We start from the raw sequence: 144,179 nt of genomic DNA, 5'->3' as shown, positions 1-144,179 counted from the left end.
CACCCACCACACAAACAATGAACAACCAATCACAAAGCAAACACTCACATTCCACCTTCTCTCCTCATTGATCTTCCTATATTCCAGATTTTAACTCTGAACTGACAAGAAGTATTTCTCCGTACCACTAGAACAATGGAACAATACATGGAATGGCTGGAGAAATACCGTACAGAAGAATAGATTAGAAAATACGACACTATAAAAATTGCTCTAGAAGAAAATACAGCACAATCAGGAGTACATTCTATATAGTCATGTAAAATGTGACTAACAATTATATTTAAATTAACAAATATAAGTCACCTAAATGATATAATGTCTCTACCTATATCAAACTATCAAATGTGTATACAACCAACCCACATATTTTGAAAGTGAATTATATCTTCAATTGTTTACAACATTTTAAATATTCAGATGAAGAAGTGATTCAAGTATCCAAAAGATTCACAAAGGAAGCACCACAACAAGGACACCAACATCTGATTATGGATTCCTTGATAGAATTAAAGAAAAGAATAATGAATATACAAAAAGACATGCAATGATACAGGACATTGAACATTTAAAACTAATCATGGAGAGTAAAATGCAGAACATTTGGATACAGAACAAGATATATCATGTATTAAAACTAAAATTGAAAGAAAACTCACAACCACATCCTCTCCCAAATAAACTTGTTTTCAACAAACAGTGTTTGAATATTTATCTACCCCTTTATGAATACTTAAATGCATTGTTATTGATTAAAAAGTATTGCAAATGTTACACTAACGGTTTGCAAACACTACACTCAATACATATTTAAAAAAAGGTTCCAAATGTTCCAAATGTATATATTTTTTAAATATATTTAACCGCAGCTACCAAAATATCCAATTATGCTGTGTCATCAACATCGTGCCTAGGACACCTCCCGGTTGTGATGTGGTTACCCGTATGTCCAAATGCCAATGGCTCACTGGGCTGAATCTTACCCGTGGGTATAAATCTGTTTGAAAATAAAATATGATATCCTTCTATCTGAAAAAAAGAAAACAGAATCAGTTCAATAGCACACACACTTTAATAAATGCAATTCAATGCACACATTTGTATGACCGTCATATTTGATATGCAGTGCATCACATGCATTACATAACAGATTAGTGCATAGTACACTGTTGTTCTCTTTGCAGATACTAATCATTGGTTCATTAGGAAAAAAAACCCAACCTGTATTAAGAGAAACCCATACAACTATAAGAAAACACCACTGCAAAATACAAACATGGATATATAAACTGGGTGAAAATCAAAAAAAGAACATTATACTGGTAACATGCAGAACAAGTTAAGAAAACTTGGAGAAGAAGAAAAAATTCTGTATGATAAGTACACTTGAAGAACAAGTCATCAAACAAATATAGTCTATCAAACTACTTTTTTTTAAACTTTTTCATTTTTTGCAACATTGTTTTTGTAATGTCTTTTTTATTGTTTTGTATTTTGCTCCCTACTAAGGCATGCCAACATGTCTGAACATGAGAGCACAAGTAGTGACAACATCCAACAATCCACATGAATGAAAAAAACAGCAGACAGTTGGTGCTTCTTCAAAGTGAAGGAACACTGTATAAAAAAATAGGCAGAGCAGGTACTCTTCACCTTCTACAATAGAACTCTATGCCGTGGACCGTCTTATGTTCCATCACAAAGTCTAGGAATATCAATAATGATTTATCCATCATAAAAGAAAAATGCATGGGTCCCATTCCTTATAAAGATAGAGATCTGCACCACCTGCAGCACCTCCATCCACTTATGCAAGAATGTGAACAGCGGTATCAAATGCACAGACTCCTCTTTCACTGACTCCCAATCTTTCCATGATGCAAATCATGTGTAAACGATGTAAAATCATAAGAAAGTCTAGAAAGATCACTAAGAAAGCTTTCCATACATCTGCTGTTTTCAATTCCAGCATTACTACTATCTTTGCAATATAGATTGAATTTTCACAGGAGTTAACTGTACACCATCTAGTGCAAATCCGCTGGGATGATGATAACAATGCAGCTATAAGAAAATACAAAACACATCACATTGCAAAAATGAACTTGCACAACGCCACCAATTGAATTACCTCACCAACCACTTGAAACAACTTGTAGAAGAACAAGAGATACAATCAAATAGACCTTCAGCCTTAACCACAAATACAAAAGCTACATGTCCACATTTTTCAAACTTGAATATACATAAAAAATACTTGCCACTCAAACACAGCAAATGAAGAAAATAATAATGAACACTATCTGACAGAAATTGTCACTACATCTAAACCATCAAAAAAATGCAAAAAACGTTCAATCTGTAAATAAAGATTAACACTTAATTTCACACCAGCCACACTCCTGCCATGTGCAGAGTTCATGGATCAAAAGGACAAAACTGCAGAAAAACAAACAACAAAAAAGAGGACTACATACCTATAAAACTACTAAGATGTCTGACACATTTTCAGCACAACCTTACCACTAAGACCTACACAAATGCAAAAGTAACAACAACCAATGACAAACAACGAATCTGATACAAACCCACCTAGCATCTTTCATAGCCGCGGCTATTCAACGCGGACACAAATCTTGATTTGTACTCATGGCCACATGCACATTTTCTTGTAAGCCCCCGAATCAAACTAAATTGGCTTGCAAACCTGCAAATCAAATAAGTGAACAACAAAGTACATAAATTAACACACATAAGTACAATTATGTGCTATATCATTCACATGAAGATATGATTATTGCACAGTTTTAAATATACCAATGGCTCCATCCATAGTGAATGAAACACAGGATAGTATTGGCGCGCCTAAGCACATACTTTTTATAGACGTGGCTATACAAGAACACCCCCCCTAGACATCTGCTGGTAGCCACGGTTATTCACAAAAACTTCCAATTCAAAATTGCATTTCCACTGCACCAAACTCCCAAAACTGTCCCGAACATGCCTGCCAGCACCCCACTACACTCCTCATAGTCCTCCGCCACTCAATGTATATAGGATGCCAGCCAACCCACAATTCTGGCTACCACATGTTCGCAAACACACGACATTTCACTTGCTCTAATATAGCTGCAGCTACAGTGGGGGAGGTGTAGCACCATCGACCAATTAGTAAGTACAACACCCACACATCATACATACCCTGCTCATACAAACTACTAGCAATTCAAAGTGGGAATCATTTTCCTGGAAACAGAGACATACTTCAGATATCATGGCTGGTTTGAAAACTGTGTGGCTGTTTGGAGACAGTTGGTGGTTTTGGCTTGTTGTGAAAAACTAAGTATTAACATGGACCTATGTTTGAGAGATTTTACATTCACATGGTTTGGATTGCGGGAAATGCGTTGGTTCTGGGTTTTTCCCAAAATTATTACGTTTGAGAAGTACAGGGCACCCAGATGTCATACTAATTCATTGTGGTGGCAATGATTTGGGAAATGTACAAGGGATAACCCTTACTTTAATGATGAAACAAGACATGGGAAAACTAATGGAACTATTTCCTCACACCATCTTTATCTTCTCCAATTTCACTCAGAGCCAATAATGGAGATGGACCACCAGATTTAATGGTAACATTGAGAAATTCCAGAGAAATGTTAATAAAGTGGTTTCAGCATTCATGACAGACCACACGCAACTATGGATTGCAAACAACAACATACATTTCTACATGGACAATATCTATAGGCGTGACAGAGTACACCGATTAAGGAAATGCAGTGTTCCTTGATAACATCAAAACAGTACTCCTGATGTGCTAAAGTTCTGCACTCAGTGTACCCCAAAATAGTTATTTTAAGGACTACTCATTATACATAAATACAGAAATAAAATATATAATAAACCCAAAACATATTTTATTACACCCACGGCTACAGTTCATTGACTTTTACCATAGCCGTAGCTGCAAAAAGTCAGTTAAAGGGGGGACTGACTTAAAGTTTTATAGTACAATCCAACTTAAATGATAAATACAGAACAACACTATTCATGTACTTATGTAAAGTAACTGCAAAATAGGAATCATAAAAAAATACATAACAGTAAACCAGATAGACTAACATTGCACACCCACACAACATAATACCATAAGTGAAAATACACAACCTAAAATACAATTTATGGCACATTTAAAACTAGACTGCAATTTCTCCTTTTTACATAATAACTTTGTTAAATTATTTTTTTCAATCTTTCTCACATATTCAAAAGTCTGAAAACAGAAGTATGCCGCACTTTTGGAAAAAATATTTTATTTTATATGTAATAACTTGTTAATGAATCTTTACAAATCTTTGCAGTCTGGGGGGGCCCTCAGACTTTTTATCACTTTTGAAATGTCAGCCAAATCCATTACTCGAATCAAACATTATTAACAATAGAATTTTGAGGCGTTCCTATGTGTCTCTGACTCACCTTAAATATAGGGTGGCTATTGCCACCCTATAGTATATATATATATATATATATATATATATATATATCAGTGAAAAAACTTTGTTAAAGGGACGTTGTGGTTAAGGTGTGCTACTAAAAACCTATGAAATTCAGTGAAAAAAACTTTGTTAAAGGGACGTTATGGTTAAGTTGCACTACTAAAAACCTATGAAATTCAGTGAAAAAACTTTGTTAAAGGGACGTTATGGTTAAGTTGCACTACTAAAAACCTATGAAATTCAGTGAGAAAACTTTGTTAAAGGGACGTTATGGTTAAGTTGCACTACTAAAAACCTATGAAATTCAGTGAAAAAACTTTGTTAAAGGGACGTTATGGTTCCAAGTAAAACCGAAAAACCCTTGAAATTCGCCAGTTATGGTAAACTAAGCAACCATAACTCGCGCCACCACCGTGCACTGCTAAGACTAACACCCACGACATCAAAGATGACATCACAAATGTCATTGATGACATCACTGATGACATCACATGTCTGGCTCACTCTTTTTTCTTTTGCTGACATATCTAGGCCACATGGTTTTCTTCAGTAACAGTCAGAAACTAAAAATGTTATTTTATTTTTAGACGTATCCTTCAAGTAGGTTTTTACAGTAATTCCCTTAGAGTACAGTCACATCATATGAAACATATACATACGGGAAGACACAAGCTTGAAAGAGAGGAATCCCTTTTGTGCAGAAAGATAAACAATAGACTTATCAGCACTTTCTGATAGTTCTGTTGTTTTTTTATGGCTGTACTTTCCCTGTATATGGTCATATTTGTATACATTGTACTCACACTACTTTCCTTAGGGTCCAATCACATCAAGTGATACATATACATAGCGTAAATAGCAGCTTTCAAACAGAGCAATCATTTATTTGCATGAAAATAATCAGTTAGGTAATGAATTGTTTGTGCTACTACTTGTGCTTTTTTGCTAACTTCACTTTCCCTGTATATACCCATATTGGTATGTGTTCTTGTCTCTTTGTGTTTTTGTCTATAGTAATGCAATTATGTAATACATGGGTTTTATTAGCTACTTATTACATATTTCACAGTACACAAAAATCTATTAAGAAAATGATTATCATTTCATTATTCAACATATTAACATTACGAATATTATACCTTCATCTTGTACGTTGCACACAATGCGATGTTTCTGCATTAGTAGCTTAGTATACTAGATAGAACCCCATAATAGAATGCTATTTATATCAATGCATCGTTCAATGCACTAATTAGGATATAATATTTATTGCAATGATCCTTGACACTTTTTTCGCAACATTATAATAAGAATCCCTTGTGCACATATTTCATGAAAAGTACATACACATGTGATGTCATCAGTGATGTCATCAATGACATTGGTGATGTCATCTTTGATGTCATGGGTGTTAGTCTTAGCAGTGCGTGCACGGTGGTGGTGTGAGTTATGGTTGCTTAGCTTACCATAACTGGAGAATTTCAAGGGTTTTTCGATTTTACTTGGAACCATAACGTCCCGTTAACAAAGTTTTTTCACTGAATTTCATAGCTTTTTAGTAGCGCACCTTAACCATAACGTCCATTTAACAAAGTTTTTTCACTGAATTTCATATGTTTTTAGTAGCGCAACTTAACCATAACGTCCCTTTAACAATGCTTTTTTTCACTGAATTTCATAGGTTTTTAGTAGCACAACTTAACCATAACGTCCCTTTAACAAAGTTTTTTTCACTGAATTTCATAGGTTTTTAGTAGCACAACTTAACCATAATGTCCCTTTAACAAAGTTTTTTAACTGAATTTCATAGGTTTTTAGTAGCAAGGCTTAACAATAGTAACTTTGACTTTATGTACATGTAATATGGAACATACTGAACCACTTCTACTGAATGTAATGTCCGCAAACATTTTTGATGTCCGCGGACATATTCGGACAACAGTACCACGACCTAAAAAGTCGGGCGGGGGCATGTTTCATTGTTATATTACAACATGATAACATTTAAAAAAAATCACAAAGTAGTACACATACATATTATATGTAGTAATACATAAGAAATGTCACCCATATATGTACCACACTAACCATTCATTTAAATACAATATATTCTAAAATGGAATATAGCAAGAGAAGATAAACAGGCTTCCAACATAATTACCTGACAGACACTCCACAACTAACACCAAGACCAGACCTACAGACTACTCAGAACATATCTAACCTGAAATAGTAAGTGTGCATCATTTTACTCATATCTTTATAAACTTTCTGTATTAGATTAAAAAAAAAATATTATATATATATTTTTTTTTCTCACAGAAATGTCTAGTACTCTGGAATGGCTAGAGTGGCACTTCCCACATGACGAAATGTCAGAAAATAGTGAAGCTAATGGTACACACTTTACAATATACACATTTAAGTGTTATTATTTTATATATATTTAACATATATATTTCCTTTTGTACAGAGCATACCAAAATAGAAAATATGTCTGAAGAAACTGTTATGGAAAACATGCTTGACAGCTCAAAAGAAAAAATGGATTTATTATTGAGCAATTTTAATAATTTGAATTTTTTTTTGTTGAGGATCATTTTAAAACAAAAACCTCATACCATTGTCCCACATGTACTTGTCCCCCTCACCATATCCCAGTCGATTATCCTCAAACCCTCTCCATAATCCAAAACGTTTTGATGAGACTTCCATCCCTTCTTCACCTGATATCAATCATGGTGAAACCCCTAATTCTCCTCTTTTTGTTTCTGTTTCTGCCTCACCTTCTCTGTCATAAATTATTAATATATGTGAAATAAAGTTACATTTTTATATTGTGTTGTAATTACTTCCCATTTTTTATTTTTTTAAAAACAATGTAGATGTCCGCGGACAGCACGGGTGTTCTGAAATGTTCGTAAATAAACGAAAATGGAGGTGTCCTTAAGAACACTATACCTGTCCGTATTGTTCGCTACCAAGTTGAAACTTTTCTAAGAACGCAATTGGTGTCCTGAAATGTTCGTAATTAAACGAAAATGGAGGTGTCCTAATAAAGCACATTATACCTGTCTGTACTGTTCGCTAGCAAGTTAAATGTTCTAAGAACACAATTGATGTCCTGAAAAGTTCGTAATCAAACGAAAATGAAAGTGTCCTAAAGAACACTATATCTGTCCGTAGTGTTCGCTAGCAAGTTTAAACTGTTCTAGAACATACATGATGTCCAGAAATGTTCGTTTGATGTGTGACGCACTTTAAATTAATTCAGGACCCGAACACTGTCCGTAGAACATCAACGCGCATGCGCAAAACAATGTCCATGCATTGGTGTCCTGCGGACAGGAGCTTCCTTCGCAGACCTGTTCGCGAAGGGATCATGTGACCGCGCCCATGCTCATCGCGTGTTCTGAATGCGGACACTGTTCGCGTCCCCGAACAATTTAAAAGTACATTTTCGAGTAATCCACAATATTTTTCCATAAAAACTCATCATGGCACAAGTCCCACATAGTAATCCTGAGCTTCTACATATCTTTGAAACTTTTTGAACCCTTTTTTGTTTTCGATCTGTCCACGGACAGCGCGCATGTCCGCGAACCTCGTACAAGCAACCCTATAAAAGACCACACCCTAGAGCTTATTCTCATTGTGTTTCTGGCTATTCTTCAGAGCACAGCTATTTCTCCAGCAACTTGCTGATTCCACCATTGAGATGGCATCCCTGGCTGCAGAACTGCCACCTGGTGCTGCACTTTCTTCAGCACCAACCCCACCCCCTCCACCACCACCACCTTCCCAAGGGCCTGAAGAGGGGAACAGGAGTGAGGATGCAGAGGAGGAAGAAGAGGATGACGAGAATGAGGTAGAGGAAATCCCTACTACCTGCACTAGACGTGAGTCTTGGGTGTGGTGGTTATTTTCCATTTATGGGAATGATCCTAAGGCTCGTGCGAACCGTGTTATCTGCAATGAGTGCAAAATGATACTCAGTCGCGGGAAGCACGGTTCGTACAGCTTTGGGACCACGACCATGAAGCGACACCTGAGGTCATTTCACTCTGGGGCTATTCGCAAGGTTGTATCTTGCGAAGAAGGTAGTAGGTTGATTTCCTCTACTTCATCCTCTGTTTCTGATCCTGTCACAACAAGGACCACCTCTGTTAGACAGTGTCTTCCTCAAGCTGCCTCACAGGCCATACAGAATTCTGATGACCCTTTCCTTTCGAGGGTCACAGTTGTATGTATGTACTGTGATACAGTACTCTGCAGGGGGGATCGACTTTGGAGTGCTTTTGAGACTATCGTCTCAGAGCACGAGAAGACCTGCTCACTACCCAAATAAAACCCACTCTACATCTTCCTCTCTCAGCTCGCCCTTTCTTATCTCTGTGGTTGGTGTCCCCCCTTTACCCTCCTTTCCCATCCTCTCCTAGTGTGTCGTGTCTAAAAAACCAAATAAATATATCAAATTACAAAAATAAAAAAAAATAAGGCTCTTTTCAGAGCCGCCTTTCACAGTTAAAAATAGAAGTGAAGATAAATAAAGCAGGGCCCTTTGTATTTCTTAAAAGTCTGCGGACAGTTCGCGAACATTAAAAAAATTGGGGTGCTACCCTATTGTTATCATTGCATTTTTCTCTGGGAGGAAGTGGTGGCTCTGAAAAGAGCCTTTGGGAGGTGTTTGTATGTCAAAAATTATAAATAGTTAACACCTACTTCAAAATTGATGCTGTATTTTTTAAAAAAGGTCACAGTGCATTTTGTACATTTCTCAGAAAAATCTGATTGCCAGCATAAGTAAGATGGACTCCATCTCTGCGAAAAATGTATGTACTACGAAACATAATATTTTCATTGTGAAAAGAGGACATGCCAAAATCTCTTAGAAATGCACAAACAGCCTTATTAACATTGCGCCTTGCTTTTTCCATTTGTGGACAAAATGAAGAAGAACAAAGCCACATTTGTCACTGCGCAATCCGTGAAAATATTACTTCAGAATTAGGAAACATGTCCATGACTTTCCCAAGTCCTTCTTTCATAGCAAATTGCAAATAAATTCCAGACACATGTCCTAAACTGTTTCCTCCACAATGAATTACAGTTATGGCTGGATGTTGCTTTGTTTCCAAAGTAGCACAGAGAGGTAGAAAGTCCAATCACTTCATTCCACGTACTCCATGCAAGTGTACATCCACATGTGGAAATCCAAGATCTACAGCTACTCCACAGCTTTGTGCATGCACCTTCAACCAATGTATCCACGAATCTCCCAAAATCCAAAATATCTGTTTTCTAAAACACACAGCCATAGCTATACGTTGTTCTCTCAGCAAAAAGAGTATCTGAGAAACTCTTTCCTGGCAAAACACACCCACTAAACTTTCCTGACCAATTCCTTCCACTGCTCATTCTCATTTGCATGACTTCTGACCCCAAAAATCCCCGGATGTAACTCACGATGTCCGCGAACTACCGCCATGTCCACGAACATATCGTAAGATGAACAGCCCTTCTGCCATTTCCACTTCACTTTCTGTGCCATTCCCTCATTGGATGTAGCTAAGAAATCACATGACCATGCACCAATCACATTCAAGACCTCTACATCTAACTGCATCATCATAGTTCAGCACTGCAAATGTACTGTGAATCTCTCTGAGTACAAGTGTCATATCATTGGCAAGCACCATCTACAAGAAATACTGTACAAGTCTCCAAGATTTCTACTTGCAGCTCCATGCATATCCATATGCATGAACACAAACTACAGGTATGCATATTTTCTGTACAGTACATGAACACATTTTCAAACTGACTTTTAGCTTGTGTAATCTGTAAAATGAATCGACTGTCTTTTTTCTAATTTCCTAAAATCAACTATTACTTATAAACCTTTATACTATTTACTTTCTTAATACACACATTATCAAATCATGTTAAACTAATATTTTTGAAATTGAAATGAAATTTATAGACTACATACATTGAGACAAAATTGCATGCATGCACACTCTATGTTCCAATCTCAAAAAATAATACTTATACAATTACATGTATTTATTTATTTATTTATTTGATTACTTTAATTTAAGCATGACATTAAGGCACTATTACCTAAAACAGCAGCTTAGTTACAGAAATGGTGGTATTCAGTGGTATATTATGAATTTCACAAGACATACTAAAGATATTTTGTTTGTTACTGTTACTCATTGCAATACAATTTGTTCATTAAGAACATATCATATGTATTGAACTGGTGCGACGTATCTTATGTGATTAAGATAGTTTTCATGGTTTTAAGGAAGGCGCTGAGGATTTCAATTAAAAAATCAATATCTAAATTGCAGTGAAGACCATTCTCCTGAAAAGAAGCAGCCGAATTTCAAGAACAAAGAAGAACTAAGAATTAAACTGCTCATTTTACAAAAAAAGTAAGTAGAATATCACCATAATATTTGTATTATTACTCAAACATACTGTAAAGATAATTCATGCTATTTCTGTGTCTAAAAATTGAGATTCTGCACCATTCTGTACAAAAATCCCCATGTCTTAAACAGCGATTTACAGCCAGAATGGCACACAAACTGCTACTTTTTAACACACAAATTACCCAACTCAAACGCTAGAATTTTCATATTATAGAACAAACAACTGTTTTTATTGTATACATTAGATTTACTATTCGTACTTCTCCACACCACTAGCTTATTTTTTTCTGTCATCTAAACCTGAGTTTAGTAACATATTAATTGAAGAATACACATCCCTACTAGTTGTAGTTCCCAATGCACAATCAGACACCATTACATACATCATCTTACTGAAACACTCATGCACACAGCACACATACATTGCAGAACACCCCAACCCATACCTTCTTTATTTTTTTCAACAGACCCTAAAGAATGCCTACCAAAAGTCAAGTCCGTAGAAAGCAACATAGAAGTAGAGCAAATGAAAATAAAAGTGTCCAACATAAGCATCCATCTCTAGCAGAATTTGTAAAAAAAGTTCAAACAACACAGCTAATATAGTCATTTAGTGAAACACAAGAAGTTTCAAGTACAAAAACGTTGCCTTCTCTATCAAAATGTAAAACAAACCAAAAAACAATTAACAGAAAATCAGCTATCACTACAGATAAAACTACTTCTTTAAATTTTAATATAGTGCAAAGTAAGCATACCAAGAAAAGTATTTTAGCCAAAATGTTCCTTCACAAAGTCCTTCAAAATCTTATAAAAACAGGAGATAAATCAGGTTGAATGCTTAAAACCTATCGTAGGAAATTAATCTTAGAAGCATTGATGGACAGTGCAATTCTTCTCAAAAGAAAGTTATTTATTTTAGTGTTAAACAAAATGAAACTACTAACAAAACTAATAACTAAATTATAAAAAAGACTTTTCAATAAACGAAATGTCAACAGAAAGAACTTCTTAAGTATCTGCGGAGGTGAATGGAGTCACACTACGAGCACAGAACCATACTTTAATGAAGAAGCGTACAAACAAAAACAAACAAATACAATTGCCATACGTAGCAGTGGTCAAGGTTATGAAAAAGTTAATAATACCGTAATGGAACAAGAAGTACTCCTTACAAAAATATGCCCTGAAAACATAGAATTACCCCTCCATTCAACTGAATCAGAACGTCTAGTGTACAAATGGCCATGCACATCAATATGTAACATTCCTAAACAATTTTTCAAGTCTTTACGCCAATTCCTCAATCAATATGTAAAAAGCAAAGACAAAATCAAAATTAAACTACTGCAAATTATGGATACCTGTCCAGTGCGCAAATACACAGGACTACAAGGACATTCATTGGCCTGCATTACAGAACCTACTTGTAAAACCACCTTCCATGATATCAAAAGAATATCAACACATCATTCAACTATAAGAAATCTAGTCTATAAACTGTACTATGCTAAAAGTCCTGCTTTAGCACTAGCAAATTTAAATAACATTCTTCTACATGGTACAGCAAAAGACCAACTTCAAGAAATTAACTATATCCAGAAAAAATATTTTGAAAGTGAAAGCCATTTACAGAATGAAATAGCTTTAAACCAAATTAGCAACAATTCTACACATTAAACACAAACAAAAAAGAAATACTAAAATTTAAAAGTACATTAGCTGAAGTACCAAACCATGTATGTGTACGTTGCCGCAGAACTTTTTATAAACGTAACACGAAAACTGTAGACCTATCATATAAAATAGAAGACAATGAAGATTCTAAATGGTTTGAATTAGCTCTCTACCTTGTAGCAGAAAACAAATACGAAATAAGTGACCCCTTAATACATTGCAGTTACTGCACTACAAAACTTGTCAACAATCAAACTCCTTCACGTGCTATCACAAATAATCTGGAATTATACCCACTACCAAAACCCCTACAACAACTTAATTTATATGAGAGCATCATAATTCAAACAGTACATCCATTTCAAGCAATAATACACATTCAACCAAAAATAGTAAAATTACCTCCCTCTGAATTGGTAAAAGGCATTTGTGGAAAAGTAGTTTATTTATCATTAGATCTAAAAGAAAAGGTGCATACTCTAGGAGTGCAATGTCCAATGCAGCAATCTTTAATTATCTTAGTAAAGGGAGTACCTACAAAAGACAAAAAAATATGGCAACAGCTGGTAGATTTAGATAAAGTTAGACAAGCCTTACAATATCTTAAAGAGAATAATGAATATTACAAAGAAATTAATATTGAAGAAAACTTGAAAGATAAAACTGAAATAATTCAAGAAACACAAGAATTTGGTCAATTTGAGCTACTAGATCCTGCTACAATATCAAATACTTTAGACCATTATACAATTCATCCTTTGCACTCTAATGACACCATAGAAGATGCACTGGAAACATACCAAATGCGTCAAACTAAAGGATCACCAATCAGCGTATGGGAAAAAAGTATAGAAGCACATGATTTTCCTCTACTCTTTCCTACTGGCAAAGGAGGAAGGTGTGATGATTGACCTATTCAAATATCAGTTTCAGAATACCGCTCATTAAGGATCTATTCTGAAGATCCCAGGTTTAGAAAAAATGAAGAATACATATTCCACCTACTCTTTGAAAGTGAACTAGCAACTTTATGTTACAGAGTTGCACACATATTAAAATCAGGATCCCACATTCAAAATATGACAGCTACACAATTATTACAAAAATTGCAACAAAAGGATGAGGTTTTACAATCAAATATTAGAAAACTATTAGCAAATATGCGTGGTACTAAAGAGTACTGGTTTCTACATCACGGAGATGTACGTTGTATGATCAGAAACCTTGGCCCACCCACTTGGTTTGTTACATTAAGTTGTGCAGAATATGCATGGGAAGATTTACATGATTTCCTACGCATATCAAACAAAAAGAAAACAAACACAGATATACTAATACCAGGAGAACTTTGTTCTTTGGATCCTGTTAATGTTTCAAGATATTTTCACCATCGCTTCATTGCTATGCTACATTTTATTTGTAATAAAACTGTTCCTCCCCTTGGAGAAGTGCAACACTTCTTTTGGAGAAAAGAATACCAAGCCAGAGGAGCACCACATATCCACATGCTTTTATGGATTAAAGATGCTCCTATATTTGGTCAAGACAGTGATGCCACTGTTTTACAGTTTATTGAAAAATATGTCACTTGTGAAATTCCATCAGAATCCACAAATAGTGACCTTCATGCAGAAATGTTACAATTTCAAAGACATAAATGTGGAAAATATTGTCGTCGCAAATACAAAAACAAAGGGAAATACTATACCAAATGCCGATTTGGTTGCCCTAGACCAGTTACAATTACAGGTCAAGTGAACAACCTCATGTCTTCAGTTAGACATAGTGTTAAAGGTAAGTCACCTAAAAATACATATTACATAAAAAGAAAAGAAGAAGAAAAATATATCAATGATTACAATGCAATCGTTGCCCACTTATGGAATGCAAACATAGATGTGCAGTACATTGCAGACAATTCTACTGCAGTTGCACGATATGTCACAGCATACTTAACTAAAGCAGAAAAGACAGAGCTCCAAGACCTCTGGAATGACCTGTCATCAGATATAACAGTGTCTCAGAAATTATACAGCTTGGGCATAAAAATGCTCTCCCATGGAGTATGTGGATCATATGAAGCAGCTGATCGTTTAACTAGTACTGCATTGTATGGTTAATCTGAAAATATAGTATAGCTAAGTCTTGGTCCAGCTAAATCTAGAAAAAGAGTTCTAAAAACATACGAAGATATAGGAGCAATAGCCAAACATGATCCCAACAGCCAAGACATTTTAAAAAACAATTTATTGGACACATACTACCCAAACAGAAGTAATACTTTGGAAACGATGTGTCTATACCACATAGCCCAAAACTACACATAAAAAATAATATAAAACCTGATGAAAAAAAAGGTAAACACAGAGTGACAAACTGTGAAGGCAGCTTTGTTAAACTCACTATACCAAATTTAATTAATCATATAAAATTGTCATTGAAGACTCATCAACATAAAGAAATATATTACATGTCCCTGCTACACCTCTTTAAACCATGGAGAAAAGAAGAAGAAATACTAGAAAACTATGACTCATATGAAGATGCTTTCAAAGCAAATGAAAGCACTATCACTAATGTAAACTTTACACAATACAAAACAATGTTGCACAATGAACAGCAACACGAAGAAGAACTCCAGGCCCAACTAGATAAAGACACTCCTGACAGTAGTCAACCTTCTGTAACAGGAAGCCAAGAACCACTTGGAGAACCACTAATAATAATAGAGGCAGAATTAGCTATGACAGAAGTAGAAAACACCATGTGTCAGTATGAAGATAAAGAAGACTTAACTATACTACAATAAAAACTAAACAACGAACAACATAGCATTTTTGAAGAAGTAACAAAACAAATTGCACATGGTGTACAACATGAAAATAAAGAATGTTCCTGCCATAATTATAAACCTATACTACTGTACATCAATGGTGAAGCTAGTTCTGGCAAAACATTCCTAATCAAAATCATCAGTAAATTCCTTCAACAATTGACAAACAACAAACTGTCAGCTGTTGTCACTGCCTCCACAGGTTTAGCTGCCTACAACATAGGTGGTGTCACTTTACACCGATTACTACTATTGCCAGTAGAACACCAGAACAAATTAGACTATTACAAACTTTCTGCAGAAGCTGCAATGGAACTACGCAGAGTATTGAAACAAATGAACATGCTACTAATAGATGAAGTGAGCATGGTCTCCAACCTAATGTTGGCTTTGATTCACCTCAGATTACAAGAAGTACTGAAAACAAACTATGAAGAGCTCTTTGCAGGAAAACACATTATTGTTTTCGGAGATCTTCTTCAATTGACACCAGTAAAAGGTGAGCCCATTTTTAAAACCCCAGGACACAAATTCTGCCGTAAAACTGTTGGTAGCATTGGAAATGTCAACCTTTGGCAACATTTCCAATACAGAGAATTAACAGAAAACATGCGGCAATCTGCAGATCTCACTTATGCCAACATCTTAAAAAGTATCAGAGTTGGTATACTCTCTAAAGAAGCAGAAACAATATTGAAAACCCAGCAAATGAATGCACTTTATGGTGATAATGCATGTGCTACAGATGTTATGGAACATTTAGCCCACAAAAATGTCAATTGTATGGCCTTAATGCCAACTCTTGCAAGCTGTTTCAAATTCAATGAAATAATGTTAAGTAAAGAAATGCAACCAATAATGGAAATTAGCGCCACAGAGAAACTATATGTACATGGTATGACACTATCTATGTGTGACCAAGCCACAACAAGACTAAATAGTTTAGAAAAATCAATCTCAAACACAGCAGGCTTAGAAAAGATATTAAAATTATCCTTAAATTGCAGAGTAATGCTTAAACGTAACCTTGACGTGGACCAAGGACTAGTTAATGGAGCACTGGGTACAGTTGTTGGCTTTCAAAGAAAAAGTTCAAACAACACAGCTAATATAGTCATTTAGTGAAACACAAGAAGTTTCAAGTACAAAAACGTTGCCTTCTCTATCAAAATGTAAAACAAACCAAAAAACAATTAACAGAAAATCAGCTATCACTACAGATAAAACTACTTCTTTAAATTTTAATATAGTGCAAAGTAAGCATACCAAGAAAAGTATTTTAGCCAAAATGTTCCTTCACAAAGTCCTTCAAAATCTTATAAAAACAGGAGATAAATCAGGTTGAATGCTTAAAACCTATCGTAGGAAATTAATCTTAGAAGCATTGATGGACAGTGCAATTCTTCTCAAAAGAAAGTGACAACAAAATACAGTTTGTCAATATACTCTTTGACAAACTTTCAGAAGTTAAAAGGATAGGACGCTCAACAGCTCGATTCCTTCTCTTCAAAGACATGTATGTACGCAGATAACAATTTTCTCTAACTCTTGCATACGCAGTCACGATTCATAAATCACAAGGTCTTACCCTAGACAAAGCAGTGATAGATATTGGTAACACAGTCTTTAAAGAAGGCATGAGCTACGTAGCACTATCATGCTTACGTACACGTGATGTCTATTTCTAATCAACTTTGATGCAAGTAAAATAAACGCTAATATTCCTTGCATTTTAGAATACAATAGACTTCGCTCACTATACACTCCCCATCTAAACACATATTCTGTGCCACAAAAAGTAAAACATTATAAAAGAAACAGAAAAGCAACAGGATGTCACTGCAAATCCTCCAAAGAGAGTAAAAGAAAGTAATACTTCATCAAGTGCCACAAGCAAAAAAGAATCAATTAGGGAAAGTAAACCAGGTACGTCTTCAAAGAAGGAAGACAAACTCCAAAAAAAGCAGTCAGATACAGAACTACCTGGTCCATTTAAACTCTCAAATATAGTTGGTGTAAGTTGCTACGCAAATGTAGCAATGAATATTCTATTTCAATTACCACCAATTGTTATAAACATTTACTTACACAGTACAGACCCATTGTGTTTGCAAATGTTAGTACTTCACAGAAATTCAGAAAACAATCCTGACAACACGAATAGTGTTTATGGAATTAGACAACAATTGGACTACTGTGCTGGAATGGTGAAATTCACTATAAACTCACAGGAAGATCCACAAGAATTTCTAATGTACTTACTACAAGTACTGGAAAACAAAAACATACCTATAAATGAAATCTTCCAGATTTCATACATGTGGAAACATACATGCACTCTCTGCAACAATGTGACACAAGATGAAATCCCCAATGAACGCTTCGTATATATATATCAAAACCTAATTGTGAATCCATTCCATTTCAGCAATTTGTACAAAATGCAAACCATGGTAGATTATGTTCTACCTGCAATTCAGATAATCGCTCCACGTTAGTAATACAAACACATAGTTAATACGTAATACTAATGCTTCTACGTTACAATGCAGATGGTACCAAAAACAACGGCAAGCTGACTGGATTCACACATGGTCAAATATCGCTTGGTAAGAAAACCTTCACAACAATAGGTATAATCTACCACGCAGGAGCCACAACCAATTCAGGGCACTACACTGCATATATAAAAAAGAAATGTGGATGGTTTCAATGTAATGATAGTACCATTACTCTAAAGCAGAGATTACCAGCAAATCTTACAAACACTTATTTAATGTTCTTAAAACCAAAATTTGATAACTAAACTGCACTTAAACCTCAAGTAAAATTGTAGTAAAAAATGTAAACTGTTAGAATATTCCAAAAGCTATTTAACTGGCCAAAGATTCTACAACAATTAATCACATAAATGAATACCACTAAATTAGAGCAAAAAATAGACAATTAGAATACGCCAATTGGTATCTAACTGTCCCAAAATTTAACAATATCCAAACAGATAAATCAATACCACTAAAATATATCAGAAAACAAACAGTTAGAATACGCCATTTGGTATCTAACTGTCCCAAAATTTAACAATATCCAAACAGATAAATCAATACCACTAAAATATATTAAAAAATAAACAGTTAGAATACGCCTACTGGTATCTAACTGCTCCAAAATGTCATAATATCCATTGAACAATACGGACAGCATCTTCAGTACACCCCCTGCAAACATTTCAGGACACCACGAGAGTTCTTAGAACACTTTTAACTCGACAACGAACAATACGGACAGCGTCCTCAGGACACCCCCTACGAACATTTCAGGACAACGTGTGAGTTCTTAGAACACACCCCCATTTTGTTTATTTACGAACATTTCAGCACACCGAGACAGTTCTTAGAACACTTTAAACTTGCCATTGAACAATACGGACAGCGTCCTCCAGACACCCCCTACGAACATTTCAGGACACTGCGAGAGTTCTTAGAACACTTCAGGACAACGCATGTGTTCTTAAAACACACCCCCATTTTGTTTATGTACGAACATTTCAGGACAACGCGAGAGTTCTTAGAACACTTTCAACTTGACAATGAACAATACGGACAGCGTTCTCAGAACACCCCCATTTTGTTTATTTGCGAACATTTCAGGACACCTCGTGTGTTCTTAGAACACTTTCAACTTGCCATCGAACAATACGGACAGCGTCTTCAGGACACCCCATGCGAACATTTCAGGACACAGAGACAGTTCTTAGAACACTTTCAACTTACCATCGAACAATATGGACAGCGTCTTCAGGACACCCCCTACGAACATTTCAGGACAACGTGAGAGTTCTTAGAACACTTTCAACTTGACAACGAACAAAACGGACAGTGTCATCAGAACACTCCCATTGTGTTTATTTGCGAACATTTCAGGACACCCCGAGTGTTCTTAGAACACATTCAACTTGCCACAGAACAATACGGACAGCGTCCCCAGAACACCCCCATTTTGTTTATTTGCGAACATTTCAGGACACGCCGAGTGTTCTTACAGCGTCTTCCGGACACCCCCTACGAACATTTCAGGACACTGCGAGAGTTCTTAGAACACTTCAGGACAGTGTGTGTGTTCTTAGAACACACCCCCATTTTGTTTATGTACGTACATTTCAGGACAATGCGAGAGTTCCTAGAACACTTTCAACTTAACAACGAACAATACGGACAGCGTCCTCAGAACACCCCCATTTTGTTTATTTGCGAATATTTCAGGACATCCCGAGTGTTCTTAGAACACTTTCAACTTGCCATCGAACAATACGGACAGCGTCTTCAGGACACCCCCATTTTGTTTATTTGCGAACATTTCAGGACTCCCGAGTGTTCTTAGAACACATTCAAATTGCCACAGAACAATATGGACAGCGTCCCCAGAACACCCCATTTTGTTTATTTGCGGACATTTCAGGACACCCCGAGTGTTCTTAGAACACATTCAACTTGCCACAGAACAATACGGACAGCGTCCCCAGAACACCCCCATTTTGTTTATTTGTGAACATTTCAGGACACCGCGAGTGTTCTTAGAACAGTCTCAGCTTACTTGCAAACAAAACAGACACATATTGAGTCCTCAGAACACCCCCCATTCATTTTATTTAGAACATTTCAGAACACCCATGATGTCCGCAGACAAATCAAACACAAAAAGAATGTCTACCACATAAAAAAGCACAACATTTAACCTATCTCATACCCTTCCATCCTCCCCAAACACTCGTATACATCAACACACTCTACTAAATACACATTTAGAACAAACTTTCACCGCGCTGTCCGCGGTCGTCCGCAAATCCAAGATGGCGGGCGCTACTGAAAATCTGACGCGCTTCACGCTTAACACCGTCCAATCAGCGAACACGTTGCATGTCCGCGGACATCACGCAAGCCAATTGGCCAATCAGGACACTGTCCGTGGAGCGAACAGGGAAGTGTGTCCGCGAAGCGAACCCAGATATCACTATTTTTTTTTTACCTACTTTTTGGTCATTTTAAAAAAAAAATACTGGACGGATTTTCACCAAATTTGCAAAAGCACGCTTTCAGGACCAAGCCGCTGTTCCTGGTCCATAGTTGGTGAAAATATGTCCAGCGGTTTGGGCTGTAGGCGCAAGCAAAATGTTTTTCCTGTTCAGTCTATGGGGGAAAAAAAGTTTTCGGACCCCGCCTATAACTTTTCCCTCCCGGACGATTCCTCACCAAACTTTGCAAAAGAATTCAGAGTGGGCCATATCATATTTTTGCAAAGTTTGGTGAGGATTCGTCCATGGGGAGCGGGGTTATAAGCCGCCCATAAAGTGCTCTTCCTGTGGAAACAGCAACTTAACCATAACTACATGGCCACTACCGTGGCCATGTAATATTACACAGCCCACGGTAGCGGCTGTGTAGTTATGGTTAAATTGCTAATCTCATAGGAAGAGCACTTTTTGGGTGGTTTATAACTTCACTCCCCCTGGACGAATCCTCACCAAACTTTGCAAAATAAGTATATGGCCCACTCTGATTCAAATTTTGCTGAGGTTTGGTCGAAGGGGGGCAAAGTTATAGGGGGGTCCCAAAATATCTATTTTTCCCATAGACATAATGGGAAAAAACTTTTTTCACGCCTACAGCTCAAACCGCTTGATGGATTTTCACCAAATCTGCTGCAGGAGTGGCGGCTTAGTCCTGAAAGCGTGTTTTTTTTTTCTTAATTTGGTGTCCAGTTTTCTTAATTTACTGTCCATCCAGTAGTTTTTTTTTTTTTAAATGATCAAAATGTAAGGCAAATAAATTAGTGATATCTATGTCCGCGGACAGGATACCGATTGGATAATCGGCTTGCATTATGTCTGCGGACATGTAACGTGTCCGCCGATTGGCTGGAGTGAGGTGTAAGGTACGTCAGATTGTTTTGATGTGCCCGTGTGGTGTATGGTTAGATGTTTGCTTGAATGAGTGTGTTATGCAGCTGTGTATGTGAGTCTATTTATTTTATACTTACTGCTTGAATTTTTTGTGGTTGTATGCAGTTGTTTCATGACATGGGACCAGACATAGTTTTTCAACCTCTGTGATAAAAGAAAAGATCATCTTTTAGAGTGGGTAGTTCATAATGAGTTATTGCATTGTATAATAGACATTTCTGCATTTTTTTACCCTCATATTTAATACTTTACAAGTACTATAGTTCAATCAGTGTACTGCACAATTTGCTCGGTTTCTGTGTTCGTTTTCTAAATCATTGAGTCTGTGGGAAAAAAAATCCATACTGGATAAAAAAACAAACCTTCTATGTTGTGGTACAATATATTTCTTTCATTGTTTTACTGTGTATTTCTTTTTGCTGCTAATCTTCTATCTGTTCGCTTGTTGCAGATTTGTGGGGCAATTAGATAACTGTTGGCGTATTCTAATTGTATATTTCTACAATTATGCTATTCATCTATCTGTTGGGTTGTTGCAGATTTTTTGGGGCAGTTATATACCTGTTGGCGTATTGTAACTGTATATTTATTTTTTGATTTTAATGGTATTTATTTATCTGTTTGCTTGTTGCAGAATCTTGGGGCAGTTAGATACCTGTTGGTGTATTCTAACTGTGCATAGATTTGAAGTTGAAGTTTTGCTTATGTTCATACACAGATTATGTATTAAAGTTTGGTTTTAAGAATATCAAGTAAGCCTTTACAAGATTTTCTGGTAATCTCTGCTTTGCAGTAATGGTATCATTACATTCGAACCATCCACAATTCTTGTTTATATATGCAGTATAGTGACCAGCATTGGTTGTGGATCCTGCGGGGTAGATTATACCTATTGGTGTGAATGTTTTCTTACCAAGTGATACTTTACCATGTGTGAATCCAGTCAGTTTACAGTGTTTTTGGTACCATCTGCATTGTAACATAAAAGCATTACTATAACATATTTACTATTTGTCTGTATTTGTAAAATGGGGCGATTATCTGAATTTCAGGTAGTACATAATCTGCCATTGTTTGCATTTTGTACAAATTGCTGAAATGGAATGGATTCACAGTTAGGTATGGATACATACACAAAGTGTTCATTAGGGACGTGTTCCTGTGCCACATGGCTGCAGAGAGTGCATGTATGTTTCCACATGTATGAAATCTGAAAGATTTAATTTATAGGTATGTTTTTGTTTTCCAGTAATTGTAGTAAGTACATTAGAAATGTGTGTGGATCTTCTTGTGAGTTTATAGTTAATTTGACCATTCCAGCACAGTAGTCCAATTCTTGTCTTATTCCATGAAATCTGTAAGTGTTGTCAGGATTGTTGGTTGCATTTCTATAAAGGTCTAACATTTGCAAACACAATTGGTCTGTACTGTGTAAGTAAATGTTCTCAATACTTGGTGGCAATTGGAATAGAATATTTATTGCTACATTTGCGTAGCAATTTACAGCAGTTATATTTGAAAATTTTAATGGACCTGACAGTTCTGTGTCAAAGTCATTTGTTCGGAGTGTGTGTTGCTTCTTTGAAGAAGTAGTTGAGTTACTTTGACTAGTAGATTATTCTTTGGTTGTGGTACTTGATGAAGTATTAATTTCTTTTTTTTTCTTTGGAGGAATAGCAGTGATAACCTGTATCGTTTCAGTTTGAAGTAGTTTTCTTTTACAACCGTTTGCTTTTTGTGGAACAGGATAGGTTTTTAGATAGGGGGTGTAGAGTGAACACAGCCTACTGTGTTCTAGAATGCAAGGAATAGCTGCATTTACTTTACTTGCAACAAAGTTGATTAGAAATAGCCTGTCAAGTGTACGTAAGCATAATAATGCTACAAACGTCAGGCCTTCTTTAAAGATTGTGCTACCAATATCTATTAATGCTTTATCTAGGGTAAGACCTTGTGATTTGCGAATGGTAACTGCATAAGCTAGAGTTAGCGAAAATTGTTCTATGCGTACATACATGTCTTTGAAAAGAAGGAAGCGGGCTGTTGAGCATCCTATCCTTTTACCTTCTGATAGTTTGTCAAAGAGAATATTGGCAAATTGAATGTTGTTGTCACGTGGGTAAATTTGAAAGCCAATAACTGTACCAAGTGCTCCATTAACTAGAGCTTGCGCCATGTCAAGGTTACGTTTAAGCATTACTCTAAAGTTTAAAGATAATTTTAATATTTTCTCCAAACCAGCTGTGTTTGAGATACAGTTTTCTAATGTATTTAGTCTTGTTGTGGCTTGTTGACACATGAGTAGTGTCATACCATGCACATCCAGTTTATCTGTGGATCAAATTTCAATTCTGGTTACATTTCTTTTTTCAACATTGTTTCATTGAATTTTGAACAGCTTGCAAGAGTTGGCCTCAAGGACATTAAATTGACATGTTTGTGTGCTAATTGTTCCATGACATCAGTAGAACATGAGTTATGGCGATAGAGTGCATGGATGCGCCTGGGGTTTTTAATATTGATTGTGCTTCTTGAAATAGTAAAACAACTCTAATACTCTTTAAAATGTTGGCGTATGTGAGGTCTACAGACATGTTTTCAGTTAATTCTCTGTATTGGATATGTTGCCAAAGGTTGACATTTCCTTTGCTGCTAACAGTTTTACGGCACAGTTAGTGCCATAAGGTTTTAAAAATAGGGTGAGCTTTCACTGGTGTCAATTGAAGATCTCCAAAAACAATAATGTGTTTTCCTCCAAAGAGCTCTTCATAGTCTGTTTTGAGGACCTCTTGTAATATGAGGTGAATCAAAGCCAACATTAGGTTGGAGACCATGCTCACCTCATCTATTAGCAGCATTTTCATTTGTTTGAAAACTCTGCGTAGTTCCATTGTAGCTTCTGTGGAAAGTTTGTAATAGTCTAATTTGTTTTGGTATTCTTCTGAAAGGAGTAGTAATTGGTGTAAAGTGACACCACCGATGTTGTAGGCAGCTTATCCTTTGGGGGCAGTTACAACAGTTGACAGTTTATTGTTTGTCAATTGTTAAAGGAACTTGCCGATGATTGTGATTAAGAATGTTTTGCCTGAACAAGCTTCACCACTCACATATAGCAGTATAGGTTTGTAGTCTTGGCAGGTACAGTGTTTATTTTCATGTTGCACACCATTTTCAATTCGTTTTGTTTTTTCTTGGAAAATGCTATGTTTGTCATTGTTCAGTTGTGATTTCATACAGCAAAGTCTTCTGTAGTTTGTTCATACTGACACATGGTGTTTTCTACTTCTATCATGGCTATTTCTTCCTCATTTGCTATTAGTGGCTGTCCAAGTGGTTATTGGCTTCCTGTTACAGAAGGTTTACTACTGTCAGGAGTGTCCACTTGTAGTTGGGCCTGGAGTTCTTCTTCGTGTTGCTGTTCATTGTGCAACATTGTTTGGTACTGTGTAAAGTTTATGTTTGTTAAAGTGTTTTTCATTGCTTTAAAAGCATCTTCATAGGAGTCATATGTATCCAGTAACTCTTCTTCTTTTCTCCATGGTTTAAAAAGTTGTAGAAGGGACATGTAATACAGTTCTTTAAGTTGAGGAGTTTTTAATGACAATTTGATATGATTAATTAATTTGGTAAGTTTCACTAAGCTCCCATCACAATTTACAACTCTGTATTTACCTTTCTTTTCATCTTGTTTAATATTATATTTGTATGTGAAGTTTTGGGCTATGTGGTAGAGACACATGGTTTCCAAAGTGGTACTCCTGTCTGGGTAGTTAGTGGCTAGTATGTTGTCTTTCAAAATGTCTTGGCTGTTGGGATCATTTTTGGCTATTGTTTCTAGGTCCTCATATGATTTGAGAACTCTTTTTCTAGATTTACCAGGACCAAGTCTTAGCCATACTATATTGTCAGATATTCCAAACAAGGCAGTACCGGTTAAACGTTCTGCAGCTTCATGGCAGCCACATTCTCTCTGAGAGAACATTTTTATGCCTAAGCTGTACAATTTCTGTGATAGTGTTTTGTCAGATGATATGTCATCCCAGAGGTCCTGAAGCTCTGTTGTCTCTGCTTTGATTAAATAGGCTGTGACAGATCATGGAACTGCAGTGGAATTGTCTGCAATGTACTGCACCTCTATGTTTCCATTCCATAGGAGGGCAATAATTGCATTGTAATCATTGATGTATTTTAATTATTCTGTTCTTTGTATGTAATATGTGTTCTTAGGTGATTTACCTTTGACACTACGTCTGACTGAAGACATGAAGTTGTTTACTTGACCTGTTGCTGAAACTGGTCTAGGGAAACGAAAGAGGCATTTGGGGTAGTATTTTCCTTTTTTATTATATATTTGCAATAACAATATTTCCCACATTTGTGCCTTTGAAATTGTAAAATGTGTTCATGAAAGTCACTATGTGTTGTTTGTGAAGGGAACTAAAACATGGGGTCTTAGCCCAGTCACTGGCCACTACCCCTGCGGGGGATGTTCAGTGTGTAAATACACTAACAAATCTAAAGAAATTGAAATAGGGTTATCTACTCCATGGAAACAATTACAATTCTCTAATTGCAATTCAGAATGTGTTATCTATATGATAACCTGCTCATGCGGCTTAAAGTATATAGGAAAAACCGTTCGAAAAATTAAAACTCGCATCATAGAACACCGGAGCTGCATACGCAATAGAACCATCCTAGCCCCTATGGTAAAACACTTTATAGATAAAAACCATTCAAGTGACGACATAAAATGGACAGTACTACTTACACTAAAAGGAAACGACATAACAAAGAAGAAACATCTTCTACTAGAAAAAGAACAGAGACTTATTTTCCAAACTAAAAGTGATGAACTAGGGCTAAACGAAGCCATTGAATGGCACAAGATTTAAGCACCAGATACCACTTTTCTATATAGGGTTTAATGTGCTCCTCAATAGCTAATCATCACCCCATGGTTGCTACTTATACACAAGAAGCTATGTAATTAGATTACATTCTTGCATACCTTTTATTGTTATCAGGATAGATATTCAGAGAATGTATAGTGGAATCTATTTCTTTATACACAACACCGCCTTTTGTACCCTTTGTTTTAAGTGTGTTTTAGACATTTAAAACAACCGGCATTAGTAAACACTACCGGCACTAATAAAAACTAAAAAAGGACTAGTAAGCCTATATTAAACCCTCTACCCAAGATGGCGCCCGCGATCGAGACAGTGCAAGGCAAAGGATCCGAGAAAAGGAAGAACGCTAGTGTACATACTAACTAAAACAGGTAACCCGCTGTTTCCCAACTGTTTATAATCTATTTAAAATCAATATAGACTTAAACAACGCGAGATTAACGGAAATATGCCAGCTGCTTTAGAAACATTTAGAGTTATTAAAATGACCATTCACGTCCTATCTACAGATTCAATAGAGGATCTCGTCTACACAGACCTTAAATTGAACTGTTCACATGCAGAAAACGGAAAAAAGAATACGGACACACATGCCTTAAGCCATACATGAGCCAAAGACCACCTGATAACTAATACAGGTAAGCGATTTATTAATATGAAGGGAATCCTTTATTTCTATCAACAAACCACTAATTTACAGCTAATCTCAAACGCTATAATAGATCCAATTCCTGTGTTTTTTAGGCTCTCGCCCCTACTACTGATTTCAACTAATGAGAACATTCCGTTCCCACTCGCTTAACCTAAACGATAAGACGCGGCTTGAACATTCGAAGCCCCTATCTATAAAGAATGACTTTTGAAGTTCCAAATTCTCATTTTATGAGGTAAGCCTTGTTCTACTGCTCCCTCAGTGCACTTTTCTACATGAACAGAGCCAACCTGTTAGTAACTTTCACCAAATTTTGCATATTAACTTTGCAGGTCGTAATATAATTCAGCTTGGAGTTATTAATAGATCTAGGAGATCGAAAACCTGCTTAACTCAGGATCCTTTCCTCCTCAAGAGCCACTCGCTACCGACAGGACTAGGTAAATTATTACTCTAGCTCTGTCTTGTAAATTGAAATTATTACAGAACCAATTGGAATATTTATATCCCTTTCCTTTCTGTTTTTTGTTTCATATCAACAGTTGCAGAAGGCAGATCCAACCCTGCCATGCAATACCAGTAATAGGAATTGATATCCGATGACAAATGTATTAAATACACCTCCTACTGATGTTTGTTTTTACTGTAAGGAATGATTTAGATACAGTGATACTACTCCTGAAGAAAGTTCCCAGAATCACCAGAGAACTGAAACATGTCGAGTTCTATCTAACCATCTAGTGTAACAACTACTAGCTTGACGAAATAACTGCCCCATAATAGGGCTTGAGGATCTTTGCAAGTGTAAAATCTTTTTTGTGCATAGATCAACATATCCATTTTAAGCTTCTAGATATTAGATATCAAAATATACAAATTAATGTGTCACAACTAAACAGTCTTTCTTTTTTTAGACATTGTGTGTATGTTTTATTGTACCAAATGAATAGGCTCGTCCCATCATTTCTTAACTCAAAATGTATTTTTTCTACAAATTATTGAATTAAAATATGACTTTAAATATACCATTTACAGCTTTGATTTAATGAATACAACTGTAAACTGTTGTTATGTGTTAACTACCTCCTGATGTTTTGAAATAGGGATTTCACAAGTGACATATTTTTGGATGAACTGCAAAACAGTGGCATCACTGTCTTGACCAAATTTAGGAGCATCTTTAATCCATAATAGCATGAGGATGTGTGGTGCTCCTCTGGCTTGATAATCTTTTCTCCAAAAGAAGTGTTGAGCTTCTCTGAGGGGAGGAACAGTTTTATTACAAATAAAGTGTAGCATAGCAATGAAGCGATGATGGAAATATCTTGATAGATTTACAGGATCTAGAGAGCAGAGTTCTCCTGGAGTTTTTAGATCTATGTTTGTTTTATTTTTGTTTGCTATGCATAGCAAATCATGTAAATCTTCCCATGCATAATCTGCATGTTTGCTAAAAGATTTGTAATACTTGACTGTAAAATCTCATCTTTTTCTTGCACTTTTGTAATAATTGCTTATCTGACATATTTTGAAAATGGGTACCTGATTTTAATGTGTGTGCAACTCCGTAGCATAGAGTTGCTAGTCCACTTTCAAAGAGAAGGTGGAATATGTATTCCACGTTTTGTCTGAATCTGGGGTATTCAGAATACATTTGTAAAGAACATTTTTCTGAAGCTGTTATCTGTGTGGGTCTATCATCGTACCTTTCGCCTTTTCCAGTCGGAAAGAGTAGAGGAAAGGCTCATGCTTCTATACTTTTTTTGCATATACTGATTGGAGATCCTAAGGCTTGTCGCATTTGATACGTTTCCAGTGCATCATCTATAGTGCGTTTACAGTGTAAAGGGTGAATTGTATAATGGTCTCAAATATTGGATTCTGTAGCAGGATTTTAAAGTTAAAATTGACCATTTTCTGGTGACTCTTGAATTATTTCAATGGAGTCTCTCAGGTTTTCTTCAATATTAATTTCTTTGTAGTATTCATTGTTGTTCTTTAAATATTGCAGGACATGTCTAACTTTATGTAAGTCCACAAGTTGTTGCCAATTTCTTTTGTCTTTTGAAGGTACGCCATTTACTAAAACAATTAAAGATTGATCTATTGGCCGTTGCACTCCTATAGTGTGTACATTTTCTTTGAGATCTAATGATAAATAAACTACTTCACCACAAATGCCTTTCACTAATTCCGAGGGAGGTAATTTTGCTGTTTTTTGTTGGAGGCATATTATTGCTTGAAATGGGTGCACTGTTTGAATTATGATGCTCTCATATAAATTCAGTTGTTGAAGGGGTTTTGGTGGTAGGAATAATTCCAAGTTATTTGTGATAGCACGTGAAGGCGTTTGGTTGTTGTCAAGTTTTTTAATGCAGTAATTGCCAAGTATTAAGGGGTTAGTAATGTCGTATTTGTTTTCTGCTATAAGGTAGAGAGCTAATTGGAACCATTTGGAATCTTCATTGTCTTCTATTTTGTACGTTATGTCTACAGTTTTTTGTGCTACTTTTATAAACACACACACACACATGGTTTTGTACTTCAGCAGAGGTACTTTTAAACTTTAGTATTTCATTTTTGTATGTGTTTAATAGAAGGTTGCTATGTGTACAGTAGTTGCTAGTTTGTTGTACATCTATTGCATGTTGTAAGTGGCTTTCAATTCAACAATATTTTCTCTAGATATGCTCTATTTCTTTAAGTAGTTGTTTGGCTGTACCATGTAGAAGATTGCTATTTAAATTGGCTAGTGCCAAATCAGGACTTTTAGCATAGTAGTGTTCTTGGCCAGATTTCTTAGAGTTGAATGATGTGTTGATATCATTTTGATATGGTGGAAGGTGCTTTTGCAAAAAGGTCCTGAAATGCAGGCTAATGAATTTCATTGTAGTCCTGTGTATTTGTGCACTGGACAGGCATCCATATGTTGTAGTAGTTTCATTTTTAATTTGTCTTTGCTTTTTACATACTGATTGAGGAACTGGCATAAAGATTTGAAAGATTTTTTGCCAATGTTACATATTGATGTGCACGCCATTTGTAGACTGGACGTTTTGGTTCAGTAGAATGGAGAGGTCATATTGAGTTTTCTGGGGATAGTTTTGTGAGTTTCTTGTTAATGGTGTTATTATGTTTTTCATACCCTCAACCACTGCTATATATGACAATTGGGTTTGTTTGCTTTTGTTTATATGCTTCTTCATTAAAATATGGTTCTGTGGTCGTCGTGGTGTGACTCCATTCAACTCCACAGATGTTTAAGAAGCTATTTCTGTTGATTTTTCGTTTATTGAGAAGTCTTTTTTGTAGTGTAGTAGTTATGTTTTGTTAGTGGTTTCATTCTGTTTAAAACTAAAATGAATAACTTCCCTTTGAGAAGGATTGCACTGTCTATGAGAGCTTATAAGATACATTTTCTATGGTATGTTTTAAGGGTTGTGCATGATTTCTCTTCTGTTTTTATAAGGTTCTGAAGGGCTCTGTGTCAGAACATTTTTTGTAAAAAAATGTTTTGGTATGTTTACTTGCCACTACATCAAGATTTATAGGTGCAGCGTTAGCAGTAGTGGTAGCTGAAGTCTTGTTAATCACCTTCTGTTTTGTTGTAAATATTGATAGAGGAGGGAAAGTTTCTGTACTGGAAGCTTGTTTTGTTTTGCTTAATGACTGTGTTAGCTGTTTTGGTTTAACTTTTTGTATAAAATCTGCCAGAGATGGATGCTTATTTTGGACACTTTTATTTTTATTTGCTCTACTTCTGCATTGCTTTCTACGGAGTTGCTTTTTGGTAGGCATTCTTTGCGGTCTGTTGGAGAAAAAAAAGAAAGTGTGGGTTGGGCTGTTGTGCAGAGTATGCATACTTTGTGCATGAGTGTCTGAGTATGATGGTAAGTTTGATTGTGGAGGTGTGTGATTGTGCAATGGGCAGCTACATCAAGTTGGGATGGCTATTCTTGTATTTGTGTGCTACAATACTAAAGTGCTAGTGTGTTTGAGTAGCAGTTAGAACATTATGTTAGTAGTGTACTTACATGTTTGTATGGAAAGAGTAGGTTTCTTCTAAGTCCTTGTTCCTACTTCAGACGCTGCTGCTTTTCAGGAGCATGGTCTTCACTGCAATTGTAAAAGAAAGAAGTTAGTGAATATGTGTGTTTATAGAACCTTTGTTAATGTAGACATTTTTTTGTAGTAGTAGTAGCAGTATTTTCTTACAACAGAGCATAGTATGCACACACACTTTCCTTTGCCTATGTGCATCCTGTATATTTTATTTAGAATCTGTTATTTGAATATGTTTTACAAATGAGCATAATAGTAAGCGTATACAACACACTTGTTTTTTATGTTAATGGATGTTAAGTGATAGAATAAATAATCATATGCATGTTTTGCTATTTTTACAGGGTAAATGGCAGAGATTGTACAGTAAAATATGCAATGTATGCATTTTTGAAGGTGTGGGAAATAAAGCAGAAAGATTTCATATAGAGGCAGTGGTGTTGTTTAAGCTGGGAGCCTTTCTAATGATATTCTATGTGTGTGCTTGAATTAATATGCATGTACTCATTCTGGCTGCGTGTGATTTAATAACACACTGAGCAATCTTTTTCATAATTATACTGTTATTTCTCCCATCTTATAATATGAACCAATATTTTTTTAGATAGGTGTGTGTAAACAAAGATTTGGAGAGCTGAAAGGTTTGCAATTGACACTTCATCATAGCAGATGGGAGAAATGACAGTAAGTTAATTTTACAGATTATACAGGGAAAATGGAAGTTACTCTGTTCATATTTTTATTTATTTTATTTTACATTTTTAAAGTGCTTACACAGCCCACGGGCATTGAGGTGCTGTTACAGGAATTGTTTGATTTTTAGTTGCGCAATTATTTTGTCTTAGTTGCGTATTTATAACGGGCTTAAACACCCAGAGGTTTCTAAGAGCGGACCCTGGGATCGAACATGTGTTGCTTCGTGTCGTCTTTCTTCCAAGGTAGGCACGTTGCCGCTGAGCTATGGTCCCGGGATGTATTGTATTCCTAGAGCTGTACATCTACTGTGTAGAACATATTCATACCTGTAGTCTGTGTTCATGCATGTGGGTGTGCATTAATCTGCAAGTAGAAATCTTGGGGAATTTTATAGTAGTTGTTGCTGTAGGTCCTTTGCTGTCACAGCCAAATTGTACTGAGAGTGATCAATAGAGATCAATAGGACATCTAAAGTGCTGATCTGTGATGACAGAGTTAGATGTAGAGTTCTTTGGATGCGATTGATGGATGATTGTGTGACTGCTTAACAGTAGCCAATGAGGAAATGGTGCAGTGGAAAGGGTAGAAGGGCTGCCCCAGTGTTACACACTCTTCGGTCGCTGCGGTTGTCAGCAGACAGAGCGTGCCACATCCAGGGTTTCTCAGTAAATCCAGCATGGAAAAGGGCCTATAAGGATCAGCCAATCAGATGCAGGGGTTGTGGTTTGTGTTGAAAGGCTGTGTGTAGAGATGATGGCAGAGGTGGAGAAAGTCAGGGTGTTTGAGCTCAGAGATATGTTTGTTGATAATTTGGAGCAGTATGCTAAATGTAGGAATGTGGCAAAGAATTTTGATATAAAAGGAGTGGAGGTGGTGTGGAGTACGGTTTCTGGTTTTCATTTGCAGGCAATTTTAGAAGTTTGTGAGGATATGACTAGGTTCAATAGTCCAGATGTAGTTGTCCTGTTTTGTGGTGCTGTGTATTTGAGCTATGTCAGTGCCCGTAATTCGTTGCAAGATCTGCAAAACTTGGTTCAGGCAATCATGAATGTCCTTCCGAATGCCAAGGTTATTTTTTCTACTTTGTTACCTAGAGCAGTATGGGACATAGCTCTGTTTTTGTCCCCAGCCAAATATTTTTAGGTGTGCAATCAACCGTGGCATGTTTGCTTTCATGCTTAGAGCTGGTATATACTTTTGTAATAATGAGAACATTGATTCCGGTAATGTTGTTTATTTTAAAGAAGATGGCATTTCTTTATCTTTTATGGGAAAAGTCATGCTATTTTGGATCATAAGGGTTGCTTTGGAGAAGCTAATGTGAATATTTTTGGAGGAAAATAAGAAAGAAAACCCTAAAAAATACAAAATAAAAGGTGTTTCTGAAGCATCTGCAAAAAACCCCCCAAAAAAGCTCTATTCAGAGCTAACCTCAAAGGTGAAATGGGGCACACTATTTAAATGTTCATTCCCCACTCTCAGATTTTTCGATTTGTCCGCAGACAGAGCGGTTGTCTGTGGACAGCGTGTATTACATGCAGGGATTTTGGGGTTGAGAGGCATGCAAATGAGATTGAGCAGAGCAAGGGATTGGTCAATATGGTTTACTGGGTGTGTTGTGTAAGGAGAGAGTTTGTCAGTAGGTCTTTTTTCTGAGAGAAGAGCAGAATACTATGGCTGTCTGTTTCACAAAGCAGATTGTTTGGATTTTGGGAGATTTGTGGATACATTGGTTGGAGGTGCATGCCGATCGCTGTGGAGTGGCTGCACATCTTGGATTCTCTCATGTGGAAATGCACTGGCATGGAGTGTGTGAAATGAAGTGGGTGGATTTGGTACCTCTCTGTGCTTCTTTTGTGGCACAGCATCATCCAGACATTATTATTATTCATTGTGGAGGGAACAGTTTAGCACATGTGTCTGGAATCTCTTTGCAATTTGCAATGAAAGAAGAACTTGGGAAAGTCATGGACATGTATTCAAACTCCAGAGTAATTTGTTCCCGTATTGCGCAGAGACAAATGTGGTTGCGTTCTTTTTCATTTGGTCCACAAATGGAGAAAGCAGGGTGCAATGTTAACAAGGCTGTTTGTGCCTTTGTGAGAGATGTTGGTATGTCCTCTTTTCAGAATAAAAACTTTATGGTGGTAATTCATAGAATTTAGTGCAGAAGTAGCGCATGCGGCTGGTGCAGAGACAGAGCGTACGCCAGCCTGCGCCAGCAGCGTGTGCCAAAACCCATTTTCATGCACAGCATATTCATGGATAATTCCATCCATAACCAGCCGTGGCACAGAGTAGCGCAGTGACCCTGCAGCAGCGCCAGTTACGCCCCAACCCCGTCCCATGCACCAAAAACATTGCATAAATCCCTTACATGGCGCAAAGGCCAGTGGATCAGCATACAGCCCCCAACCATGAAAACGTGCTAAAAACGCCACTCAGCCTACCCCGTGCACCCCTGGAATACGCATACCCCTCTCACGCCAGCAAAATCACGTATAAAAAACTCCCAGCAAACCCCTGAAATACATGTGCCGCGATCGCGCCAGCAAAATCACGTGTAAAACTCCCCGCGCAGCCTTGGAATACGTGTATCCCGCTTGCGCCAGTGAAATTGCGTGTAAAACTCCCTGCACATCCATGGAATACGCGTACCCTCCTCGCGCAAGCGAAATCGCATGTAAAACTCCCCATGCACCCCAGGAATATGCGTACCCTGCTCGCTCCAACAAAATCGTGTGTAAAACTCCCTGCGCACCCCAGGAATACAGGTACACTGCTCTCGCCAGCGAAATCGCTTGTAAAACTCCCTGCCCACCACAGGAATATGCATACCCTGCTCGAGGCAGCGAAATCGAGTGTAAAACTCCCCACGCACCCATGGAATAGGCGTACCCTGTTTGCGCCAGCAAAATCATGTGTAAAACTCCCTGCACAAGCCAGTAATACACATACCCCACTCATGTCAGCGAAATTGTGTGTACTTCTCACTCCCGTACCCCCAGATTCACGCAGCAGTGTGATGAGAAGTCACATGTACCCCCTGCACCCAGACCACGCCACAGGGGTCCACCCTACACCCCACCCCATGCCCCGCAGAAAGCTCATCCATTGAGACCATGCCCTGCAGGCAGCCCATCCACCCACCCCATGCCCCGCAGGCAGCCCATCCACCCTGACCATGCCCCACAGACAGCCCATCCACCCTCCCCATGCCCCGCAGGCAGCCCATCCACTCTGACCATGCCCCACAAGCAGGCCACATGGCACCATGCACTTGGGAGCCCCGACACATGCACCGCCAATTGACAGGCACCTAACAGCAGGCCCTGACTCATGTTCCCCCACCCCCCATTGACGGGCACCTGCCAGCAGGCCCGACTCATGTCCCCCCCACCCTCAATTGACAGGCACCTGCCAGCAGGCCCTGACTCATGTCCCCCACTCCCCATTGACGGGCACCTGCAAGCAGGCCTGACTCATGTCCCCCCCACCCCCGATTGACAGGCACCTGCCAGCAGGCCCGACTCATGTCCCCCCACCCCCAATTGACAGGCACCTGCCAGGAGGCCTGACTCATGTCCCCACCCCCCCAATTGACAGGCACCTGCCAGCAGGCCCTGTCTCATGTCCCCCCTTGCCCCCATTGACGGGCACCTGCCAGCAGGCCCCGACTCATGCCCCCCAAACACCACATCATAACTATACGGACACATGGCCCTAGTGCCAACCCAAATCCCACACCTCCACTCCTAAGTACAAACACCCACAATCCACTGCACCCACTCCCTACTAAATCACCCATTCCATGATAGTCTGAAAATAACCAGCATGCCCATCAACAAATGTCCTACAGAACCACACAGTGGCAACACATGACTGAGCCAATGCCCATAGAGACATGCACAAATGAAATCATAGTAGACCACACCAAGAATGTAGAATCATGAAATGTATTAAAAATAAAAACAAATGACAACATGAAAATCACACATACAAATAAAGAAATAATAAAAGCAATATGAAAAGTGAAAACCAAGGAAAAATAAAAATCCAAAACATGAAAAAATAAAAGTGGTCCATACCCAAAGTCCATATAAATAAAAGACAAGATGAAAAGCATGAAAAAACATTACTCATTGTGAACATAAAAAAAAAGTATGTACAAGTCCGTAATAATGAAAACAAAAGTTTGAAGGGTCCATTATCCCAAGACAAAAAGAAACCTACCTCAAGCAAAGTCAGTGAACTCCAAATAAAAATATAAACCAATAATGAATGAATGAATCCTAAACCTAAATAACTATATACAAAGGCGGCGGGCTGGTCTGATGGCTCACTTTTTGATGTTCCAGGCCAGGACATCATTGAACTCCACGTCGATGTTCTGGAGGCAGGCCTCTTCCCTGGCCTCGAGGTCTAGCAGGGATATAGCCATGGCCTCCACCAACTCCCTGCAAGTTGCCTCGAGGCACTCAGCCCACCTCAATGTCCTGTGCATGGAGTTCTCTGCACTGACCATTGTGAGCTGTGCCCTCTCTGCCCGCCACCGCTCTGTACCTATTTGCTGTGCTGTCCCAACCGCTGCCACATGGAATATACTCCCAATCCTGTGTCCTCCTGCCCATGGCCGATGTCTGCCCCATGCTGTAGATGGCTCCTACACCGAGCCTGCCACCACCTTTCTGCTGCCTGCCACCGCCACCACGACTGCCTCCGGGTAGATGGCATCACCCGGGGCCGTCGTGCAGGTGCCTGCTTGAATGTGCCTGCACATCTCTGTTGCCAGGGGTACAGTTGCTGGGGTGAAAAACTGTGCTGGAGCTCCGACTCCCGACTGTGGCTGCGATGGGATCTCCACCAGCCTAGCTGCGGTGGTTGGGGCAGGTCCACAGGGGGCCCTGGTGTCATCTGGGCTGAAAGACGGCATGGAGAACAACTGGCGTATAGTGTGCACAGAGGAGGAGAGGGCTGCAAGACAGAGTGACACATGGAAGAAATCCCTGACCACAAGCCCTCCCAATTGGGCCACTTTGGCACACATCTCTTTGTGATGACATGCATGGTCCCCCCAGGAAGCATGCACGTCATCACGAATTACACATGTGCGCAACACAACACCAATCAGGATGACCTCAATCCTGTCATGGGTCCCCACGTCCGCAGGTAGAGGAGTTCCAGATGACGTGGACCTCCCCCCTACCTGTGAACGGGCCTGGGATGGGGCATCCCTGCTGGTGCATGCTGATGCAGTCATAGTGTCAGGGACAGTGACATGCACAGATCCCTCCACGGCAACCTGTGCTGCCTCCTGCCCCTGGACTGCACCACTTGCACCAGTGGTACCACCCCACCAGGCCCCATGTGCAGCTTTGATGCGGCCTCCTCCTCCACTGTACACACCACCAACCTGGATGTCTCTGCACCATCTTCCGCCATCACCAGCCCCTGTGGCGGCTCACACACCCCTTCCGCTGCAGCCGTAGTGGCAGACGCAGCACCAGTCCCCTCACACCTGGATGATGGAATTTCCTGGGAGGGTGACTGGGCCTTGCGTCACCAGCCAGTGGAGGCATCCCTGCCGCTTTCCTCCACAGTGCCGTCTCTGCCCTCTTCTTCACTCACAGCTGTGTAAAGGGAGACATTGAACACAAGCATCAGGGTACTGTACAATAGTCCCCTAGACACAAAGCAATAGCTCATGTGTGAAACTGTCAAACATCACTTCTATCATGTCCCTCCACAACTCGATGATCAGTGCAGGCAACACACATGCAGGAACAAGCATGGCACATGCAACAATCATTTGCACACATGTCCAAGGCACCGTAGAAACATCCAATGGTGGGTTGAAACTCACATGCATCATGGGACATGCTGATCACATGCACACACATCACCGGAGGGTCATGCATCTGGACCTGTATACCCCCACACAGTGGATACAAGGATAACTAGGCTGTATCAGTGAATCAACACATTGTCACGGACATGTGTCATGCATCCATGGCGTTTACCAGTCACTCACAAACTACTCAGACACACGGACATGTACAACATGCATGTCCATGACAGGAGCAGCCATCTCTCACACCCCAAACAGACACAAGTACAGACACAGGCATGCATACATGTGTGCATTCCGCATGCTGTTCTGCATGATGCATTGTAACAAATACACCATCCATGTTGGTCACGCCTGACTGGACTCACATGCAGCACCATCATGTCCCTTCACACACACATCCATATATGCCTCATGTCACATATACAGCCAAGTAGCTAACTACCACCACACTGCAACATGCACTGTTTTAAACGGGAATGCATGGGCACTTACTGCTCAAGTTCAGACGGGCCTGCATCCTGAGAATCTGGTGGTGAAGCACTGGGCGAATGCACTCCCGGACCCTCATCTGCTGGGTGGTAAGCTTGTGGTTTCTTGAGGGTCCTGGACTTGTAGTCCTCCCAGCGCTTCTGGACGTCTTTGATGTTGTGGGCGGCCACCCCCTCTGCATAGATGGCACCCACTCTGTCCTTCCAGATCCTCTTCCATCCTTCCTTTTCAGCGCGCGATGGTGTGAAGCGGGCATCATGATGTCCCAGGACTTGCACCACCAGGATGCCAACTTCATTTGCACTGCAGCTGGCAGTCCTCTGCCTCTCTGCTGGGGTGTTGCCACTGGTGCTGGATGGTGTTGATTTGGGCATGGCAACCCCCGAGGCAGGTCTGGGTGGGCAAATGGGTCTTGGGGCTGGGCTGTGGAGCGATGGAACACCAGTCGGGAGTCTTCTGTTCCAGCCGGGGTAGTCACAGCAACTGGACCCCTGCAGATGGCTGATGTGCAGGCACAAAAGGGCAGGGCACTGTTGGCAGCAGGCAGGCAGGCAGCAGCAGATGGCTTGTAGGAGGCTCCCTGGGGTTTTGGGGGGCAGGAAAAGGGCCTACTGTGCAGGAACGTGGTCTTCCGTGTGTTGTCGTGTGGCCAGCTTGATGCAGAGTGATTTGGCACGTGAAAAAAACCATGTCAGCATGTAATTCGAGGAAAGGGCCTTTGCGCATAAGCGCATAAGCGCGTAAGCGCGTAAGTGATGTGATGTGCATGGGCGTTTCCTTCGTACGGGTGCATATTGAATCGACACGTGCAAAAACAGCACGTCCGCATGTGAATGCTGTAATTCGAGGAAAGGGCCTTAGCTCGTAAGCACGCCAGTGATGTTACACGCACAGGCGTTGCCTTCAGCACGGGTTAAAGGTGACCGCGGGCCAGCAGTCCACTGTACGTGCTGTTCGTGGAGACCGATGCATGTGTTTACTCTTCTGGAATCACACACGATTACTTCACAGCATTTCAAGTTTGTACCTCTTCTTTTGGTGAGGTTTTTTCTGCGCGCACAAGCACATGTGTTTTTCTTTTTCTTTTCCACGCAATGCAGGCGGTGAGTCGCGCACGCTATTTTTCCCACTGTGGTTCCCCCTGTGCAGCGCGTACTGTTTTTGAGGTCATAGTGGCCTGCGTGTTCCATGCATACACGTTTTTTGTGTCCCTGGGTGCCACACCGTGTTGCTGGAGGTTAAATCCACGCACGTGGTCTACCGGGGTCACGTGCACATTTTTCTTCTGTAATTTTACTATTTTTTGTTTTCATTTTTTGTCAATTGTTTTTTTTTTTGGGTGCGTGAGGGTTGTGTGACCTGTCATTTTTCCCCAGGGGTCTCAGACAGATGTGTCGCTCCTCGGCTCCCACATTCGTTGATCTTTGGCGAATTCTCTTTTTGCGGTTAAGATTTCTTCTGGGTACCGTTGAGCAGGACATTATTATTGATACTTAATATTGATCTATTGTTGGACGCGGGGTCCTATCAATCATTTACTTCATGAATACATACACCTCTAGGATTGTTTCCCTATCTAGACACCCACTTGCTGGGAAATCTGATGAATTGTGATATTGCCGATGAGAAGAGTTTGTGACTCGAAACGCGTTGGGCTTCTTTATTTGTATAATAAAATATTGTGTTTTACTGAAATATTGAAAAAGAGAGTTTTTTTATATCAAATTGTCAATTATGCCAAATGGTTAATATGAACTATTGATTACCTACTTGAATGTTTGGTCTGATCTTCAGACATTAGAAAGTGTGCAGGGGACGGGAGTTCCTAAAGGACTCTTTAGGAACAACCACTTTTTTGTTCTTACATATCCAACCTAGATGCCAAGGTTGGTTCTTTGCCCCCCGCACCTCAAAACTCCATATAAACATTGTAGAATGTCTTCAACAATACCCTTGCAGGTATTTAACCAAGAGAACCTTTAAAATACGTGTGCCTTAGTGTTATCTGCTGTTCTAAGATGTCATATACATCCTTTGTCCTTGGTGCAGTGTGTCTCACTCTGACTGTGCTGATGGCAGTGGCTCCCCATGCACATGTGTGCACATTCATGTTCCATGTGCATTCCATGTATGCCCCTAGGTGTCCTTGACCCCCTGTTCATTGTAGTATGTCTCCAGGATGATCCAAGTGTCATGTTATTTGGACAGCCATTTCATGCTCAGTGTGGGTCTGTGTGACATCACGCATGAATTTAGGGTGTCCACATCTTTGTCATGTTACAGGCCCACTGCCTCTTTTCTGCTGGTGTTGTGTCTTCTGCATGCATGGGTGTAGTATTGAATGTTCATCACCTGTCCTGTCCACTTCTCGTCAGTGACATTTGACTGACGACATGCAATAGACTCATGCCAACAATGTTTGCCAATGCAAAGTTCTGTGGGGATCCTTTCATTGCCATGCAGTGCCTCCCTGCTATTGCCCAGAGGGTGGGTGTTTCACGCTATCCATGCTACATGGTGCATGCCATTTGCACATGGTGACTCCAATTGTCCTTACACTGCAGTCACGTTTGGAGATGTACATCACTACGTACGTGTTGATGTTGGAAGTTGAGGGGCTACACATGCACTGCACCACACACACCCACTCCTGTGCTAAGTTCAGCCCTTCAACATGTCAACACAATGCTGCTGTGTGATAGTGACCTGCCATGTATGTACCCATGTCCGTTTTCAGACTGGGGGGGACACAGTTATGTCGAGTGGGGAGGAGTTTGCCAAAAAGCCTAAGTAGCTAATTGGGCTTTCCAAATAGTCTCTTGTGCACATGTGTTGTGCTAAAAGACACATGCTCTACCGTATTGGTTGTTGCATGTGTTAGCTGTCATCCAGATGAAAAATGAACATTAGTTTTAATAGGTTTTCTCTGGATGAACAGGTGCAGGTTGAAATTGTAAAATTTCTTCTTCAACGATGTTCTCTCTGAAGATAGTTACAGGAAAGACCCCTGAATGTTTAGGCAGGGGGTCCTTAATCCGAACGAGCATAACCTGTGTGTTTTCTGTTATGCACTAGGTATAGTCGTTCTCTAGCCGACCGGTTTCTGTGGAACAAATAAGTGGGCCACATTCATCAGGGCTTCGCTGGGCATCTAGGTATGTGCCTACTGGGAATCACTTCTGTATCTCTTCAAAAACACTCCCTGTAGAGGTGACAAGGAGGGAGGGGAGAGAGATTGGGCACAGGTAAATATCTAGTGCTATGTCCAAAGATTGTCTCGAAACACTGCATTAGTATATAATGAGGGGAGAAGGCTTACCCGCTCCGTGTGAATACTGTCAATAGTGATGCCTAAGTGCATCGTTTCGGAAAAGCAACAGGTAGCATGATAATTGCTATCTATTTTAACCAAATTGAGTGTATATCCTGTCTACAGCGAACGCGCTGCGTGGTCACTATTGGTTTGGCAAACATCCTGAGTCTACACATTGAGTGGCGTGTCTGAGTCAAGGACACCACGCTAAAGGGGAGGGTGGAAGGGGTGGGGGATGGCAGTCCGAGGCAAACCGCGAGGGGTGGTCGCTTACCTTGGAGCGTTTGTCTCTGTTCGCGTAACAAACCGCGCGCGAGAGATGTGTTTCTCAGCTTTTATTTCCATTGTGTGCCGCGCGCGCGCGCCTGGCTCTAGCATGGCCGCCCCATCGAAAGGAGGCGGCGGCCATCGCAGAGTCAGGCAACGCGCTTCGCGGATCGCATGGACATCGGCCAGCCACATTGTGCCTGGAGGGCACTGGTCACCGAAAAGGTATGATGGAAAAGGTATGATTCATTGCTGTATGTTCAAATGCAATAGTTCACTAGACCCCATAGCTCTCACACAGTGCGAGCGAATGCAAAGGAATGCAATGTAGAGAGAAGCAGAGAAGCACAAATCACAACACTGTATCACAACATAAAATTAGAGGAATAACCACTGGTCCACTTGTAATCTGGCTGATAAGGTTGCCAATGATTGCCAGTGCGTTGCTTCATTCAGCCCAAATTTGTCTGTCTTTAGACGGAAAATCCAAAGTTGTTCCCGTCTGAACAGCAAGTTCTGTATGTTCCCCCCTCTGGTGGGGATGGCCATTTTTTCGATTATTGTCCAAGTGAAGTCTGCCGGGGTGTGTTTTTGGGCTAGAAAATGTTCCACCATAGGTGCCGTAATCTTCTTTGTGCAGATGCATGATCTATGTTCTGAAAGGCGTGTTTTAATAGGACGTGTTGTCATGCCTACGTAGCGTTTGTTGCAGGGGCATGTAATGATGTAAATCAAGTTACTGCTGTTGCAGTTCGTAAATGATTTTTGAATCCACGGAAAATGCCACCCTATGTCAATGGAGGTGGTTCTCTTAGTGCTGGAGCAAGCATTACATGTGTGGCCAGTTGCTGGGTTTTGTCCCCACAGTGTGTTTGGTTTGGGTTCTATTTCTTTGTATGAATGTACGAGGGAGTCACGTAAGTTCTTCCTTCTTTTTAATGCAAACCTTGGGGTTTCTATACTGTGCTGGCCGACGTTGAGGATTGGCCAAAGTTTCACGATTTCTTTCTTGATCTTGTTGATGAGTGGAGAGAAGCTCATTACTGCTGTTATAATGTTATTGACTTCACTCGGCTTGGCATGATGTTCCATAGTGACTTCGCGTGGGATATTACTGGCTCGTTTGCGTGCCAGTTTAATTATACGTTTAGGATACCCCCTATTGTGGAGTTTAGTTGCGAGGTCTGCTGATTGTCGATTGTAATCTAGTAATGTTGAACAGTTTCTCGGATATCTAAGGAATTGTCCAAACGGTAAGTTCCTTCTCAAACTGGTAGGGTGGAAGCTCCCGTAGGTGAGTAGTGAGTTTCTATCCGTGGGTTTGTTAAACACTGTACTGTGGATGGTTGCATTTCGTATCTCGAGAGTGAGGTCTAGGAAATGTACAGACTCTGTACTATGGGTCTCTGAGAAATTGAGAAAGGGGTTCTGACTGTTGAGCCATGTCATGAACGATACAAGCTCAGGTTCAGTGCCTTTGAAGATGAGTAACACATTGTCAATGTATCTAGACCATAATTCCAATTTGGGTAGCCATGGGTTAGCTGGATTATAGATTCTTTCTTCTTCAAAGTTGGCTACGTATAAGTTCGCAAGACTCGGGGCAAATGTGGCTCCCATTGCCATCCCAGAAACTTGTTCGTAGAACGAGTTCTCATAGATGAAGACATTTTTGGTCAAGGCAATCTCCGCCAATTGCATCACTAGGGTAACTGGAGTTTGCATGGGAGGATCTCTTTCTCGTAGTATTTGCTCAATGACTCTGAGTGTGGCCATTTGGGGGATCTTAGTGTAGAGGGATTCGATGTCCAGTGTCACCAGGATGTTGTGTGCAGGATTGAAAGGGCGGTCCTTGATGAGTTCTAGAACGGCTGTAGTATCCTTAAGATATGAACGCATTTTCACAACTTCTGGTTTCAAAAAATAGTCCACAAACTGTGACAGTGGTTCCAGTATAGAGCCTATCCCGGATACAATAGGTCTGCCGGGTGGTGGATTCCTCCCTTTGTGGATTTTTGGTAGTGCATAGAAAGCCGGTTTTTTAGGATATTTAGGGTTAAGGAATTCATACTCTTTGTTACTGATAAGTTCCTCAGCAACGGCTTCCTCTAGAATGGGTACTATCTGCCGTCTGATAGCTTCAGTGGGGTCCGATCCAAGTTGTCTGTAGCTCGCATGATCTTGTAGGAGTTCCATCACCATTTGGTGGTATGCCATAGTGTCCATTATTACCGTGGCACCCCCTTTGTCGGCTGGTTTTATGGTAATAGCGTCATTGTTGGATAGGGATAGAAGTGCCTGTTTATTCTTCTTGGAAACATTTTTGAATCCCGGCATGCTTTCTGACTCCAATTCCTCCAGTTTCTTCCAGAGTGCTTTCTCAAACGTGATGGACTCGGGTGTCCCTCCTTTCACTTTATAGAAACGCACTAGTGTAGATGCCTTCTGTGACACACGTACTCTGCATAGTCGATGGTAGTTGAGTGCTGCATGTGAACATGCATGTTACATGTGACATGGTGTGTTTGGTTTGATTGTTAGCTGTGGCTATTTGGGTGTTCCCCCATGCTTATGCTACGTGCCATTTCTTTATTGCAATCTCTCATTTCTGCTTTGGATATGTGCCTGCTAGAGGTTGTGTGTGATGCAGGTTGTTAAGATGGATTTCTGAACTCTGACCTGGAGGGGCATAGGTTCAGAAGGCCAGCCTAGTTTCTTGGAACAGGGTAACCTCTGGACAAGCCAGACCAATCAAGGTAGCGATGGCGGCGGTCAAGACTAAGTCTCAAGAGGGGTGAGGGTGACTGCAAGACCTCAATGAGCACACAAAGCAAGGACACCTAGAAATTATTCCAGACAGGTGTTATATTAAAAATATAGACACATTTATTACATGGCCTTTTCAACATCGACCATAGCAAAGAATCATAATAATACTAAAGTAAACCAACACATCACAATCAATAGACTATATATACAAGACCGAGGGGTCTAAGGAGTTAGAAGCATGACATATGTAGAACACCAAATGGGGAGGAAAACAGGCAGTGCAAGTCATCGTTAGACCCAGTTTGACATCAGAAATACATCTAACTAGGAGGCAGCCCAAGCCTTACGAAGAGATGAGCCTTATGCTGAATGGTACATGCACGCGCTTATGCCAATGGACAAAATAGGGTCTCTTCAAGGGTCTCTGACAGTTCAGGAAGGTGGATGAAGCGATGAAGATGAAGTCCCCAGTACTCAAGCAAGAACTCCACTCGCGGGCAGAGGCAGGGTGAGAGTGCGGGATGGATTTGCTATTTCACAACAGCGGTAGAAAAGAAATAGGTTCCTGCACTAGGGGCCACCGTTTGGGGTATGGACTACTCACCGGTCCCCGATGCAGGCAGACCCAGACTTTGCCAGTTCAGTTCATGTTGCTGGCAGGTTCGGATGCGACAAGCAGGACGTCTCGACACCATGTAAATTCCGCGGTAGCAGGATTCAGGGTCGAGGGGGTCACAATTGCAGCAAACGTGCACAGGTCATTACCACAGCAGGGTAACACGGCAACCGCATTTACTCTGGTCCGGGTGCACTCGTTTCACTTCAGACCTGGGAATGCCAAGTGTACGAAATTCGGTGTGGGGGTGCCGTGGACACAGAGCTAGCAGCAGTCCAAGTTCCGAGGGCTTCCCCAAAACAGCGGCGGTGACAGAGCAAACGTCCTGTGTAAGCTGGTCAGCCCACTGGTTGGCCCAGGGACACTTCTGAAGAGGCTTACTTGCAGGGTTTGATGAAGGTGCCGAGAATAGTTGGTCCCACTATTCCAATGGGTCGAAGCGCCTTCGCACACCTTCTAGGACGATCAGATGCAGAGGACGACAGCGGGTTCAGGGTGCCAAACCTTCCAGAGGGTCACCAGCGGTTCCTTGACTCGGCTTCTTGTTGCAGGATACTTGGCTCCTTATCCCTTGTTCGGTGTGAACTCAGGAATCAACATGGTAGTGGTGTTTTCAGCCTCCTCTTATCCAAAGTTCCCTTTGTGCCAAAATGGAAAGGACCCAATGGGAGATCTGCTCACAAACACTAATACCATACGTGGACCAATAACGGACCACGGTGGTCCCAGGCATTCAGGACACTCCAGACTCTCTGGCACCCAGGATGTGTACTGGGAACAGGCATCCCAGCCCACATCCTGGAGGCGCACACACACACAAGGCATGCAAAAGCCTGTGAAAGCGCTGGGTTTCGCGGGAAAGTGCATGACCAAATAAGGACTGACCCGGGTCGGCTCCACCTGGGGAAGGTGAAGAGGCAAGATGGCCAAAGGACAGAACAAAGAACTTTGTGGCATGGCCATTTTGGAGCCAGGCCACCTATTTGTGCCAAACGCGGTAAGCGTGGATAACATGGCACAAAAAGGGTTCAAAACATAAGATAAATGATAGCTGCCACCAGTCCTGTCCGTGACACACCTGCACAGTTCATGATAAGTCCAGTGAGAGTTTCTAGTGCCTTTGGAATGAATAGAGACCCAAGAGTGCGGTAAAGTAAGTTACATTGCACCCTTGTTACATGTTGCACAAAAGCTGCAACATGAGGACAGGACTAAGGGAAACAAAGTCTCCCAGTACTGACTGTTTTAAGGGCATGTCAGTTTCCACATAAGAATTGAGCGAAAGCCCAGAGGAGTGCGGCGGAGGGCTGCGCTTCTCTGGCAAAGTTACATTCAAATATGAAATCTTTCCTAACACAGGTGATGTGCAACATGCAATACATGTGTTACCTTCCAATTTTGCACACATCCTTTTCTGCTTTTGGGATAACCTTGCATTACAATGCCACTTGATGCATGTTGGGGTTTTAGTTGCCTGTGACATGGCTGCTTCATTAGTTGGCTGTCAATGTCGTGAACTGTATGTGTGTGGTATGCGCTACTGACATTCGTGTTCATGTTTCTTTTGTTTATGTTGCAGGTGATGACTCATTGGAGGCAGAGGTAGAAGATGTCATCCCAGTCACGATGGTCAGTTCACATCAACAACCAGGCACCACTGGTGGTCTTACGGTGGCAGCCCACGAGAACCCACTGGTGCTCCAGGCCATCGTGTCCAGAGCTGACTCTGAGTCAGGCTCTGATGTATCCTCTGACCACTATGTTGAGCCGGATCTGCATCATGACGTGTCGTCGCCAGTAAGTGATCCTGTGTTGGATGATGTTCTATCCACGACACCTGCAGTAGGGGGCCAGGTGGGGTTGGAATGTCTACCTGTGGTGGTTACAGGTGCAGGGTCACACTCCATACCAGTTGGCCATGTTCCTGGGACATCAGGTCGATGGAGGGATGCAGTCCTGCAGCTGTGGACGGCACCAACCCAGCAAGGACCAGAGCTCCTTGGGCCTGGCAGGTGTGGTGTCCGGCAATGTGGTGGCTGTGTGCCGGGGTCAACTGAGTGGGAGCATTCCATGTATGCCATAGCACAGCAACAAGGGGAGCAGTTGAGATGATGGCTCAAGGTATGGAAAGTGTGGCCCGTACCATCCTCCCCTCTGAAAAGCAAGTGGAGCTCCAGCAGCGGGCTAGGCAGTCCACGCTCCGCTTACTCAGGCTGGGAATGGCGGCAACTGACACGGCGTGCCGGGCTGAAATGGTGGCTCTGCATCAAGCACTTGATGCTCAAGCAGAGGCACACTGTGAGGCCCTGAGTGTCGAACACGAGTCTCTCCGATTTCCATCCAGAGCGTGACAACGACAACCTATCTACCACATAGAACGGGCCATGCAGGAGCTGTGCCCAGTGAGTTTTTTTTTAAAAATCTCAACATCTACACATGTGGGTGTTGAGGTGCACCCTGTACCTCCCCCTTCCTGGGTGCCCCCGCCCCACTCCGCGGGTTTTATATGGACATGTTTGATTTTTATTTTTTTCCTGTAATATTTTTTTCTGCAAATATTTTTTTCCTACAAATTATTTTTATTTGTTTTTCTGCAAATGATTTTAAAAATATTTATTTCCTGCAAATAATTTTGCATTTTTTTTCCCGTGCAAATATTTTGTTTTTCTTTTATTTCTTGCTTATTTTCTTTTTTATTTTTGTTCCTGCAAATAATGATTTTAATCATTTTTTTTCCTACAAATTATTAATAATTGATTTTTTTTGTCTATTTTGCATTCATGTGACAGTGTGGTACTTTGTGTCATTTGAAGGCATCCACTGTGTGTTCCAGCAGGGCCCATTCAGGCTTGTCTCGTGTATGTGAGGCGCTTTGATGCACTTTGTGTGTAGGCCCTAAAAGGATTTTCAGTGATTGCTTACTGTCTGCCATTATCGATGTGGGGTACTCTGTACATCATATGTTCTGCTGGTCAATGGCTGATCATATGTTGGGTTTGATTTGGAGGTGTCAGGGGATTGGTGTGGTTTAACACACAGGGGGGCCCTTGAGTGCAATGTCCACATGTGCTGTGCACAGGACACTGAGGCTCTCTTCCTTTCACATGCATGTATTTGATGCATGTCCCTACTGACACATGCACATAGGCAACACCACCCCACACCTACTACAGTGACACCATGCAAATACTTGCACCCGTATTGCCTTCTCATGCATACTGTGTCCCGACAATCCATGTTCACTTCGGATTCATTGATCGTGTACATGCATGACAGGGTACTATTTGGTTGATTGCACTTTTTTTTCATGATGCTCAAGGCATTTCCCCAACGCAATGCACTCTCACTGTGCTGTCCGGTGAGCGGTGTGTTGCAGGGGACACACACGCAGCACACAGTTTTTGAAATGCCAATTTTCTATTGTCCAATGTGCATGCCAACGGGTATTCAGAATTTTATTGCTTGCACCACTGTTGTAATTCATTTGTGCCACCATTTTCAGGTGTGAGGTTTTGGTCAGTCATTTCTTCAGATTCCATGTCAGGTGTAATTGTCTGGTGCCTATTTTCATTTCTCACGTGGCACTTCATGACTAATGTGTCATGTGTTGTGCATTGATGTTTTGCTGTTGCATACCATGGTATGGTGTGGCAGACGGGGGTTGGGAGGATTTGGGTGGCATACCAAAACTTTCATGCCCTGTTTTGGTGGGGGTATGACATTGCATGTGTTCCTTTCGGTCACATGGGATTGGTTGTTTGGTTGTCTTTAAGTAGCTAGTGATGCACACAATGTGGCACTTCCGTGGACACATTATCAGGGTGGTAAGGTTGTGACAGTTGACTGTCCCTTTCTCATCATCGATTGTCACCTGGTACGCGCCAGGCCTGCGTGCACTACGCAGGGTTTAGAGTTTCGGTGAAAAATGTGGTCACAAGCTGGGTACGGGCTGCCTCGCCACATGCCCTTTCCCCTCCCATGCACAGCAGCCATGCATGCGGTTTGGGATGTGGGGGCACCACCATGTCCACCGGTACGCCATGCCATGTTGCAACGTTGTGCAGGACACATGCTGTCACAAGGATCCTGCACACTACTGGGGTTGCATATAGTAGTTGTCCGCCAGAGCAGACAAGGGAGCGGAAGCGTGACTTGAGCACTCCAAATGTGCGCTCCACTATGGCCCTAGTTGCAATATGGGTTGTGTTGTATCTTACCTGGGGTGGTGTGGTGGGGTTCCGAATTGGCGTCATCATGCAGGTGCTCAGAGGGTAGGCACTGTCCCCTGGTAAGGTGATAATGGTTGTCATTAGTTGGGCTTGTGTATTTGTCTGCATGTGACATGCATGCTTCTGCACAGGCGTTTGTACTCACCTATGAGCCATGTGTCACCATGCTTCCCAGCTTCTAGGGCCCGGCTCAGGGCGAACATTCTGAATATGAAACCATCATGGGTGGGCCCAGGATAGTTTGCATAGACAGAGGTGATGACTCCCTTGGCATTGCATATAACCTGCACGTTGATGGAATGCCAGTACTTGCTGTTGCGGTAGATGTTTTCAGTGGCCCTAGGTGGACGTAGGGCCACATGGGTGAAATCTATGGCACCAAGCACTTTAGGGAAGTGTGCCACCCTGTAGAAGTCCAGGACAACAGTTAACTCAAAACTTGTGTTTAATTCATCAGCAGGTGCAGGAGGCTCTCAATTTCAGATATACCAACTCAGGACATTATCTGCAGCCTGGTGACTGGACACTGATTAAATATTTTGAGAGAAAATCTTCACTCTCACCGTGATGGAAGGGGCCCTACCAGGTGCTACTGGCTACACAGACTGCAATCCTAGTGGATGGCCACAAGTCCTGGATCCACGCAACACACACAAAAAGAATTTTGTTTCCTTTGAAAGAGGTGTCTGATCCTGACGTCGAAAGAAATACAGCTACAGTTGATCACAAAGATACAATTGCCAGTTCTCTGCCAGAAGTGCTTCCTAAGCCCGAGAAAGGGCCTGGGGAGATTGCAACAAAGATTGAAAGGCCAGAGGTGCCTCAACCTTGTCCGACTACTGCCGCATCATCACTCATTGCATCGCAAGCTGGCACGGATCATGCCTCAAGAAATAAGAGTGCATTGTTCATCGATAATACTGTACCTGGCGCGGTAAGGTACAATCTACGTCCACAAAATCGGAAGTGATCTGCAGTTTTGTTTTGCCTTTGTTCCCAACATGGATGAAGAGGGAACGGAGGCCTAGGGAATGGGAGCGTATGAGCTGTATCAAGCTGCATCAATTTGAAAGCTCTGACATGCGGTTACCCGGTGCTACCATTGAAAAGTGAAGAACCAGTGCAACCCCGTGTGGCAAGCTGTGGGCATATGGTACCGACACAATTAATGCTTGCTCCTGCCTTTTTGGAGTCCTGTGCGAAATCACATCAGCTTGTGGTAATTTACTAAGCAGGCTATCCTGAACTAGCCTGAACGCTTTGCTGCCACTTGAAAGCTCTGCTGTTAACGTGTGTTGCTGTGGAGAACTTTTCTGCAACGATCATGGAAAACTTTTCCTGAGATAAACATTACAGACAATGCCTACACTCACTCATTCTCCCTCCTGCACAAACGCTGTTGATATTGCAGAAATAAAGACTAAGCCTACTCTTAGAAAAACTGGGTAAACCAAATAATATGCTAATGATTATGATACCGCTTTGCATTTTCATTACGCTAGTCCCAATCTTTTGGTATCTGGAAAGTGTGCATCCTTTGAACTTTCTTTTGCTTGCTACCAATGCTCCTACTACGAGCAGCCCAGTATATGTGCTATCTTATACTCTCCCCTCACAAGAAGTGAAACATAGAAATGGTTATGACAATAATACATTACTATTGATTATGAACATGACACATGCTATCTTGTATAGGTCCAATTGTTAGGTCTGTTCCCATGTACCCCAGCATGGTGGAAAAGGAATGGTTTGGTAGGTACATCCTTTTCCACTTAATACAGCATGCTATGCACCATTAAAAGCGTTATTTTATGGAAAGTGGAACGACAGTGATAGTGGTCAGTTTGATGGAACAAACATAAATGAGTTTGAAAGAGTGGTATTGGAACTGGTGGGGTGTTCCATATTTACAAGTGCAAGCAAAATAAACACTTTAACAACGGGTCCAGTAGACAGGCTCTCTAGGCCTTACAAATCCCTAATCACTTTTAATATGGCTCCAGTAGGAAACAAATATGCTGTGTCTCCCTCCTATACTATTAATCACAGTCCACGTTCTGTCCCGTTTTGCTTACGGAAAAAGGGTTCCTATCCAGTGGGAACGTTTACTAGATGCATGAATACTGCCGTACTTGAGCAAGAAGAGAAACCATTACATATAGGAGGCTCTGTTTATTTTGTATGTGGAAATCAGGCCTATCCATGGTTACCTAGAACGTGGGAAGGCACCTGTTATTTAGGTATACTTTTTCCTGGTGTATTTCTTTCCAAAACTTCTGAAATATCAAAACTATCCAGATTTAGGCCACAACGAGATGATACGGCAGGACAGATTGCAGGGGATATAGCGAAGTCATTCATACCATTTTGGGGACAAGTGATATATTAATGGAATATAAGGAAACTGTGTCCAGGGTGTTAGAAAAGACGATAAATGGAACTACAGATATACTCTATAATATGACACTAGAACAGAAAGCAATTAGATTAATTGCACTACAGAATAGAATGGTCCTTGACATGATTTTGGCTGATAGTGGAGGGATATGCAAACTTGTGGGGTCAGCGTGCTGTATATTCGTAAGTGACTCCTCCCCCACGATATTTGAAGCAATCAAGGAAGTGCATGTCCTTAGTGTTGATATTCATGCCCCCAGAGGTGGTTGGAATCTGAATATAAGTTAATGGTTTTGGGAACTGCTGCGATCATGGGGATGGAAACTAATTGCAATTTTGGTCATAATATTTGGAATCCTCATGTTCTGCTGTTATTGCATACAATGCCTGACAATCATCTGCTCCCAAATTACAAATGAGTGTGCACGCGCAATCAAAATGAAACGTTCTTGCATATTAAGTGAAGGTACCCAACATGAAAATGAAAAAAATCAAAGAATTCATGGCAATTAATATTTCTGATGACAATTACTGTATTATGGGCAGTTTGGAATTAGGCACATGGTCAGATGAAGATGCAATGTATGGTTGATGCTCTCGGCTTACGCAAAAAGGAGGGTTTGTCATACCAGAAACAACCCTATAGTAACTATGGTATGTTGGCCAGAAACCAATCGCATCATGTGACAAACATCGCAAATGCAGAATCGTCAATGTAACCAGAGGGCATACATTTTGTGAAATATGAGCCATTGCTTTTTTCCTTTCTGTCAAAACGCTTTGCAAAATGTATTCTATGCTTTAAACTCACACACGGTACAAGGCCACGGCCTGAATGCTGAAAGACTAACACAGCCAGGAATGTTAAACGATACAGAAATACATTGTTTTCCTCCCTCATGAAGTCCTTGAAGGCGAGCAGAAGCCACATCTAATCAGTAGTCCAGGTGCCGGCCTGTCTTGCAAACGCTGTAGTAAAAGGCAGTTAAAGCATGAATTATATTCTTTTAGCGGTACTCCTTCGTGGGGACTGGTATTTTCTGGTATTTTCTGTTTCAGAACAGTCTGACCCGTAGTTCATGAACCGAGACACATAGATAACGTGCTAAGGAATGTTTCTCTCCTACGAACATGATACCCTTGCTGAACTAAGAGCTCTATGTTCCTCATAACAGAAAGCTGTCTCTGCTACTATTGCTAGAATAACTATATTTAGCCTGAATAGATATTTGTCATAACATGTCATAATTGTCATGATTGTCAATCACCGAACCCTAGCCTGAACAACACATTTATGGGCGGATTGAATTGCCTTCAAAAAGATTGCATGTTATGTATATATATATATATGGCTGCTTGAGAGTTGCTCGCTCTCTTGCATCTCACGAGGTCTGAGAACACACATTGCGAGACGTTGAGACACCAGCTGGCCGACTGAGAATACTTTGAAATAAACCAGACTTATTTGGAAATCGTACCTTGTGTCTGTCGTGTCACTAAAGTACATGGTTATTGTGCCTTATTTTCCATATGCTGTCTTTATCGCCTAGCAGCTCAAGTTTGTAACAATCAGGTCCTCAATACAATAGCATCCCTCAAACCCTCTAATTGTACAGGCAATAGTTTTCCTGCTAAAATAGTCAAAGACTGCGCCATCACCCTAGCACCCATCATTATCGAATTTGTTAACGAATCCTTCAATTCAAGTGAAATACCAGCATCTATTAAAGTAGCATGGGTCACACCCCTTCTCAAAAAACCATCATTAGACCCAGCTATCCCCACGAATTACAGGCCCATCACAAGGGTGCCATTTCTCCTCAAAAACATTCATAAAATAGCTTACACCCAATTCCAATCTCACCTAGAACAGAACTATTTGCTAGGAGATAGACAATCAGGATTCTGTCCCAATCACAGTACTGAGACCGCCCTAGTGGACTTGAAAAAACAGATGGACACTATCAGGGACTCTGGTAAATTGTTCATCTTACTACTGCTAGACCTCTCTGCGGCCTTCGATTTAGTCGACCATGAAAAATTATGCCAAACCCTAACCACCAAATTTCACTTCTCCAAAAAAGCCACCACTTGGGTAAAATCTTTCCTCCACAACCGCACCTCTAGAGTCACCTTAGGGGAAGAAGCAGCTGATCCCATCCCAATACCACTGGGAATACAGCAAGGATCCTATCTCTCCCAACGTTGTACAATGCCTACACGAGACTACTCTTTTCTGCCCTCAATGCTATGGGAGTAATTTATACTTACTTTGCCGATGACACACAAATACTTCCTCATCCAAAATTGGATGGCTAACAATAACCTTTGCTTAAATGGAGAAAAACCTGTAATCCTCATAGTTGGCTCCCCAGCCAGACTCAGCAAACTCTGACCCGACTGCACTTCCATAGTGATAGATGGCACCCCCATCTCCATATCCCATTAAGTCAAAACCGTAGGAGTTTAGGAGTTCACCTTGACCCTAATCTCACTATGAATAAGCACATCAGTGCCCCCACTTCATCCATGGCATATGCAGTCAAGCTCATCACACTAAGAAGGCCGCTCCTTTCGGTGGAAAACTGCCTGACACTCGCTAGAGCCCTGATCCCAACAAAGATAAACTACTGCAACATCCTACTATCAGGTACCTCAAAATGAAATATAAATAAACAGCAACTCCTCCAAAACAAAGCTCTTAGAGCAGATTGGGGCATCAACAGAAGAGTGCACATCTCTCAACACAGAAGAGAGGCTCACTGTACAAAAGTCTCACCATCACCCATAAATGCATCTCTGATAAAGCCCCTGTCTATCTTATTCGAATCATTTCTCTTAACAATATAACCAGAACACTCAGATCCAGTGCCAATACACACCTCCACATTCCACGCTTCACAAAATCCAGAGCAGGTAACGCCAGCTTTCCCATAGCCGTCCCCTGTATTTGGAACTCACTTTCTATCCACCTCAGTAACAAAACTTCCTTCCCCAAATTCAAGGTTGGGTGGTTCAAGCCCAGGAGTGTGTTTTTTTTATTTTTTATTTTATTTCTTTACTTGACTATAGGTTTAGGTAGTATTGTGTCTTGTGAATTCATTGCAAGGATTGGGAAACAGGATCTAGCAATGTCTTACACTTATCAGAGGAATTTCAGAGTGGTATCTTGGAATGTGAATGGTGCACATTGTGCTGTCAAGAGGAAGGTGATTTTGAGTAAACTAGGGGAGATGGGGGTGGATGTCGCGATGCTTCAGGAGACTCATTTGTTAGATGCGGATATAGATAAGTGGAAAAAGGAGTGGGTTGGTGATGTTTATGGTTCATCGTTCACTACTGGTTCTAGGGGTGTATGTATTCTTTTTAGGAAGAATCTCCAGATCACTGGGGTGAAGTGTGTGAAGGATGGGGATGGAAGGATAGTATGTGTCACTGCACATATTGAGGATGCTCAGTATTGTTTATGCAATATATATGCTCCGAATGGGGGTGATGGTAGTTTTTTTGTAGCTTTAACGCAAATGTTGCAGAATGTAAATGTGATTAATGTGATTTTGGGAGGGGACTTCAATGTGGTTTTAGAACCTGGACTTGATAAAAGTGTGGGGGGTGTGGACAATGCCAACGCTCTGAAAAGAACAGCATTAAAGAGACTAATTGATGAATGGAACCTCACAGATGTTTGGAGATTGCAAAACCCTTCTACGAGACAATATACTTTCTTCTCTGCAAGGCATAATGCTTATTCGAGAATTGACCTCTTTATGACCTCTGGCCTCTGTACACAATCATTCCAAAGGGGTAACATCGGATCACTACTTGTTTCGGACCATGCTCCAATCTCCATAGACTTGCGATTGACCTTCCCGGTTCCTAGGTCTAGCGCCTGGCGGATGAATGTCTCCCTCTTGGACGACGATGAAATTGTGGACAAATTGTTCAAGAAGCGAGATTCTTTATATCTGTGAATTGGACTGGTGAATTCCGGGTGGAGTTTGTGTGGGAAGCCTTCAAATAATATATGCGAGGATTGTTGATTGGTTTGTCCAGCAAAAAGAAAAAAATGAGAGATGCAGAAGTGAAAAAGCTTATTGTGGACATTCAGGATCTTGAGAGAAATAATATGCAAAACTTTTCAGATGAGACTATTAAAATATTGAAGCAGAAAAGGAGACGATTGGAAGATTTGTATTCTTCGAAGGCTGAGTGGTTGCTTTTTAGAACCAAAAGCAACTACTATGAAAAAGGAGAAAAATGTGATCGACTTCTGGCACATCGGTTGAGAGTTATGGACAGTGGCAGATCTGTCAATGCAGTGGAAAGACAGGATGGGTTGGTGACTTTTGATCCTGTGGAGATTAATGTTGCATTTCTGTCGTATTATAAAACCCTGTACTCTTCAGAGATCAACTTATCTGAGCGTACAATTGGTCAATTCATTGATGACTGCCATCTGAAGAAAGTGAGTTTGGAATCCTTGGAGTGTATGGAAAGAGATTTGAACGTGGAGGATCTCAGGTTGGCTGCTTATGCGCTGAATTCTGGGAAGTGTCCAGGCCCGGATGGGCTACCAGCTGAACTTTTCAAAATTTTCCCAGAAGAGGTGTTTGCTTTGATGCTAGAGATGCTGCGCGCCTCTTTGAGGAATGGGTGCCTTCCAAGTTCAACAAGACATGCTTCAATCTCCGTTTTTCTGAAGGAGGGACGATCACCAGTGAAAACTGGCAGCTATAGGCCGATCAGTTTATTGAACACGGACAACAAGATTTTCGCCAAGGCGTTAGCTTTGAGGATTGAGATTGCGCTGATGGATATCATAGATGTAGGCCAATCTGGATTTGTAAAAGGCAGACATGTTTCAGAAAATGTGAGAAGATTGTTGCTGACACTGTATGAAAGCAAAGAACACCATAATGATGTGGTGACGTTGTCCTTGGATGCTGAGAAAGCTTTCGACCGTATTGAATGGACATATCTTTTAAGTACATTGAAAGGCTTTGGTTTTGGAGATACCATGATCGGATGGATAAGACTGCTGTATTCCCGGCCGACTGCTTGTGTTCGGACTAATGGCATGGACTCAGGCATTTTTGAACTTGGGAGAGGGACGAGGCAAGGCTGTCCACTGTCGCCAATTCTGTTTGTGATCGCCATGGAATTGCTGGCTGTGTGGATAAGAGAAGAGGATAGAATTGAGGGCGTACGCTTTGGTGCAGCCTCCCAGAAAGTTTGGTTGTATGCGGATGACATGCTGGTGGTGGTTCAGAATGTGGAGAGCTCGATTCCTGTGCTGATGGAGTTGATCGATGTGTTCAACAAGGTTTCTGGATACAAGATCAATTGGACCAAGTCGGAAGCGCTGCCGGCATCAACCACTTGCACTGTTTTGAAGATGCAGGGTTTTCCCTTTAAGTGGTGTCCGAATAAGATGAGATACCTTGGGATTTGGCTAACGAATGATGTCTCGAAAATAATGGATGTCAATATTACACATGTGATTCAATCTTTGGAGGTGGACCTGAAGACTGAAGAGATGGAATGCACTTAAATTGAGTCTCTGGGGGAGAGTGAATGCCATCAAAATGACATCAACACCGCGAATCAACTATGTGCTCAGTGTGCTTCCCCTGGACGTAAAGAAGGGCCATTGGTGGAAAATTGAGAGTTTAATCCAGTCTTTTCTCTGGGAGAACAAACAGCCACGCCTCAGCTTGTGGAAATTGCAGCTGCCCCAAGACTGTGGAGGTTTGGGGGTTCCTGACTTTGAGAATTATCATTTGGCCTTTGGAGCCAGGCATCTGGTTCCATTTATTGAAGATTCGGAGGATGTTTGGACGCTGGCGGAATCAAGTAGTTCTTCTCCGTTGCCGCCTAGGGCCATACTGTCCACGGTGGATGGATCTGGTTATCGCTCATTTCTGCCGACAAGATTCCTGAGAACTTGTTGGTGGGAACTATGGAAGAAAAGTAAGCGTAAGGTATGTGATAATGATTACATCCCTATCTGGTTGAATCCAGGTATTTTGCTGAATGGGAGGCCGCTATTGTGGTTGAACTGGCTCCTGAGTGGTGTACTATGGTTGAGTGATCTGATGGAAGACGGCAAATGGATCAGCTATAGAAGACTTTCACAAATTAAAGATCTCAGAGACTGTACAGTGGGTGAATACAGAAAATTGAGAGGTTTGCTGCGGAACCAGAGAACTGTTGATGGCGGTGGTTGGCAGTTATGGCTACCTGAATATAAGACATTAGGTGGTATGGCGTCCAAAGTATATAGAAATCTGAGCCAACAGTACACGCCAGCAGAGGGGTTGTTAACTAAGTGGTCTGAGGTCCTTGGCTCTGATATGACTGTGGAGAGATGGAGGTTTCTTTGTAAAAACGTAACTCTGACATCCATTAATCTTGGAGAACAATGCCGCCAAATCAAAATTCTTAATAGAGTGTTTTGGACTCCCCAGAGACTTTATGCGAGAGGGATGATTGACTCAGAGTCCTGTTAGAGGTGTAAGCATGATGTCGGCTCCTTTGAACACTTGATCTGGGACTGTTATGAACTGAGGACATTTTGGAGGAGTGTCACTGAAAAGATTAATGAGGTTCTATTACTGCAAGAGGATTTTGATTATAACACTATCATCTTGGGTGAGGATGATAAAGTGGAAGATCTCACTTATCCACAGAAATGCTGGTTTTTTAGGGCTACAAATTCTGCGAAAAAAATTGTTTTGAGAAAATGGAAATGTGATGAGAGACCAACCTGTTCAGAATGGGTGGAGGACTTGAGGCAAGTGGCCAGAATTGAGAAGGTTATCCTTCGCAGGAACAAAAAGTTGAAATTGTTTGATGATATGTGGGGTGGGTTTTTGGATGACATGTGATAATAAGTTGGCCTGTTTTGCTTTTTAGATTCTGTGAAGGTTGGGGATGGATATGGGGTGTGGATTCTATGCAATGAGTTCTACGATTACAATGCTGATAAGTTTGTTGCTTGTATGTTTTCTATAAAATTCAATAAACTTAATAATAAAAAAAAAGGAAGTGATTGGTTTCTAGGTACTCCTGGATCTCGATGTAGGCTACTTTGTCTAGTATTTTAAGTAAGAACGGGACAGTTCTAATTGGCCTATAGTTTGTAGGGATGGTGGGGTCCAAAGGCAGTTTTTTTAGAAGGGGTAAGACCCATGACTCCTTAAGGTCACTAGGGATGATGCCGGTTGAGAATGAGGCATTGATTAATTTAGAGATGAATGGTGCCAAATCTCTGGTGGCATCTTTAATTTTCTGAGCTGGGCAGCTATCTCTCTGGCACCTTTACGGTTTAAGAGAAGCAATAATGTTTTCTACTACAGAGATAGTAACTTGGGAGAATTTGAACTGTTGAGGGGGTCGGGAGATGTGCACTTGGCTTTTTTTGGTTAGTATCTAGGTTCTGCAGGTTCGATCTTTGGTCTGCGATTTAGTTTTGGAAGAGTTTCATTTTGTTGGTTAAGGCATTCTGGATGTTAGTAGTTTATCCTTTATGGAGGAGTCTGAAGGGGGGAATGGGAGTTTCCAATTGTCTTAGGATAACAAAGAGTTCCTTTGTGCTTGAAATAGCTTTCTTAATCCTGTCGTTTTAAGTCTCATGTTTGGTACTCGACAGGGCTATTCGACAGGTTCGTTTTGTTCTCCTCCGTAGATATGTGTTTCCAGAGGACTTCACTTTTCCCCTTTCCCATCCGCAAGGCTTTTAGTTTAGGTGTAAACCATGAGTTCAGGTGAGCTCTAGGCTTATCTTTACGCAGTTTGAGCGGAGCAATGATGTCTAGGGCTTTATTCATCGTGGAATTGTATGCATCTACTATTAAGTCTGGATCAACTGTGTCCCTCAGTGAGTTAAGGATCTGTATTACATGTGGAAGGATCTTGTCCACTTTAAAATTCAGCTTGTTCCTGGTATGGAGTGGAGGTGCTATTAAGTTAGTCTTAGTAGTTGGGATATTGGCTGAGAGGGAGAAGTATAGCAAATGATGATCTGTCCAGGATTGCATTCTAATGGAGGTAATTAAGGTTTCACAATTAAGATCAGAGACCCAATCTAAAGTTCTGCCTTCATCATGGACAAGTTCAGTAAGGGCGATGGACACTAGTAATGTTTGATGGTCAATAGGGTAATTGAAGCCTAGATTAAAGTCCCCTAGAAGTAATATTTGAGAGGTGGATTTAGTGTTGTCAGATAGTATTGTAGTAATACCTTCCTCAAAGTAGCCAATAGTCCCTGGTGGTCTGTAGATTATGTGAGCAGTTAAGGAACGGGAGTTAGAAATGGGAATTTTGACCGTGAGTAGTTCACAGGACTTGACAACTGGCAAGATGGCTACTCTCATATCTATGTTGCCAGCTCTTAATATATTGTAATTATCTGGTATTGCAAGTGAGAGAGAGGGCCTGCTGCTGCATGTAGTCAAGACTCAGTTATTGCAAGGAAGTCAAGGTTTTCAGCCGCAATCATATCAGCTATGTCTGTGGCATGAGCAACCAAAGATCTAGCATTAATTAGTGTTCCTTTAATCGTAGGTGTAATAGAGTCGGTCAGGTTGATGGTAAGTTTACTCGGACTCACTCTCTTATTATTGGAATTGCTAGTTTTATATCTGTAATTGTTACCTGCCACTCTATTTTTACTTGAGGTAGTGATTTTGGAGCTGTGATTATTCCCTAGCATGGGAGGACTTACTTTATCTGGTGTACTAGTTGATGGCTCAGAAAGCCTAGGTAGCCTGGAGCCAGGTCTGTTTGTTCTAGTTATAGTAGGGCATGGTTTGTTAGGTACAGGTTTCGTAGCAAAATAGTTAACCCATTGGATAGGGGTTAGCAGGCAATCTGGGCAAGCGCACATGGTATATTCTACATTGGAGAGCTTTGTATCAGGTTTCAGCCTACATAGGAATTTGGTAGGTCTTATCGTCATGAACTGGCGATCATACTTGAGTGGTGGCAAGAAGGTTGTCAGTTTAATCCCAGGTATTGGTATAGTGTAGTTGGACATAGTTGTATGCTGATGGTATGAGTGTATGGAGTCTGCAACTTTAGCCTGAAGGCTAGTGGGCAGTAAGGCTACACCATTTTTAGCAGCAGAAACGTGAAGGCATACAGAGTACAATTGAAAGGTCACTTGGGATTGGCAAAGGTGTTCAGTATTGACTCGGGCAAGCTAGACAGTATAACATTTAGTTAATTACCAAGTCTCAGCATTAAAATCACAACTTCTGAATACATGTGGCAATAGGAGGCACGCTAGGTATGTTAGGCAGTAGAAGCTTAGTAGTACAGTAATGTTTCGGGCAAGCAAGGCAGTATGATGTATGGCCCAGTACCAAGTATAAGCATTAGACTCACAGCTTCTCAATACACGTGGCAATATGTGGACAGCTAGGTATGCTCTGCAGTAACCGTGTAGAGCAACGTACCTAGTTTAAACATCAGAATCACGGCTTTTCAATACACATGGCAATGTGAGGTACACTAGGTACGTTAGGCAATAGCAGTGTGTAAAGCCCAGTATGTGATTTAAGCATTAGAGTCACAGCTACTCAAGGCTCGTAACAATAAAGGGCAAGCTAGGCACAATCGGCGGTAGCCATGTCATAGCCTAGTGCTTAGTTCAAGCATTGGGATCAGAACTTCTCCGTACACGTAGCAGTATAGTGCACACTAGACACGTTTGGTGATGACAATGTACAGAACATCTTACAACATTTGGATATTAGAATCACGGTCACACTAGGCACATAGCAATGTGTGGTAACCGTTAAGTGATGGTAATACCTAAGCAGTTAACAGAGGTATGGTGAAAGTAACTTAAATACGCTGAGTGCATGACAAGTAGCCAGGGACGCAAGCGAGACAATCCAAATTGCGCCTGACTGTGTTGTTTACTAAATGGATGGGATGGCTAATAGCGGTGATTCTAGAAGCCTTCTACTTCGATGGGTCAAATGTGTGCGGCATAGCATGGTACAGTATGGCATTATTAGGCAATGGGTCATAATGACCGTGGCTGGCAAAGTATGGTAAGCACGTGAGGGGCAAACATTTATGGCTGTAATTCCTACATTAACAGTAACGGGCTATCGCAGCACCTTACAGCAATGTCAATGATCTTTGTTTCTAAGGTGGTTTGTAGTTATTGATTAACACTAATAACGAACAATGGAACCAGTGTCCATTAGTAACATTTGAGGGGTGGTGCGCTTACCAAATTGCATAGACAGTAGGAAGTTCCATAGAGGTCCAAGCTCCTGAGCGACGATATCTTTGTAAGCGAGAGTGGCAGTGATCAAATGGGGAGGGGGCGGACCAGTGACCAAGCAGTGTAGGGGTACAGGATACAGGGAAAGAAAAAAGCAATGGGCAGAGCAATGTGCTGTACTGCTGGTATGGCACGGACAGGCACAGTCGGTCGGGTGCCAGCTCATGCCTTCCGTCGGGATTAGGCTCAGGAAATAGGAGGTCTGAGCCAATGCATGACGGGCACCATCACAGGTGGTTACTAGGCAACCAGTAAACAAATTAGATGGTGGCCATTTCAGGTAGCTCCATGTGCAGTGGTGCAATTCGGCTGCACAAATATATCAATGAAGGCAATATGGGGGTGTTTGGGATCAAATTGAACCTACCCTCATGGTCAGAGCAGGGTTCCAGAGCAGGATGCGTGCACAGGATAGCTTACCCTGCTAGAATCAACTAACAGGTGTCATTGAGCGTTGTGCTTCTCCTGAAGCTGACCGAGGTTGCAGGCTTGGCTCCTGACCACCCAGATGAACGAAACATCAACAAAGATGGGGGCACAAACAGATCTATGGCTTTTGTAGTGTGCCTTTGGTCGGGTGCCTTCTCGCGCCTTCCCGTGGGATTAGGCTCAGGAAATAGGAGGTCTGAGCCAATACGCAGCCACACCGTCACAGGTGGTTGCTAGACAACCAGTAAAGAAATTAGACAGCGCCCATTTCAGGTAGCTCAACTTGAAGTGGTGTAATTTGGCTGCACAAATAGATCAATGAAGGCAATATAGGGGCATTGGGGATCAAGTTGAATATATTCTCGCCGTCAGAGCAGGGTGCAAGAGGGAGATGCATGCTCAGGCTAGATTACCCTGCTAGAATCAACTTGCAGGTGCTGTCAAGCGTTGTACTTCTCCTGAAGCCAACCAAGGTTGCAGGCTGTGCTCCTACCCACCCAGATGTGCGAAACTCCAACAAAGATGGGGTCACAGACCGATCCATGCCTTTTGTATTGTGCCTTCAGTCGGGTGCCGACTCACGCCTTCCATTAGGATTAGGCTCAGGAAATAGGAGGTCTGAGCCAATATGCAGCGGGCACCATCACAGGTGGTTGTTAGGCAACCAGTAACCAAATTAGACAGTGGCCATTTCGGATAGCTCCACCTGCAGTGGTGCAATTTGGCTGCGCAAATAGATCAATGAAGGCAATATGAGAGCGTTGGGGATCAAGTTGAATCTATCCTCACAGTCAGAGCAGGGTGCCAGAGCGGGATGCATACTCAGGCTAGCTTACTCTGCTAGAATCAACTTGCAGGTGCCGTCGAGCGTTGTGCTTCTCCTGAAGCCGACCGAGGTTGTGAGCTGGGCTCCTGCCCACCCAGATGAATCAAACATTTATTTGATTTTATGTGGCACACTATGTTTCATTGAAGTGTGCAGTACTTACAGGGGTATTGAAGGTGCACATGTATGTGGTCTTGCTCTTATAAGCACTGTTGCAGTAGCATGAATTGTAATGGTGTATGTGTTTTGCTTTTTGGAAGTGTGGGTGCTATGGTTGCAGTTAGATACCAGTTGGCATATTCTAACTCTGTTTATCTGTTTCCTCTTTTTAATAGTATTCCTACATGCAGTTTGATTGCTGTTGTTGTTTTCTAAGTACTGTACTATTGACAACTAATATTGCAGTATTGTGGGTGCAGTTTGATACCTGTTGGCATATTCTAACTGTTGCTAGTTTGACAGTTTTCGAGGGTATATTTTGTAGGGGTTTGATAGTTGATTGTTGAATGTGGATTTTAGCAGTTTGACAGCTGGAAGTAACATTGTAGTACTGTGGGTGTACTGAGATACCAGTTGGCGTATTCTGACTGTTGATAATTATCCAATCTAGAAAGGCTTCCTCAGAAGAACTTTAATATTTGCTGGTGGATTTTAAATTGTGCAATAATGGGAAGTAATATTGCAATATTATGATTGCAGTTAGATACCAGTTGAAGCATTCTAACTGTTTGCAGGTTCACAGTTTTGCAGGGTATGTTTTCAACCACCTTAATTCTTGTTGGCCGATTTCTATTTTACACTATTGCCAAGTGTCATTGTAGTATTATGGGTGCAGTTAGATGCATTTGCGTATTCATTGCAGTGGTATGGGCACGGTTCGAGAGCTCTTGCCTTATTCTAACAGTTGGTAGTTTTACAGGTTAGTGAGGACAGTTTGTAGACCCTCATGGGTCAAACAATATTAGTTTGTGTTTTCCATAGTTGTTGTTTCTGTGCCTATAATCATTGGGTAATCAGGGAAAATACGGTATAGTAGCGCAACTGATATACTCACGAGCCAGTTGGTGTATGCTAAATTGTAACCGTTTCACTGGGTAGAAGGGTATTTTTGCTTTGCAGTTACATACCTGTTGGTGGCTATCGGGCAGTAGACTAAGCAATTTCTATAGCTCAGTGATTACATTTCGGTTTCAGGAATATATTACGCAGGCTTTTCCTAGAGTTGCTGGTAATCTCTGCTTCAGAGTAATGGAAGTATCATTGCATTCAAACCACCCACATTTCTTTTCAATGTATGGAGTATAGTGACCTGCAATGGTCGTGGCACCTGTGTGGTAGATTATGCCTACTGGTGTGAATGTTTTCTTGGCAAGTGATACTTACCTGCCGTGCATGAAGCTATTAAGCTTGCAGTTGTTTTTGGTACCATTTGTGTTGTATCTTAAAAGCATTACTATGCCATATTGGCTTTGTGAGTTTATGTGTAAGGTGGAACGTTTGTCTGAATTGCAAATAGTGCATAATATGCCATGATTTACATTTTGCAGTAGCTGCTGAAATGGATTCACAATTGGGTATAGATACACACAAAAAGTGTTCATTAAGGACTTGCTCCTGTGCCACATGGCTGCAGAGAGTGCATGTATGTTTCCAGATATATGAAATCTGGAAGATTTAATTTATAGGTATGCTTTTACTTTTGAGCACTTGTAGTAAGTGCTTTAGAAATTCTTGTGGATCTCCTTGTGTGTGTATGGTGAAACTCACCATTCCTACACAGTAGTCCAATTCCTGCCTTATTCCCGAGACACTGTAAGTGTTGTCAGGATTGTTTGTTGCATTTCTATGAAGAGATAGCATTTGGAAACACAACTGGTATGCACCGTTCAAGTAAAGGTTTTCCACAATTGGAGGCAATTGCAACAGAATATTGATTGCTACATTTGCATAGCAATTAAAACTAGTTGTGTTGGAATGTTTGAATGGACCTGACAGTTCTGTGTTTGGGTCATTTGCTGGAGCTGCACTTGTTTTTGTTGAAGACATACTTCTCTTTGGTTGTGCTGTTGAATGTGCATTTGCGGTTTTACTCCATCATTTTGTGCATTCATTTTCTTTTAACAAGTTTTCCATTATCAGGAACAGGGTATATATCCAGTTGGGATGTGCAGAGTGCATGTAGTCAGTTGTACCCTATGATGCAAGGAATGTCGGCTTTGACTTTGTTTGCATCAAAATTGACTAGAAATATTCCTTCAAGTGTATATAGCCATGACAGTGCTATGTAACTTATACATTCTTTAAAGACTGTGCTGCCAATGTCAATCAATGCTTGATCTAGGGTTAGACCTTGCAATTTATGGATAGTGACTGCATATGCAAAAGACAAAGAAAACTGTTATGTGCAAAAGACAAAGAAAACTGTTCTCTGCATACATACATATTTTTAGAAGGGATCAGGCTGATGAGCGTGATATCCTTTTAACTTTTGAAGTTTGTCAAAGTGGCTGTTGACAAACCGAATGTTGTCTCCTGGATATGTCTGGAAGCCAACAACTGTACCAAGGGCTCCATTAACTAAACCTTGCTCCATGTCAAGGTTCTGTTTTAGCATTACTCTACAGTTCAAACCCAATGTTAATATTTTCTCTAAACCAGCTGTTTTGGAGATAGAGTTTTCTAAGCTATTTAGTCATGTTGTGGCTTGTTGACACATAGGCAGTGTCATACTGTGCACTTCTAGTTTGTCTGTGGTGTTAACTTACACTATTGGTTGCATTTCTTTTTTTAACAATGTTTCATTGAACTGTGCACAGCTTGCTAGGGTTGGCATTAAAGACACACATTTCACATTGTTGTGTGATAATTGTTTCATGACATCAGTAGTAGATGTGTCATGCCTGTGTAGCTCATGGATGAGTCTACTATGTCAGGTATACTGTGCATATTTAGAAAGGACACTAATGCAAATGCTTTTCAAAATGTTTGCATAGGTAAGGTCTGCAGACTGACACATGTTTTCAGTTTTCTGAATTGGAAAAGTTGTCAGAGATTTACATGTCCTATGCTGGCAAGTGTGTTACAGCACAATTTGTGTCCTAAGGTTTTAAATATAGGTTCAGCTTTCACTGGTGTTAATTGCAGAAGATCTCCGAAAACAATAATGTGTTTTCTCCAAAGAGTTCTTCGTAGTTCCTTTTAAGGACCTCTTGTAATCTGAGGTTAATCAACACCAACATTAGGTTGGAGACCATGCTCACCTCATCTATTCAGAGCATTTCCATTTGTTTCAGAATTCTTCGGACCTCCATAGCAGTTTCAGCTGAAAGTTTGTAGTACTCTCATTTGTTTTGGTTTTCTACTGGAAGGAGTAGCAATCAGTGTAAAGTAACACCACCGATGTTGTAGGCAGCTAAACCTGTGGGGCTGTTACAACAGCTGCAAGTTTGTTGTTAGTTAATTTTTGGAGGAACTTTCTGATGATTTTTATTAAGAATGTTTTCTGTGAACCAGCTTCACCACTTACATACAGGAGTACAAGTTCATAATTTGGACAGCTACAAGTTTTACTTTTGCGCTGTACACCAAGTTCAAATTATCTTGTATCTAATAAATGCTACGTTTCTCATCATTGAGTTGTGATTTCAGAAGAACAACATTTTCTCCAGATTCCTCAGACTGATACATGGTGTTTTCGACTTCAGTCATGGCTAATTCTGCTTCATTTACTATGAGTGGCTCTGCAAGTGGTTCTTGGCTTCCTGTAAGAGAAGGTTGACTGCTCTCAGGAGTGTCTTCATTTAGTTGTGCTTGAACCTCTTCCTCTTGTTGGCATTTATTGTCCAACATGTTTTGTACTGTTTGAAATTTATATCTATTATACTGCTTTCACTTGCACTGAAAGCCTCATCATAGGAGTCATGGGTGTCCAATATATGTTCTTCTTTTCTCCATGGTTTACAACGTTGGAGTAGGGACATGTTGTACAGTTCTCTATGTTGAGGAGTTTTAAATAATAGCTTCATATTATTAACCAGGTTTGGTTTGATAAGTTTAACCAGGCTTCCTTCACAACCTTTGACTATGTATTCACCTTTTTTTCATTTGGTTTAATATTATTCTTGTACGAGAAATGCTGGGTTATGTCATACAGACACATGGTTTCCAAAGCACTACTCCTGTATGGGTGTATGTGTCCAATACATTGTTTTTTAAAATGTCCTGGCTGTTGGGATCATTTTTGGATATTGTTTCTATGTCTGGATGTAGCCAGACCAAGGTTAGGCCAGACTATGTTTTCAGATTTGCCATATAAGGCTGTGACTGTGAAATGGTCTGCAGCTTCGTAGCAACCACATTCTCTGTGGGAGACCATTTGTATTCCAAAGCTGTACAATTTTTGTGACAGTGTTTTGTCAGATGATATGTCATCCTAGAGGTCTTTCAGCTCTGTATTCTCTAATTTGGTTAAGTAGGCTGTGAGATATTGTCAACAGCAGTGGAATTGTCTGCAATGTACTGCATATCTATGTTTGCATTCCACAAGAAGGCAATGATTGCATTATAATCATTGATGTACTTTGAAGCTTTGCTTCTTTTAATGCATTATGTGTTTTTAGGAAATTGGCCTTTCACACTGTGTCTAAGAGAAGACATGGAGCTGTTCACTTGTCGATTTGCTGAACCAAAGCAACATTTGGTGGAGTATTCACCTTTGTTTTTTATATCTGTGTCAACAGTACTTTCCACGTTTATATAAATGTGTGCATGTCACTCACTATGTGCACTTTCAGAAGGGATTTCGCAATTTGCATATTTGGGAATGAACTGCAAAAAATGGCATCACAGTCATCACCATATTTAGGACCATCTTTTAGCCACAAAAGCATGTGGATGTGTGGTGCTCCTCTGGATTGATATTATTTTCTCCAAACAAAGTGTTGTACATTTCCAAGGGGATGAATTGTGTTTTTACAGATGAAGTGTGGAATGGCAATCAAGCAGTGAATGAAGTACATTGGCACATTTACAGGGTCAAGAGAGCAGAGTTCTCCTGGTGTTTTTATGTGTAACACTTACCTTGTCTCTGCAGGAGCGTAAGTTGCCTGAAACCTCTTTGGGCTGCAAATGCTGGATAAAAAGGGGTCCCCCTGTGTCAACGAGATATAAAAGAATAAGGAATGATTCTAATGTGAACTCAAAACTCTAAGTGGGCTCCACCCCACCCTGCTGTGAGCTCGTACAATAGTCTAGTTACCCACTTCAATTCTCACCTGTGATTTTGTTTTGCGGAACTCTCCGTCCTGCTATCGTGCAGAGGTGCGTTGGTATTGTGGCCAGACTTCCGCAGAATGAAAATTTCAGAGGAGCCTCAGAAGTGGTAAATATCTTGAAGCTATGATCTTTGCTGTAATCTTATTTGGTGTGGTAGTCTCTGGGGACAATAGTGTCTGAGGGATGGATGCTCTTGTAAATGTCTAATCTCTCTCTCTTTTTCAGGCTTGAAAAGTCACATGTGAAGATTTACAGGCATCTTTAATGAACACCACAGAGTCATGTTTTCCTGAGGTAAGTTTGGGCACGTAGCGAGGAAGGCGCATGGTGATGCTGGGTTTCATAGTCTGCTGCAGGACTTTGCTGCGTGGCAGAGTCTTGGAAAACTTGGAAAAAGAGTTCTTTGAAGAATGTGATAAGTAAGTGCGTAGTTTTGTATCTTCGCGCGTTCTGCGATTAAGTGTCTCTTTTAACCAAATTACCTTGTCTTGCAGGTTGACGGAATGTCGGAGGTCGAAGAAGAACATAGTTGTCTGTGACGTGGAACTCAGAGAAGAGCTCAGTTTATTTGAAAACTGTTGCTGTGAGAATTCTTATCAGGTACATAGAATCTTTGGTCTGTGGAAACTTTCAGGTAACTCGATAAGTTCATAACATGACTTTTCTTTGTTTTGACAGGTCCGTGAACAGAGCACCGGTAAGCATTGCACTGCTGTCAGCGGAACCAATGCGAAACGTGAGCTAAGGTGCGGATGGGGCTTATATATTCCTCCAATTCCATCTACTAGTTCCTTCATGCCATTCTGTCCGTGACCCAGAAGACAAGCCCTTTACCATTGGAGCTCTATGGGGACCCACTGTGGATTCTAACACTGATGAATAGGACGAAAGCATGGCATGCCATTCTACTAACCATCTAGTCCCTGCATGTCTGCACAATGAACCCTTGCTAGCCTGCATAAATGATTCCAGGCCCTTAACCCTCAAGGTGATCATGACATTATGTCTATCCCTGCTTTGTTTTCATTGTGCAGGAAGTCATGCACGTCTTCCCATGCATACACTGCACAACATAAAGTAACATACCATGTGGATGGGCCATACCATGAATGTTTGCCAAAAGATGTGTGATACTTGACTGCAAAACTTCATCTTTGGCTTATTACCTTTTGAAGAAGTTACGTAGCAGACATGTTTAAAAATTTGGAACCTGTTTTCAATGTGTGTGCAACTCTGTAACATAGAGTTGCTAGTTCACTTTCAAACAGGAGGTGGAATATGTATTGAACGTTTTTGTCTGAATCTGGGGTCTTCAGAATACATTTGCAAAGAGTGGTTTTCTGATGCCGATATTTGTGTGTATCTTTCATCATACCTTCCCCCTTTTCCCGTGGGAAAGAGGAGAGGAAAGGCTTGTGCTTCTACAATTTTTTCCCATACGCTAATTGGAGATCCTTTGGCTTGCCGCATTTGATAGGTTGAATTGTATACTGGTCGAAAATATTGGATGCTGCTATAGGATCTACAAGTTCAAATTGGCCAGATGAGATGGAATCCTGAATTGTTTTGGTGGTTTCTCTCAGGTTTCATTCAATGTTTATTTCTTTGTAGTATTCACTGTTCTCTTTAAGATATTGTAAGTCTTCTCTAACTTTGTTTAAGTCTACTAGTTGCTGCCAGATTTTCTTTGCCTTTTGTAGGCACACCATTCACTAGGATAATCAAAGATTGATATATTGGCCGTTGCATTCCCAGAGTGTCCACTTTTTCTTCAAGATCCAATGGCAAATAAACTACTTTGCCACAAATGCCCTTTAGTAGTTCAGAAGCAGGTAATTTGGCTGTTTTAGGATGAAGGCGTATTATTGCTTGAAATGGGTGTACTGTTTGGATTATAATGCTCTCATGCAAATTTAGCTGTTGTAGTACTTTTGGAAGTAGAAATAATTCCAAGTAATTAGTGCTAGCCCATGAAGGCATTTAGTTAATATCAAGCTTTGCAGTGCAGTATGTGCAAATTATTGACGGGTTAGTCATTTCATATTTGTTTTCTGCTATAAGATAGGGGGCTAATTGGAACCATTGCGATTCCTCATTGTCTTCTATTTTGTGTGCTATATCTACAGTCTTGGTGCTCTTTGTATAAAAAGTGCTGCAACAACACACACATACCTGGTTTGGTATTTCAGCTGATGTGCTTTTAAACTTTGCTATTTCTTTTTTGTATGTGTGTATTAAACTATTGCCATTGGTGCAGTTGTTGCTACTCTTTTCTAAAGTTACTGGATTGTGTAAATGCTTTTCACTTCCAAAATATTTGCTTTTGATGTGGTTTATCTCTTCCAGGAGTTCCTTGGCTGTGCCATGTAGGAGAATGTGATTTAAATGTTCCAGTTCTAAAGCAGGACTTTTTGCATTGTACAGTCTCTGGATGAGATTTCGTACAGTGGAACAGTGTATTGCTAACATTTTGATTTGGTGGAACACGCTTTTGCAAGCAGGCCCAGAAACGCAGGCTGGTTTGGTGCAATGTAGAGTTGATTGTAGGTTTGTTGGGGATACTCTTTCAATCAGCGTTTCTTCTGCCATAATGGTGTTGTCTACATTCTCATAACCTCAGCCACTGCTATGTATGGCAATTGGGTTTGTTTTCTCTTTTTTGTATCCCTCTTCATTGAAATATTTTCCTTTTTTGTTTGTGTGAATCACTCACCTGCACAGAAGTTTGCAAAGTTATCTATGTTGATATTGCATATGTTGCAAAGTACTTTTTGTACTTTTTTTGTACTTTTTTAGTTTGCTAATTAATTTTCTCAGTGGTTTAATTCTGTTTAAAATGAATAATAACTTTTGAGGAGCATTGCACTGTGAGAACTTCCATTATCAGTTTCTGCTGTAAGTGTTAAGGGTTGAGTGTGATTTCTTCCCTGTTTTTAAAAGGTTCAGAATGACTCTATGGTGGAAAAATGTTTGTAAAAATGAATTTCTTGACATGCTTAACTGTGTCTACATTAACATTGGTAACATTGGTAGATGCAGTGTTGGCACTACTGGTAGTGTAATTCTTATTAGCACATTTCCTTTTATTTTTTTTCATTTTGCAAGAGGGGTCCCACTTTACCACTTTCTTTTCTGCTAGCTGTCTCAGTTTTGCTCAGTGACCTTATTAGCTGTTTTGTTTGAACCTTTTGTACAAGCTTTGCTAGAGGCAGATGGGTATTTTGCATGCGTTTAGTTGTGTCTGCTCTTTTTCTGTGTTGTTTGCTTTTTGGTGGGCATTCTCTTGTGTCTGTTGGAGAAAAAGGAAAGTGTGGGTTTGGAAGTTGTGCAATGTATGTGTATGCACTGTGCATGAGTGTCTGAATATGAGGGTAGGCGTACATAGAGTGGTGTGGTATTGTGGAATGGGCTATTACTTATGGTTGGGACGGTTGGACTGGTATATGTGTGTGTTGATTTGTGAAAGGTTTGCTTCAGTGTCTATGACATTGTACTGTGCCTTAATATGTAAGGACATTATGTTTTCACAAAACTAGTGGGTGTTACCACACTGGTGTTCAGGTGACAATACAAAGAGTGAACCTGCTAAGGTGCAATGAGTAAGAATGAAGCAAGTGCTGTTGGTTTGGATAGAATTGTGTAGGCTAGAATGCACCAACACTGCAATGTCTGAGTAGCAGGCAGAACACCACTACAGTACTGCACTTACTTTGTTGGATGTGAAGAGTAAGTTTCTTCTGGGTTACAGAGTTGCAAATGTACTCTACTGAAACATATGCATACCTGTAGTTTGTGTTGATGGATACAGAGGATGAATCCAGCAGCAGACATCTTGGAGAGTTTTGCTGTCCTTTTTGATGGAAGTGCTTTGGAATTACAGGAGATCTGAAGTGTTGAACTCTGATGACATAGTTAGATGTAGAGTACCTGGCTATGATTGGTGGATGGGTGGGTGACTGCTTAACAGTAACCAATGAGGGAGTACTGCAGAGAGTGCATTGGAAAGGGAAGAAGGGCTGCCCCTGTGTCACGGGGTCCGCAGGTACTGGGGTGGTTCGCAGATAGGGCATGCCACATCCGGGGCTTCTCAGCATGCCTGGCATGGAAATGGAACTGTGGGCATTAGCCAATCAGGGATTCAGGTTGTACTTTACAAGAAGGAGGGTAATACTTTTTTTCATTACTGTGCTGTTTGTGCAGTGAAGATGGCTGGTATTGGAGAGAGGCAGAGACTTAGTGTATGGATAGTTGGAGATACCTTTGTGTATGTTCTGCAGAGGTATGCTGAGGCAAGAGGTGTGTCTGGTGATCTTGGGTTTCCAGGCCTGCAGGATTTGTACAGTGGTACTGGTACAGTGTGCCTGTCTGCAATTTGCAGTCACTGCTTGCATTATGCAGAGACATGGGTACTTTAGGTAGTCCTGATGTGTTGGTGGTGCACAGAGGAGAGCATTTGTGCTATATTAGTTCTCCAAGTTTGCTTCCTGTACTGAAGTTGTTGGCGGAAGAACTGATGCTGCTTATCCCTACTGCAAAGGTACAACCCCAATGTCTTTAATCCCCAGTAAAATGCTGAAAGGCGCCTCGTAAATATAGGTATGGGTGTAGTTTTGAGACATGCTGACATGTCTGTTTTCTCTAATGACAACATTGACTCCTTTAGTTGCACTATTTTACCCCAGACAGGGTTTTGTTGTCCATTCTTGGAAATGCTCGTTTTTTTTTATAATATAAGGGATTCTTTGCAGAGATTGATGTGAGGCAGTAAGGAGGAAAAGAATCGAAAAATCCCACAAACAAATAGAAAACAAAAGGTGTTTATTTAGTAGCACCTAAAAAAATGCTCTTTGCAGATCCAGCACATTACAGGAAATTACCTACCTTGGGTTACATTTTTCTCTCCACTTTTCTCTCCACCCTCTTGATTTGGCTGATTTATCCGCAAACACTGCGGTTGTTCACGGATCACACATGCCACATCTGGGAGTGTTAAGTATGGCAGGCATGGAAATGTGACTGTGGAGGCCAGGGGATTGGTCAATAATGTTCCCTGGGTGTGGTGTGCAAGGAGTGAGTATTGCAGAGGCTCTGTTTGCTGAGAGGAGTGCAGATGACTGTGGCTATGTCTGTGTGTTTTAGGAGACAGAGTGTCTGGATTTTGGGGGTCTCTTGGATACATTGGTTGCAGATGTATGCAGAGTACTATGGAGTGGCTTCACATCTTGGATTGCCTCATGTGGATGTGCACTGGTATGGCGTGTGTGAAATGAAGTGGCTGGATTTGGTTCTCCTTTTTGCCACTTTGGTGACGCATCATCATCCATCCCGTATTAGTGTTCATTTTGGAGGGAACAGTTTAGGCCACGTTACTGGAATCTCTTTAGTTTGCGATGAAGGAGGCACTTAGGAAAGTCATGGACATGTTTCCAAACTCCCGAGTAATTTTTTCACGCATTACTCAGAGATATATGTGGCTGCACTCTTCTTCATTTGGTCAGCATATGGAAAAAGCCAGGTGCAATGTCAACGAGTCTGTTTGCGCATTTTTGCGAGATGTTGTCATGTCGTGTTGGCCACTTCAAACCTTCCAAAAACAAAACAAAAAACCAAAAAGGCTCTTTTCAGATCCACCACTTTCTCCCAGAAAAGAATGCAATGGTTTACATGCTTCCACAACTGCATGCTTTGGAAGTCTGCGGACTACCGCACTGTCCGCAGACTTCACGAACTGTGCAGGGGCCTGCAGCATTTCTTTGATACTTCATTTTTAAAATAGCAGCAGAGGCAGACTAATTAGGATGTGCAATACAATACATAACTCAGTTGTGGAGTACGCGATGATTCTATTTTGGGCCATTTGCATGAGCTGTAATGATATCATTAACATATATAGCGCATTGCACTTTAACAATTTAGAACGCACAAACACCCACTAGGGTGCCTATATTTGCCTATAACTAATCCGACTGGGGAGTATTTGTTAATAACCATTTCTACATCCAATCTTTTGCACTAATGCCCATTGAATTCCTTGTGTACAGCTCTATCTGTGTTATGTTTGACAACCTTTTTTTAGGAAATGGTATTTAGAACTAATATACTTACAGCTACATAGCATATTGCACTTTATGAATGTAGAAAGCATAAGTACCCATTACAGATGACAATGTAGCATGTTGCACTTTATATAATATAGTATGGACTTACATTCTATGGTGCATATAGCACTTGCAGTAAAAATAACAAGAGTTTGCACAGCACTTTGCACTTTGTATTATGTAGCATTGACTTGCATTCTTATTTTCACATAGCATATTGCGTCTTATAGATAGCCCAAATTGTAATTTGCACATTGCGCATTGCACTTTATAGGCAAGGAGATCAGCTGAATGACACCGTCATTGAGCATGATTTATACAAGATAAGTTATTTTATTATTTTTACTACGCTTGATTAAATCACTGCAAGGACAGCAGGTATCTCCACACGCCCACTGGGGATGACAAAGTGGTTACTTTCATCCTGAGGTTCAAACTACCATATGCCACATTCATTAATGACAACAGTGTGCATATGTTTCTGGGCATGATGGCAATGATTAAATCATTGCAAGGACAGCAGGTAACGCACCGACTGGGGTTGACAGAGTGTTTTACTTTCATCCTGAGGTTCAAACTATCATATGCCACATTCACCAATAACAACGGTGTGCACATTTCTCTGGGCGCAAAACATTTGATACACAGGTCTCTGTTACATGCAATGAACTCACTGGTTGGATCCAATTGTGAACTATGGTTGCAAACTGTATTAGGTGGTGCGACTCCTGTGACTTCAATATAGTCCAATGTCAACAATATTCTATTCACACACTTGGGTGGTGTTAAGCAAGTTGTATGACTTCATTATGTATATTGGGGTGCCGCTAAGTAAGTGAAATCATGGTATCTTATGTTAACCTAAGACATTTTAAAATGGCGGAATGCATGCATACCACATTTTACCTAATGTTACTGCTAACAACAGAATGTAGGACACAATGTGGTATAAAGCACTAGTCTTCTCTCCTTTGCACTAAAACCCGACTAAACCCGTTCAGGGTGAAATGCATTGTTTTCTTTGCTTTTTTGCTGCCCTCATGCCCACGATTATGCTTGAATAAAGGACTTCCATATTGCAGCTGTGCCTAGGATTCAGTTTTATTTCCAACACCTGCTGGAGTGCAGCTGCACCTTGGACTGTATGACAGCCAACCCCCTTTTTCTTTCCTTATATATAAGTCAAAATGTGTCTTTGGGTTTGCAGCAGGATGCGTGGGTTTTTGGTTTGGCAAAGATTTGTTCTTTATACAATGCGACACCGTTTCACCAGCCTGCACCACATTTTGCATAATTACTTGTTAGGACCTCAGGGTAATACTGTCTACATGGCATTTGGACACCCCACCCAGTTCCCCGAATTTGAGCACAGGCCAGCATTTGTTGGTGGGTTTTTGACTTGGCATAGAGTTATTCACTATACTATTTGGCACAGTTTCACCAATCTGAACCTCATTTTGCAAAGTTACCTGCGTAGACACTTTGGAAATACTGGCTACATGACATATGGACAACCCACCCCGTTCCCTGAATTTCAGCAAAAATATCAATTTCTTTGTGGCCTGCCGACAAAGCCATAAACCATGTCCACGGGGATGGGAAACAAAAATTGCATTACAGTGATTGGACCTGAGAGGCGAAGGTGAACACAGGAAGCATTCCAGAAGTTTCCAAATTTTTGCTGCATCAGATTAAATTACTTTTCCAGAGGATTTTTGCGAGATGGTGCCTGTCGATGAAACCGTAAACCATGTTCACCAGCAAGAGAAACAAAAAATTGTGTTTCTAAACAAGCTTTAAAATTCTGTAAACCATGTTCACCAGGACAGAAAACAAAACATTGGGCCTCATTACGAGTCTGGCGGTAGCCGTGCCGGAAAAAAAAGTAGGCTGCCGCCGGACCATAGTGATTTATCAGCTCCGGAGTTACAATGCAGCAAAGCTGCATTGTAACTCGTTTCTTACTTTACACACATCGTGCATCAACACACTTCATTCCGCTGCCTCAAACTCCTTTACTCTTGGCCTGCAGACCCTACAATACAAAGGGGAATTCAAGAGAAAGAGTGAAAAGTAACACACAGAAAAATCTCTCTCTGTGATTTGGTAACACTTCTCAGTAGACAACATGTGTTTGTAATGTGTGTTTGTAAATGAAACAATTGAGTGTGTTGATAAATAAAACATCATCTACTTCTAAGAGATGAACGCATATCAGCAGGATGGTGTACCTCCCCCAAACTACTTCTTGGATGTCCAAGGAGAGCCAGCCATACCATGGAAGAGATGGAAAAAACATTTCTACCACTATGTTCTTGCATCTCATGGTGTTAATTTGTCTTCTGAAAGTAAAAAAAATCTTTTGATGCATTGTCTTGGAAACAACGGGCAAGAACAATTTGTGAACTTGCCTCCATCATCACACGATAAAAGTCAGTATATTAAAATGCTTGACAATCATTATGAAAAGTCAATAAGTAATATGTTGGAAAGGTACCACTTTGCAAAATGAAACAACAAAATTGAGAATCCGTAGACAAATATATTACAGCTCTCAGAGGTCTGGCAACCTCATGCAAATTTGGTGTTACCCTAAATGAGAGACTACAAGACCAATTAATGATGGAGTGTAACAATGAGAAAGTAAGGGAAGCTATGTGGTTCAAAAGTAATCCCTTGATTGATGAAGTGATAAGAGTGGCAAAAGAAATAGAACATTCACGCAAGTGTGTGAAGGAACTAGAAAAAATAAATGATTCTGGTGGGAAAAAAGCCAAGAGGTGATGTAGTTATCAACAGCACATCCAAGGAGGATGGGCAAGAAGAAGAACAATGGAAAGAGACTATCCTGGCTCAAAAAGGAGAATTATCAAAACAAGGAAACCGGGGAAGACAATGACAGAAAGTTGTTTCTGCTGTGACAGTTTGTTCAATCTCACACATAATGATACATACCCGGCTATTAAGGCCTTATGTAAAAGATGCAACAAGAAAGGACATTACCCAACATGTTGCAAGACCATACCTAAAAAATATTGACCTTGTAGATGAGTTATGTGACGACATGGATGAGTGCACATGCCTCATTGATAGCAATGTTGATGACACTGCCATGGTTTATGATAGTGATGCTGACATTGAGAAACCCATGTCTACCATTGGGATTGAAGGGATAGATATTGGTATGGTAATTGACTCTGGAGCAAAGTATAAATTGCTTCACAAATATTTTGTGGACACCAAATTTCAACGTATTGTTTTTCTCAATACTGATGATGTCAGACCAGTGGCATATGAGGAGAAAAGAATAGAGTTAGAAGGTGGGTTTTGGGCAAACATGAAATTTAAATATAGGTCTGCCAAAGGCAATGTTTTTGTTCCTAAAGCTGGTCAGATTAGAGCAGACTAAAATTAAACTAGATCCTCAATGCTGAGGAGGCAGTTTATGCAATATAAATTATCAATGATCTGTGGAAACACAAGGTATTCTGTAAAGAGTTATGCAAAATCAAAGGTTTCCTGCATAAGACTAGGTTAAAGGCAAACTCGATACCAGTGGTACAAAATATGAGGTTTATATCTTTCATGCCTAGGGCCTCTGTGAAGGAGGAATTTCAAAATATGGAGAATCAAGCTGTGATTGAAAGGATTGAGAATTCTGAGTGGGTCTCTCCTTTAGTGGTGGTACATAAAACATATGGTAAATTGAGACTGCATTGACCATAGGTCTGTAAATTGATGTGGCATATCTGACAGACATCATTTGCCCAACATAATCGAAATGCTAGGGAACCATAAAAGGGACAAAAGTTATGAGTACCCTTGTTTTGAAATCAGCATATCACCAAATTGTCCTACACCCATCCTCCCGTAGTATTACAGCTTTTATTATGCCAGACGGTCTATTTCATTGTTGCTGAATGGTGTTTGGTTTAGTGTCTGCTGCGTCTGTTTTTCAGCATGTTATGTATCAACTTTTCAGAGACTTGAAATTGGTGCTGTGTTTTCAGGACGCTATGTTGGTGTACGGTGAGAGCCAGGAAGATCATGATATGCTACTCAGAAAGGTATTTGATATTTTCATGAATGCAGGTCTGACTTTGAGCATAGAAAAGTGCAAATTTAGCAGTCCACAATCCAATATTTGGGACATGAATTATCTGCTTCAGGCATTAGACCTAAGACAAATTTGGTAAACAATATCATACATTTTCCCAGCCCTACAATTAAGGAACAGGTAGTTTCATTCCTGGGCATGGCTTACTATTGTGCTAAATTCATTCCAGATTTGGCAAGTCCAATCGAATGAGAAGCTTATTTAAGAAAAGTATGAAGTTTCTTTTGATTGGGCAGTGTGAAAAATAATGTCAGGAGGTGAAATTGGCTTTGACAAAAGTCCCCACTTTGAGCAATGTCGATCCTGGAACATACAGTGTTCTATCTATGGATGGTAGAAACCCTGGTTTGGTTGCTGCTCTATCTCAAAAGTGTGATGGCAGTGAGTACAATGTTGTAGTTGCTTCAAGGGTTTTGAGAGATGCTGAATATAATTATTCCACAATTGAAAAGGAGCTTCTAGCCATTACATGTGCTATTGAGAAGTGTTATTCCTTTCTACGGGGAGTGAAATTTACACTGAGATCAGGCCACAAACCTCTAAAGGAAATCCTTACATTGAAGGATTCAAATAAGGTCTCATCACGTATTCAAGACCTTTTCATAAGTGGGTTGCAGGTTTACAGGAATACATTTTGGATATAGAAGATATTCCAGGTGTTAGAACAAGGCTAATGATTGTCTATCAAGACTTACCAATGTAGTTGAAGATGAAGAAGATGAGAAAGGCAAGGAGGATGAAGTGTTATACATCAATCAAGAGGTGGTGATGGAAGGTGAATGGCACAAAGCCATGCTAACAGATCAGGTCATGGTTATTGTCAAAGAAAGGCTTGTGAAATAATGAGGTATAGTTCCTGATGCCATCATACACATTTTTGATGAACTCCTTACCAAAGATGGTTTGGATTTCAGGGGTGACAAGTTGTTTCCTCCTCCATAAATTCTGGGTTGGATTCTAGAAATGGCACATGAAGGCCATCTAGGGATATCAAAAACCAAACGAATATTAAGACAGGATTACTGGTGGCCTAGTATGGACTTATACATTGAGAGAGTCATCCGTGAGTGTGCTGAGTGTGAAATCACAGCCAAAGGGTGTGCTATGAGAGTAGAAGTAATGACCTGGATGTCAATTCAGTCTTTGCCATGGGAACGGGTAGGACTCAATATACTAGGACCTGTAAGATCTCATGGCTTACTCAATTAGTGTAAATTTTTAGTTGATATACTTTCACATTGGGCTGAAATGTCCTGGATACACAATGTGTGCACCAAGGAGGTCATCCGGTTCCTGGATGAAATTTTCAAAAAGTAGGATATTCTACTGCAATTATAATGGATAATGTTGCCCATCTCATTTCAAAGGAAATGGAGATGTTTTTGAAAGGTAATGGCATAGAACACAAGAACAGCTCTATATATCATTCATCAACCAATGGAATGGTTGAAAGATTCAACAGAGTTATTAAAGAGAGTGTCAGGTTTGCCATTTCAGAGGGGAGATAATGGAAGAAGGCTGAATAGGACACAGTGGTTGCTTATATATTCCCTTCCTGTGCTACCACTGTGGTATATCCTTTTGAGATTTTGAGAGGGAGGAAGCCCAATACCAAGGTAAGCCCAGCATGGCTAGGAAGAGCATGTTTGAAAGACATTGATTTGGTTGCCATCAAAGAAAATATTAGAAAGAAGAAGGTATACAATACAAATCATTTTGAAGTCAGAAATGCCACAAAGAAATGTACGCTCAGGAGGGGTGATTGGTTATGTATAATACTTCTCCCCAACAGAATGGAAGGGGGAATAGGTTGGTCTAAGCCAGTTAAAGTAAACAAGAGACTACATGGTGCTGCAAAGGTAGCGGATGGAAGGGTTTGGGATGTGAATAGAGTCTGAAAGTGTGTGGAAATGCAGGCATGTGCCCAGAGTTTTCCCCAAAGAAAGGACACAACTGCACAAGGCTATGATATTATCAAAGGGAACGTTCAGTTTAGACAAGGTGAGGCAAATACTCAACCTTTACAACTCTGTTGGAAGCCTGTGTATCTGAGAGCTTATGTGGAATGACAGTGCCCTCCATATGTTGGGTACACTTTATAATGTTTGCTTCCACCTGGACGCCAGGTCCCAATAGTCATACAATGTCTGTTGAGTGTAACTTTGTTTCCACATTTTTAATTTTACATTCTTGTATATAGTTTTCCCTATGGACCTTTTTATATTGTGTTTATGTGGTATGCTGTCATCATACGTCTTCTACAGATGTCTAGTATATTTTGCTTTTATGTCAACAATTTCATTTTGGGGAAAAAAGGAGATGTGTACCATTTTATTACATGTGGAATGTTAAGTGAGATCTGGAATGTAGAAAACATAGGGAAAATGCAAGAGCTATGTTCAGTTGAGAGACAACTATTGATGTATCCGGTGGGGTCATACTTCAGCTCTTAAACAAATATTATTACTAAATTCATACCAGTGTCCCAAATGCTTTCACAGAAAAGATTTCCAATTCCAACCATATGTCAAACATACACATACATAACAAAAATGCCCAATATGTCATATTAATGCATTTAACATATAATTTGATGGCACAAAACATAACTGTAAACATACAAACTTCACACATGCCCAAGTATCTCTAGGCAAATAAATATTCACAACAGTAGGCATAGTATACCATACTGGTGCCACAACCACTCCAGGCCACTATGCTGTGTATGTGAAAACAAGAAGTGGTTGGTTTTCATGTAATGAGACTTCCAGTACTCAAACACAGAGGTTACCAGCAAATCAAAGAAATGCCTACTTAATATTTCTTAAACACAAATGTAGTCATCCAATTATACTTTAAATATGTATTTGCAATACTATACATACACCAATGGGTATCCAACAATTTCAAACATAAATAAACACACAAAACAAATATGCCTTAATTACATTACTCTTACAACACACCACAATCCATCTAATTACTTAATACATCCATATTACCACTATACTACTTTCTATGCATACACAATGTGTCTCCTTTTCATAAACATCACTGTCTAAAATTATTGAGAAGACGTTGACCAAGAAGTATATTTTTTTGACATTAAATATACAAAATGATTTTTTCAATCCACCTTTGACTTTTTTGCTTTGACCCATTGATTAGCATATGTAAATAGAACAGTGTAGCACACACACAAATGCTGTAGAAAACATAGTACTTATAATGCACTACTTATGAAGGTCAGAAAAGTGAATGTATGTGAAACTTACATACCATGTTCTTCAACTAACTGCATTTTCCTTTCTTTCCAGACAAGGATACACAGATGTTCCCTTATTACCAGGTGCGCTACATTCCAACATCAAAGAATCCACTATTTACGACAGCACTTACTGTGTACTACTATGCCCAAACTTCAAATGTCTCATTGTGACTGTGGCCATAGCCAGGGATCACATTGTCCAAAGTACAAAACTATTAAACCAAATGCAAGTGTACTGTGGCCATGGCGAGAAGCTACATTGTCTCGGCTCCAAACAATCTGGCCACTGACCATGGGCACAACATTATGTACTGTTTGTTCTACTATTACTATACTTGCATTCTAAACATCCCATTGTGGCCATGGCCAGGAGTCAAATTGTTCAAACTACTTATCTATGAAACCCAAAGTAAGCAGACGTTTGTGGCCATGGTTAGTGGCGACATGTTTTAGGGCATTAAACCACAAGTAAACATACTTATGTGGCCATGGCCAAGAATAATAAGAGGAGCCAGTTCATTAATTATCGAAAGAGGGGCAGGATTTGTAGTTGGTGACTAATGGAAGGAAGATAGGTGTATAAAAGGAGAGTGATAGTATAGAGGCAAATGTGGTGTCTGCAGAGAGAGAAGAACTCAGAGAAGCCAGGTAAAGTGAGTAGAAACGCTTGAGTATGTAGTGGATGAGGGCACTTCAGTAGATTAGAAAAAAACAGATCAAGTCAGTGACGATACAATTTTGCATTACAAGCCTTCTAGAAGTCTGCAGAGTAGTTTGCTGCTTTCATACCCTCCCAAACTACAGGGGAACATCCAGGACTATCGGAGAACCCAAGCTCTTTACCTAGGCAACTCACTTCCTTAACTTTGGACCACAGTATTTAGATTGTGTCAGATATTTTTCAGGAGCTGATGGTGGTCATCCCAGAGAAAAATAAGAGTCTACAGACTGACCAGACCAGGTCACAAAAGCATGGAGGAGAATAGGGGAGCCAGCCTTGTGAATCCAGTGATGGTTAATGATGGTCAAGGAGCCCTAGAGGAAAGCAAATGGCAAGCACTGAGAACACAAGATGAGGTGTTAAAGACTTTATTTTGTTGCATTAGATCATTCTGGGAAGGGGACCCTAGAATGTTGTAGTTCTAAATTGCAGATGCTTTCACTTGACTTTTTAATTACTCAAAGCTACTGGACTAATCCTGACGTTTCCCTTGCCTTTCATGCCTATGCCATCTATTGTTATGCCCAGTCACTGTAAAAATTCTCTAGTAAATCTCTTTCAACTTGACTTTCTGAGTCTGTATGATCAATCAATCCCCACCATATATCTAACAACCGTGACACAATTAATATTGATGAAATATATCAAATCCTTGTATTATGTAGATTACTGATTCCAACTATTGATTGAGGGTTTCACCAGGATAGAAACCAGGTTTACAATCAATTGAGCGCTCAATCTCTAGTTCACTAATGCTACAGGCAACATCGGGCATCTGCACCCTTATGTGCTTGAAATAATATTTGCATCAATATCTCCTCCTCCTTACAGTGCATTGCTGTGTACTTTGGACAGAGAATGCAGGTGAAAGTACATCAACTCATATTGGTTAATACTGTGCCACCTAAGAGTGAACCTAAAGACAATTTGGCCGAAATCAGAGGAATTATTGACAAAATGTATTACCATTAATTTAACTTGGTCCTTTGCAATTGCCGTGAGATTACAAGGTATCATGGTGTTATTCGTCCCCAATATTTAGAATCCATAGGACTCTGAATTCTTACACCCAAGAGCCCTTTAAGACGGAGTAGCAATACTCAGAGGCGAATGGGATGCAGAAGTTACTGAAACATCAATAATCAAAAGGACTCAGGAAGTTGGCAAAGTGCTTTCTGTTTTAATATCAATTATCCATCCAACGCCACACAGCTCGATCTCAAAACATTTAATAAAAAACAGTTCCTTTAAAACAAAAATGTGTCACTGCAAACATCATACTACGTGACAAACTACAAAACCTATGAATGCCTGTGGTTGCCTCTCAGTTAACATCTACATATATGTTCTATATAGCCACGGGTTATGATTGGGCACTTAAGTCAGGTGGGCATCAAGAACCCACCCCCAATAACTGGTCATCATTGTCTTCACTAAAAACACAACAATCAATTGGTTCTTCAACCAATAGGGCTCTTCATTACACTGCGCTTTATGATTGGTTTGGCACCCTTGTACCCCTCTGGAATATTCCTCACGCTAGCAGCACGCAGGCTCCCATCGCAGGGGCATTGAAGCTCTGCGTGATCATGCCTCTCCTCCAATTAACTCACTATCCATCAACACTCCTTCAGTCCGTCAGACAATTAGGCTTTTGAAATTGGCCATATTACTGTTGACTTTGCCTGGGAAATAAAGGGAGAATAGCTTCACTGTGTCTTTTAGTTTTGGTACAACCGACCCAAGCTATTTCGAAATCCCCCATCTGACTTGAAGACCACTCTTTTCAAGCTTCTTTTAGCATTTAATCCTGTTTTTTCATGCTGCTTCAAACAGAAGCGTGTTCCTTTCTTTTATTCCCTGGCTCTGGGCCAGCCCCATCTTCTCTGAAACTTGCCTTGCCATCAGTAATTTCCAACTGTGCCACTCATTTGAAAGTCTTTTTCTTGTTCAGGAAGTTTCAGGCCTGCTAAAGTGAGTTGTGGAATATCCAGGTTACCACAGTCTAATTCACTATGAAGCAAGCCTTATGAATACTTTTCCCTACTTGTGTTTCAGCACTGTACACGCGTAAACTGATTTACATATCTATTCTTCAATTCTTAGAGAATATTGTTACATTTCTTCTCTCCATCCAGCCTCTTGATACGTCAACTCCTATTTCAGATGATGTCATCAGGCTCCTTTTTGTGTTCAAATGCACATTTCTTCCTGTTCTTCATCCAAAAGAATTCTGTGTCTTTGTGCAGTTAGGTAGGTTTTCCTCAAAGGGTATCTTGTCTCGAAGGTTCTCTGCGGTATTTTTACACTGACTGGGACTGCACATGTCATCATCTCTGTTCCCAACAAATAGGTAGCATAGGAGCAGAGCTTGGAGTGAGGATGTCTCACTGTACCTCTACAACTCTATGGGAATTTTTTCAGAATTAATGTGAGTGGTAATTCAGATGATTTTCAGTAGTTAAAGTGGAGCATCTTCCTTCAGATATTTGCTGGAGGTATGTTATCCACTTTTACTTCCACAACGCATAGTATTGTGGAGTAATAACATGGAGATAAAGTGTTAGTAATTACATTACTGCCCCTTTGCTGCCTTTTTAACCCTCACCACTGTAATCATAATGAGGCCAATCTCAGCGGATGTGTAACGTCTTTGACATGGATACATGCAGACAATAGTGGTGATGCCTATTAGTGAAATGGGTGTTTCCGCCAATTAAAAGAAAAGAGGACTACAGATAAATGTTTGTTTTTTAAATATAGTGGTGTAGCATCTATGTGCGTGCAAAATGTCATTAATTTCCAATCCTAATATTCACCCCTTGCCTCAGTTCAACACAAAATATCAATACAAATTACTGGAAGTGACTATTGTGTTTAAATATTCAAGTATTCAACTTTGAATATTGCGTGTAGTCTCCTGACTCGCATACTCTCCCTATAACCTGGCATAACCTATGCACAAACCAGCTTGATTTGGGTTGCTAACTGGGACATGGCCACCCCTACCTACCTTTGTAATGGCTAAAATGGACACACACGTTCTAAACTCCTCTGATGAATCTCCCATACACACAGACTTTTTTTCCAGACAGCGTTTGCCTACAGCGCTTTGAGGACATGCCAATGGGACAAGGTGCTAGACAAATGATTAGATTATATTAAATATCTATAACAGGAAGGATCATCAATGTAAGTATTCCGTGAAACTATGTGTCTTCAAGGGCGGACGTTGCTGTGATTAGCAGAATTGCTTGTGCTAAATGGTTTCCAGTTCTAAAGTATAACTCAGCTGAACTATTGAAAATTATATTAAACCTATTTGGTCAAAGCGTGCAGATCCATTCAGCCCCTTGTCTACAATGGTTAATGATTGGTAACTAACCAAAGCCATAAACAGACATTGTAGGGTTGCTGTAGTTCGATCAACTTCTGGTATTGAGATCGGTAGAGAATCCATGGCCTCTTTTATGAACTTGAATGACATTAAATGTTTTAATGACGTCTGTAAGTATGTCAAAGGACGACTAAGTTTAGACTAAGAAATATTACCCATTTCTTTTTTTTTTTGGAACAATGTCCTTTTTCTAAGCTATTGAATCATATGGATGTATGGGCTCACACATTTTTTTATTGTTAATGGATGTGGCCGACATAAAGTATTATTCTCTGAATTTTTGGAGATTCAAACCATCATAAAGTCATTCTGCAGCAATGTGTCATTGGCCTCTCCATTTGGCGCACCTACATATCCAGGACATATTTTTCTGAGATGATGTTTCTCTAGTTCTAGACAGATGCTATCTTTGGTTAGCTGTGTGATGTTCATACTCTCATCTCTTGTAGTGATCCTTTGCTGAGGAGCTTTGTATGAGAAATAAAGGATTTTAATGTGCAGATATTGGGAATTTCGTAGCTATTTGGGAGGCTTTCTGGTGACCAACTGCCCATCTCTCCTTTTTGCTACCATGCAGTTCACTAGAGCTCTAAACCAGCAAATCAAAAAGTGACCTTCTTTCTTGGATATTGTGAGATGGAAGCCTTCTCAGTGCTTTGTCCCCCAGGCAATCATTGCTTGTCATGTTAGTAGAAAGAAACCCTTTCAATATTGTCTTAACATACACAATGATCTAGTTGTGTTAAGACATTTATTTTGCACTCGAATTCCAATTGAACAAGCACATCGTTTGCCCCAAGGTTTTATCAAGTAGTTGTCTTGGTCCAGAATTTGTTTTGTAAGTCTTTCTCTTAGTTATGCTTACTCCCACTTTTTGGATTTCAGTCAACACATATGCTGCCATTTAGGTTACAGCTTGTTGAAGTCATTTGTTCTAGCAACATCTTCAAGAGACAGTCTTGAATGATGAAGGCAATGCATCAGGTCTGTCTGAGTAAGTTCATTCTCCACCAATGCTTCTAAAGGTGTCTTACAGGGAGCACCAACAGAGTCTGTCCATGTGTTTCTGAGTTTGGTTATTGGCGTGCTTGTTCAAGCAGCATCAGTGATCTCCCGCAGGCCTATTCTACTGACCTTTTCGCAATAATGCAAATAGGACAATGGCATATGTGGAATCAGTCTTCATACCAGAGTTGCCTATTCTGTGAGGCCTATGATCTCCTTCGAAAGCAAGCATTAGTCTACCATAATGATGGAGGGTGGTTATACAGTGTATTGTTCTTTCAGGGAGTTCTGGCTCGACCTCAACAGAGCAGAGGAAGCAATGCAAGTGTACAAGGCTCCTTGAGTGATTGAACTTGGTTGGATTCCTTTGTCCTTTTGAATGAATAATTGTTAAAGATGGGAGAAGAAATCTTGTTGATTCGGTTCTACAGTGTGTTATAGTTGGAGCAAAGGGTGTTTTCCATGGTGCCTCTGCCATACAGTCTTTTCATGAGGACTCCATTGCACCAACTCCAGCCCACTGCATTATCCACCACTCAAAAACTGGAGCAGCTGCTTGGTCACTGACGAAAGGAGTGAACTGCTGTTGAATCATCTGTATAGATCCAGTCCATTTCCCTTCCAGCACTCTCGCAGGGAAAGAACAAGGAATGTAGACATGCCAGCCACACAATCTGTGCCTTTCACTGCCAGGTGCACCTCTTAGTTCTGCTACTTTTACTGTTCTTTCCAGCCATGCCTCACTGAGGATTTGATGAATCCTTAACTCCTTACACCTCACTCGGGGAGTCTCCTTTGTCCTCTACAGTTGGTTTCCAATTACTTTAACACTTCTCCCATATTTCCCTGCGGTCTGCTCCTTCTCTTGTCTCTGTGTGTAGAGAGCACTTAAAATGCTGAGATCCCTCTGATCATTGGAGGTCATCACTTATGTTTCCCTTTACTTCACTATTTGACTTTGTTAGGGGGGTCCTTTTCACACTCTTAGAGGAGTTTCTGGTTAAGAGAGAAGGAATGGGATGTCTATTAGTGCTGTTAGATCATTCTGGGATGGCTTATAAGCTACTGGCCCTCATACATCGCATATGGAAAACACATTACACGGCTTGACTTTAAAAAGTAGCACACGGCCAGATTAATTTTTTAGGTCAAAATATAGGCGTAGCAATGCAAACAATAATGCTGTCCAGCTACTGACGGGTGTTTCTCAAACATCTTTTCAAGTATTAAAAACAGAAACAAATCTTAGTTTACCATATAACAGAAGAAATGCGATAACCGCCTCTCCTCCTCTGGGTACAGTTAGGCATGGGTTAATGTTAAATGTTGACTGGTGACTCTGCACAGTAGAGAACATTTGGTGCAAATGTTGGGGGGGACATGACATCTGAAGAAAAGGTACCCCAGCCAAGTGAATGGGGACACAATAGTGTGCCATGAAAGTTGGGGGGACAAACCCCGTGCCCCCCTAAAATTACGCCCATGACTGCACATCCAGCCATCATGTTGGAATGTAAGTACACATGGCTTATAAACATCTACCCGACCTACAGTTTATGTCCCTGCGTCATTTTCTGCAGAAACACATCGCCATAGTCCCTCGTAGTTCGCTCCGTTCACATACCTAAATCCAGAACATCGTCACTTTCTTTTCAATGCCCAAAAGTACCTACTTAACTTGCGCATTCCGCTACCTTACCATATAAATCCAAAACCAGCAGTTTTGACCTTTTAATCATCCCTTCAAATCCTCAAGCCCAATTTTGCTTTAAATGTATGTCGTGAACATGCAAATACACAGACGCAGACACAAACTCACGCGCGCGCATGCTTTTCCTACTAAACTTGACACATGATGTATTCTAGTATTTAGCACACACAGCAATATCCTGAACTAGCACAAGCTTTGTGTGAGTTAATTAATTTCTCGAAAATACCGTAACTGAGTAATGCATTTATAGAACTGTCTCTTTAAAAAAATAAAACAGCAATACAAATTAATTCTTAATTCTGTGGTGCTGATTGTGCATTGCAATATTTCAAATCACTCTCTTTGACAGAATAAATAATACATATCCAATGTTTGTATTTTTTAAAAATTTGTTTTATGAAGATGAACTTTCCAAAATGTGAACATTAATACAATTTTGAAATAGCGGATTGGCAATTTTAGGCAATTAGAGATTTAGAAATCACATTTATGATTGATGAACGTATTAATTAAAGGCAATAATAAACATATACCGAAAAATAATTGCTAGGAGTAGCGCACCAAGCTGCCATGTGTACAAGTAATATTTGTAGGACATTGGTGGCAGAAGGAGTTACGGCTATCTGGAGAAAGAGTATTCCAGAGTTCTGGAATATAAAGCGTGGAGTGGTGTCCACATGTGGACAACTGCTTGATGGACAGGATATTTAGGAGAATCGGATTGAAACTTCTAAAAGTAATGAAGGGAAAGAGGAATATATTCTAGAAGTGAAATATTGTGGGCCTGACTAGTGCAAACATTTAAAGGCAATGTAGGATAGCGTGAATGGAATTTTCCTAGCTTAATACATTCAATAAATGAAGATAACGTTTAGATGCTCAACTTTCTTGTCCAGGTCAAAATAGAAACAGCCATCTTCTGACGATGGTGAGCCATGCCTCTTCTGCCCGCCGCCGCTCTGCATCTATCCGCTGGCCAACTGCTGATGCCACACGGAAGACACTCCCATTCCAGGGTCCTCCTGCCCTCTCGCCAATGCCTTCCCCACTGATGTTGATGGCCCTGAGCCATCATCGCTCCCACCTTGAGCCTGCTGCTGCTGTCCATGTGCCCTGCTCGATGATGCCGGCACATCCTCCATCTGCTGGTCTCAAGTTGGTGGGATGTTCACCCCTGCTGGACCTCTGACTCCCGACTGTGGCAGGGATGTGATCTCCACCAATCTGGCTGCGTTGGTCGGGCCAGTTCCACAGGGGGCCCTGGTGGAATCTGGGTTGGAAGAGGTCAGGGAGAACGACCGACGCATAGTCTCCACAGAGGAGGAGAGGGCCGCCAGAGTGCCCGACACATTTAGGAAACCTCCGACCATGGCCCCTCCCAACTGTGCCACTTTGGCACGCAGCTCTTTGTGATGGCATGCGTGGTCCCCCCAGGAATCATGCACGTCATCACGAATGACACGTGTGCGCAACGCAACACCAATCAGGACGGGCCCCATACTGTCATGGGTCTCCTCGTCTGCAGGTAGTGCAGTGCCAGATGACGTGGGCCTCCCCCCTACCTGCGGACGGGCATGGGACGGGGCATCTCTGCTGGTGCATGGTGGTGCAGTCACAGGGTCAGGGACAGTGACATGCACAGGCCCCTCCACGGCGACCTGTGCTGCCTCCTGCCCCTGGCCTTGAACTGCACCACTTGCACCAGTGGTACCACCCCCACCAGGCCCCATGTGCAGCTCCGTAGCGGCCTCCTCCTCCTCTGTGTAGACCACCAACCTGGATGGCTCCGCACCATCTTCCGCCATCGCAAGCCCTTGAGGGGGCTCACGTGGCCCTTCCGCTGCAGGTGTAGTGGCAGACGCGGCACCAGTCCCCTCGCTCCCGGATGATGGTAATTCCTGGGAGGGTGGCTGTGCCTTGCGTCGCCGGCCGGTGGAGGCATCCCCGCCGCTTTCTTCACAGCGCCGTCTCCACCCAATTCTTCACTTGACGCTGTGTAGAGGGAGACATAGAACACAAGCTTCAGGGTACTGTACAATAGTCCCCTTATACCGGAAGCAATAGCGCATGAGTGGCACTGTCAAACGTCACTTCCATCCTGTCCCTCCACAACACATGGGCCAATGCAGGCAACACACATGCATAAACAGGCACGGTGCATGCTATGAACATTAGCATCCATGTACAAGGGCCTCTATTGACATAAATGTAGTCTTCAAACTCACATGCATCATGGGTCATACTGATCCCATGCACACATATCACCGGAGGGGCATGCATCTGGCCTCGTACACCACAGACACAGTGGATACAAGGATGACTAGACTGCATCAGTGAATCAACACATCATCGTGGACATGAGTCATGCATCCATGGCGTTTGGAAGTCACACACACGCTACTCAGACACACAGACATGTACACCATACATGTCCATGACAGCAGCACCCATCTCTCACACCCCATCCATGTCCAAGAACAGAGACAGGCATGCATTCATGTGTGCATGCTGCATGCTGCTCCCCATGTTGCACTGGAACACATGCACCATCCATGTGGTTCACGCATGACTGGTCTCACATGCAGCACCATGATGTCTCTTCACACACACACATCCATACCTGGCCTATGTCACACATACAGGCAAGTAGCTGACTACCAGCACACTGCAACATGCCCTGTTTCACACAGCAATGCATGGCCACTTACCGCTCGAATCCAGACGGGTCTGCCTCTGAAGGATCTGGACATGGAGCGCTGGGCTAATGTGTTCCAGGACCCTCATCTGGATGTTGGTCGGGATGACCCGGCACCCCTCTGCATCCTCTGCCTTCAAGAGGCACCGGGCCTTGCTGAGGTTCTTGGACCTGAAGTCCTCCCAGCGCTTCCGGACGTGCTTGATATCGCGGGTTGCCACCCCCTCCGCATTGATGTCAACCACTACATCCTCCCAGATCCTCTCCCGTCCTTCCTTGTCGGCGAGCGATGGTGTGAAGAGGGCATCATAATGCCCCAGAACTTGCACCACCAGGATACCAACTTCCTTTTCACTGAAGCTGGTAACCCTCTGCCTCTCTGGCTGGGGGTCGCCAGTGGTCTCAGATGGTGTTTGCCCCAACATGGCGACCCCGAGGCAAGTGTGGGTGGGCAACTGGGTCCTGGGGTTGGGCTGTGGAGCAATGCTTTACCAGTCGGGAGTCTTCTGTTCCAGCAGGGGTGGACACAGCAACTGGACCCCTGCAGATGGCTGATGATCAGGCACCAAATAGCAGGGCACGTGGGCAGCAGGCAGGCAGGCAGCAGCAGATGGCCTGTGAGAGCGTGCTCAGGGCTCTGTGGGGCAGGAAAATGGCCTTCTGGGCAGGAGCGTGGTCTTACGTGTGTTGTCGCATGGCCAGCTTGATTCGGAGTGATTTGGCACATGAAAAACTGCACATCAGCGTGTAATTCTAGGAAAGGCCCTTAGCGCGTACGTGCGTCTGTGACGTTACGCGCACGGGTGTTTCCCTCGTGACGGGTGCATAGTGATTCAGCATGTGAAAAAACAGCACGTCCGCATGTTAATGCGTGTAATCCGAGGAAAGGACCTAAGCGCGTAAGTGGCCTGACGTGCGTGGGCATTTCCCCCAGTACGGGTTAAAGGTGAGTGGGGCCAGCAGTTCGCTGTGCGTGCCTTTCGTGGAGACCGACGTGTGTGTTGGTACTTCGTGTTGTTTCGCGCACCATCACAACTTCACAGCGGATCACGGACTTATCTCCTCTTTAGGCGGAGGTATTGGCTACGCGTGATTTTCATTATCACGCTAGTCTGGTGGAGAGTCGCGCACGCTATTTTTTCCACTGCGGGTGTCCCAGTGTATCGCGTACCCATTTCTGAGGTCATAGTAGCCTGCTTGTCCCATGCGTACGTGTTTTTTGTGTCCCTGGGTGCCACCGTGCACTGCGGGAGGTTAATTCCACACACGTGGGCTACCGGGGGGGGTGTGCATGGTTTTAATGCAGTTTTAGGGTGCCTGAGCATTGAATGACCCATCACTTCATCACCGGTTTCATATACAGAATTGCAGGTGCAGGGGTGCTTTTAACATCTTTTATCCAATCACCCTCACCTGAATTGCCCAGGACAATTGTCGTGTACACCTCCCATTGGCACTACTCCATCTGTGCCGGCACTACTCCATCTGTGCCATGGTTGGGAGGCCACGAAAGGTGAGGGCCGCCTCAGCTGGGTGTACTCCTTGTGGTGGGCGTGGTCAGGGACGTGGACGGGTGACCAGGGAGTAGGGGGAATCCAGGGTGTCCAGGGTGGCTGCAGAGGGGGAAGAGGCAGGGGTGCGGCAGCTCGGGACGATGTTTTGCCACGTGTTGGTGCAGTAATGCCACCACCCCCTGCGGCTCCGGAGATGCAGTTCATGCATCTGGCACTGGCGCCCATGTGACCCAGCAGTCCGTTTCATCAACTGCCATGGGCCCAAGGGTAGTGGTAGCTGCAGGTGCAGCTGTGGAACACCACCACCCAGGCTCAGGGTCTGCCAGCCCAGGCTGCATTGGCACTAGAAGAGTCCATGGAAGATTTCCAGCAGGTCAGGAGGAACACCGTAGGTGCACGCAGGGCTGTCCTGACCGAGGCAGGTGTCCCTGGGGCAGTAATGTCATCTGCTGCCCCGACCATCCGGGTGTTGGCAAGTGCAGGGGCAAATGCAGCCAACAACACCCCGCTTGTGAGTGTACCAACCAGGACAGTCGCGGTCAATGACCCTGGCACAACGGATGTTGCTGCGCAGGGTCCATTCCAGGGCACCCAGCAGCCACTGACGCAAGTCAGGCCTTTGCTCGTCCTTCCACCTGTAACTCCCTTGGTTCAATCCACCGGTGTCACTGGCCATACTGATCAGGGTGGCATTCGCTAGCCAGGGTCCGCACCACCACCCTAGAGGAGGAAGGTTGAACCTGCAACACAGGCTGGGACCCCAGACACAGCCACGGCCTCCTGCATGTCAAGGAAGAAGCCTTTCTGTGCTCACGAACTGGACTCCCTTGTGGACTATGTGCAGGAACACAGCCGTGACATGCTAGTGGGGCCAAATCGTCAAACTCCGGCTGCCCATCGGAATACCCACTGGAAGCATGTTGTGGATAATGTGAGTGCATTCGGCCATGAGGTGCGCACAGCTGCCGAGTGCAAGAGGCGTTGGGATGACCTCAAATGCAGCGCTAAGGCCAAGCGTGCCTCTAATTACATCATGACTCTGGTGACTGGCAGTGGGCCACCTCCTGAGGAGGATGACCTCACTCCGCACGAATCACTCAGTTGACAGAATCGGTCAAAGGAGTGGGAGAGATGCAGGACTTTGATTCATTGACCAGTGAGTGTTGTTGCGTGTATGTCCAGCCCATGTGTGGTTTGCCTGTGTGATGTGTTGTGCTTGACTGCCACTACATGCTATGTGTACATGGTTCTCATGTGCTAGTCATGCAATGCTTCACTGATGCGTGCATGCTGTGCAGGATGGTGGACATGTAGAGCAGACGGGGATTGTCCTCATCACCACACTTGCACCCTACTCACATGCTAGTCACCCAGATGCCCCACCAGTCCATGTTCCAGCTCACTGGCCCTTCTGCATGTAGCCAGGGGTGTCTTTCCTCTCCGCACTGACGTGCATGTGTCCTCTGCCTGCATGCGGGTACTCCACATAGGCATGCCCCCTTGCCCCTTCACCCCCCCTGCACCCCAATTTCAACATTGCACTGGTGTGCATCATTTTGGCATACTGCAATGGCCAGTTCAAGCCTCCGGTGTACATGTGTACATGCTAACTTCCACCAGGCAAACTGCCAGACACATGCAGTGGGGTATATCCTCTGCACTTCATGCAGGGTGTCTCACTTGGACTGTGCAGATGGCAGATGCTCCGCAGGGACATGAGTGCCCATTCATGCTCCATGTGCATTCCATGCATGCCCCTATGTGTTCTTGACTAGATGATCATTGTAGTACCTGTCCAGGATGAGCTACATTTCATGGCATTTCTTCAGCCATCCCATGCCCACTCTGGCTCATTCCTGCATCACACACATGTTTAGGGTGTCACAGTCTGTGTGGGGGACAGTCATCCCCCTGTTTCAGGCCCACTGACTCTGTCCAACTGGTGTAGTGGCTTCTGCACACATGGGTGTACCACTGAGGGTTCATCATGTGTCCTGCTTACTGTCCCATCATCATCTGCTGTGTTGTCACCTGACTCAGATGATGCAATTGATGCTAGTCGGCTGCCAATACACAGGTCTCTGGACACCCTTTTGCTACCATGCAAGGCATCCCTGCATTTTCACTAAGGGGGGCGGGGTTGTTTGCTTATAGCCATGCAAACCATTGCATGCACATTGCATGTGATGCCTGAACTTGCCCTTGCACTGCCTTCATGTTTTTTGATACACATCATGAAGTACTTGTAACTGTAGATAGTGAGTAACGTACACATGATCTGCACTGCATCGACCTACTTCTGGGCCATATAACACCCTTCTACATGCCTACTCACTGATGCAATGTTAAATTGACCTGGCATGCATGGCAGGTTCTCTTTTGTGTGTGACATGTCTGCTTCATGTGTTGGTTGTCTGTGTGATGTGTATGTGTGTGTGTGTTATGTGCTTCTGGCATGTGTACTAATGTTTTTTCTCTCCACTTTTCAGATGATGACGCAATGGAGCCAGAGGATGGTGTTGTCATGGCAGGCACAGGGTTGTTATCACAACAGCAACCCGGTACAAGTGGGGGTCGAGGGGTGGTAGCCCACGAGAACCCACATGTGCTACAGACCATCTTGTCTTTGGCTGGCAATGAGTCCAGCCCAGATGACCACTCTGACATCCATGTCGAGTTGGATGTGCATCAGGTCCATATGTCAGGGGTGAGTGATTCTTATGTGTCTCTGTCCGCGACACCTACACTGAGGGGCCAGAGATTGGTGGGACCTCCGCCTGTTGTGGATCAGGACGCAGGGTCATCCTCCACACCAGTCGCTGATGTGCCTTGGCGATCACGTCGACGGGGGCATGTAGTCGTGCAGCCGCGGGCGGTGCCGACCCAATGATGATGGCCAGTCCTTGGATGCCGCAGGTGTCAAGCCAAGCCCAACAATGACGTGGCCGCGCGCCACCAAGGTATAGTGGGAGCAAGACATGACTGCCAATTCAGAACGTCAGGGGACAGCACTTGATAACATCTCTGTGAGCATGGAACGTGTGGCCCAATCCGTCCACGGCCCGCTCGCTCAGGCTGGGCATGGCGGCCTCAGACAGGGCACGCCAGGCTGAAATGGTGTCTTTGCGTCAAGCAATTGCTGCTCATGCAGAGGCACACATGGAGGCCATGGAGGTTGAGTATGCTTCCCTCAGATCCACTCTAGGTGTGCTCATGATGACCCAAAGGGAGCGGGCAGAGGAGAGGTTTGCACATCTTGAGCATACCATCTCGGCTGAGCTACGTGCTTGCCGGGAGGTGCATCAGTTGTGCAGACAAGCCTTGCAGAAAGAACTCTGTGTTAGACGTGTTACCTTGCAAGAGGAAGCACGCGTATCACGGAAGGTTCTGCATGCAGACCTACGTGTAATCGCTGCACAGAATCAGGCTCACCATCCGGCAGACTTGCTGCTGACGAGGGGCAAGCTGTGGCTAGGCGTGGTCAGACTCCTGTGCCACATCCTCCTTTTCAGGATGAGCCAGACTCGGACGACGAGATATCTCCCACATAGGTCGGGCTGTGCAGGCGTTGAGCCCATGGAGGTATTTTTTTTTGTCTCAACATCATCGCATGTGGCTGTACCTCCCCCCTCCTGCCCCCCCCCTGGGTCGTATGTGGCCATTTTTGATTTTTGATTTTAGTTTAGTTAGTTAATATTGACTAGTTGATAGTTATTTTAATTGGGTTATGTAGGTTGTTCATTGTTAGTTTAATTAGTTAATATAGTTTAATATTGTTTGTTTATTGTGCATTCATGTGACAGTGTCGTGCTTTGTGGCTTTCGAAAGCATCCACTGTCTGTTCCAGCTGGGCCCTTCAAGCTTGTCTCGTGTATGTGTTTGCAGCTTGGGGTCCTGACTCACATAGGCCACTCCTGCTTCCCTTATCCATGGGCTTGCCAGGATGGTTCGGTGTAACAAACATTTACACAAGGGCTTTGGACTTTCGTCATAACTGTGGCCTGTCTGCTGCTGTACTACTTGTGTTAACACCCCTAGTGGGGATTTGTAGTGTTTTATCCACCCCTTGTCTGTAATCAATTTGGGTGAGTATGTGATTGATGTCTCCATTAGTTGATGTGGATTGTGATGTATGTTATTTTCTTGCCTGTATATGTGCTTGATGCCCTTCATGCTGTAGACAGTAGCCTGCACCCTTGGCCTGTCAAAGTCACACTGATGGTGGGAGGAGTTTGTATGCAGGTCTGTAACTGCCCAGTGACAACCAGCATGAAGACACACACACAGGGACATTTCAAGCCTTATTAATATCTTTTATGCCCTTGGAATTCCCTGGAATGGAAATGAGCCTCCACACTACCTTTGCCAGCAGACACAGGGACGAGTAATCCTCATGACTGGCCACGTTCGGTGGTACAGGCGTGTGCATGTGTGCACAAGCAGAAGCACAGGGCTTGTGCTCAGACGTCCAACAGAAGCAGACATGTTTCCAGGAGCTCCAGGCAAGGTGAGCAGCACAAGGGCCCACACCACAGCCAACCTTCCACCCGGCCACTTGCACATGCATGCTAAGTAGCACCACTGCTGGTGAGCTTTGCCAGGCATTGTTGGAGAAGCGCACAGTACAGCTGACATGCGTTGAGGGCCAAATGCAAAGTGGCTTAACAATTTGTCAGGGGCACACGCAGGGGCCATCAAACATATCCTTGTGTACCCCCTGCTCCATTGAAGCAGAGTTATAAGGGCAGTAGCGTTCCTATCCAGATACTGATAAAGCGCACAGGGACATCCTGCGAGACACAGACTTGTGTGCAGTGCATATCATTTGCATGTGCAAATTGCCACCTGCACTACCTATTGAAATACGCGGCTGCCAGAACACAACTTGTACTGAAGTTGCACCTCGCTATACACGTGTAGCAGCTCACCCAGGGACCATTGCATCATGTGTGATTCTCGATGCATTGGTCTTCAATTTCCCACGCGCCCACATGCGCCTGCCTTACTGCATTGACAGTGTATGAACCATGAGGGGGCCAAGCTAATGTATGGGTACAAAGCAGCAGACAGGAGTGTTTGTTTGTGGAGGAGTCACATACTTTGGGGCACGGATGGTGTTGTGTGTGTGTTGTTAACACACATTCAAATTAGAAAATTCACGCTCTCTTTGCAGCATTGAACTGCTCCTGTTACCAGACCGGAGTGTGTGAAGGCAGGAGGCCAGCACTCACCCCAGAGATAAGTCTCTCTTTGGCTTGCATTTGACTCATTTGGTACAATGTGCATGATGAACATGTTTTCTCAGATTGAGTATGTGTTATTGTGAATAGTAGTTTTTACTACTTTGACTACTTTCCCTTGCCAATCTGACTCCCCTCTCCTGCCCCTCTTTCTGGTTTTCCTGCATACCAATGCCTGTCCAAACAACATATCCCTGACCCTCCTTCCCCGCTGGGGTCTCAGAGGCCTGTGTAAGTTTGACCTTGCAGGCGCCCAGACCACGGAGGGGGTGGTTGGTTCTTGCCACTCCTGCGCCTGGACACCGGAGCTGTGACACCACCCATCAGCTGTTGCATCCTCATTGTATGTTATGTACCGTAAATGGTACCCATCCTGTAGGACCATTGTTCAACTGTGCTACCTTGGTGGTTCTATCATTGTGCTTGTACATCTGCTTTGACATTTCCTGCTACTTCTAGTCATCTACTGGATACTCTTCCTGGGTTTTTTGGTGCCTATAGGCTGTTTCCCTGGTTTGTGACTTTGGCTCCTTGGAGTTCTCTGCAATTTGGTATTTTTACCAGTCAAGGTGGCCTCTGAGGGGGCTAGACCCTATTTACACGCAAGGTGGAACATGGAGACCAAGGGGTAGGGTGATCCTGTAGCCAGGTAGACTTGAAGGAAGAAGGCTACATACCCCAGACACAGTTGTTCAGAAGGTCACAAGGATGTGTAAATGAGGGAGGGCCTTTTGTTGTTGGACAGTTGGCTTGGGCTAGAGTGTTTTGGGCACTCTGACATTGTAATTGTGGGGTACTATGTACATGATGTGTTGTGCTGATCAATGCCTGTTCCTGTGTTGTCTTTACTTTTCAGGTGTCAGGGGATTGGTGTGGTTTGGTGTGGTTTGACATGCTGGGGTGTTCACATGGGCAATGTTCACATGTGATGTGTACAGGACACTGAGGGTCACTTTATTTCACATGCATATATTGAGTGCATGTCCCTAATGACACACACAGTTGCACAATGATCCACCACACGTACAACCACCCTTCCATGGCCACAGGTGCACACAGATTGCATTCTCGGGCCCGCTATGTTCCTGCAGCACATGATCTATTACCATTTGGGTATCTTGTACATGCGTCATTTGGTTATTGATTTGATTTGTCATTTTCATGTGATGTTCAAGGTGTATCTGCAACACAATGGCTGATCAATGTGCTGTGTGCTGAGCAGTGTATTGCAGGAGACACACACAGCACACGGGTTTGGGAGTAGGGATTTTGCCATGCCCAATGTGCATGTGAACAGGCATTCAGTGTTGTGTTCATGCTACGACTGGTGGAACGCATTTGTGTCTGACTTTGTATGTGTGGGAGGTTGTTGGTCATCTAATTCCATGTCAGGCATCATTGCCTTATGCCAGTTTTCATTTATGACATGTCACTTTGTATCTTATTGGTCGTGTGTTGGCCTTTTGCTATTGCATGCCATGCCATGGTGTGGCAGACAAGGGTGATGTGGGTTGGGAGGGTTTGGGTGACATACCAGAGATTGTGATGGCCAGTTTTGCAGGGGGTTTGGGGGGCAATACACACCTTGCATGTGTTCCTTTTGGTCACACAGGATTGGTTATGTTTCACTAGCTAGGGATATGCACACAATGTGGCTCTTCCGTGGCAACATTCTCAGGGTGGTAAGGTTGTGACAGTTGACTGTCTCTTTGTCATCATCGATTGTCACCTGGTATGTGCCAGGCCTGTGTGCACTCCGCAGGGGTGGGAGTTTAGGTGAAAAATGTGGCCACAAGCTGGGTCCGGGCTGCCTCGCCACGTGCCCTTTCCCCTCTCATGGGCAGCGCCTGTGCCTGTGGTTGGAGATGTGGGGGCACCACCATGTCCATCGGTACATCCTGCTGTGTTGCAACGTTGTGCAGGACACATGCTGCCACAATGATCCTGCACATTACTGGGGGTGCATATAGTAGCTGGCTGCCAGAGCGGTCAAGGTAGCGGAAGCCTGATTTGAGCACTCCGAATGTGCGCTCCACAATGCCCCTGGTTGCAATATGGGCAGCGTTGTATCTTACCTGGGGTGGTGTGGTGGGTTCCGGATTGGCATCATCATGTGGTTGTTCAGAGGGTAGGCACTGTCCCCTGGGGAGGTGATAATGGTTGTGATTATTAGGGTTTGTGTATTTGGCTGTGTGTGACATGCATGCATGTGCACAGGCATTTGTACTCACCTAGGAGCCATGTGTCGCCATGCTGCCCAGCTTCCAGGGCCCGGCTCAGGGCAGACATTCTGTATATGAAACTGTCATGGTTAGAGCCAGGGTAGTTTGCATAGACAGAGGTGATGATTCCCTTTGCATCGCATACGACCTGCACGTTGGTGGAATGCCAGTGCTTGCGGTTTCAATAGATGTGCTCAGTGGCCCTAGGTGGACGTAGGGCCACATGGGTGCAATATATGGCACCGAGCACTTTGGGAAAGTGTGCCACCCTGTAAAAGTCCTGGACCACGGCCTGCCTTTCTGCGGGTGATCTGGGCATCTATATGTGCCTGCAGACTGAGGGGCGAGCAGTGATAATTGCCAACACCTGGTGTAGGCAGCATGACTGCGTGGCCTGTGAGACCTCCCCCACTATGGCAGTTGTCCGCTGAAATGACCCAGTGGCCAAAAACTGCAGGACATTGAGCACCTTCTCCAAGGGGCTCAATGCTTGGGAGCACAGGGTGGGTGATGTAAGGTCATCTTCCATTCCCTGACCAGGTCTAGGATGATACGGGGTGGAAACCTATACCTGCCATAAACCTGGTCATCAAGCATCCCAAAAAGGCTAGTCCGGGGAAAAAAATGCGTGCCCCGGCTATTCTCCTACTCCTGTGGTGTCCCACTTTCAGTGCTGTGACAAATGGGGCATTCATCGTAGCTTGATATACGTGTTTGTTGTTTGTGCGCACTTTTATACTTCCGCCTGCCTTCGTGTGGCGGACGTGTTGACCCCTATACGCGTCTTCTGCCGTGCGCAGGTTTCCCGTATTCGATTCCATGAATACGTGTTGTTCGTGTGCGTGGGGGCGTTCCTTGTATTTCCCTGCAGTACTTCCCCAGTTGCGCATTCTTTTTCACACGTTGTTCCCCATTCCGCATGTTACGCTCCGTGCCCTGCCCCCTTTTTGGTGTGTGCGCCGACTTTCTGCTCTTTCCCTATGTGCGTGGCGCACAGCATTCGGGATGTTGCAATGACGTGTGCGCCCGTGTGCTCCACACACGGATTTGGTGCACATCCTGGGGAAAACTCGCACAGGCCCTTCCTTGAATCGCATGCGTGCGCGTGCGCTTGCTTTTTCACGCTTGCGCCAGCTTGCGCTGAGATTTCCGGCGCACATTTCTTCCATGAATCAGCCCCATAATATTGTTTCCGAAGACGAACCAAAACACATTGTTCCAATGGTTATTTCACCACGTAGGTGTGATGGTAATTATTCCAAGTTATCACATTCTCTGTGTTCATAAAACAAAAGACTGTTTAGGTAATCAGATTAGTACAATACACTTTGAAGTAAACACTGGCAGAAATGCATAACAAAGGTTATCTATTACTTAGCACACACAAGTATCTCTCCTTCTCATTAGCACACAATCATTATTCTTCACCAATAGTTTTGCATTAACACATGATGGTTTCCCTATTTCACATCTTTACCAGTATTGTGTATGAGTACATAATTGTTTGTATATCTCACCTAGCACATACAGGTTTCATGTTTCACCAACAGGTGTTTCAAAGTTTGGCGTGCTTGTGGATAAGGCCTGATTCACAGAGCATTTTCCAATGGGATTGTGCCGTTAAAAAAAGCTTCTGTGGAGGGGGCGTGGCCAGGTGCCAACTGGAATGGCGGCATAAAGCGCTTGCTCCCGCTCCGTTAATGCGTGTATTCCTAATTTCATAGGTTGGCAATTTTATATTCATAACATAATAGTGCTGGTGCACTTACTTAGCTTTCCTGGTAGTCCGGGATGCTCAAAATGCTTTGTGAGGCTTTGTGCGTAGAAGAAATCTTTGGAGGAGTAGCAAGGCCTGCGAGCCAGGAAGTCCTGTGACTCGCGTGCCAATGCTCTTGTCAGCTGTCGGCTGCACGTCGCTGGAAGCACTCACCTCACAAGCGGGTTGCTGCTTTTTACATAACACAGACCCGGCACCACTCAAATGCAATGTACGATGCCTGCATAAACTTTTAAAGGTACAGACATTATTTTTACTACATTATATGAGGCAATTATAATACCTCCTTTTTTAAAGGATTGGTGGAGGGCAATTGCTTAAGATATATGGGAAACTCTTAGCAATGTGCATATGTATCTGCCCCACTACCTTTCTCATGATAAACTTCTGCTGCCACTGATCACACTAGCATTTATTGTGGGATTCAGTATAATAGATATTACAAATAAAAGCGCTGCAGTATATTAAGAATATCTTGGGGCGAAAGGACTAAGCAAATACATATTACCAATGTGAATGGTGGAATTAACTGCTTTTCTGGATGTGCAAAACCTTTTTTCCCTCTCTGAGTCTATTAAAATATTAGGGTGATAAATACTTCATCTATTATATTGGTTACCAAGTCCTTACTGCGTTATTAATAATAAAGCTCAAGAAGCTTGCACTACTAACTACGCATGAGGAATTTATCCTTCCATTAATACCCCATTCGAGTCTGTGTACACAGGAACTGCAACAAAGTTTAAAACTGGACATTATTCTGCCAAATCTCAAAATGGCATCTAAAAAGATTCAAACCAAAGAAATACCTGTTTCTACATCTAATAAAAGATCTAAGTGTGAATCGCCACCACCTCATGAAAACACATCTAATGACACCATGCAAGCCATACTCATGGAAGTGAAGATGCTAAAACCCTTCATGGAAGCAACAAACATCAAGCTGCAGCAGATGGAGGACAAGTGGTCCAATTTTGAAGCAAGAATTTCTGAAGTGAACAGAGGATTAGTAATGCTGAAGATGTTACGGGAAGAGTTTCAACACTTGAAAACACTGTTAAATTGCTTCAAAAACAGGCTGAATATCTGAAAATCGCAATAGAAGAAACAATCTGCAAATTATTGGATTACAGGAAGGAGTTGAAGGTGATAACCCTATCTTATTCACAAATACTCTTCTGACTAAAGTTCTGGAACTTCCACCCTCGATTAAGATAAATATATAAAGGATGCATTGTGTTGTTCCTTATATCCCTATACAATCCTCAAGTTCCACTACTAATAATTCTTCAAGAACAGTGATATTTGCCCTATTATATTATACCCATGTTCTTATGATTCTACAGAAAGATAAAATGAAGAAACAATGATCATGGAATGGCAGAACAATGTTTATCACCCAGGGTGTTTCCAATTCCACAGCTACCAGAAGAAAATAACTTCTTGCCCTTAGACCTGCACTTAAGCAGCTTAATGCAAAATATGGTATTGAACACCCGGCTATCCTCAAAGTTACCCTCAATGACTGAACCTTGTCCTTTCAAGATCATATTGCCTTGAGGCATTTTATGCAAAACCAAAGAAAAGAGGACATGGACACGTCTAAAGTCCCAACCTGATATGCTGCATCAAGCACCTTTTTATTTTTTCTCTCACTGTCATTTGACATTTGTTAGGGAGAATTGTCCAAAATGGCTAATTTCCCTTACCTACTGAGTCCTTTAGCAGTTTTGCTGGATTTCTGGGGTTTATTTTTTCACCTGGTAAGAGTGTGAGCCTTTTATTTACCACTCTTACAGGTGTTTTGCTGTGTGTGTTTAACATTTTCTAGTGTTCATAGACTGTGGAGCCTCACCTGCTCCATAGTCATCATATTTTTACTGTGTGTTACACAGCACCTTCAGTGCAGTGACACAGGGTTGTCTTTTTGACTTTCCAACTCCAACTCCATTTTCTGAGACTGACTACTGTCTCTCAGAACATGTAAAGTTGCCATTGACTTTATTAGTCTCTTTTAAAACTCACAGACCCAGTACAAACTATCTTAAATAGAGTTTTAGAAAGGGTTCATACTTATCCCTTTTTGTCTGTTTTTACTTGGAGCAATGTTTTGGTCCCTTTTCATTAAGACTTGGCTGGTGGCAGTGGTAACTACCCTATTTTCCTACCACGGTTATCTTAAATAACCCTGGTATTGTTTTAGGCTATCTTGGTAGCCTCAAACTTAAACCCGCTAGACCATTTACATTTTGATATGGTTCTGGCTGGGTTTAGTCACCATTTCTTTTTGTAAAAGTATTTCTCGTGTTTTATGCTGCGTGCCAAACCAGGTTTCTTTCCTTGTTTGCCGTCCTTTTGCGGGCTTCTGCACAGAAGCCCTCCTTAGGTGCCTGTATGTCTGGGGGGGACAGGATGTGAGGGTGGGGTTTAGGACTCCCTGCACAGGGTCTCCTTGGAGACCCATGTCCCACTCTGATCTGATTGGCTGTGGTGACTGGCCCGGCGGGACAGCCATCCTGCTGTGTGATTGATAGCCAGGCTGTGTGAATGGGGGAAAACTGCATAAAAAGCAGGTCGCTGGGTCTGGAAAGGCAGAGTCGCCACTGGAACGAGAGAACTTAAGAGGAGCTGACAGAAGAGGACCCCCACAACGACTGTACTGCCCGGTGAAGCCCTGCTCCAGGTCTGAATCTTCATACTCCAACGACCAGGACGATCAGCAAAGAATCTTCTCCCCTTGAGCTGGTGGGACCAACCAGTTCCCCCAAACTCCAAGCAAGGCTCCCTTCTCTGGTCAAATTTGCTATACAGAGCTACAGCGAACCGGATAGCCAGGAGGAACGGACCCTGCTTGCATTTTAAGGAACACACCTTTTATTTGTTGCTTTGCTCTGCTGCTGGTTTCTTCCCTGGGCAGTGCAGGACCCTCCAGTCTTCCTAATTCATGTCAGTCCAACAGTCGCTTCAGGAACTGTGAGCCTGCAGGACCTGCCAGGAACGTTCACCTCAGGTACAGCCTTCTTCTCCATTTAAGGTGCTGTTCAAATCCAGTTGTTCATTTCGTCCAGCCGCGGTGAAAGTGCGTGAAACCTTTCACCAATCTAAGGGCTTGTACTTCTCCATTTTTTAAACTAACTTTTCTGCCGACCAACTTCGTCCAGAACTCTTGGCAAAGACTTAACTGCAAACTACCCTGAACTGTGTGATCTTGGAAAAAGACTCTGACCCATTGACTTTGGGCCAGGCCCTGTTTGAATCTGATGTCCTCACTGTAGTTCCTTTTTGGAGATTGCCCTGCTTACTTACTTGTTGGTGTTACTCAATTTCTGCCTAACTTTGTATTTCCCTCCCTTTTAAATTGCTGGAGTGTCATTTTGCTCACACTTTGTTTTGAGCCTAACTTGTCCATAATCTATTGGGTGTGGTGTAGTGTATTAAGAGTGTGATTTTTCAACTGCTTTACTTTAGTAAAATGTTATAAAACTGATGTGTAAATAAATGTATATTCTTTTACTCAAAAACCTTGAGTCAGTGTATGTTTGAATCGTAGTAATTGCTGTCCTTTGTGTAACTATTGATACTGCTCACTCTTGAGATAAGTCTGGCTGCTCAGCCATCGCTACCAGTTTACTGTGTAGTACAGGCGTGTAACAAAGGTGAATGTGTACTGTCACTTGTAGTCTTAATTGTGTGTAGTGTTCCCAAAGGGTACTGCATATGATTCTGCCTAACAACGTTTGATGATATCACATGCGGAGCAGGAAGCAAGACCTGCTGTCTTCCCTTGAGGCTCCTCCTCCCCTAACTTATACTTTTGGTAGTCAGCATGGATAGAGGTTGTCGTATCCTGTTAACCACTTCTATTTTCACAATTCTTTTTATCACCTTTTTTGTACTATGCATGCTGGTTTTGTTTGTCTCCCCTTATCCTTTATGTTCTTTTCCCTGTGTATCTTCTAGGAATGCATATCTAAAAATGAAGTTTATTGTATGCACTATATTTGATGGTTCATTTATATCAACTCTGTATTGCAGTGAACTTCACATTTGTTTTTTTGTTTCACCCTCCATACAAATGCCACTTAATGTAGTTTTATGGAATATGAAAGGATTACATAATCCAATCAAAAGACAAAAAGTACTATCTCATCTCACAAGGATGAAACACTCCATTGCCTGTATTCAAGAATCACATCTATCTAATGAAGAGGCAGTGAAGCTTAAGAGACATTGGGTTGGTCAGGTCTTCTCTAGCGCTGCCCATGGGAAGAAATATTGATTAACACAGCTGTTAAATGCAAAATAACCTCCAATGAATCTGATGATCAGGGTAGATAGGAACTACTAAAATTATGAATTGACACTAAAGAATACTCTATAATTAATATTTATGGTCCAACATCCCTAGACTCTAACTTCTGGCAGCTATGTAGGAACTGTATACTTCAATGTATTCCCCATAACTTAATTGTTTGTGGAGATTGTAATCAAATCATGGACGAGTTTTTAGACAGGAAATCTAGTGTGTGATTTAACAATAACTCCTCTCATAAACAGTTCATTAAATTCATAGCAGATCTGGGTATTTGTGACACTTGGCATGTAACTCATCCTACTGGCTTGGACTTTTCCTTCCACTCCATATCTCACAATTCTCTTTCACGACTTGATTATATCTTTATACCTAATTCTATTGTTAGCCTCCTTCTTACAGCTCAAATAGAATACATTACAATTTCTGATCATGCACCAGTTTTTATCCAATTACATACCCGTCTAATCCTGGAGGCTCAAATAGGTGGAGATTTAATGCTAACTTACTAAGCGATGACTCCTTTTCATTGTTTATAACTCAGCACCACAACAACTATTTTGATGAAAATAAAAGTCATGACACATCCATCACCAACAACTGGGATTGCTATAAAGCCGTTCTTAGAGGCCACATCATTTCTTATGTTGCCAGGAAAAAGAAAAAACTCAAACTAGAATTGGAATCAATTCTTAAGAGGTTGAAAACCTTAGAAATCCAATTTGCTAATAATAACTCTCCTTCTAGCCTGAAAGATATTCTCAGTTTAAAATTTCAATACAATAAAATCATTACACAATATTCATGTGCTAACATGCTTAAATATAAATAAAAAATCTATCAGCTCTCCAATAAAGCTAGCAAATCCCCAGCAACCTACCTTAAATTAAAAAAAGAGAGGTCCAGAATAGTTGTTCTTGAAGACCACTTAGGTAATAGAAAATTCTCGGATACATATATTATCAATACTTTCTCTAACTTCTACTCGAAATGATATACCTCTGAAGCTCTTCCCGATAATCCATTTGTTGATGAATATCTCCATAATATACCTAGAAACTCCTATTCCCCATTAAATTTGCAATCACTCAACGCTCCAATTACCCCTTCTGAAATCCTATTAGCTATTAAACATCTTAAAAAAGGTAAATCTCCTGGACCTGATGGTTTCTCTACTGATTTCTATGCTCATTTTTCCAACCTACTACTCCCCAAACTTGATGAGCTTTACTGTCATCGTATAATGGAAGAGGAAGTTTGTGGCTCCTTTCTTGAGGCTATACTTATAGTTTTTTCCCAAACGAAATAAAGGTCCGGAACTCCCTCAAAATGATCGTCCTATCTCCCTCATTAATACTGACTGTAAAATGTATGCAAAAATGTTTGCCAACAGACTCCTCCTTTTCTTACCCAATCTTATAAAGCAAGATCAAGTAGGATACATTAAGAACAGAGTTTCCTCTTCTAATATTAGACTCTTTCTTGACGTTTTAAATCTTATTCACAACTCCAATGATCCCCATAGGGCGATAGCCTTTGATGCAGTAAAAGCATTTGCTAGAGTGGAATGGGATTTTCTATTTAAAACTCTTAAATGGCATGGCTTTGGCCCCCCCTTTTATTAGTATGATTAAAGTTCTCTATTCTTCTCCTTAAACTGTGATTTTTGTTAATGGACAGCTTTCCCCCTTCTTCCCTCTATCAAGAGGAATACGCCAAGGATGCCCCCTTTCTCCAATTCTATTCATACTAGCACTTCAACCGTTCCTTGAAACCATTAGACATAATTAAAATATTATTGGAATACAACATAAACATGTCCATATCAAAGCTGCAGCGTATGCAGATGACATTTTACTCTTTCTCAAAAATCCCGAATAAAGTGCCCAGCATTTATTTGATAGTATTTCTGACTTTTCTAAAGCTTCTGGTTATAAACTAAACATAGATACGTTGGAAATCCTTCCTCTTAATGTTCACTGCACATTACATCAAACACTACCCCTTGGAATTAAGTGGTGTCCCAAAGGTCTTAAATATCTTGGAGTTCATATGTCATCCTCTATCAAAGACATCCGTAAACAAAACTCAGAAACTAAACTAGCTAGAATTAAAGATCTAACAACCTCATGGTCACCCCTTTTCCTATCTTGGTGGGGCCGCCTAGAAGCAATTAAGATTATGATATCTCCCATTATCCTTTATTTACTTTCTCTATATGCTCCCCATTTCCTTTCCTTTCTCTTTATTTAGATCTATTGACTCCTGCTTAGTTAGATTTCGATGGGGAAAGAAGAGGCATAGAATCGGACTAAATACATTTAAAAAATCCCGCTCTTTAGGAGGTGTCAACTTCCCGTACTTCAGAAAGTATCATCTGGCCTTTGTCCTTAAACAAACACAGATGTGGTTTAGCCAAGAGGAACAGAGTCATGTACCCAATTGGGTTTGCCTGGAGAGAGGCATGGTTTCCCCAATCTCCATTGCGGATGTATACCTTATTAAAGGTAAAAGCAACTTGAATACTTATTCCTGCATTCGCCAATCTATGCTGTATCTTAAACTTGTTTTGTTCCCACTTCTACTAAATTATCTCCATGTATTTCTCCTTACATTTGGCTTAATCCCCTTATTAAAATTAAAGGCAAATCAATCTTTTCGAAGCCAGGGCTTTCGAGGGGCATCACATTTTATAAACAATTCTTTATACAGAATGTACCTATGAGTTTTAATGATTTTTCTATTAAATATCATATGCCTGCATCCTTTCTGACACAATATGTGACTATTGTTGCTGCCCTTTTTGATAACTATGAGCTATTAATGCATGATGCTAATACTCCTGATGCCTTGGGATTATTGTATATCCTGAGTTCCAACACCACAGCTTCATGCTATTATAAATCGTTGACATCATCATCACATGCATTGGACCTTAATCTCCGTCATGATGACAGAAAGAATGACTGGTCAATATTGGATGGCCAATTGTGCTGGCCTTTACAGCGGAATAATATCTCTAGAATAACATCTTCAGCGAGTCTAGCTCAAAATCTTTTCTTTTTTCATCTCAGAGCCTTTGTTAGTCCTTTCTCTCTTTTCAAATATGGACTAATACCTAATGATTTTTTTTGGAGCTGCTTACAAGTTCAAGGGTCATTTAAGCATATGTTTATAGAATGTAAATATGTTAAACCTTTTTGGCTCTATGTATGGCAAACTATCAAATCTATTTTTAAACTTCATAAAAACGTCTGTTTTGAATTTCTTCTTCATGGTAGCTCCCTTTTACGAGTAAATCAAACTAATAAGCATGTACGCTTTTATTCGATCTATGCTTAATAGATGCAATTCAAACCATTACCAGTAATTGGAAACATCTGAACCATGTACATTACAAAATCTGGTGGAATAGCATATGTAACATTCATAGGTTAGAAAATTGTATTGCATTTTCTCCTACGTTGTTCTGTTAACATCAAATGAAATGGCAACCATTCCTTAACTATTTATCCGACCCCAATTCTCAATAAAGCTTTTAATAAGACATTATCTAACTTGTTTATTATGCATCCTTTTTCCCCCTCTCATTTTATCCTCTCATATATGTGATGTCCTGTCTTTGTCAGTTTGCCCTTGTTTGTTACCCATTCCCCTACTTTTACAAAACTCTTATACATTATTTTCCAACTTTTAAGGTATACTTAGTACTCTTTTTGTGTGAAATAATCGTTCATAGATTAATTCTATTACATAACCTATATGTCTGTAATGAACACTATGAGCCTTGTATGCCTATTTGTTTCAATAAAAATCTGTTAAACATCTGTAAATCAGGCCCCCATGCACAACAATTATATTGTTTGTTACGCCATCATTTGTTACATTTATAAGTAACCAAGTATGGCTAATCGCTGAGCATGCGTCAGGGTGATATGCGTGTTGTGGGAATGGTTGAAAACTGAATATTGGTTCTGTGCAAACTTTGTCAAGGTGATATGAGTGCTTTTAAAAATCTAGGGACATCAAAATGATGGAAAATGGAGTATTAATTACATGACACATAGATAGATTGCCCGCTTTCACAGAAAACGCTATTTACAGTCATCTACTTGGATATGGTCTCCACGAGGCTAGTGTTAAAAAGACGGAACAAAGGTCCCAAATCTGACCTATGCATATGGGTGACCCACAAACTGCACGTGAGCAATAGCAGGTCAGGGCCTGTGTTTGTTCCATCATTCAGAATTCCCTAACACATCTAAAAAGGAGACATTGTGTAATGCATTATTATCTACTAAATTAATTATTGTTGTGTCCGGTCGCTTATTTATACTATGCTGGTGCTGTGTAATTGTCATGCACCTCCCGCTATTTAAAGAGTACTCGGACGTGTAATTTAAAATCATTCTGAAATTAATAAATGAGAATACACAAACACTCAGTTAGTAAGTGGCTGGAAATGAAATCCCATGCACTATTCTTTCCTATTATAAGGAAATAACCAAGTTCTTTGAGCTCAAATGTTGAAAATGGAGAACCTGTGAAATTCACAGAATGCAGTAGATTGATATTTTATGAAGTCTGCTCTAATCTTACATATTAAAATGCTCCCAAAGTGAAATGTCCTTACCGGAGTTCATTCTAATGCTCTGTCCAGCACCAATGTCCTGCATGGATGGCAGGAAAAGACTGTGTTAGCAATGTACTTGGCCTGCACCTGCCTGTTCCACTGTTATATATACAGTGAAAAACGTTGTTAAACGGACGTTATTGTTAAATTGCAGTAATCAAAATCTATAATATTCAGTGAAATAAGTGTGTTAACGGGATGTTATGGTCACAAGTAAAACTGAAAAGCCCAGGCATTTGCCAGTTGTGGCAAGCTAAGGACCATAACTTGCACAACCACCGTGCACCGCCAAGACATCAAAGATGACTTCACAAAAGTCAGTGATGACATCACTGATGACATCACATATCTGGCTCACTTTTTTTGTTCACTGACATATCTAGTCCAGGTGGTTTTGTTCACTGAGAGTCAGAATATTAAAATGCAAAAGGTGCAATATATCTAGACGTTAACCTTCCTCTATGTACTTAAATTGCTTTCTTTAGGGTTTGCTTGCATCTCATGGAGCACATATGGGAAAATAAGCCGGCCTCAAACACACAATTAATTTGCATACGTGATGATGAACTATAATGTTATTGACTTTTTCTGTTGATGTTGTTTCCTCCTTCCTTACTTTAGTTTCCCTGCATGTGTCTCTGATTTATATACATTGAGGGATTTCATATGTATTCTTTGTAATAACGCAAGTGTGTAGTAAGTCTGGAATTGTTAGCTATGTATTCCATGTTTAACATTACTCAAAACTCTGATATGGTAGCATTAATAATTTTACTATCCAAAATTACCATATTAAAAATATCGCACTTCAATGGTGCCTGAGGCAACCATTGCTTATGTGTATGTACGATTAGGTTCCTGTATTAACAACAACACTCCAATATAATGTTTTGTTTAGATAAGTGCATTTTTAAATACATTAAGTAGTTCATAATAGCTCTCCCGATCACCCCTGACATCTTGTTAGCAATATTATAAACAGAACCTCTTGTAGGGACTGTTTATCAAAAGACAACAAACCTACTAGGCCAGGTCTCATTCAGATCATGCAACTGCATGGGAAGGGGGAAGGGGGAAAGTGCGGGGGCAGGAGGTGGAGACAGTGCAGTACATGGGATGATAGAATAAATAACAGTAAGTAAGTACGGCCAGCCGGTGGCAAGTGCAAGGTTAAGTGCAGACATCAGGTGTCGAGTGCTGGTAGTGGGACTGTAGGGATACAGAAAACAGTCCCCAAGTGTAGGGGTTGCCAGGAAGGCAGTGCAAATATGTGTGACTGGCGGGGGAGGGACCTCGGCCCGAGATCAATGGGTGACCAGGTAACCAGTGCAGTTTCAGGTTCAGCCAGAAGGTCAGCAGGGTAGAGGAGTAGAAAAAGCAGAAGAAGAAAGAAAGGTTTTGAGGTGCTTCTAGAACCAGAGATGACTCTCCTCAAGTTTTAGGGAGGCAGGGAAGCTGTTAGAGAGGGAGTCCCCAGCCGAAGAAAGAGATCTACCACCAACTCATTGCTTGGAGAAGCGACTGACCCTGAGGGAGTTGGAGGCAGGTGAGGGAAGAGCTCAAGAAAGAAGATATTTAGGAAGAGACAGTTGAAGGTATTGAGGCCCCAGGACCCAAAAGGCCTTGTGGACAATGCAGAGAGGTTTGAACTTAATCCTTGCAGCCACTGAGAGCCAGTGCAGAGATTTCAGTCCTGGAGAGATACGATCCCTGGGCTTGATGCCAAGGACAAGTCTTACAGACCTGTTCTGGATGAGTTGCAGAGGGTGGAGAGTAGAAGCGGGGAGATTTAGAAAGAGGCTGTTACAGTAGTCCAGCCTAGAGCGATCCAGAGCTCTGGAGACAGTGAGCTTCTGGGGGAAGGAGAGTAAAGGAAGAATACCTCTGAGGAGTTTCAGCTGGTAGTGTGACTTCATAGAGATGTAAGAGATGTGAGGAGAAAAGGAGAGTGTGGAGTCGAAGATGACCCTGAGGTTTTTAGCCTCAAGATGGGAGCAGGAAGAGGGCCAAGAGAGGTTGGCCAGAGAAAAGCAGGAAAGGAGGGAGCAAGTGTGCCGATGAGGAGAATCTCGGTCTTAAAGGGAGAGATCATTGGCGGCACACCACTCCTGGATAGCAGACAGACAGTCAGAGATGAGAGAAGGAGAAGAGGTGGCTGAGGGTAGCCTAAATATGAGCTGAGTGTCATCCGCATAGCACTGGAAGTTGGGGCAGAGCGCAGCAATGTGGTGGGCAAGAAGTGCCAGGTATTGGTTGAACAGCCAGGGAGAGAGGTTAGATCTCTGGGGAACACCACAGGTAGAGATAGAGATAGAGGAGAGCAAGGACCCAAGTTGAGCCTGGGAGGGTCAGTCAGAAAGGAAAGAAGTCAGCCATGTCAGGGCCTGACCGGTGATCCCCAGGTTATCACGGAGATGGTTCAGCAGGATGGCATGGTTGACAGTGTCAAAGGCAGAGGAAAGGTCAAGTAAGATGAGGACACAGGGGGTGTTTGAATCAAGTTTGGGGAGCAGGTCTTCATGGAAGTTCAGGAGAGCAGTTTCTGTGCTTCTGGCAGCTCTGAATCCAGACTAATGATCATGGAGACAACCAACAGATTCATTGTGAAGATTGAGCTAGAAGATGGCCAGCTTTTCCAAGAGTTTGCCCAGGAAAGGAGTGATGGAGATTGGGTGATAGTTAGCCGGGCAGGACGGGTCGGTAGAGGGTTGCTTAAGAAGGGGGTGCACAAGGGAGTGTTTCCGGGGGGAAGTGAAGACTTCAGTGGTGAAGGAGTGGTTGTGGAAGTTGGCCAAGGCAGGAGCCAGGGAGTTGATGTGGTCCTTGATGGTTTTGGAGGAACAGGGAAGAACTGTTTTGACGAGACTTTCAATGATCAGACTTGTCTAGAAACCTTGTCTGGGGAGAAAAGGTGGGAGGCAGAGAAGGAGGGAGCAGAGGTGGGGAGGTTAAGGAAGAGGCTGTTGCAGTAGTCCAGCCTACAGAGGACCAGGGCTCTAGAGAAATTGAGCTCCTGAGCGAAAGTGAGGAACAGTAGAATGCCTCTAAAGAGGGGAAGTTGAAAGTGGCCTTTCCTTACAAGCTCCAAAATATAAGGAGTAAAGAAGATAGAGGACATAAGGTTTGGCCTCACAGGATAGTGAGAGTAGACAGCCCAAAGAGGGCAGCCAGAACTGTAGGAGAAAAACAGGGCACATGTGTCACGATAAGAAAGATCACTGTCTTACTGTCATTGAGACAGGATTGTTAGCCACACACAATGCCTCGATGGCAGTCAGACAATATGGGATAAAAACTAGGCTAAGAAATTAGTGGAGGGAAGTTTATGAAAGCTGTGTGTCATTAACATAACACTGAAATAAGAAAAGTGGAAGGTGAGCCATAGGGACAAAATAGATATTGAAGAGCCACAGTAATAGAATAGATCCCTGGGGTACGCTGTACGTAGATTGTGAGGTGGTGAAGTAGTAACAGCCCAGTTGCAGCTGGGAAGGCAGTTAGTGAACTAAACAGGCCAGACAGTCCAGTGCACAGTCCATGATGATAAAGGTATCATGTAAGGTATCATGTAACCGTTTCATGAGAATGACATGGTTGACCGTGTGTAAGGCAGAGGAGACATCAAGGAAAACTATCCTCAATTGCCCAACTATTGTAAATACCATATACACTTCAATTATATCATTCCACCAAACTACAATACGGTATACTCCCCCTACAGTACCTATAATTTCTATACACATATTACTATAGTGTGTGTGTACAGTGGCCAAATTCTTGGGGGCATAGTCTATAGCCATGCCCCCAAGAATCTGGCCACTGGCCACAACCACCACAATATAATTAAACCATATAACAAGTATATATAATACACCTTCAAATAAAAAACTCACCTAGAACCCCTGCCATCCAATGTGTTTTCCAAATTTTGTTCACAGCAGTGTCCTTGGACTCGGCGTCACATGCACGACCTTTTGTACCCATAAAAACAACTTCAATCACTCTCCCACCCTCTCCCGCCTTTCCACCCCTTCTTTCGGCTGCAAAATAAGCCCAAATGTGTTTTCCACCCTTTTTCCAACCCACGAAATCCACGAACACTGGCCGCTGTCTCCGGATCCAACATGGCAACCATTGAAAAAATATGATGCATACATCATGCCACACACTGATTGGTCCAGGCATGTCTGCGGAACCCCGAATCTGGAAGTGAGTCAGCAGACTGGATCCAGGAAGGTTGCCAGAGACCATATGCAGGAACAGCAAACTCCAGAAGCAAATTCCAGCTCACCAGTGTTCAGGCAGCAGGCAAGCCTATCCAAACAATAGATCCCTTCAAATTGTCCTTTGAAGTGGATGAGAGGGAGGATCTAGATTTTTCTTTGGAAGTCTCTATTTTTTCCTCTATTGCTGCAGATTTTGGTTGGACTGTCCCCCAATATGGTTTCAAGGGAAAGCTTTATCATCTGGTGTCCAAACATGATTCACTTGTGGGTGGGGGGTTAACCCGTTTGCGTTGCCATTTTCTAAAATGGGATTGGTACACTTCATTCCTTCTATATGTGTCCAATCAAAGCTGCTGTGACAAGAGTGACTTCACTGTTGCACTTGCAAGGTTTCCCTTGAAGCACTGGTCACCTCCTTATCATTTGGATTCAAATCCAGACAGTTTGGGCATGTGGCAAGCATTCCCAGCAGATATCAAAGGAAACTTACAAGGATGAACCCAACATCCTATTCTGGGTTAACCACAGCCCCAGATCGTGGCATACAAATTGTCTGCAAACTTGCTGTTCTGAGGAGTTTATTCAGACCCGTGTCCTTCCCATCTCCATGTTCTCCTCACACACCATTGATAGAATGGAGCACATACTTAGAACAATGACTTCAGCTCCAAGTGAATGGGGTTCAGCCATTATATGATGAAATAGGCGGTTCATAAATAGCACTGCCCACTCTCCCTCAGAGGAGTGTTCAAAGCCTGTGACCTTGTGTAGGTGCCGGGAACCAGATCCCACGATGTATCCCCTGATGTCCTAGAATGCCAGGGGGCTCCTTCAGGGAGAGACTTTCCCCCAGAGAGCGTGGTCTGCAGAGTAAACTATACCTGTCAGACCAGGGGCTAAGGTGAAAAGGCCAGGCAGCAACAAAGCTAGAATGGAAGAAAACACATAGGTACACTTAGCATGTATGGAATAGCAGAGAATACCAATCCTCCCACAACAAACTCCCCAACTCTTACCTGTGATCCATAAATGGTAAGCAGTAAACCTATGAAGGCTGCTTCTGACCTTGAGGGGTACAAGGCCTAGTGAAGCGCAGGTTCCTTCTGTGAATAGAGTTCTGATGAGCAATGCCCGAGCAGGGTGAAGGAGGGCACAGCAAAAAACCAGAGTCAATGTTGGTCAGCAAGTAATCCAAATGGAGTGAAGAAAGTTCCCAATGAAAACCAAAAAAGTCACAAAATCAAGTCAATCCCTGAAAGAGAACCAAAGGCAGTCCAAATCTTGCAGTGGCCATGTAGGTGTGTCCTGGGAGGCAGTGAGTGATGAGAGTGTTGATCCAGCAGCAAAGGTGGCGTGAGTGACAGTGGCCAGGTCTAGGGAGCACAACACAGGGAGACGACGTGAGGGGGGAAGCAGTACCTAACGCTTTGAAAGAAGGTCCAATAGCTGCGCTCACAGTTTAACTGAAGTGGGACCGTGATAAGGAAAACCAAGTCAGAAAAATCCCAAATACAGAAAAAAATGCCTCCACAGTCTGAACCGTGGCCATGCGTCAGACATACAACATTGAGAAGGGGAAATCCGAGAAGGCAAAACAGGTCACAAATATCCAGGAGAGCAGCTGAGGGGAAAGGAAGCTGGGCATAGAACCAAGGGACAAGGAGACAAGGAAACAATCCGGAAAGCGTAGTAGGATTCCTGGGAACTGATGCGAGAGAAAGCAAAAAAAAACAGCGAATAACACAGCAACGTTGCTGAGCGAATGCAACGGTTAAGGAGCTTCACCCGGCATCAACAAGGAAGCTTTAACCTCCCGCTTCCGTATTGTGCCTGATTCGTGATGACGTGCACAGATGGTAGGGCTGCTGGGAAACGTGGTCCATCCAAGCGGACATCTTTGAGAAAGATGCCAAGGCAACTGCCAATGTCTCCGCGTTACAGGGAAGAGTGTTCTTTTGATAGCAGGACGGCAGTTCCTGACAGTAGGATGCCTTTACCTAAATTGCAGACATCAGACTGGCAACTAACAGTGGCCATACCATATTCTCCTGGAGTGGGGTGAACGTTTCTTCTTCTTGTTCTCATGCCCAGAATTCTTACCCTTGACTGAAATAACCACTTCTAAAAAGACAAATTCTAAATAGCCTTGAACTTCCCAGTGAAAGTAGTGGTAAACCATCTTGACACAGAAATGTTCTCCCTGACTCTGAGGTTGGCACTTTTGTACGACCGTCATTCTGACAGTCCTCTATAGTCCCAAAGGTAACAACCTCATGGAGAGACTTGAGAGTAGCAACACTTGGGTTTCTGTCCTGGTTCTCCTCAGAGATAGCAAGGGTCAGCTTCCCCATTCAGGGACAGAATGACCCAACAGGATTAACCAGTTTTCTCTCTGCCATATGAGGTAGGCAGTGCCTGACCCCTCACACTCACAGAGTGTTTGAGTGTCTCTAGGTCAGTGACAACATGGGTGGTTTGAGGTAACAGTCATAGGCCACCAACTCCAGTTTAGAGGGTTCCCCAAAAGTTTGCATAGTTCCCTGTTTGCAAATCCCTGATAGGAGAGTATGCTTTTGAAGTGCCTGGGATAAATCAGTCTGATCTGGACATATTGGTGACTGAAACTCAGTCAGTAATGACCAAAACCTCAGAACTGAATTTCCCTATTTAAGGGTCTATTGTCAAAGACTACTCCTTGGACACTGTCCTTACTGTCAGCAGTGAAAGCATCAGACAATTGTATGGTCCAGTGCCTGGGTAGCCTTACTGGGCACATGCAAGTCCTCTCTGAGGCTGGCATAGGCATATCCTGACGTGGCTCAATCAGGATAAAGTTCTGCTCACACCAATGTGTTAAGCCTGGATTTAGGGGTATTGTAATGGAGAATTTTCATTTATGTGTCAATTCCCTTTAACCTTGGAGGAACCTAGCTCTTTTGCTGGACTCAGGGCTTTTTAGTTTGTACTCCTGAGTCAGTGGGATCTTTTTCTCACTCACTCATGTGTTTTCTTCTGACTATGGGCCTCATTACGACCCTGGCAGTAATGCAACAACGGTGCCGGTAGTGCTACCGGCGCCGTTGTTGCCTCACCGCCTCATTACGAGTTCTGCTTGTGGGGCCCCCCTGAGATAATTCTTACCTAACAGGCACCAAAGGGGGGAACATGCCTCTGCAAAGTGTTCGCATCACCTTGCTGTAGTAGGATTAGTTGAAGGGACACTAGGCCACCCGCATTGAAGCCATAAGAAGTGCTGCCCTGGAACATATCAGGGAGGGACTCAGATTTCTCTGTCTCTCTTTCTGAGACCAGGAACAGGGCTCTCATTTCATCCCCAAGGATGAAAACCTTCAATCTATTCATAGTAAGCTCTTCGGGAGCCTTTCTATGTCTTCCCAGGTCTACTTAATGGTCCACCTTACTCAGTCTTTCTACTGTGTAAGGCCCAGACCATGAACTCATGATCAGGGTTTTCATTGACAAGTAGGCTAGAAGAAGGTCCCAACGGTTTATTTGGGCTTCTCTAAGGACTCCAACCACACTTTTGAGAGTTCCAAAGAATATCTATCTCAGGCCAAATTGTCTTGGAGATGGGGATTACTAATGATAAGTCAGCTCATCTTCCTTCCACAGGGCCTGGCTGTAACTGGACATGAATCTGCTGCCTTTGTCAGCCACAACCTCTTCATGGAAGCTACACCTGGTAAATGTATCCAGTACCGCTATAATTACTGACTTGCTAGTCATTATTTGATGTGGGTTGGCATTAGGATACCTGGTGGTGTGATCAACAACCACTGACATGATTCTATTGCTCGAGGATGCCCAAAGATTCAGCGGTCTAACACAATTAGGCCATTTCTCTTCAAAAGATGCACCCACTACTGGTAGTTGAGCTTGTGAGCTTGTGGATTTTGGATCCTTACCACACTTTTGTCAGATTGCTGACAAGAAGTGGGTGTCCTACAGTGGTTTTCCACTGAGGCCACAATCATCTAAATCCTTTGAATATGCCAAATGCTGCTTACGTTCAGGGGAACAAGTGGCACATATTCATATTCCCCAGAATTACCAGGTTGATCATGCCTTCACAAGTGGTTAATCCATAGCCCTCTAGGCAGCCACTCAGGTTTTTCAAGGAATCTGTAACAAAAGACAACCACATATTATTATGGTTTTTATTGGATCTTCTGAACCTCTTTCATTATTGGGCAGATGTTTACCCAAACTTTAAAAAGAGAGCCAGCTTGAATTTATCAAATTACTTTTTGTCAGATTTTGATATATCCATAATAGCAGTGCAGCCATAAAAGGCATCTGATGAGCAACCATGCAGTGTTGTCAGACTCACCTATTTCCTGCACCTCACAAGCATACTCACATGTTGTAAGCACATTTATGTTGTCATTATTTTAATCGTATATACCGAGCAGTTTCATAGGAATCTAAGATGAGAAGAGGATCCAAAACCTCTCCCAGAAACTCTGGAGGAGCCTTGAGACCATTGTAGTCTGGCCAGTTCGAACTGGTCATCCCTATCTTCCTGCTTTTCAACCCTATCAAACACCTGGTTGGCTATGTTAAAGTCCAGCTTTTTCATTTGAGCCCGAGCTTCTCTCTTTTAAGCTCATATATGATCTCAGCCTATGAGATTGAAGCATTGGTATGGAAGCATTGCATATCAGGGAAGCATTGGTAGACTCATCATCTCATTCCTATGCAATCTCAACAGTGGCAGTTGTCACAAGTCCATGGCTACTGATGGGAAATGCCCCAGCATTGGCTGCATCACTATTACTAGGCAATTGAACACTTTTAGACTCCAGGTGATCAAATAATCTCTGTACCAAATCAGCATTGTTTCTTGAGGATGGCAATTCTCTGCTTACACAAAGTTTTAAGTTCTCTACATGCAGTGCAGCAAGGGTAGACAGCCCATGTTTAAACAAAAAAAGAGTAGGCACCTGTCATACTGCCACTACATTCAAATTGCAGTGTTCTATGTAATTAGAATTATGATACTGCATCAGTGGATAACACTCCAAAACCTTATCCTAACTGCTGTAACATCAACTTGTTAAAATGGATTTCTACAACTGGCTTGGTGGAGAAATTATAGAAGGCCCTCATAGTTCTGGAGAACAGTGACACTTTGAGGGGTTATCTAAACCCAATCAATGTAAGTGTGGAGAGTGGTTAAGGCTTAGTCTCAGGGGAATGTGAGTGGATTTAGAGGTTGACGTTGAGTTCACTCAGTGAAGCACACAATAATTCCACTAAGTACAAAAATACTCTATTTATTAAAGGCCCAAAAAACACATGCTGAGAAATTAACTAAGCAGGTAGAACTATCACACAACACTCATATATAAACCATATATACAGTGACCTTTAAGTATGTGGGAACGCGTATAATAACCTAGTCAACACAAAATAAGGTAAGTAATGATGCAGTAGAATGGAGCCAAATCACAAGAATGATACACTAACTTTATAAGCCCAAAACCTATGATGTATGGGGCCTTGCACTCAAAAGGTACAAAGCATCATCTTAGGAGAGGGGACAGAAATCGTTCTTGTGGTGCGGAACATTTCCAGACAATACTTCAACAATGTTATTATAAGGGAGTCAGAGGCAGTTGAAAGCTTTGCAAGTACTCAACCCCCTGACTATGATATTCCCAGTTGACTTGGTGGGTCAACAGGAGGGTGTTAGCTGAAGGTTTTCTTGTCTTTTGTTCCAGTACAGGAGGTCTACGGGTTGCGGTTTCAAGGATTTCTGAGGTTGGCTCCTTGTACAGAATGCAACCATGGCGAAGAAAGCAAGCAGGATTCAATGATGCAAGACTCTTCTGGACAGCTCACAGGATACAGGGAAGTGGCTTCCACTGGCAGTTGCTGCACCACAAAAATGGCAGTTGTCTCTCCAGTCGTGGTTGAAGATGAGAATCTTAATGATTAGAAGCTGAAAGGTGACTTGTGGCACAAGTTGGTGACCACCAAAGGTCACCAAAAATGCAGTATGGTGGCACTGCCGGAGAGGTCACCCACTGTGCGGTCACCCACTATAGAGCTTGTCAGTCAACCGGGTGGTCCAGCAACACCTCTGAAGGCTCTGGATGCCTGGATCCCCGCAAAGGTGTTGTTAACTGGTTGGCCCCACCAGCCCAAGGGTTGTAGCACTACAGATCTGGTAGTCCAGCAGGGCTTCACCAGCCCAAATGTAGTAAGGGAAGCCAAGCCACTTCAGGAGTCGTCTACAGATTTTTAGTCAGCTGCTCTTCAACTCAGGATACTTGGCTACAACGCTGATCTCAAGATTTGGCTCCAGGAGTCATCTTATTATCCTCAATCCTGGCTGGAAGAAAGTTTAAGCCCATCAATGGTAACACTCTAATCCATTGATACATCCAATCAGAGACCACATGCCCCATACCTAGACTTTCATGTGCCATGGTTTTAGAGTGGGACCAGACAGTCGCCCCCGCCCCTTTTCTGGACCCCCAAACAAATGGCATGCATTATCCCACGAAAGCAGCAGCAAATGCTTGAGCATATATGAGATTGCCTGACCCGAGAATGCAGGAAGAAGGCCAAACAACAATATGGCTAAAGGACAAGCAAATAATCTTGTGGCATGGCCCTTTTAGGGCACTAGCCATGTTTAATAGCCAGACGCAGTAAACACAAATGTGCACACTAAAAATAATGCTAACATTATTAAAATGTATCTGCTCCCAACAGCTTCAGTTTAGACATATAACAATAACCAAAAATCCCAAGTGTAAAAGACCAGGGTGATACAAAAGTAACCCCACTGCCCTGCATTGTAAGATGCTGTTTGTACTCTTAAAATGTTACCCAAACAGGTCAAAAGTAAAAAAGACAAAAGATAAACATAGTTTCTCAGTACTGAAGGACTGATCGGTTTACTGGTAACAAAATTAGCAAATTGCCAGGGGAGTGAAGCTGAAGGCTTCACTTCCCTGTAAAGTCAGGATACGTTAAAAAACAAGAGCAAACACTTTGGGGCGTCAATAGAATATGGGGTAAAGGTTGCCTAAAGAGAAATCTTTCCTAACAGCTCCTATGGAGATATGATAGGGTGATGGATCAAATAATGTATTTTCCAAATATCCAGCTCTCTTGAAAGAGCTAATGACCTTGGTTACTCAAATCGTCTGCTACTAATTTCCAAAAAAGATGGATATGTTATCAAAGGTGCTCTCTGCACAGGCGAGTAAACCCCATGCCCCATGGTGTATGTACAAGTTAAATCTTTTTAAACATTTATGAAAAAGTTCATAAACTCAGTATGCAAAAAGGATATATGTAGTATACGTTGGTGATAGCCGCCCTATAGTTAAGGTGACTCGGGCTCCCATCGTAACCGATTAATAACTTTTTATTCGAGATACAGATTTGGATGAAATTCTGTGATTAGTATCTCAGAACCCGCTTAATCCCCTCCCACCACTCCCCAGACTGCAAAGTTTGGTAAAGATTTGTTAAATAATTCCAAGTTCTTAAGAAGACAAAAACATATTCTTTCCCAGAATTTCTGCCTACTTCTCATTCATTTTCCCAGAGACAAAAAAGTTACATTTTTGGCAATCCACACAGCCCAACCACTGGACGGATTTGGACCAGATCTGAAACAACTTGGGCATGAAGTATTGAAAAGAGGCCTCTTTGTGGTTTGGAGTAATTCCGTTCACTAGTTTTTTTTTTTTAAATATGTGATGTCAAAGGGTGTACACCCACTTTTTTAAAAGCTACAACGATATCTCGGGGATTTATCCCAAACTGGGTGTTTTTAGAATGGAAACAGCCACCATCTTGTCTTTCTCTCAATGTGAGAGAAAGCTGTGGATATAGCTGAGGAAATGGGAACATGAAAAATAGGAAATAAGCTATTTGCAGGACAAAAAACATGCAAATGCCATTAGTCTAGAGGCGGTGGCTAGGGGACAAATGACAAGCAAACTGCATCACAGACACAGCATGTGTTGTGAGGGAAAAGGGCTGGGGAATGGGTGGTAGAGCTGGCACAGATGAGGGGGCATTTGGTGAGGACATTGGGGGCAGGAAAACATTTTGTGTGTGGCCATTTTACCCCAATAACCACCGTTATAAAGGACTACATAAGCCTTTCCGGGGTTGGAAAATCACTGGCCATGGCCAGTGACACAATAACCATCTAGGTCTCCCATCCATGCAGTAACCAGGACAGACCCCACTTATCTTCAAAGAGATGATGGGGCCAACGCTATCAGGCCAGGTTGCCTAAGAAATGAGCCAAATTTACAAGACAAACATGGCTTGAGGGGGCCGGCCTTTTCCTCACTTGGAAGCTAAGCAGGGACAGTCCCGCTTTGAAGCAAAGCATAGTCATTCCCGGATTACTGTATGGGTGGGCGACTGAATGGCCATCCAAATTATATTTTTTTAAATGTGCTACTGTCAGTCATTGTATTTGTTCTCGTATTTGTAGTCTCCCAGTCAAGATGGGTGAATCATGCCGCACTTGCACACTTTTTGCCTAATCTAGTTCAATAAGGATTTATATATTTGAGTGACAAAATAGTATTTGTTCTTTTCAAGTTATATTTATAAAGCAGAGTATTGTTGAAAGCGGGACATGGGGGTGAGGAGGAGAAATGATGAGAGGGAAAGTAAGTCATGTGTATTTGCCGATGATGTGGCAATAGAGTTTGCAATCATGGATACTGGTGCAGTTATTTTCCCCTGATTGGGGCTGGCTTTCAGGGCAAAAGTAAAGGACACATATGGTGGACAGCATATATTTTTTTCAGAGGGCGGATGCAACCCGTTGGGTTACTTTCAGGTTGGCAACGTTGCTCATGTATTTGGGCTACCACGATTTTACAGTTTGTCATGTTCCTAGTGCAGACACTTACTCACAAGACCACAAACACTTGTTTTATTTCAGGGCCAATTGCTGGGTTAAAACGGGAGCACCTTTTATACTTTTTCAGCATATTATGTTAGTTTACTGGTGTTCATTACTTTTTTAAAGTCCAATGCTATTTTATCTTGCTCACTTTCTCCTAAGGAGAAGCTCAATTGAACTAGATTTGTATATTTCCCTTTTATATATAGGTTCATTCGCTGTGTTTATATTCATGGATGGCAGCTTTTGATTTTCGCTATGGGGCAAAAGTACTTTAGCATATGTAATTCTTGCAGGTGGCCATTTTGTTCCCTTTTCCGGGCTGCTTAAATGCGGTTAGTTGGGATCATGCATCTCTCACAACAGTCACCAAGAGACCAGCCATAAAACAAGGGGCTTGTATCACAATGCTTAACCAATGTGGGTGATCCTCTGAAAATATTTAAACTCACTGCACATTTCCTAAAAAAATGATGAGTTCTCAAAGCCTGCAATCTTTCAGACATAAAAAAAATATATATTTTTACAGTGACAGTTGGATTTGTTGGAGGTATTTTTGGTGGTATTTTTGGTTGGTGGTAATTTTGGATATTTGTGATATAGTGGTGAACCTGACTTTAGAGTACCGCCTGATAATTGTTTTTTAGCCAGGGTCACTAACGGCAAGCAAAGACTGGACTTTGTACACTCTAAATGATGATTTTATGCCCTTGCAGTATTTTTTAACAATACCACGTTATGCCCTTTTGGCGGTATTTCAGAGTACATTTATCATGTAAATAGAACATTGTCATTTACACCCATAGTCCCTCTGAAAACCCAGCACACAACAATCAGTTTAGATTTTACCTTACCACACATGGCAAAGTGATTTACTGCAGGTGGTAAGACACATTCACCATTTGTTATTCACAGTGCCCTATGTTACCACTGTAAAAGTAGATACATGTTGCATTGTAATGTTGGCCTAAGGACATACACAATGAACCGCACCATCGTGGTTTCCAAAAACGCCATCTTGGTTGCTTCGCTCTCATTTCCGTGATTTAATTCTAAGTGTGGTGAAAGCTCACAAAGTCACCGCTTCGGAAGCTTCCCAAAAACATACCCCCACACAGGAATGCTAAAATCACTGAGCACGCTGAGATAGATAGAGAACCTTGAAGCACTGGCACAAAAGTAGCTAATCTGTAAATTAGGTGCCATTCTGTCTTCCTTGACTGTCTTGTTTTCCGCAGCTAATTGTGAACGTGCAATCCAGACAATTAAAGCGAAGCACAATTTACAGCATATTCTGTTTTCTAAGATGATCAAACTGCCGGGTAGACATAAAGACTGACCTTTTAGCTTAGCACAAACATAAATAAAGTAGCACAAGGAATGTTAACTTGTACTGAAGAACACAATATCCTCCTGCACTCCTCTTTGCTTTGCTTCCCAGACAGTAAATAGTCTCTAGGATAACATGGAGTGTTCAAGCACATGTTGCTATGGTAAATTGCTTGTATGCCGTGCATTTGTAAAAGTCAGTCCGTGCTCGAGTCTGAATAAACTGTTGTTTATACCTTTTTTCCTTGTGACTGGTGTGTCTTCATTGTTTTACAGTAGCCTCCTATCTTTGGACTAACAGAATGGTGCCCGAAACGTGGACTCTTATGACCAGAACCCATTGCTTGGTGAGGACGGATTGGACATACTGAGATTCAAGTATTAGGGGCCCCTGCATATCTTGAGATGCGACTCCTCAGCAGACTGCTGCTTGCGATCTCCTAATGCCACGCTTCGCCTAAAGGTTCTGGTGGCAAGAGACTTGGACTAGAGGCTTTTTGGGAAGACGGCCAGCCACAACGAGGTTTAAATTGATGATGGGAGATCTCTCTTTGGAATTAGGTGAGTCTGTTTCAAACCGACAGTATACTGCCTGATGTTGATTTGACTTTGATACATATTTGCACGCGTTCAAATATTGTCCTGTTAGAACTGCTGGTTTAGACAAGCCAGGCTTTAGTAAATTGTCATATTTTTGAGCAACACTTTGTTGTAGGGGAAGACATTTGAATGATTTGGTACATAATCAACCAGCGCCACCGCCAGGATCGCCGGTGTATTATATGTTCATTAAATTTGGTATAGTGGCTGTAGTGGTTAATACTATTTTGCATTGTCAAACCATGCATGAACCAGAACCTCAGTTTCCAAAATTGGGAAATTTTGAGATAGTGAGAATTGGGAACTTAGATACTGTGCTGTTGCAAAAGAAAGCGAGACCGGCAGCATTTGACATTGTACGGGTTTGGAGGGATTGGAGGAAGGAAGCAACTCAACGTCTTAGAAGCAGAGAAAAATATGCATGCAAACACATTACACAAGCTCGTAAAGCATTAGCACATGACCAGCAGAAAGAGGAAGAGGACATGAGAAAAATGGATAGGGGTTTCCATATGTACAGCCACAACCACACGCACCACAATTGAGGCCAGCATTGCTTGCACCAGTTGCACATTCTGATAGTTTTCCATTGCCTCCTAGTGCACACAACATACTCTTACTCTCATTACCAACCACTTCTAGCACTCCACTTTGACACATGACAATGCTGTTGACAATTCAAGAATTGTAATTCTTAGTGCAATATTGTCTGCATGAAAAAAAGAATTATGGGAATGGGCTGAAAGTATATAGAAGGGGGTGACAAAGCAGCGACTTTGCATTCTCTATCAGACCATGGAGGCATTCCCGAGCCAAAGATATTGATAGAACAAATGGGTTTGTACTTAGCAGAGGTTTGGGGTGATTTAACTGATTCAACAGTACCACAAGAATTGTAGGATTTGAATGTTTTGTCATGTGCTAGAGATACTGCACTGAAAGTGTGCAACCATGTGTCGAAACTATTTTTCTATAAACATGAATTATACCGTCTGCATCAAATAACATTAGACAAAGGCACACAATTGCCATGGTATGTGCAGAAGAAATGTTTTCCATCCTCACAAATAGTCTGCAAAGAAATGCGCATATGTACAAGAGACGCTCTTAGATGGATTTCAGATGCTTCAATTACAACCATTGAAGTACTTGACACGTTAAATCAATATTCTCAATCTATGCATGTTTGAAAAAGAATTTTGTGTTGTCCTGCCGACATTATGGTAATCTATAAACATGCGTTTTCTGCTGACCTGACACCACATTAACTTCAGCTTCCCTCGAATTGGCTTTGCTCCTTAACATTTTTTGGAACATTCCCACAATGCAATTGCCTATGAGAGAGGTTCCTCCAACTGTGCGTTAGGGGGAGCACCTGCCACGACTATTCCAGCCCATTACATTTCCCAATTTGTTCATGTTCCCTTTTCACGACAGAAAGTAAACACCCATAGCAATCAATTCCAGATATTAGAAAGAATACTACAGGATTTTACAAAGAAATAGAGTCAGGTCTGAATTCGTCAGTTTTCACTTTAGGTGATATCGACCTATTGTTTCCTGAAATTTTACTAACTTATGGAAGCAAATTTGAACTATAGACGACCAAGTGGCTATGGAAGATACTTGGGTTGCCCTGGAATTAGCTGATAGATCTAGGAAAGCCGGTGAAAAACCGCTGCAGAGTAAGTTAATGTTTCCAAACCATATAGAGACTAAACTTAAAACTTTAATGCCTGAGAAGATAATTATTTGGGATAAATTTACTGCATGTATGCAAGGAAAGATGGAGGGGGCAACTGAGTTCTTTAGTAGATTTGAACAAGTGTTTTCAGATTTTAGTGGTCAAGACTTGAGTACGGAGCCATGAAGAGATTATTTGTTGACAAATTTGTGTGAGGACTACTGGCAGACATTCAGTTACAGATCACTGCTTCTGAAAGTGCATGGCAGGCAAAATATCAGTCAGAAGTTTTACATATGGCTCAATACTATGAAAACAGGGTGAATAATGAACAATAGAAAATAGAGAAAAAAAGGGGATTTAAAAACTAGGGTACTTCTGCAACAGATTGCTAGATGAGCACGGGGGGATAATGGAAATAATGGAAATACACAATCAAGAACCAGTTCATGCCACAAACAGGGGCGGAACATGTGAACCAATGTGCTTATTGTAGGCAAGACAGTCACTGAAGGGCACAGTGTCCGACCCTACTGCAAAGAGCAGCGAATGGGACAATTGGTAGAAGATCGAGAGCATGCAATAGAATGCCCAGTCAGAATAGAAATCAAGGAGGTCAACAAAAGAATAATGGTAATACAAACGCTTTTGACACCAATTCCCATTCCTATTTTACTGAAGATTTCACATCTGATGATGTTTTGTTCCATTAGGACAGGCCGAAGCAGAATATGGAACCTATTCCTATTCCCGTGCATCAGAAAGGACCCTACGTTGAAATGAAAGTCGGAAATAGAAAGCATGTTTTTATCTAGTAGGCACAGGGGCACAGAAGTGTTCCATTGACCATCTGCGGGTTCCAGATAGCCCACTGTCAGGGCAGAATAATGTTTCAGCAGGATTTTCTGGTACTCCAGTAGTGAGTCCGATTTCTTGAACGGTACTTATAGCTTTTGGTCCATTTACCGACTCATGTCCATTTTTGTTGACTACAAATTGTGGTGAGAATCTTCTGGGGTTAAATTTGTTAAAAAAATTGAATGCAATGATTTACTGCTCGCCAGATGGAGTGTATTTGGCCATTTCACCCCAGCTGAATTCCACTTCACAATTTATGACTTTACCTTTACTGAGTGAACTACAACAGGTACCTACATATTTACGGGCAGTAAACAACAACGATGTGGGGATACTAAATGTTGAACCTCTACAAACAGTATTACAATCTGGTATTACATTGCCACGTATTCCACAGTATAAAGTATCTGTAGAAGACTAACACCCAGGACATCAAAGATGACATCACAAATGTCATTGATGACATCACTGATGACATCACATGTCTGGCTCACTATTTTTTCTTTTGCTGACATATCAAGGCCACATGCTTTTCTTCAGTAACAGTCAGAAACTAAGAATTTTATTTTATTTGTAGACATATCCTTCTAGTAGGTTCTTACAGTAATTCCCTTAGAGTACAGTCACATCATATGAAACATATACATATGGGAAAACACAAGCTTGAAAGACAGCAATCCGTTTTTGTGCATTAAGATAATCACTAGACTTATGAGCATTTTCTGATAGTTCTGTTGTTTTTTTATGGCTGTACTTTCCCTGTATATGCTCATATTTGTATACATTGTACTCACACTACTTTCCTTAGGGTCCAATCACATCAAGTGATACATATACATAGGGTATATAGCAGCTTTGAAACAGAGCAATCATTTATTTGCATGAAACAAATCAGTTAAGTTATGAATTGTTTCTGCTACTACTTGTGCTTTTTTGCTAACTTCACTTTCCCTGTATATACCCATATTGGTATGTGTTCTTGTGTCTTTGTGTTTTGTCTATAGTAATGCAATTATGTAATACATGGGTTTTATTAGCTACATATTTCACAGTACACAAAAATCTATTAAGAAAACAATTATCATTTCATTATTCAACATATTAACATTACGAATATCATACCTTCATCTTGTACGATGCACACAATGTTATGTTTCTGTATGAGTAGCTTAGTATACTAGATAGAACCCCATAATAGGATGCTATTTATATCAATGCATCGTTCAATGCACTTATTAGGGTATATTTCTTGCAATGATTCTTGACACTTTTTTCGCAACATAATAAGAATCCCTTCTACACATATTTCATGAGAAGTACATACACATGTGATGTCATCAGTGATGTCATCAATGATATTTGTGATGTCAACTTTGATGTCCTGGGTGTTAGTCTTAGTAGTACACGGTGGTGGTGCGAGTTATGGTTGCTTAGCTTAGCATAACTGGCGAATTTCAAGGGTTTTTCGGTTTTACTTGGAACCATAACGTCCCTTTAACAAATTTGTTTTCACTGAATTTCATAGGTTTTTAGTAGCGCAACTTAACCATAACGTCCCTTTAACAACGTTTTTTCATGGAATTTCATAGGTTTTTAGTGGCAAAACTTAACAATAATGACTTTGACTTTATATACATGTCATATGGAACTGACTAGATCTCTTCTTATGAACTTGATGTCCGTGAACTTATTTAATGTTCGCGGACATGTTCGGAGAACAGTACCACTACCTAAAAACTGTGGGGGGGGGTGGGGAGGTATGTATGATTGTTATATCATAATATAAGAACATTTAACAAATTCAAAAAGCAGCACACAAACACATTTTATATAGTAATACATAAGAAATGTAACCCATATATGTAACACACTAACCATTCATTTAAATACAATATGTTCTGAAATGGAATATACCACAAGAACATAAATTGGTTTCCAACATAATTACCTCACAGACAAAACAGAACTGAGAACAAGACCAGACCCACTGAATACTAGAAATAGTAAGTGTACTCCATTGTACTCATATATTTATAAACTTTCTGTATTAGATTATAAAATATATTATCTTTTCTTTTTTTTTCTCACAGAAATGTCTAGTACTCTGGAATGGCTAGAGGACAATTTCCCACATGAAGAAATGTCACAAGATATTGAAACTAATGGTAAACACTTTATAATATAAACCATTTAAATATTATTATTTTGTATACATTTAACATATATATATATTTTTGTATACAGAGCATAACAAAATAGAAACTACCTCTGAAGAAACTGTTATGGAAAACACGCTTGACAACATAAAAGAAAAAATTGATTTACTGTTGACCAATTTTAATAATTTGAAAACTTTTGTTGAAGATCATTTTAAAACAAAAACATCATACCATTGCACCACATGTATTTGTCCCTCCTCACCATATCCCAGTCAATTATCCCCAAACCCTCTCCATAATCCAAAACATTTTGATGAGATTTCCATCCCTTCCTCACCTAATACCAATCATGTTGAAACCCCAAATTCTCCTGTTTTTGTTTCTGTTTCTGCCTCACCTTCTCTGTCATGAATTATTAATATATGTTAAATAAAGTTTAATTTTTATATTGTATTGTGAACAGTTTCCGTTTTTTTCTTTTAAAAACAATAAAAGTGTCCGCGGACAGTTCGTAAATACACGAAAATGATGTGTCCTGAACAACAGTACAACTGTTCGTAGTGTTCGCTACCCAATTGAAAGTATTCTAAGAACACAATTGGTGTCCTGAAATGTTCGTACATAAACTAAATTACATGTGTCCTGAAGAACACTATATCTGTCCTTGCTGTTCGCTACCAAGTTTAAACTGTTCTAAGAACACACGCGGTGTCTGAAATATTTGTTTCACGTGTGACGCACTTTTAATTACTTCAGAACCCGAACAGTGTCCGTAGGACATCAATGCTCATGCGCTAACCAATCTCTGTGCACTTGGTGTCCTGCGGACAGGCGCTTCCTTCGCAGACTAGTTCGTAAACAGATCATATGACCGCACCCACGCTCATCATGTGTCCTGAAATGCGGACACTGTTCGTGTCCCCGAACAATTTAAAAGTACATTTTCAGTTAATTCATAATATTTTTCAATAAATTCTCACCATGCCACAAGTCCCACATAGCAATCTTGAGTTTCTATATACCTTTTGAAACTTTCCGATCCTTTTTTTGTGTTCGATCTGTCCGCGCACAGTGCGCATGTCCGCGGACCGCGCACAAGCACCCCTATAAAAGACCACGCCCAAGAGTTTATTCCCATTGTGTTTCTGGCTATTATTCAGAACACAGTGATTTTTGCTGCCACCTGCAGACTACACCATCATCGACATGTCATCCTTGGCTGCTGAACTGCCACTTGGTGCTGCACCTGCTTCAGCACCACCACCACCCCCTCCACCACCACCACCTCCCCAAGGGCCTGAAGAGGGGAACAGGACTGAGGATGCGGAGGAGGAAGAAGAGGATGATGAGAATGAGGTAGAGGAAATCCCTACTACCCACACTAGGCGTGAGTCTTGGGTGTGGCGGTTATTTAACATTCATGGGAATGGTCCTAAGGCTCGTGCGAACCATGTTACCTGCAATGAGTGCAAAATGATACTCAGTCGCGGGAAGCACGGTAACTACAGCTTTGGGACCACTACTATGAAGCGACACCTGAGGTCATTTCACTCTGGGGCTTTTCGCAGGGTTGTACCTTGCGAAGAACGTAGCAGGTTGATTTCCTCTACTTCATCCTCTGTTTCTGATCCTGTCACCACAAGGACCACCTCTGTGGGACAGCGTCTTTCTCAAGCTGCCTCACAGGCCATACAGAATGCTGATGACCCTTACCTTTCGATGGGTCACAGTAGTATGTATGTACTGTGACACAGTACTCTGCAGGGGGAGCGACTTCGGAGTGCTTTTGAGACTATTGTCTCAGAGCACGAGAAGACCTGCTCACTACCCAAATAAAACCCACTCTACATCTTCCTCTCTCAGCTCGCCCTTTCTTATCCCTGTGGTTGGTGTCCCCCCCTTTACCCTCCTTTTCCCTCCTCTCCTAGTGTGTCGTGTCTGAAAAACCAAAAAAAATACAAAATTACAAAAATCAAAAAAAAATAAGGCTCTTTTCAGAGCTGCCTTTCCCAGTTAAAAAATAGAAGTGAAAATAAATGAAGCAGCGCTCTTTGTATTTTTTAGAAGTCCGCGAACAGTTCGCGAACATTAAAAAAATTGGGTTACTACTCCATCACAAACATTGTAATTTTCTCTGGAAAGAAGTGGTGGCTCTGAAAAGAGCCTTTGGGTGGTGTTTGTAAGTCAAAAATTGTAAATGCTTAACATCTACTTCAAAATCGTTGTTGTAATTCCAAAAAAGGTCGCAATGCATTTTGTACATTTCTCAGAAAAATCTGATTGCCAGCATAAGTAAGATGGACTCCATCTCTGCGAAAAACGTATGTACTACAAAACATAATATTTTCATTGTGAAAAGAAGACATGCCAAAATCTCTTAGAAAGCCACAAACAGCCTTATTAACATTGTGCCTTGCTTTTTCCATTTGTGGACCAAATGAAGAAGAACAAAGCCACATTTGTCTCTGCGCAATCCATGGAAATATCACTTGCGAATTAGGAAACATGTCCATAACCTTCCTCAGTCCTTCTTTCATAGCAAATTGCAAAAAAATTCCAGTCACATGCCCTAAACTGTTCCCTCCACAATGAATTACAATTATGTCTGGATGTTGCTCTGTCTCCAAAGTAGCACAGAGAGGTAGCAAATCCAACCACTTCATTCCACGTACTCCATGCCAGTGTACTTCCACATGTGGGAATCCAAGATCTACAGCTACTCCACAGCTTTCTGCATGCACCTTCAACCAATGTATCCACGAATCTCCTAAAATCCAAACAATCTGTTTTCTGAAACACACAGCCATAGCTATCTTTTGTTCTCTCAGCAAAAAGAGTATCTCAGAAAATCTCTCCTGGCACAACACACCCACCAAACTTTCCTGGCCAATCCCTTTCAGTGCTTATTCTGATTTGCGTGATTTGTGAACCCAAAAATCCCCGGATGTAACTCCCGATGTCCTGGAACTACCGCCATGTCCGCGTAACATGAACAGCCCTTCTACCATTTCGACTACACTCTCTCTGCCATTCCCTCATTGGATGTACCTCAAAAATCACATGACCATGCACCAATCACATTCAAGACCTCTACATCTAACTGCATCATCATAGATCAGCACTGCAAATGTACTCTGAATCTCTCTGAGTACAAGTGTCATATCATTGGCAAGCAGCATCTACCACAAATACTGTACAAGTCTTCAAGATTTCTACTTGCAGCTCCATGCATATCCATATGCATGAACACAAACTTCAGGTATGCATATTTTCTGTATAGTACATGACATAGCTCTCAACCATTTTTGTTTTACAGGCGGGTGAAATCACCCGATTTTGTTTTTAGCGGGTGAGACGCCCATTGCAATGAATGGGCGTACAGGAGGCTTGGCGGGTGAGTCTGCCCTTTACAAGGCGTGTGACACCCGCCAAAAGCGTGTGACTTGAGAGCTATGGTAGATGAACACATTTTCAAACAGACTTTTACCTGGTAAAATCTGTTAAATTAATTTACTGTACTTTTTTCAATTTCCTAAAATCAACTACCACTTATACACCTTTATACGTTTTACTTTCTTTAAACACACACACCCAAAACATGTTAAACTAACATTTTTTAAATGAAATATATAGATTACATATATTCAAACAAAATTGCATGCAAACACAATCTATGTTTAAACCTTTATAAAAATACTTATACAATTTCATATTTTTTGTTTTTATTTATTTATTTATATAATTACTTTAAATTAGACATGACATTGAGGCGCTATTACCTAGAACAGTTTACTTACAGAAATAGTGGTATTCACTAATATATTATAAATTTCACAAGACATAATAGAGATATTTTATTTTTGCTACAGTTAGTCATTCAATACAATTTGTTCATTAAGAACATATCATATGCACTGAACTGATGCAATGCATCTTATGTAAATAAATTAGTTTAATGGTTTTACAGAAGGCACTGAGGATTTCAATTAAAAAAATCAATATCTAAATTAAAAACAATGCTATATACCAACAAATTTACTAATTTGAAGCTTTCACAGTTGCAGTGAAGACCAGTTTCCTGAAAAGAAGCAGCCGAATTCGAAGAAGAAAGAAAAACTAAGAAGTTACCTGTTAATTTAAAAAAAAGTAAGTAAAATATCACCATATTATTTATATTATTAATCAAATATACTATAACATTAATACCAGCTATTTTGGTTTCTTAAAATAGAGATTTTGTACCATTTTGTCCAAAAATGTCCATGTCGTAAACAGCGATTTACAACCAGAATGGCCCACAAATTTCTATTTTTTGACACACAAATTAGCCAACTGAACCACTACAATTTTCATATTATAGAACAAACAACTGTTTTAATTGTATACATTACATTTACTATTTGTACTTTTCCACACCACTAGCTTACTTTTTTTTTGTCATCTGAACCCCAGTTTAGTGACACATAAATTCAAGAATACCTACCCCTACTAGTTTTAGTTCCCAATGCACAATCACACACCATTAAATACATCTTTATCTTCTTACTCAAACACTCATGCCCACAGCACACATACATTCCAGAACACCCCAACCCATATCTTCTTTATTTTTTTCAACAGACCCTAAAGAATGCCTACCAAAAGACAACTCCGTGGAAAGCAACGCAAAATTAGAACAAATGAAAATAAAGGTGTCCAACATAAGCATCCATCTCTAGCAGAATTTGTAAAAAAAGTTGAAACAAAACAACTAATACAATCATTTAGTGAAACACAAGAAGTTTCAAGTACAACAACTTCGCTTCCTCTATCAAAATGTAAAACAAACCAAAAAACAATTAACAGAAAATCACCTATCAGTACAGATAAAACTACTTCTTCAAATTTTAATATAGTGCAAAGTAAGCATACCAAGAAAAGTATTTTAGCCAAAATATACTGTCACAAAGTCCTTCAAAATCTTATAAAAACAGGAGAGAAATCAGGTTCAAAGCTTAAAACCTATCGTAGGAAATTAATCTTAGAAGCATTGATGGACAGTGCAATTCTTCTCAAAAGAAATGTATTTATTTTACTGTTAAACAAAATGAAACCACTAACAAAACTAATAACTAAATTACAAAAAAGACTTCTCAATAAGCGAAATGTCAACAGAAAGAACTTCTTAAGTATCTGCGGAGGTGAATGGAATCACACTACGAGCACAGAACCATATTTTAATGAAGAAGTGTACAAACAAAAGCAAACAAATACAATTGCTATAAATAGCAGTGGTCGAGGTTATGAAAAAGTGAATAATACCATAATGGAACAAGAAGTACTCCTTACAAAAATATGCCCTGAAAACTTAGAATTACCCCTCCATTCAACTGAATCAGAACGTCTAGTGTACAAATGGCCATGCACGTCAATGTGTAACATTCCCAAACAATGTTTCAAATCTTTACACCAATTCCTCAATAAATATGTAAAAAGCAAAGACAAAATCAAAATTAAATTACTGCAAAATATAGACACGTGTCCAGTGCGCAAGTACACAGGACTACAAGGACATTCATTGGCCTGCATTACAGGACCTACTTGTAAAACCACTTTCCATGATATCAAAAGGATATCAACACATCATTCAACTATAAGAAATCTAGTCTATAAACTGTACTATGCTAAAAGTCCTGCTTTAGCACTAGCAAAGTTAAATAACATCCTTCTACATGGTACAGCAAAAGACCTACTTGAAGAAATTCACTATATCCAGAAAAAATATTTTGGAAGTGAAAGCCATTTACAGAATAAAATAGCTTTAAACCAATTAAGCAACAATTCTACACATGGCAACCTTTTGCTAAACACATACAAAAAAGAAATACTAAAATTTAAAAGTACATCAGCTGAAGTACCAAACCATGTATGTGTATGTTGCTGTAGAATTTTTTATAAAAGTAACACAAACACTGTGGACCTATCATACAAAATAGAAGACAATGAAGATTCTAAATGGCTTGAATTAGCTCTCTACCTTCTAGAAGAAAACAAATATGAAATAACTGAGCCCTCAATACTTTGCAGTTATTGCACTACAAAACTTGACAACAACCAAACTCCTCCACGTTCTATCACAAATAATTTGGAATTATACCCAGTACCAAAACCTCTACAACAACTTAATTTATATGAGAGCATCATAATTCAAACAGTACACCCATTTCAAGCAATAATACGCCTTCAACCAAAAACAGCAAAATTACCTCCCTCTGAATTGGTAAAAGGCATTAGTGGAAAAGTAGTTTATTTACCATTAAATCTAAAAGAAAATGTGCATACTCTAGGAGTGCAACGTCCAATGCAGCAATCTTTAATTATATTAGTAAATGGAGTACCTACAAAAGACAAAAAAATATGGCAACAGCTGGTAGATTTATATAAAGTTAGACAAGCCTTCCAATATCTTAAAGAGAATAATGAATATTACAAAGAAATTAATATTGAAGAAAACTTGAAAGATACAACTGAAATAATTCAAGAAACACAAGAAGCTGGTCAATTTGAGGTACTAGATCCTGCTACAATATCAAATACTTTAGACCAGCATACAATTCATCCTTTGCACTGTAATGACACCGTACAAGATGTGCTGGAAACTTACCAAATGTGTCAAACAAAAGGATCGCCAATCAGTATATGAGAAAAAAGCATAGAAGCACATGCTTTTCCTCTACTCTTTCCAACTGGCAAAGGAGGAAGATATGATGATAGACCTAGCTTCAGAATACCGCTCATTACGGATGTATTCTGAAGATCCCAGATTTAGACAAAATGTGGAATCCACCTACTCTTTGAAAGTGAACTAGCAACTTTATGTTAGAGAGTTGCACACATATTAAAATCAGGATCACACTTTCAAAATATGACAGCTACACAATTATTAGAGAAAGTGCAACAGAAGGATGAGGTTTTACAATCAAATATTACAAATCTATTAGCAAATATGCGTGGTACTAAAGAGTACTGGTTTCGACGTCATGGAGATGTACGTTGTATGATCAGAAACCTTGGCCCACCCACTTGGTTTGTTACATTAAGTTGTGCAGAATATGCATGGGAAGATTTACATGATTTCCTATGCATATCAAATAAAAACAAACATAGATATTCTAACACCTGGAGAACTTTGTTCTTTGGATCCTGTTAATGTTTCAAGATATTTTCACCATTGCTTCTTTGCTATGCTACATTTTATTTGTAATAAAACTGTTCCTCCCCTTGGAGAAGAGCAACACTTCTTTTGGAGAAAAGAATACCAAGCCAGAGGAGCACCACATACCCACATGCTTTTATGGATTAAAGATGCTCATAAATTTGGTCAAGACAGTGATGCCACTGTTTTACAGTTGATTGAAAAATATGTCACTTGTCAAATTCCATCAGAAGCCACAAATAGTGATCTTTGTGCACACATTTTACAATTTCAAAGACACAAATGTGGAAAATATTGTCGTCACAAATACAAAAACAAAGGCAAATACTACCCCAAATGCCGATTTGGTTTCCCTAGACCAGTTACAAATACAGGTCAAGTAAACAACCTCATGTCTTCAGTTAGACATACTGTTAAAGGAAAGTCACCTAAAATACATATTACATAAAAAGAAAAGAAGAAGAAAAATATATCAATGATTATAATGCAATCATTGCCCACTTATGGAATGCAAACATAGATGTGCAGTACATTGCAGACAATTGTACTGCAGTTGCACGATATGTCACAGCATACTTAACTAAAGCAGAAAAGACAAAGCTCCAAGACCTCTGGAATGACCTGTCATCAGATAAAACAGTATCTCAGAAATTATACAGCTTGGGCATAAAAATTCTCACCCATTGAGAATGTGGATTTTATGATTCAGCTGATCGTTTAACTGGTACTTCATTGTATGGTAAATCTGAAAATATAGTATGGCTAAGTCTTGGTCCAGCTAAATCTAGAAAAAGAGTTCTAAAATCATATGAAGATATAGAAACAATAGCCAAACATGATCCCAACAGCCAAGACATTTTAAAAAACAATTTATTGGACACATACTACCCAAACAGAAGTAATACTTTGGAAAACATGTGTCTATACCAAATAGCCCAAAACTACACATACAAAAATAATATGAAACCCGATGAAAAAAAAGGTAAATATAGAGTGACAGACTGTGAAGGCAGCTTAGTTAAACTCACTAAACCAAATTTAATTAATCATATCAAATTGTCATTGAAGACTCCTCAACATAAAGAAGTATATTACATGTCCCTGCTACAACTCTTCAAACCATGGAGAAAAGAAGAACAATTACTAGATAACTATGACTCATATGAGGATGCTTTCAAAGCAAATGAAAGCACTATAACTGATGTAAACTTTACACAGTACAAAAACAATGTTGCACAATGAACAGCAACATGAAGAAGAACTCCAAGCTCAACTAGATAAGGATACTCCTGACAGTAGTCAACCTTCTGTAACAGGAAGCCAAGAACCACTGGGAGAACCACTAATAACAAATGAGGCAGAATTAGCTATGATAGAAGTAGAAAACACCATGTGTCAGTATGAAGATAAGGAAGACTTAACTATACTACAATCAAAACTAAACAATGAGCAAAGTAGCATTTTTCAAGAAGTAATAAAACAAATTGCACATGGTGTAAAACATGAAAATAAAGAATGTTCCTGCCATAATTATAAACCTATACTACTGTACGTCAGTGGTGAAGCTGGTTCTGGCAAAACGTTCCTAATCAAAATCATTAGTAAGTTCCTTCAACAACTAACAAACAACAAACTGTCAGCTGTTGTCACTGCCCCCACAGGTTTAGCTGCCTACAACATAGGTGGTGTTACATTACACCGATTACTACTATTACCAGTAGAACACCAGAACAAATTAGACTATTACAAACTTTCTGCAGAAGCTGCAATGGAATTACGCAGAGTATTGAAACAAATGAAAATGCTACTAATAGATGAAGTGAGCATGGTCTCCAACCTGATGTTAGCTTTGATTCACCTCAGATTACAAGAAGTACTCAAAACAGACTATGAAGAGCTCTTTGCAGGAAAACACATTATTGTTTTTGGAGATCTGCTTCAATTAACACCAGTAAAAGGTGAACCTATTTTTAAAACATTAGGGCACAAACTCTGCCGTAAAACTGTTGGCAGCATTGGAAATGTCAACCTTTGGCAACATTTCCAATACAGAGAATTAACAGAAAACATGCGCCAATCTACAGATCTAACTTATGCCAACATTTGAAAAAGTTTGAGAGTTGGTATACTTTCTAAAGAAGTAGAAGCAACATTGAAAACCCGGCACATTAATGCACTTTATGGCGATAATGCATGTGCTACAGATGTTATGGAATAATTAGCCCACAAAAATGTCAATTGTATGGCCTTAATGCCAACTCTTGCAAGCTGTTTCAAATTCAATGAAATCATGCTAAGTAAAGAAATGCAACCAATAATGGAAATTAGTGCCACAGACAAACTAGATGTACATGGTATGACACTACCCATGTGTGACCAAGCCACAACAAGACTAAATAATTTAGAAAAATCAATCTCAAACACAGCAGGCTTAGAAAAGATGTTAAAATTATCCTTAAATTGCAGAGTAATGCTTAAACGTAACCTTGACGTGGACCAAGGACTAGTTAATGGAGCACTGGGTACAGTTGTTGGCTTTCAAACATACCCACGTGACAACAAAATTCAGTTTGTCAATATACTCTTTGACAAACTTTCACAAGTAAAACGGATAGGACGCTCAACAGATAGATTCCTTCTCTTCAAAGATATGTATGTACTCAGAGAACAATTTTCTCTAACTCTTGCATATGCAGTCACAATTCATAAATCACAAGGTCTTACCCTAGACAAAGCAATGATAGATATTGGTAACACAGTCTTTAAAGAAGGCATGAGCTACGTAGCACTATCACGCTTACGTACACTTGACGGTCTATTTCTAATCAACTTTGATGCAAGTAAAGTAAACGCTGATATTCCTTGCATTTTAGAATATAATAGACTTCGCTCACTATACATTCCCCATCTAAACACATATTCTGTTCCACAAAAACTAAAACGTTGTAAAAGAAAACTAAATCAAACTGAAATGCAACAGGACGTCACTGCAAATCCTCCAAAGAGAGTAAAAGAAACTAATACTTCATCAAGTACCACAAACAAAAAAAGAATCAATTAGAGAAAGTAAACCAGGTACTTCTTTAAAGAAGGAAGATAAACTCCAAAAAAAGCAGTTAGATACAGAACTACCTGGACCATTTAAATTCTCAAATATAGTTGGTGTAAGTTGCTATGCAAATGTAGGAATGAATATTCTATTTCAATTACCACCAATTGTTGACAACATTTACTCACACAGTACAGACCCATTGTGTTTGCAAACATTAGTAATTCACAGAAATGCAGCAAACAATCCTGACAACACATATAGTGTTTTTGGAATAAGACGACAATTGGACTACTGTGCTGGAATGGTGAAATTCACTATAAACTCACAGGAAGATCCACAAGAATTTCTAATGTACTTACTACAAGTACTGGAAAACAAAAACATACCTATAAATGAAATCTTTCAGATTTCATACATGTGGAAACATACATGCACTCTCTGCAACAATGTGACACAAGAAGAAATCCCCAATGAACGCTTCATATATATATCAATACCAAATTGTGAATCCATTCCATTTCAGCAACTTGTACAAAATGCAAACCATGGTAGATTATGCTCTACCTGCAATTCAGATAATCGCTCCACGTTAGTAATACAAACACATAGTAAATACGTAATACTAATGCTTCTACGTTACAATGCAGATGGTACCAAAAACAACTGCAAGCTGACTGGATTCACACATGGTCAAATATCACTTGGTAAGAAAACCTTCACAACAATAGGTATAATCTACCACGCAGGAGCCACAACCAATTCAGGGCACTACACCGCATACATAAAAAAGAAATGTGGATGGTTTGAATGTAATTATAGTACCATTACACTAAAGCAGAGATTACCAGCAAATCTTACAAATGCTTATTTGATGTTCTTAAAACCAAAATTTGATAAATAAACTGTATTTAAACCTTTAAGTAAATTTGTGTTACAAAAATATAAACTGTTAGAATACTCCAAAAGCTATCTAACTGCTCAAAGATTCTACAACAACTAATCAGATGAATGAATACCACTAAATTAGACCAAAAAATACACAGTTAGAATACGCCAATTGGTATCTAACTGTCCCAAAATTATAAATGTGTGTTAAAATAATATAAACTGTTAGAATACTCCAAAAGCTATCTAACAGCTCAAAGATTCTACAACAACTAATAAGATAAATGAATACCACTAAATGAGGCCAAAAAATACACAGTTAGAATGCGCCAATTGGTATCTAACTGTCCCAAAATTTAACAATATCCAAATAGGTAAATGAAAACCACTAAAATATATTAAAAAAATAGACAGTTAGAATACACCAATTGGTATCTAACTGCTCCAAAATGTTATAATATCAAAACAAATGAAGAATCTGTTACTGTTCCAAAAAAAATACAACAAAGCAAAGTATAAAGCATTAGCCAGAAACAACAAGTGAACACTGAAAACAAACAAACAAATAAACTGTAGCATAACAGAAAAAGGTTTTTTTTTAAATCCAACATGGATTTTTTTTTCTCCCACAGACCCAATGATTTTAGCAACAAATACAGAAACTGAGCAAATTGCACAGTACTCTGATTTGTACTCTACTAAATATGAGGGGCGAAAAAAAATAAAAGTATATTGCTTATACAATGTAATAAGTCATTACAAAATACTAATACTAACATGCTATTTTCTTTTATCACAGAAATGAAGAAGAAAAATATGGACTCCCATTACTAGACCAAACAGTAAGTATACAATAATAAGGACAACCATAGCAGCACATCACATCCATAGTATCTAATACCTTTGTTCCTTATACATTTGTTTTTCACCCAAAGTTATAAACAAATATGAATGTGATATGCTGCGGTGGTTGTTGCCAGGGCATAGAGTCTTGGGTGCATGGCCAAATGGCCTATTTCCAAATGGCCATGCACCCAAGACTCTATGCCCTGGCAACAACCACCGCAGCATATCACATCCATAGAGTCAAACATTTCAACTATGATCTATGGGAAACTTTTAATGTCCACGAACAATGTGAGTCTTCTTAGAACACTTTGAACTTGCCAGCGAACAATACGGACACCGTTTTCAGGACACCCCCTACGAACATTTCAGAACAATGCGATAGTTCTTAGAACACTTTCAACTTAACAACGAACAATACGGACAGTGTCCTAAGGACACCCCCTACGAACATTCCAGGACACCGGGAGTGTTCTCAAAAACGTCTTCAGAACACCCCCATCTTGTTTATTTGCAAACATTTCAGGACACCGCGAGTGTTCTTAGGACACATTCAACTTGACAGAGAACAATACGGACAGCGTCCTCAGCACACCCCCTACGAACATGCCAGGACACCGGGAGTGTTCTCAAAAACGTCTTCAGAACACCCCCATCTTGTTTATTTGTGAACATTTCAGGACACCGCGAGTGTTCTTAGGACACATTCAACTTGACAAAGAACAATACGGACAGCGCCCTCAGGACACCCCCTACGAACACTCCCCGGACACTGCAAGTGTTCTTAGAAGCGTCTTCAGAACACCCCCATTTTGTTTATTTGCGAACATTTCAGGACACCGCGAGTGTTCTTAGGACAGACTCAACTTGACAGAGAACAATACGGACAGCGTCCTCAGGACACCACCTACGAACACTCCCCGGACACCGCGAGTGTTCTTAGAACAGTTTCACTTTGCTTGCGAACAAAACAGACACATATTGACTCCTTAGAACACCCCTAGTCAGTTTATTTAGAAAATTTCAGAACACCCGTGATGTCCGCAAACAAATCGAACACAAAAAGAACGTCTAACACATAAAAAACACAACTTTCATCCTATCTCACACACTCCCACCCTCCCCAAACACTCCTACACACCAACACACTCTACAAAATACACATTTTGAACAAAGTTTCACCGCGCTGTCCGGGGACGTCTGCGAATCCAATATGGTGGG

Source organism: Ambystoma mexicanum, chromosome 5p, assembly GCF_040938575.1.
Source record: "Ambystoma mexicanum isolate Mex_15411 chromosome 5p, UKY_AmexF1_1, whole genome shotgun sequence".
NCBI classification, from domain to species: domain Eukaryota; kingdom Metazoa; phylum Chordata; class Amphibia; order Caudata; family Ambystomatidae; genus Ambystoma; species Ambystoma mexicanum.
This window is presented reverse-complemented; position numbering follows the sequence as displayed.